Raw genomic sequence first — 144,179 nt, forward strand, 5'->3', positions numbered from 1 at the left:
TTTATGTCCTGCCCAGCTTATGCTCATTGTATGATAGCTGTGGAATTAGCCAATGATCTCTATGAGTTCAAATTCCTTAGAGAAGAAAATAAGTTTCAGAAAAGCCGATTTTATTTTGATCTGTAATTTTATCTTCTGAACCCCCATTTAAATCTTTTATATTAAATTCTAACCATGGTAAACAACATTCCTACTTCAGTAATTCTTTCAAAACTTTTATAAGAACATTGAGATATCATGTTGATGATTTTGTCTAAAGCTACTTGGGAAATATATTTTATTTGTGAGTGCGCGCATGTGCGTGCACACAAGAGACAGCAAGGGTATGTGCATGTGTATTTGGTGTGTGTGTGTGTGTATGTCTCTCTCTGTGTGTGTGTCTATGTGTGTGTGTGTCTGTTTCATCTCTTACAAGAGTTTTCTGATTTTAATTGTTATTTTTCTCTTTTATGGGATAATTTTTAGACAGTGTCTGACTCTAGCTCACTTTGGTCTGAAACTCACTACTTAGTCCTTGCTGGCCTCAAACTGATTTCCATCCTCCTGCTTCAGCTCTCACATGTTAGAATTGTAGATGTGACCCAGTACTCTTGGCTTTTCTGCAATTTTCCATTGTCATAAAAGGAGTTAATACTAAGCAAGTGGTTTGCTCAGTTAAGCTGATAATCTATTGCATGATCTAGGCTAGCATATATTTATAACAACTAGTATTCAGTCAGGTAAAGGCATTTAATTAAGAATGAACTCTCTTTTTGACTATCAGAATGGAGATTGCTCACATTGATACATTTCAAATCACACAAAGCAGATCAAAGTGGCAGCCCTATACAACAGGCGAACTTAATTCTCTTCAGGTGTCAAAATTCCCTTCCCTAAAAATGTATATTTGGATCTTTCATGGAAATAAACAGGTGATGTGGTTTGTCTACTTGTATTTTCCCATGACAGGCATTTAAATGGAAATTTTGACATTTTACTTTTCATTCTGGGAACGTCCAACCTTTTGTCCGAGATAATATTCTACAGAATCTCTTCATTCTAAACAAATGTAGGTAACTGTCAATATATTTGTTTAACTTTCTTTTTTAATTTTCTTCAGCATTAGCAGAAAGGAATCCACCTTCTGTCCCTTGCAGCTTTACTTTATAAACCAGAAAGTAGTAACTTTCTCATTGAGTCTTGTATTAGTCATGGTTCTCCATAGAAATGGAAAAATAGAGTAGACGTGAACACTAATATAGATAGATTAGACACAGATATGAACAAAGAGATTGCCAAAGGAAATTGTCTCATGTGATTGTCCAGGTGAAGAAGACCTTGGTCTATCACTCACAGGCAGGAGAAACAAGAAATCATGTGTAATAATCCCAAAGACCTGAGAACCAGGTGGTGATTGCCACTCCCAGTATAAGAAGCAAACTCTCTCAGGTCTCCAAAAGAAACTAAATATTTTAGCTCAAAGCTAGCTACCAGTCAAAAGCATCTTTGTTCTGATAAAGGTCCAAGGAACTGCACACGTTTTTCTTAATTCAGGGAAAATGGATTTTATTTTATCTTTATAATATATTTTATTAATTTTTTCATATTACATATCAATTGTTATCTTATCCCTTGTATCTTCCCATTCTGTCCTCCTTCCTGCTTACCCCTTACTCGCCTCCCTTATGACTGTGACTGAGGGGGACCTCCTCCCCCTGTATATGCTCATAGGGTATCAAGTCTCTCCTTGGTAGCCTGCTATCCTTCCTCTGAGGGCCACCAGGCCTCCCCATCCAGGGGACATGGTCAAATATGGGGCATCAGAGTTCGTGTGAAAGTCAGTCCCCACTCTCCACTCAACTTTGGAGAATGTCCTGTTCATTGGCAAGATCTGGGTAGGGGTTTGAAGTTTACTGCACGTATTGTCCTTGGCTGGTGCCATAGTTTGAGCAGGTCCCCTGGGCCCTGATCTGACCATCATAATGTTCTACTTGTAGGTTTCTAGGACCCTCTGTATCCTTCTATTCCCCCATTCTCTCAAAATTCTCTCACCTAGAGTCCTAGTAGAAAGTCTTTCCCTCTCTCCCATTTTCCTGGCAAGTGAAGACTTTCATGGGACATGTCCCTTGGGCTAGTGTCCAGATATAAATGAGTATATACCATTTGAGTCTTTCTGCTTCTAGGTTAACTCATTCATTATGATTAATTCTAGTTCAATTCATTTGTCCACAAATTTCGGGAATTCCTTGTTTTTAATAGCTGAGAAGTATTCCATAGTGTAAATGTACCACAGCTTCTTTAGTCTTTCTTCTACTGAGGGACACTTAGGCTGTTTCCAAGTTCTAGCTATTATGAATAGAGCTTCAATGAACATGATTGAGCAAACATTCTTGTTGTGTGCTGGAGCATCTTCTGAGTGTATTCCAAGGAGTGGAATAGCTGGGTCTTGAGGAAGCCTTATTCCTAGTTTCCTGAGATAGCACCAGATAGATTTCCAAAGGGGAAAATGGATTTATACTCAGGTGCATGACTCAAAAATTAATCACTAGTAGAAAGTTTCTCACAAAACCAGACCTCTTTCTTGCCATTTTAGTCCAGTTCGGCCAACATACATAATTAACTTATATAGATATTTCATCTCTTTAACCTTATTTTGTCTTTATGGTTTTATGTATTGATATTTATTTTATTATTATTGATGTTTAGCAATGCTTACTCTGAACTTAAAGAGAAAAATTGTGAAATAAATTTATTTTTTAAGAATCTATGAAAATTTACATATTGTCATTGATTCTCCAGCCTCAATATACATGTTTTTAAAATCCACTAATTAGAAATTTGCATTTTATCAAATGGGCCTTCCATTTTCAATGGATTCCAAATGGGCTACTAGAGGATTCTACTGTAATTAGTTTTGTATTTATGCAAAAGGCACTTACAAAAGGAGTTCAGTGTTTATATAATCCCAACACCAAGAAAAATATCTTAAGTACAGACATTAAGAACTACAGTAGTGACAGGCATTGCTGACTGGGACAGCAATACAGATAATTCTATGAGGATGCAGATAAACAATGACTGAATTCTCATGCTGGTGCTTCAGAAACCGAGTTCACACAACTGGTGTAAAGATGATGTGCCTGCTTATGAAACCATTTATCAAAATCAGTATCAGTAAATACTCCTAGAGGTAATGGTCAGTATGAAAAAAAAAACCAAAACCAAAAAAAAAAAAAAAAAAACCAAAACCAAAAAACCCATCACACTCTGTCTGTCATTGAACAAGTCGCTCCTTTAGAAGTTGCTGATGGTTTGAAATATGGCTTTCCCAATGCCATCCCTCAATCTCCCTTCAGAGGTAACAATCCAAATGACAACTTCACAGTAGCCCTTGTCCTTATTTCTGTCCTGTTTGAGTAATTAGAACTGAGACTCTCTACAGCCTCACGAGGCTTGCAACCTAAGTAACTGCCCGCTGAGCCAAAGTGATGATTTCACCTGCTTTTATTTTTTTCCTGTAAGGCAGCAGATTGTTAAATGGCCTACGCTTTACGAATACAACATCTGTTATCTTTAAACAACTCTTTAAAGATGGAAGGAACTTTCTCAACCCTGCCGTCTCCACGCCCAGGTAGCTTATTGGTTCCTGGACTCCATCATCATGGTCTTCTTGTCCCCTTGTCTTCCTTCAAGTGTCATCAGTATCCATAGGGTGGTCACTTTTAAATGTCAAATGATCACAACCTAGACTTACTTGGAAAGAGAGCCTTAGCCAAGAATAATCTAGATCAGGTTGTCTTGTGAGCATGTCTGTGGAGAACTGCCTTGATTCTTAAGTGGGGTTGGGTGATTTGTCATAAGTGTCACGGGCAAGTCTCTGAATTATATATAAGTGAGGAAAGTTAAGCACAAGTGGCAAGGAAGTAGATGGCACATTTACTTTTCAGTTCTTTACTTCTTCTCTTCAATTATGGGCTATAACCTATCAGCCAAACAAAACAAAACACATTTCTCTCCTTACATTGCATTTGGATGGAGTCATTTTATTACAGCAACAGAAATGAAGCTAGGGTACTCCTTTTATTACTTCTATTATCCTTGAGAATCTCTTTTAAGTAAAAATATAATTGTCAATAAGTTGTGAACTTGTTTCTTTACAATGAAACCTATTTAGTTCTGTATCTATATTACTCACTCCCACCTACAGTGACTGCCACTTGATTTTACCAATAAGTTGTTTGGTAATGATATTTGGTTGTGTGTGTGTGTGTGTGTGTGTGTTCAGTACTTAATAGAACAGGTTGTGATAATAACTATGGTAGTTTCCCTTGTATATAATTAAATAAGTCTACATCTCTCCAATTTAATTTATAGTTCTGACTATCAGAAATTATGTTTATGATATTCATTATTGACTTATAGGTGCTAATTGTTTTGCTATGTAGGAATGTAATAATTTTTTTCCTGAAACATATTTTTCAAATCAGTCTTTTCTGTTGTTGCATATATGGCTGGCTTCAGGAAAACACCATTCATGCATGCTCAAGTGCAGCACAAAATAAAAAGGGAGGATGTTCTAAGAGCCATAATTAAGCCTTCTTACAATGTCCCTAGGAATAATCAATGCCATCGCTCTGCAGGATACTTTTTGTGAAAGTGACAGCATTTTGTTTCTAGATAACTTTGTATCTTCAACTATTCCCATGACTCTGGATCAGAGCATCCCCACAGCGCAGATCCAATCAAGAAAACACTGTGTTTCTTCAACTTGACAAGAAGAAGAGCAAGACAAAAAAAAGGGGAGTACATTTCTCACTAAATCGTCTCAAAGTCTTTCTGATGAGAGCTGATGCGGTCAAGGACAGGCAAACCTGTTCCATTACTGGGATTCATGCCTAATTACCCAGGTGTATGTTTCTACTTCCTTCAGTGACTGCTGGAGAAAAAATAGAGGTATTTCCTCAGTAGAAAAAAGAGGAGCCTTTAACTGGAAAATCTTGTCAGAAAGTAGCATTTGAACTGTCTATCCTAGGAAACTTTTTATTTTCGTTCTGTTAGGTACCTGCATGCAAAGATTTCTTCCTTTCTATAACCTCCAACCAGCTATTTTTTCTTTGTTAATGACAAACTCTGAAGGTGAAACTAGGTATTTGTGGTCATGAATAAGGTCAGTAGTAAATTAGGACTGAAAAAATAAAAGGACATTTGCAAAATGTAACTATAGGCAGGCTTACTGGAGCTATGCTGGCTAAAGATGCATAAACAACATGCCACAAACACCAGTAAGAGTAAATATTCTTTTCTATCCAGAGTACCATTTTCCAGAGTGTTTAAATGAAAAACGTTGATAGAAGACAAAGGAGAATATTTCAGAAGCCCTTACAACAGACAAGCAGTTGTGCCCTCCTGTTATGCCAGATTTGGTGGGGGGGGGGGGCTAGGCGGAAAGGTTATAACCCTCTGATGGCTCCTGTAGAATGCAATCACGTGTAAATTCATAGCTCTTAAGACATAAACTTCCTGATTTCTCAATAACAACAAAAACATTAATATGCACACATACATGGGCACAGGCTTGCACGTGCACACGCACGCACACACACACACACACACACACACACACACACACACACACATACACACACTTACTTTAGGGGAATAGTTTGATTCTATGTGAAGCTTCAGAGACAGATAAATTCCAAGAGTTGAGTCATTTTGAACTTTTTATATTTAAAAACTTAGAAGAATATTTTAGATAATGTCATATCCCTACCCATGAGGATGCTAAGGACAGAAGTACAGGAGGTATACTTCAAACAAATCCAAACTAACTATAAAAATAAAATAAAAAACTTCAGAGTAAGAGATACAAGTGCTCCAATGTAGGATGCTTATAAAAATAGTGTGACTATTTGAAAAATGAAGCAGTCTAAGTTTTTCCTCCTAAACCAAAAGGTACTAAAACATTGACGTTCCGGTATATAACCCAGAATCTTGGCATTAGTCACAGCCACCACAGATATGCGGACAGTAGCTGCAACAGAGCTGGGTAATGAAGTTGAGCTTGTCTCTTCTCTTAGTTTGAGTAGAGAAACTTCCACATAAGTAGTATCAAGTGCTGTTCCAAATATGTTGGCCATTATTTCAAGAAAACAGTTCAGGAAGCTCCACATCCACAGAATAGTATGTACAGTGCTAGAAGGCACTATGTACACCAGCAGATGAGAAAAGTAATCCTACATCACACCCAGCTACAAATTATCTGCGTTACCACAGTAACCTGCCTGTGAGATATACTGGTACAGTAGTTGCAGAAAGTTTATGGGAGTAACCTTTCTTGGAGTTATAGTCCACTCCAAAACATAGAATACAACATTACAGTGTTAATGAGGCCAAGAACATAAGCATAGGTGGGTCATGGAGCCTAGGGAAAATCCCACTGCTAATGAACTTACTAATGATATGACTCCTGATGACACAAATCTATACCCAGAGATCAGTGTATTATTCAACCCCTGCTTCCTTTTTAAAAACAATTTATTTATCATGTACACAGTGTTCTGCCTGTATGTACACCTGGAGGCCAAAAGAAGCCACCACATCTCAATTTAGATAGCTGTGAGTAAGTATGTGGTTTCTGGGAATTGAACTCAGGACCTCTGATAGACCAAGCAGTGCTCTTAACCTCTGAGCTATCTCTCCAGCTCCCAACCCTTTCTTTAACAGAAAGATTCACAACTGGATTGAAAAGAGGTCTTGGAGCACATAGCCCTTAGTGGGATGTCTTTGCCAAAACCTCTTCTCAAGACCATATCTAAGAGAAAGTAGAAACTTTGTAAGACTCAGGGGATAACGAGATTTTTAAAAACAGATACAGCAGGGATGGTGCAGGTAAGAAGTTTAAGCCAGACAAAATCCTAGCAGTTACAAAATCCCATTCCTAACCAAGAAGCTATTTGTAGTTGATCCACACGCAGAGAGGTAATATCAGTTCTTTGCAATGGAGTGACACCAGATACATTCACAACACTCCATGACAGTCCGTAACAGAAATTGTGCTCATAGGTTGTTGACCAATACAAAATAGATCCTCTCTCTCTCTCTCTCTCTCTCTCTCTCTCTCTCTCTCTGTGTGTGTGTGTGTGTATGCATGTGTGTGTTGTGAATGTTTGTCACAATAAAATTCTTATCACAAAAGTTTAACAAACTGGAATGTAGGCAAGTGAATGAGTTCTTGGGGAAAGGCTTATGAGTTAGAAAAGAGGCTTCACTGAAACCTCACACCTCTTCCACCTTGTGAGAACACAGGAGGTTTGTGTGGCCCATAAGACGAAGTGGGCCTTTTCCAGACCAACTGACAAATGTTGGGTTTTCCAATCCTCAGATTGGAAGTCCTGGTATTATTTATGGCATTGTTTTCACAGTAGACTCAGAATTGTGTTGTGTCTGATGAGATGGCTCAGTAGCTAAAGATACTTTCTGACAAGCCTGACAAGTGGTAGACAATTAATTCATGGTAACTATATGATAAAATGAGAGAAATGGATCCTGTAAGCTGCCCTCTCACCTCCACAATCCTGCAGTGACACAGATATCTACACAGACCCACTCACAATAAATACATAAATGTAGCATAAATAACTTTAAAAGGACAACTGTGTGGATATTAGAAGAGAACATGCTACCAATAAAATTGTATTGTAAAAAGACAGAATGAAAAGATAGGAAAAGAAATCTTCTATATTTTGGAGTGGAAACCAAGCTTCAAATTATCCTGTCAAATTGCATCTCTCTTCAATCTAATCTGATAAAAAGGATCTCCCAACAGCCACTGAGAGGGGAATAATTTTGTCTTTCAAATCAGTGACAACTGCATACTCTTTGTCAAAAAATTTATTCAATTTTCTTGTTGAAGTTCTCTAATTGCTTGAACATTCTGACTTCAGTTAAACTGAAAACTGATTCCTTATAAACTTGAATATAATGTAGCCTATGCTCGCATGAGGAACATAGCCGTATACACACAATACCCATGCAGAAGCAATGCATATTGTAGTAGGGAAGTCAACATCCACAGGATGGTTGCAACAAATGCCTTGCCAGGTTTGATGGAGTTTCACATCCAGTTAGATCTTGACATGGTCAATGAATCTAATAATTTATTCTGAAAAAGAAAAGGTATAGACAGATATTTATAGACCATAACAGATTTGAACTTTTCCTACCTTTAAACTTTTATAAATTCTATTTCTTTTTATCATTTTTAAAAATTATATTGTTTGCTTTTGTGGTGTTAAGGATCAAACTTATAGCTTCAAGGATGTCAGGTACATTATCTTTTACACTGAATTACCTAAACACTTATTTGTATATTTTACACTATCCAAATATTCCCTCTCCCTAAGTAGTATCTAATTTCTTATTTTAGTATAGCTGGTTTGCAGTTCTGTATTTTTCTGATTAATATGTAATACCTGTTAGAAACACACAATATGACAGTGATCTCCACACTGTGTCAACACTGAGGCACCATGCCCTGATATCATGGGTGTTTAACACACATTGGAGTTTGTGTCAAAACCCTTAATTGTTCTCAAACTTTCTAATAATATGCTACCATTTAATATAGTTAGTCCCTCATGACATGGTGACCCCAACCACAACTACTTTATAACTTTCATTTTTGCTACTGTTAGGAATTGTAATATAAATATTTCATATGCAGGATATCTGGTACGCAACCCCTGTGACAGGGTCATTAAGTTCCCAAAGAGATTGTGACTCACAGATTGAGAAACACTGACTAATTCCTGTTTGACAAAAGCTGAAAAGGGTAGGGGTCCAGCACTGTTGTATTGTACGTGATGAGGGAGTCCTCACTGGATCTGAGTTCATCCCTCAGTTGCTGTGCCAGGTGCTTTTCTTATCTAACAGCTGCAGTTAGTCAATGGCAGGTCTCTTCACATAACTCTCTGCTTTGGTCCATGGCATCCTTGTGGCTTGATGTGAACCTAGCACTGGGGATCCACTGGATCCTGAGGCCTTTCTAGTAATTTCACATAGTATGTGGATGAAACAAGCATGTCATTATATACTGCATCAAAACTCAGCTTGATCATAGAAATTATTACGTACTTTCTACAAAATCCATTCCGATTCCTTGATTGTCTATATTTTATGAAAATGACTTCTTACCACCAGACTGTAATTTTCCCAAATGACATCTTTTATCTTAAGTTTTAAAAAATCAGAACATTTGTTTATTCCCTCATTTTTAAGTGCTGTCCCCCTCTCTCATAAAGCATAGAAAGTGATATTTGTACTTACAGTCTCTTTAGCATTTCATTATGTGCTATTTTCTGAGTTGCTCACTCAAAATGGAAATATTAAGATATTTTATGACTTATTTGGTACTACAAATACATATTTATAACAAATATTATTGTTCTGATTCTAGAAAACTGAATTCACATTGGATTTGGGTACAAGGAGTGTCTTCCCACATGGGGATGTTGACTGCTAGTTACTTCTTGAGGACTGAGCTCATTCTGGGATCCTTTCTCAATAAATTTCTCTGGAACAGCCATGTTACTAGTCCTTCGTGAGAATACATGTCTTTTCTATTTTACCAAGGTCTTGAAAATCAAATATTTTTACCCAATACTGCCAGTCATTCTATGAGACCACAGACTCCTTCATACCTAAACCAGTGAGATTGATCAAAAAGACAAAAAAGAGAATTTCAGGCCAATCTCCATTATAAACATTGATGCAAAAATATTAAATAAAATACACACAAGCCAAATTCAAGAATACAACAAAAACATCATCTGCCATGATTAAGTAAGCTCCATCCCGGAGATGCAGGGGTGATTCAACATGCAAAAATTCATCAACTTAATCTACCATACAAACAACCTGAAAGAAAGAAAACACAAGATTATCTCTTTAGATACTGATTCAGCCTTTGACAAAATCCAACACCTATTCATCTTAAAAGTCTCAGAGAGATAAGTGATACATACACATGTAAGCACAATAAAGGCAATATACAGCAAGCCTACAGCCAACATCAAACTAGAAGGAGACAAATTTAAAGTGATTCTACTGAAATCCAGGATAAGACAGTGTTCCCCACTCTCTATTTTTTATTCAGTATAGCACTTGAAGTCCTAGCTAGAACAATAAGATAACTAAAAGAGACTGAGGGGATACAAACTGGAAAGGAAGAAGTCAAAGTATGATTCTTAGTAAAAAACAATCCTTTGGCAAGCTCAGGATCCAGAGTCCTCACAGTTTCCATTTGAAAAAGCCGTTATTGAAGTCTGGCTTTGTATCATCTAGAATAATTATAATGAGAACATTCCTGGATAGGTGGTATGGTTCATATTAGTTTCACACTTGACAAAGTCTATAATCTCTCAGGAGACAAGCTCCTGAGAACATTTGTGAAGAATGAACAAGGTTATGTTTACTTCTGTGTGTGTGTCTATAAGAGATTATATAGCTTGGTTAACTGACTAGGAAAAACTCACCTTAACTGGGGTGATGTATTTTGTTCTCTAGAGCTCTAGACTGAATTAAAAGAAAATATCAAAAGGGCATTTGATCATAAGTACCTGGAGCCCCAGAAACTTGCGAAACACTCTGTGCATACTAGGACCTGAGTCTTCCTCTTCTAAAAAAGCACCAAGAGCTCTTAACCTATGACCTGTCACTCTGGCCCTTTGTCAGTGTATTGTTGAACAACGGGGAAAGTAACCAAGACAACACACTTAGTGAAAGTTCCTACGTTTAATGATGGAGAGATGGACCAGCCATTAAACGGTTCTAGCAGTGGTGCAGAGGACAAATGTCAGTTTCTAGTCATGCTTGACAGCTCACATTGCCTACATTTCTAGCTCCTGGAATCTAAGGTCCTCTTTTGACTTCCATGTGCAGTGACCTCATGTGTAAATACCCATTACACAAACACACATAAATTTAAACTAAAACTATAATCTTTATAAATATATTTAGATTTTTTTTATATTTGACTTAATTCCTCATTTACCAACCTCAACATTTAGAACACATAATTTGTCTAGCAATAGTGTCTCCAGTTTGCCTTGCTGGTTATTCTTGTTATCGAGCTAGTGAGCCTCTAATAAAGCATCATGGCAATAGATTACCTCCCTTGCTTTTACTTGCCATATTAGAAACTAAACACAATCTATCAGCCTCACAGTCTACCTATCTGCCTGTCTGTCTCTCCTATCAAAGTAATAAAAATGCTATTGTAAAGGGTCTCTGCTATTGTGTGAATATATCCTTCACTAATGGCACATGTCAATAGTACTGAGATACTGGAAACTTAATGTAACTGTGGTATTTAGAATCTGGACATTGACAAACGATTCTGATTAAACAAGGTCATTAGGGTGGAGTTCATGTGATTGAAAACCAATGCCTTTATAAGAAGGGAGTAGAAAGCCTGAAAGAAATACATCCATGCACGGTCCCCGTTTCCTGGCATGGTGTGTGCTATGGTGCGTTGGTGCTCTGTAGCAAGGTGGTCATTTCCAGGTGTGACTCCCCATCATGTTTTAGTTACTTTTCTTATCACTGTGTCAAAATATCTAAGCTAAACACTTCAAAAAGGACATATGTATTTTGGATCATCATTTCACAGCTTTCAGCTCACCATGAAGGGAAGGACATGTTAGAGTGTATCAGCACAAGCCAAGGATGACACAGAGCAAAACCAACAATCAAACAGTGAGTGAGTGCCTGCTGATACTAATGGGCTTTCTCCTGTTTGGTGTGCTCCCTTACCCTATGGAATTATTCTGTTTATATGCGTGCTACCTCTTTGCTCCATCATTAATATTCTCAAGAAAAATTATGACAGAAATACCAAGAAATATGATTTATTTGTCTCATAAAACTGTTTAAATATAATAAAGATGAGGATCAAGATTAATCATCACAGATTTCAATAACTGAGTCAAATAGCCTTAGATATTTTACTACAGTTTACAGAAAGTAATGTACCACAATCTAGAAAAGGCATTCTTGGTATTTTCAACAAGTACCTGGAGTTATTTTGTTTTCCTTTAAGACTTCCACAGAGTATGATCCCAGAAAGCTTGGATTCATTTTCCTAAATCCTCTGTACTTAAAGGAACATTCCAAGAATAAGCCTACCGCTGACTACCTTCTCTTAGAAAAAATAGAAAAAGGGCTTTATAGAATGTAATGTTCTTTCTTGTCACTATTATCAAATAGAACAAGGCAAACAAATGAACTAAAGAAAGTAATCTTTTCATTTATTTTAATTCCTAGGACACACTATTATTTGAAGAGATGCAGAGGGAAAGGGAGAGTAAAAAAGAGAGAAATAATTTAAGTATTTGAATAAAGTCAGTTGATCAGTTTCAGTTCTTTGAAAATATCTCAAAGAAGACTCCAGAGCTAAGGGGCTTAATAAGAGGCTAATATGTACTTGAAGGACAATAATCTTTAGTTTTTAAATTCGTGGGTAGAATTATCATGTGTAACACAGGAATCAAATATATTTCAAGTGGCCAACTAAATCTCCTCAGATTTATTTCCTTGTTTTGTTTCTTGAGACAGTGTCTAGCTTTTTTCCCCCAGGCTGGTCTTGAACTCCTAATTCTCCTGCTTTGGCGTCCGGTGCATAAGAGCTTGGAGGCATGTGCCAGGATCACTGGGTTCATATATTTGAAATTTTTTGACAAGCAATTTATGTTTTTTAATGTGAGAACACTTAGTAATTTTTAAGTATTTAACAATAACACAATATATTTCCATTCACTGTAGTTACTATGTTATATAATAGATCTGGGATGACTGAAATTTTCATTAAATTTTTACGCTTTGGGGTTAGTCGCTTCTCAACTTCTTCCCTAGAAACTGCGTCAGCCTTCCGTCTCCATCACTCTTCTTCCTACTCACCAATCCTTACTGACAAATGAAATCACATGGGTTTTGGTTACTGTTGCCTAGTAAATTTAACGTGTGATAAAAAGTCAGCACACAGTGAAGACAACAGTGAGAACAAGCTGTGAACTCTCCATGAAAGCTCACTTTATAAGGGGCAGAACTGGTGTATTGATGTATTAGTGCGTAATAAGCATGTAGCCATATTAGATATCAGCTACATCAGGAGAGACACTAGCACTGTAATTAGTTGTCGTCAAGACACCTCAAAATAAAAATTTATTAATGAGGTATAAAAAACTGGACATAAATCTGGGTGGGAGATATATTAGGGAAAGAATATGTTGGTACATGTATGAAATAATAAAAAAATAAGAAAATCGTATTAAAATAGCAAAATGTTTTTTTTTTCAGTAAAAGCCTTTGAGATTCACCTAGGGCTTGTTTGAAGCCGGCATTTCAAGAATGAATATGTGCATAAGACTCTATCTCATCTAAGCACTGAGATATTGGTGTCAGAAGATGGAATTTCAACATACAGAACATAACTCCATTCCTCATGTAAAAGAAACATGTCAGCTACTAATACATGAAACATCTGTGAAAAAGAACCTTAATTTCATCATTCTTCAGCATTCAATAAACATGCAGGCTCTGTCCTATCTATTCCTACATCTTCCGTTACCACCCAAAGCTTTTAGACCTGCAGGGTTTAAAGGATCTTGGCTTAGTGCCCTCCATCCCCTTTGGCTCCTAAACCTTTTTACCTCCACTTCTGCAGGACTCCCTAAGCCTTGATGGGAGAGATTTAATGGAAACTCCCAAGGTCCCTCACTCTTTCCCTGTTGCCTGGCTGTGGGCCTATGTATTTTTTTTTTCTCACCTACTTCAGGAGGAAGTCTCTGATGATGGCTGAGCAAGGCACTGATCTGAGTATACCAAAATTGCCTTAGGAGTCATTTTATTACTCCTTCTTCTAACAGAACAGTGGTATTAGATTTGTTTCTTGGTCTCTGGCTTATCTAGCCAATATAATTCTAACTAGTTCGAGTTATAGAAAAAAAGAGGAGACACTGAATCAGACTATAGAGATCTCCCACTCTTCACACTATACAGATTTCACAACCTCTATCTTTTATAAAAGCTTTCTGGCAGTTTTGTTTGTTTTTCCTTGAGTTCTGAGTACTGGCCCTTGAATAAACATTTTTTTCTTCCCCATTATCTCTCAGTTTCTGCTTATTGCCTTTTGAGATGCAAGAAGATTAGTTAGGGCCTTATAAAGAACTCACTGCTTCCCTCTTCAGCCAGGTAAGAATAACTTCCAATTCAGTAATCAGTTTAGCATGCCACCTTCAAAATGAGCAAGCAATTATTTCTTAAATATGCACATAATAAACATTTGTCTTTCAAGAATATTGATTGCTGAAAGTATACCAACACCTTTTAATTCTAAACCATCCTCTGATGTCAGAACCAGTGCACAGTTGACAATTTTTTGAGTCAAAAAAATCAGACCTCAAAAATGTGACCTCTTGAAAGTTTGGGCTAGAGATGCAGTGTGGGGAATTAATACCCTTCTGGTCTTTTCCTGCATCACTGTTTCAAATGCCTTTGATCTCACTTCTCTCCTAGAGCAAATCAGAGAGAAGAGCTTTCTTTAAAGTTATCTCACGTGACTGTAAAACTTCTTCCAGGGAAATGTGATTGACTTCAGGCTTCTCCTTTAGAATTCCAGTAAAAAAATGGATCTTTAGCATTAGAGAAAAGACCACCCAGGCCGACTCCACCTTAGACTGCACTCTGCGCGCAGATCTCATAGAGTACTCTTGTGTGTGCTTTGCATCCCTCTCAAACTCCCAATATCATGTGTTACCCCTCAGGATAGTCAATATTCTTCATTTCTCTCTTGGGTAAAGACAGTTGATAAACTTATAAGTCCTCTTGGTTTATGTGGTAAACTCAAACCTCGTTCCTCTAGATATAAGGGAGATTAATAACTTCACATGCTTTTTCTCTCATAGTGAGTTTATTATAAATTGAGAAAGAGGGAAGATTCCTGCTACACTTACAGTAGTATCCTCTTGCAAAAGCGTCCAACAGTTTTATTTTGTAACACGATATTGTTAAATACAAAGGTCATACTTAAGAGAACATACAAATAAAGTTACAAAAATGTCATACAAAATCTCTTGATTTTTTAAGTTTACATTATGTTGGGCCACATTCAGAGCTTCCCTGTCTTTATACAAGATTATGTGGACTGTAGGTCATAAGTTGGGAATGTCTAAAGAGGAACTGTGCCAAGTATTTCTAATGTAGGAAGCATGAAAGACGTGTCTATGGCTAAGAGCACTTGTTGCTCTTGTCAAAGACCCTATTTTTCTTCCTAACACTTCCATTACACTTAACAAGAGTATTTAAATCAAGTTCCATGGGATATGACATCCATCGCTAGCCTCCAAGATTACAGACATGCACATGGTCCATATACATACATGTGGGCAAAACATGCATACATATAAGATGCATTTAAAAATATGAAAAAGAAACCTGTAGTGTACAAGGTCTTCACTGTGATTGATGGCCTTAATTTTCACAGGCCGTGCTTACAGTCATTGCATAAAATGAGTCAGTGCCATCTGCAAATTCTAGGAAGGCTAATAAACTTTCAGAAAGGCCTATTTTGCAAATATGTTCAGCTTAGCAGGCTATCCAGCATCTTTTGCACTTCCTTAATGTTGCCTCTACAGTGTGAAAGCAACCATATATAAAATACAAAAAGCATGGCTACGTTCTGGGGATACTATTTACAGACTTCCACTTGGACAGACTTAGTATGTGACCCATTGCTAGCCAAACCCCATTGTAGACAGCACTATTTTTCACCAAGAAAACACAAGAGACAACAGATAGCCTTGTCTACCTTTGTCTATTTTTATTTAATTCAACAGCTTCTCGTGAATTCATTACTAAGAATATGGACTAATTTTGTATGTGTAAGAAAGCATGTGATGATATTCTTTCTATTAACCATGCTAACAATAGCATAGTTGCATGTTTCAGAGATACACATAACCCCAGGATAACTCAAGCTCATGTTGCAACCCAGCCTTAACATGGTTTCAGTGTACTTTGTATGTTTGCCAAGTTGCTTTTCATATTAATTCCTGTGCAACTGCTTACTTTCCTATGAGCATCATCTTCTATTGCCTATTCCCAGGGTTAGGCACTGTGCACCTGACTGATCAATACTTTTGACTCACAGTGGCTTAAAGAGAGCTTTTCAAAGGCATTGGCATCTTTCTTTTTTAAAATATATTTTACTAATTTATTCATATTACATCTAAATTGTTATCTCATCCCTTGTATCCTCCCATTCCTCCATCCTTCCCATTTTCCCCTTACTTCCCTCCCCTATGATTCTGACTGAGGGGGACCTCCTCTCCCTGTATATGCTCATAGGGTATCAAGTCTCTTCTTGGTAGCCTGCTATCCTTCCTCTGAGTGTCACCAGGCCTCCCCATCCAGGGGATGTGGTCAAATATGGGGCACCATAGTTCATGTGAAAGTCAGATCACACTTTTCGTTCAATTGTGGAGAATGTCCTGCCCATTGGCTAGATCTGGGTAGGGGTTCAAAGTTTACTGCACATATTGTCCTTGGCTGTTGCCATAGTTTGAGTAGGACCCCTGGGCCCAGATTTGCCCATCATAATGTTCTACTTGTAGGTTTCTAGGACCCTCTGGATCATTCTATTTCCACATTCTCCCATGCTTCTCTCTACCTACTGTTTAGGAGGCTATAGTAAGAGATCATGCCTATTTGCACTCTCACTGTGGCTCTATTTGGTGTTTGCATTGTGTGGGTTTTTTGTTTGTTTGTTTGGTTGATTTTATTGTTGCTGTTGCTGCTGCTGCTGTAAATACTATTATAGTATTTACTCACACAGCTGATATTTGACCATTAACACTCACCACATGTCCATAATACATGCATTATGCAAGGGAATGAATCTTTATTTATTCAATTCTACCATTTTTGTTTGAGTAGTAAGGCCAGAGAGTTTGTCTTATCTTTTAAGCTGCCTAGTATTAATCTACAGCATCCATGAACTGCAAACATCTACTGACTACATCCAGTTGATGGCACATGTTCATTCAAAGACTAATAAGAATAATTACCCATATTGGTTAAAAGCATAATTGTCATTATGTTTAAATATATCGATAGTTATGACAAAATTTGAATCAAAGTATACAGAACCAATTACCTACTTGTAATTGTCATCTTATGTTGAGGAGCTGAAAACACTTTCAAAATGCTTTCTTACAATCATTAAAGTCTCATTTAGGGACAAATATTATTGCGCAACAGACATACCTAATTTTTTTTTCTAAGAATATACATAGCAACACTACTCAGTCTCTGTGTAATTAGATTCTGAAATATCTCTTTGTTTACTGTCTGTTTATATTAGGATATTGAGTATAATATATTCTATCAAGTATATAAACAACAGGAAGCCCTCATAACTGAGGGCATGGTGGTAGGCAATTCTGGACCCCACTGTATGGACTGCGTCACTCAGGCACACTCTTTTCTTTGCTCTGCTACTTTTCCTTTGTACCAACACTTTCAGAATTCCTCAACTAATTATATAGACTTGCTAGGAACCATCTCATAATTTCATTTTGAAACTTTTGAAATGAAGAGAGGAACATTAATCTGAAAGCATCCACCCTGATTTCTTGAGTAATTGTTTAATTCTACAAATCCTCCTTAAGGATCCCACCAGTGACTCCGAATACTTATTGTGGTGTTTTACAGTGTTTGTAAGGTCACCTTGCAAGCGGGATCCCAGCTTCATGGTTGCAGTATCAGATTGACTTCATCTGTAGTCTAGTGCCTTTCCCAGGCTTTGACCTTCCTTTCACAGTAATATGAGAACATCATGGAAGGAGTGATGCTACAAGGGTGATTTTGAAGTTGCCTTTGCACTTTGTGATGTCTGTGAAGTCGAAGCTACAATTGCAATGCAGACTGCAATTTGCCACCAGGAGGCATTTGCTCATTTCTAAAATGTAAATATCTAAGAATGCATTCACAGAAGATAAGATCTGAGTGAAGCCCAATCACTTACGCATTACTGCACGTCTACTGGATGCCAGGACTTTAGAGTGCAGTAAGAAGGCTCTCACTCATAATGTATGGTATAAACCTCTGGTCAGCTGGACAGGTTATGAAATAAGATTCTGTATTTGATAGTGCTTTTGTATTCACGTGCAATAGCTTGGCACAGATTTGCTGAATGCTCACTTATTCTTCTGAGAATCAACTTTATATATTTTACTGAGATTTGATTACTAATTTACATAAGTTCCTCTTATACTTTCTGGAGCTTTTTATATTTGTTTGTTTACATATATGGGAAAGGAAATGTAATATTCTAGCATAAATGGTAGATTATATTTTAAAGACAAGCTGTGCTTAAATAATTTAAAAGTACTTTCTCACTCAGTTACAACTTCATTGTGCCGTGCACTTCTCCGTTTAGATTGTGAAGGAAATTTTAGCTAACCAATTTAATGGTTCAGCCTTACATATGGAGTGGTTGTGTGTCTCCCACATATTTTGTATCTCTGCTTTGGGACACTACATGCCACAACATTCTTCATTTCATCCAAATAACCTCCAGATGCTTCCCCTGGTTACTACATTTTAGCAGGCGTTTCCTCATAAGGAGAGTGACAACAATGAACTCTTTTTCTCCTACTACTTGTCCTTTAACACTCTACATGCCCACTGCTTCCTATGTACCATAGCCACAGTCAGGTTTATTCTCAACATCATCAAGTTTCATTCCATCTTTGCAGAATCTACTCTGACTTTTAAGAATTTCTTTATTTTTGGAAATCATAATATAACTATATCACTTCTCTTTTCCATTTCCTCCCTCCAAACCCTTGCATATACCCATTTTTGTTCTTTCAAATTCATGGCTACTTCTTAATAAATTATTTCATGCATATATATATACACATATGAATATATTACTGAATATAATTCATTTTATCAATGTGTTCAGTCTATATAATGTTCCATATATTTATGTTTTCAGGAATGACCATTTGGTATGGGAGAAGTAAATGGTGTATTCTTCCCTGGGGAAGATTATTTCTCCTGCTCTCAATGTGTTGTCTGTGTTCAGGCCATGTCTGTGCAGTCATGTTGAAGAGACTTTATGTGTGTAACTTCTGAAATTACGACCTTGCAGTCTTTCTGTCTCCCCTTTTCCTTAGGCTTTGGGTAATGGACTTGTTTGATCTTTGAAGATGTTTCTCTATACTTCTTTTTTTATTTTTACTTATTTTGGGAGAATGGAAGGTTTCTTCTACATATATTATATGTGGAAGCAATAAATATTTACTAAGAGACTGGCAGATGGAGATTATTATAATACTGCTTTGCTTCAGGAAGAAAATTTCCAAAGGGTATAAAAAATAATCCTTACTAGTCCTTCTGAAAAATTACCAGAATATTTTTGGCTCAAAATAATGCTGGCTCTTTCCAGCACAGATAGAACTGAGGCATGTCCAGAGAGGTGTTTACATATATTGTACGGCAGCCTCAGAACTTTCCCATGGCTTCCAGGCTGAGGTCTGTGCTGATGAGTGTTAACAAACAATATTGTGAAAATCTGTGATGAGGTAAGTCATAGGTCCTAGCAGAATATTTACTGATGTTTTATTAAACTATCTTGTTGTCAAACTGCTTTCTGTATATTTATATACATATCCATAGAGTTGCAGTGCTCCAAACCTTAACTGGAGAAGCTTCTTACTGCTGTGGATAGTGGCAAATGCAGAAACTTATAATTGGAAGCAGAGGCAGATCTCTGAGTTTGATGCAGGCTGGTCTACAGACAGAGAGAGCCAGGACAGCCTGGCCTACACAGAGAAACCTTACATTGACCCCTCTTCCAAAAAAATAAAAGAAGAGAAAAGAAACGTATACATTTTGATGTGCTAACATAAATTAATGAGAGTGTACTCATGTAACATAAGACATTCATGTCAACCTACATCCTCCAAGGCCCGAAGTGCATCTCTGAAGATGAGGTGGAAAGAATGCAAGAACACAAAGAGAAGGGTTATGAGGTGCTGTCTTTGTGACATGAAGTGGCTGTTTACCACAGAAATTCATGGTACCTGTGGCCACTTGAGCATGGCCTACACAATGCTGAGGTGAATAAAGCTCCCATCATGAAAGGAGGGGAGGACTAAGCGATGAGATAAGGTGATGTGATTACTGATGGCTGTCAAGGAAGGGACACTCACTTCATGTCCCATTAGATGACCCAACTCCTTGTCACCTAGCAATGACACTAACTGCACTCAGTGGGCTGTTTTATATGTGGGATTATAACACGACTACCTCATTCCCATTTCCCTTTCTTCCACGTAGGTCCATCCATGTACCTTTATTTTTTTTCTCTTTCAAATTTCTATCCTCTTTTATCATTAATTGTTGTTACTTGCAAATAAGAGAGGGATTTTTTTTTAAAGAATAAGAGAGGATAGGAAGTTAAAGGGGATCTGTGTTATAGATAAGGAACAGGGGAACACTGGAGGTATGGAAGCAGGGTAAATATAGTAAAGATATTTTATACATGTGTGTATTTGTATGAATAGAACAATATAATTAACTAATTCAAAAGATTGGTGAGATAATATCTTGTGTATTGTATGATGCATTGCCTGTCAATTAAAAAACCGATAGCCTATAAGGAAAGGTAGTACAGAAGGTGGAATATCTGGCAGGCAACAGGAATTCTGGGACAGAGCCAGGAATGGGAGATTCATCTGGGAAGATTTTAGGAGGACAAATGCAAGGTACCTGAGCAGAGGTAACCAAGCAGCTTCATGGCAGAATGTAGATTAATATAAATGGGCTATTTTCATAACTTAAAACTTTCATAGCTGTAATGCCTAGGTACTTATAATTATTTTTTCGGTCTCATAAGTTATTATTCAAGGAGCTTGGGGTCAGGAGGCAAAGCATGCATCCTAGTACCAGAGATATGGATTCAGTGTGCGGTGTACTTTCCAAGAGACAGGTTTAGCCTTTCCCTGCTTCTTCAGTGTGATCTCTAAACCTCTGGAATATTCTCCCTTATGGCAGCATCTTTATCTACTTGTATCCTGATGGTGTGCTTTAAGATGGATTAGCCATGGAAGGGGCTTAAGACCACAGCAAGATGCTCACATGTTAAACCATGCTTAAGAGCAACAGTCACGAAACATGGACCTCCAAGGTCATTTAATTGTGTCAGGAAAAGAGAATAGAGATGTGACTGCACTGGCAGAGAGAGCTGAAAGCTTAGGTTCTATCTCTGGAGTCCTGTTGCACATTTTTTTTCTTTTATGTATTATAATTGTGAGTATAAGAGGGTTTGCATCCTGTGCACTTCTACAGAACAATCTCTGAAAATGGAGAAGACATTCAATATTTTTAAGACATTGAACTTAAATGAATAAGAAAAAAAATATAGTGAAGGTTCTGATCATCTCTGGCTATTTCCCTTAAAATGTCTTATTACTACCTATAAGGAACAAAACAGTAGGAATCCTATTTAATGTCACTTCCAACAAGCACACATGGAAATTTTTGGTAGTTTGATGATGGAGAAGAGAGTGAAATCAACCACAAAGCCCAACAGAAACTCTGGAATTTCTTCTGGTGCAGTGCTCACAGGAATATTTGTAGCTATAGACAACTCTTCAAAACAGAATAACAAATCTTAAACCACTAATTGAAATTTCCATTCTGTGATGGTTAAAATAAAAAGGAACAGGAAAACTCTGAATCTAAAGTAGATGTAAAGAAAGAAATACTAAACAGCGTAATAGAAGTAAATACAGAGGAAAATAGAAAAAATATAAGGATAGTCATCCAAGCAAAGAAATGAAATCTAAAATTTCCTCTTGTTACCAACAGGTGAGGGAACCATAGAGTGACAATTCAGGTAATTTTTACATTTTGAATTTCTGTTTGGCTGTCCTATTTTCAAATGTTATCTCCTTTCTTTAGAATGGCCAACTCCAATTTCTTTGTGAATTGATAATATTCACATTGTTACAACAGCAAAAACGTTCCACAATGTCTCTATGCAAAAAAAGTACTGTTACCTTATATAAGAGAGAGGATAAGAAAGTAAACTGAATAAAAATAACATCAGTGGCAGAGAAAATATAATTTTCAAGTACTCTGTGTATCTTTTTCCTCATTTGTATATGTCTGTATTGTGAATACACATGTGTACAGGTTTTCTTAAGTATGTGTGCATGTGTGTGAGCACATGCATCTGTATTGTGGAGACACAAGGGTGATGTTAAAGTGTTCTTTTTATCTTCTCAAACTTATTCATTGAGGCAGGATCTCGAGACATAACCTAGATACTCACCGAGAAGGCTAATCTGGCTATCTGTTTGCTTGGAGGATTCTCTACAAGGAATTTTCCATGCACACCTCACATCTACCTGGATTCTGTGATATGAGCTCAGATATTCACAATTGCATGACAAATACTTTCATCAACGAGCCACTTACACAGCCCCTTATGGCCCTTTTAAGAGCTGGTGCACTGATCATTTGTCACTGAGCAGTAAGACTCAAAATGCACGAGAGAAAAACAAAAATAGAAACAAGTTAGCACCATTTATGTCATTTGTTCCACTTTGATGTCCCCAGACTCCCTGTTCAGTCATCAGGCAGCTCTGCCCACTGGACATACAGCTGATGCCACTGCCACTCACACACAGGACCCCCGGATGAGTAAGTATTTTCAAACTTGTCCGTTTTAAACTTATTTCTCTACTTATCTAAGGTCTAACAGCCAGGGTGAGCCTGCTGCTGATGGGTATCTCAGCATGTGTACTCTGTTCAAGCCACTTGCATGCCCTCTCCTTCCAAGGTCGCACTGAAGTACTCACATGGATCTACCTGACCACACAGTTCTAACACTTGTTTCACCTTCCTGTCATCCCTGATCAAGATGTTTGCACCTGGCCTTCCTCTCTGTCCCAGGAATAACTTATTTCTCCCTCAGAGTCCTTGGATTTGCCCTTCTTCTTCTCCTTAGAGCACTTGTCCTCCAGAGTCTGTATGGCTTACTTTCCATTTCATTGGACGGTCACCATACATATTTTCCTGACACTTCATTCCATCGTGTTTTCAAATTCAACCGCTTGATCCCTTCTTACCTGAATTTTTTCCTACTGTTATTTTTAATTTTCTAAGGTACAAAGGACACCAGCCATTTATTTTTGTCCACGTTCATTTCTTTCACTAGAAAATAGGCTCATTAGCGTATCTAGCCTAGAATAGGGCTCACACGAAAAGGGGTTTTAGTCGTATCTGTGCTTCAGAGAGGCGGGTGTAAGATTATGATGCTGACAGTTTTACTGTCCTCATATGCAGATCCTGCCCTCCTTTTCCTTGTGTGGACCTTGAAAATGAGAGAACCTCAAACCTGTGAATACAGGTCTTCCTGACTTCACGGCTGTCACTTCCTATTATATTTCAGTTACATTTACTCAGAAAAGAAGTCTAAGTGTTCTGTGCCTGGCCCTTAGGTCTTTATCTCCCTTTTGTTGGTAACTCAATTCAGCCTCTCGTTTGCTTTCTGACTTTTCATGTTAACACTGTAAAGACGACCCATTGCGAGGCCCAGTTTAGCCATCCTGTCACCTTCTTCTTTAAAAAATCTCACTAGTTAGAGGAGAGCTGTCAGCCTTTTGTGCACGTAGCAAGCCTCTCAGTGAAATAAAAGGCCAATGACATGGTGTACCTTGTAAAAGCTATCCAGTGGAAAAGAACATGCTACAATATTCACATCATGGTGAGAAATGTCACCCGATGCCTATGATTCTGAAGTTATTACTTATATTTTTATAGATGATACTTGGGTTAACAGTTCTGAGGAAATAAAAGAAAGACAATCATTTTGTTCAGTTCAGTTGCTTGAAATGCAGAGGGGGAAAGCTCTGTAAAAGTGAATTTCAGGTTACTGGTCTCTGACATATTGCCTATTGGTTGAATCAAAAGAGAACATTCAAATGAATATAGTCTCAGCTTACACAATATTTAGAATAAGTTGCATGCTTAGTACTTTACAACTAAAAGTTTTATGATGATTGCATATCCATGGCAGAAAAGCCAAGGAGAGAAGAGATAAATCTGGAATAAAAGGTGAATTACTTGCAGTTGAATAGTAGGACATGGAGAGCAGAAGGAGCAGAGAATGAATCAATGCAGTGATGTGTGTAGGAGCTTGTTTTCTCACGTCGGTCCACAGCTACCCACGAACAGGGCTGGATAAGATATCGCAGCAGACCCTCTGTCCCAGTTTCCTGGTAAGTGAAGGCATACATGACTTTTGGGCTAATATGCAGATATAAGTGAGTATATACCATTTGAGTCTTTCTGCTTCTGGGTTAACTCACTTGTTATGATCATTTCTAGCTCAATCCATTTGTCCACAAATTTCAGGAATTCCTTGTTTTTAATAGCCGAGTAGTATTCCATAGTGTAAATGTACCACAGTTTCTTTTTCCATTCTTCTACTGTGGGACACTTAGACTTTTTCCATGTTCTGGCTATTATGAATAAGACTGCTATGAACATGGTTGAGCAAATTTTCTTGCTGTGTGCTGGAGCATCTTCTGGGTATATTCCAAGGAGTGGAATAGCTGAGTCTTGAGGAAGCCCTACTCCCAGTTTTCCGAGATAGCACCAGATAGATTTCCAAAGTGGCTGTACTAGTTTGAATTCCCACCAGCAATGAAGAAGTGTTCCTCTCTCCCCACATCCTCGTCAGCATGTGGTGTCGCTTGAATTTTTGATCTTAGCCATTCTGATGGGTGTAAGATGAAATCTCAGAGTTGTTTTGATTTGCATTTCCCTGATGACTAAGGAGACTGAACATTTCTTTAAGTGTTTCTCAGCCATTTGATATTCCTCTGTTGAGAATTCTCTGTTTAGTTCCAAGCCCCCTTTCTCAATTGGGTTATTTGGTTTGGTGGTATTTAATTTCTTGAGTTCTTTATATAGTTTGGATATTAGGCCTTTGTCAGATGTAGAGTTGGTGAAGATCTTTTCCCAGTCTGTAGGCTGTTGTGGTGGCGCTCAGACGAAGGACAGCAGGCTACCAAGAAGAGACCTGATACCCTATGAGCATATACAGGGTGAGGAAACCCCCCTCAGGAACAGTCATAGGGGAGGGGAATAAAGGGAAAATGGGAGGGAGGGAAGAATGGGAGGATACAAGGAATGGGATAACCATTGAGATGTAACAAGAATAAATTAATAAAAAAAGAAAAAAGAAAAAGAAAAAAGAAATCGCAGCAGCTTTGGAGACCCTTGTCATCCTATAGGGTTGCCTTGTCCAGCCTTGATATGACAGAGATTGCTAATCTTACTGCGATTTGGTATGCCATACTTGGCTGATATCCCTCAGATCCCTGCCCCCTATGAAGGGAAATGGAGGAGGAGTAGATAGGGAGGGAGGAGGGGGAGGGGCTGGGAGAAGAGGAGGGACGGGAGGCTGTGGGTAGGATGTAATATATGAGAGAATAAATTAACTAAGACATTATCGAAAGAAAGAAAAGAAAAGAAATTGCAGTAGAAAGAACAAAAGAAGATGGCTTTTTGCCCTTTCCCTCGTTGAATCTCTATTTATCTTTAGGTTTGTTAAACTTCTACAAACAGGTACAGTAAAAAATCACAAAAAATGATTGCTGAATAAAAGTATAAAAACACAGGTGTGCTTGGTTTTATGTATTGATGTATGTTTCTCATCTCCACGGTTATAGATGGTAGAGAAATCTTCTGCTCATAACAGGTGATATACCTTCATACTCATGACAGGTGCTCAAAACCTTCAATTGTCACTCACATATAAACTAGAGGCTCTGATGTTTTACCAACTGTAAGAAAAGCAAACATGGAAGACTCACCTTGGGGACATGTTCCATGGTTTGACTTGAGTGAATACATCCCTCTTTTACTCATGTTCCATTGACCATATAGTTGTGTGGTTACCATCTCCTACCATGCCCTGTATCAAGGAAGAAGAAAAACATGATCGGAGACAGCAGATTGCCTGAGTTTAACAGATTATAGGCATTGTTTTTTGCCTTGGGTAAGGCTGGTACAAAAAGTTTAGCTCTTGTTATTTGTTTTTAGAGATTTAAATCTTGCCCTTTAATCTGGGATGGACTTGAATTGGGGTTCCTTGTTCCTTGACATGTTGAAGGCAAAACTAGAAGCGTGCATAAAAATATGTGCTGGTAGCATTGTATTGGCTGTCCACAAATATTGAATGTATGTATTTGATAACGTAGAATCTTTTGAAATAATACTATTATACACATTCTTTGTAATATATAGGCTTCTATCACATGTTTAAATAAGATGTATTTTTGACATACAGAAATTCTGGAAAACTTAGGATTTTTGTTTCAGATTAGTTTGAATATAGAAAGATATTCTCTATAGATTATTTCGGATCATTAATGGAGCCATGTAATTAAGATGCTGAAAATTCTAAATTAATTGGCTTTTAAAATGAGACAGGTATAGCAAGTAAATGAGGTCCTGGGGGTCTATTTTCATTCAGCTACAGAACTGCAGGAGAAACTGAAAGTGTTTATAGAGGTTAATGGAATAATTATGTGGGATTTATCAATACTATTAAAATTGCATTTAAAATATAGCACTCTATTGTGTACCTGAAATTATAAAATGAGGTTTATCAGAGCTGAAAAGGAGTCTTTTCTGAATTATTGTGAAAAAGTAACAAACTGTCTTTTAATAATTAGGAATGTATTTACAACTTTCTGTTCCAATCCATTTTCTAGTCTTTTATACAAAAGACTCATCTGTCTTCAAGGTGAGTTCATTTAAGACCTAGAGGAGAGAGGCACAAATACAGAATACAAAATAAAACCACAGCCAAGATGCACTTTTATCATGTCCCTTCGACAAGAAATGCAAGTGATGGTTTTAAACATTAACACTTGCAATGCCATTCCTTCCCTTATCCTTCCTTTTCCCCCCTCCCTCCCTTCCTTGCTTCCTTGCCTCCTATTTTATTTTATTTCTAACTTTTTCAATTTTATTAAGTTTTTAGGTTGACTTTGTGGGAAGTGTTTGTTCTTTTTTTTTTTTTTTTTTTTTTTTTTTTGAGATGATGTCTTGCTTTATAATCCAACAGGCCTAGAAATTCTCCTCCTGCTTCAGTTCCCTGGGTGTTAGGGGTCACAGGTGTATATCGTCATGCCCGGCTTCCAATACATTCTTTAATGGCTAAAATTCTGAGTGGAAGCCAAGTGCTCACCTTCACTGAATTCAGCAAGAGCCTTCGTGCTGGGAATCAGGATGCCTTTGACAAAGTTGGTTAGACCATTATGATCCTTCTGTACACCCAGGCTGAGTTAAAAGGACCACTCTACACAGGGTAGCAAGTCAATCTCTATGTCTGTCAAAGCAATTTAAATCCTGGCATTCCTCCAAAACAGTTTCAAGAATAAGCATCAGGCATTTATATTTGCCTAAGCTAATGATTTTAACTGTCTTTTAAACTTCAGTGGTTATGTAAACTCTCTCTCTCTCTTCTCTCTCTCTCTCTCTCTCTCTCTCTCTCTCTCTCTCTCTCTCTCTCTCGTGTGTGTGTGTGTGTGTGTGTGTGTGTGTGTGTGTGTGTAGCTGTGTATAAATGTTTGAGCATTTTCATGTAATGAAAATGTGTGTTCATATGGAGGCTAGAAAGCAATTTCTGGAATTATTCCTCAAGCACTGTCTAAACGCCTTTATGTTTTTCTGTTTTGGAGCTAGTTTCCCTTAGTGGCCAGAAACTCACCGAGTGGACGAAGCTAGTTGGTCAGTGGTCCCCACGATTCTGCATGTGGACTCCATCATACCTGCACCACAGGAAAACTTTACAACCTAAATGTGCTTCTACTGATGAATTGATAATGAAAATGGGATACATATGCAGTATGGAATACTGTTGTAAAGAAAGTTTAAATCACGAAATCTGAAGGTGAATGGGTGAACCTGGAAAACTTATGAGTGAGGTGATCCAGACATAGTAAGATAAATCCCACGTCTCATTTGTTTGTGACTCTTTGCTCCAGATCTTCAGCTGTGAGTTTATAACCTGGATTTTAACTACGAAAACCTGGAAAACACAAACTTCCCAAGATGAAGGACTCTCGAGATAAGGCTTTTGTTTTTGATGAAAGAGAAACAAGCATGTTTTGGTGTGTTTAAGCCAGTACAGTTTCCAAGGTGGAGAGGAGCTATGATACTAGGGGCGAGTCGGGTTCATACATGGACGATGGATTCAGCCATATTTTTGTAATAGAGCTGGGTTGGAGTCAACAAAGGAAATAAGAAAAATAAGAAAGAAAAATAATATACCCTAGTTATATATTCATTAAAAGGTATTTAAGATAATTTTTAGGTATTATAATTTAATTTTTAGGATATTACAGAAAATTGATCAATTATTCAAAAAATTCAATCATACTTAAATTCTTTGAAATAAATTTTATTCCAGAAGGTATTATAAGTTCACTACAGATTTCAGGTTTAGCGTTGGAATGTTTTATAGAAACCCTTGTATTTTTAAATTCTTATAGACTTCTGACTAGACTTGCATGTTATGACATTCCCTGGCAAATTCTGTGTTTAAAAAAAAAATACATCTTAGAATCAAGAGGGCTCATTCAGGAGTGTTCACCAACAGAGGAAACAAAGCATCTAGCTGGAAGAGTGAAGACAGATGAACAGAGTATGTTGTTAATTCTTTGCAGATTTGAAGTTTCACCTTTAATGAGCAAGTTGAAAATGTCTCCTATAAGGGTTATTTCACGCATACAGGTTTAGGCACGCCTGCCTGTGCTGGGCAGGTTAAATCTCCAAGGACTGTCTACAGCGTTACTTTAGTGGTCTTGGTGTTCGTAGAAAACACAATTTGAGCAGCTAATTTTTTCAGCAAGACTCTAATCCTATTGCACAGGCACATTCAGGTGTCTCAGGGGTCTCTAAGCTCTGGTGAAAGTGTGAAGTGAAGGCATCTTATTTATTGTACAGCATGCTACATCTCGTACCCTAAAATCCCCCTCTATAGAATCTGTCTTACTTTTAGGCTATGTATATGGACAGAGTATTGACCACAGAAAAGAAAAGATAAACTGTGGGGGTTTTTTTTCAGAATGAAGCCGTGTCTTTTAAGGTTTCAGAACGAACTATCCCCCAAAATACAGCGAATAGTGTGTTGATTATTTCAGCAAATTTTCAGAAACAGCTAATGCCGAAATTACTCTAACACTCTCAAATTAGTTCAGAGTACTGCCTGTGTAAGGAACCCTTGGGGAAGGAAAGCTGCTCTTGAACATAGAGGTGAGCAATGAGCTGAGGATCACCTGGCTCCAGGTTGTCCCCATGCACTATCCATCATGTGTTCCTCTGTACGATCAAATCCCCCCACAGCCCTCTTTGTCTTCATAAACACAGCACACAACAACAAGAGCTGTCGTCTTTTATGGTCGGATGCCTCCCACATCATACAAAATTACTATCAAGAAAAAGCACATTGTTCTGTTGTTAATCTGTCTTTTATATAGAGTTCTCACCTGACAACATAGAAGAATAGAGAAAAAAAATCTCCTCTAAAGACAGGGCATTGGTTCCATGCTATGGTTTTACTTCAAAACCAAACAAAAGGTACATAATTTTACTGGAAACAAAATTGTTAAAGGGTATCTGAAATATAACATTGTCAATGATGTATGTTTTCCTTTCTGTCACCCAGGATGGCCCCTTGCTCCATCTGAACACTTTGGTCCTTGGACCTTACAATCTCAAATTTTTAAGTATGAATTTTTATACTCCACTTTATTCCCTGCAAGTGTGGATGCCCTTGTCATTTACTTTACTAACTAATAAGCTTTTCCAACAGACATTTCTGAGTTTTACTTCAGAGTTTGTTCACATAATTACTCAACAAATTATGAAAATACAAAATAACTACCCCATGCCTAATGCTGTGCCTTTACAACAGAACTGTTAGTCAGCTTTCTGTGCTGTTTTTGTTTTTGTTTTTTTTTTTTTTCAGGGATCTGGTGCAGATCTCACTGAGGACAGTTCATCTTTGTTATCCTTTGGTGAAAGAAATCTGGGTTCTAGAATAATCTGAGAATGTGTTTACTTAGGTAACTGTTATATACTCATGATTGTTGATCTCAGGCTTGAGCTGAAATTGCTAATTGAAATATTTACTCCTTGTGGATTTTGTTTCCTAGTAGCATAGTAGGTGCAACATCTGTGCAACACATTGAGGCACAGGTGTATATTGATGAACATTAAACATTGAGTGTGCTGGATTGCTGGCTGAATCCAAAGCAAACTACAGCTCACAGATGGCATGTAAAGCTTGCCTTATGCACCTCTGTGTTACCGTGACTATTCCCAGAGAGGTCATTACCACATGCAAGAAAAGCCCTGTTCTAGCAAATTTATTATGTTAAAGAAAATTCTCCAAATCTGTTCCCATAGTACCACCAGTTCTGTACTCTGCAACCAGAAATTTATTCATTTCTTCAAGAGCTTGTGTGCAATGGCTCAATTTTAGATAATGTTATTTTTTGTTTCGTTCCTCTTGATCTTTGGTCAGTTTCTGGAACACTGTATAAAGAGTCAAGGAGACCATAAAATCTTCAAGTTTGGCTCTTTTGTCTGAAGAAAACCACAACTGAAAAACCTTCTGGATATGAAAATAAAATGCTGTTGAGTTGACCTTTTGTGCAAATGAAACATTGGGTTGAAAAAACAGTTAAGAATTAGAGAAGGAGAAGTGATCCTCAGTTGTTCAGTTGAATCATACACCTACTGTGTACATGTAACAATTCCACCTAGGAATTTACTGTCTGGTTTAGTGAGCACTGTAATGGAATGTACTTTATTGTCCATCATCTCTACAGGATGTTGAGTACTGTAATACTTAGTCCCATCTGCTCCTTAAAGATCTGTGCCCTTAGTGTGCTGGTGTTGAAAGACGAGACTTTAGGTCATTGAATGTAGTAGGTGGTACTTAAGTAATGAAAGTCCCACCTTCAGAAAGGATGACTCCCTGGCTTGTATTTGTCCTTGTTACACCATATGATTTCTTCTGAGCTTGCTTCCTTTATGTTGTGGTCAGCTATATTGTGATATTAATAGAAGAATTTCAACAGAGACCTATGCAACAGAGGTACCTGATCTGGGCTTTCACTCCTTGGAGTTATACATTAAAAATTCTGTTTTCTATACACAATATCCAGTTTTGAATATTTTATGAGCTCAACACAACTCAGACTAAGACAAATTTTTGAGAGATTATAATAGTTATTTGATTATCAGATAATATTCTCTCTACATAGACATGTAAATATATATTTACATATACTTAAGATATATTTCTTAAATGAAGGGACTAACACCAAAATCAGTTCAAAAGCATAAAAATGTGGCTTGTATGGGGTAGAGAATTGGTGAAGTGATTAAGAGCCTTTCCAGAGGACCCATGTTCAATTCCCAATTGAACATTGTCACAATTGTCTGTACTTCCAGTTCCAGAGGATCTATTTCCCTCTTATAGCCTCTGCAGACACACAAAGGGTGCACAAACATGCTTGAAAACAAAACACTCATACACATAAAAATAAATATATTTGACTATTTTATGCAATAAAATTGATAATGTCAACTTGACATTTTTACTAATATAGGACAAAAAAAATCTACTTTTCAACACCACCACCCTTTTTTCACAAGTAATGTTAAAATATCTAATAAAGAAAAATATTAAACAACACTTCTTGTAATATGAAGTTGAGATAAAAAATGTGCACCTTTTCCTGAGTTGTAAGAAAAAAAAAAGTTTAAAAGAAAAAGAGAATGCAATAAGAATGAAAGTATCTATAAAATATTGAGTGTCTGTTATGATTTATATAATGAAATTAAGAAGTTGAGAGCCAATTTAAAAACATTTCAAAGCAATGTCATGGAAATTAATTTGAAGGGTATATTTTATGTTTTGAATCAGTAGCTGTCAAACCTGTTGTGAATTAAAACTGAGTTAAGAAAGTGCTCTGATGTACATTTTAAGTATGTGGGAGTCTGAAACACCACAGAACTACTCAAGAAAGCTGCAACAATAGAAATCAATTACCTGGCAGTAATAAAGTATTTCAGCCTAAATCATGATGAGTGTCAAATGGAAATTCTGATGTATTTAAATAATTATGTCTATTGTTTGAGAAATCTGCTTGGGCTAGATAACTCTAGAAAAATATCTCTGGCTTTCATTCCATTTAGTTTTCATTAACTTTCAATGATGCCTACAAACAAGTGCTTACCTTACAAGTTTAAAATCTATTGAATTTTCACAAATTAAATAACTTTTTTTCAACCAATACTTGGAGTTTTAATGACAACATTGCAACTGTTCAAAAGCTCTCTCTGTGGTCCTATCCATATTCTATCTGCCCCACTATATTGACTACTCTCCTTCCTAATAGTACACACTGCTTAACTTATTTTGTGCTTTTTCATAATGAGACAGCAAAAGAATTTGAAATATTTATGACTGACCACATTAAAATCATCAATATTACTCCTAATAGTTACTAAATTTTATCACAGCATAGTATTTCATTAGAAAACACATTTTCATGTAAATATTTCTATTGTTATTATAATTTGAGCAATTTAAGTTTAGTGCTATTAAAAATAACATTTCCATATGAACTCGATTATGCATTTTTAGACAATGTAATCTGACATCAATTATTTTTATACACATGACACATGCTAAAAGAAAGTCATATAAATACAATAAATGTTTTTTTCTAGTGTAAGTAAAACTACCTCTTTTGTTCCTATTCATCAAAGCAACATACTTGTAACTAAGTAAGTACAAACTTTATAAGACAGTCTATTTATTTTAGAGGCAGAACTCATTGTTTAAGTCATTTATTTACCCAGTTATGATCAATACTCTGTGAAATAAGTACTTATATCCTTACAAAATGAGGTAACTAAAGATATTCATGGTAAATAACAAGTGTTGTGACTTCCAACTAATATATTATACAGACACTTTTTATTACAAATGATAAAATGGGTTATATTCTCAAGGATACACTTGTTAATATAATAAAGACTGGGGAAGTCATTAAAAAAAGATGTATCTCAATCAGATATAAAATCAAACCAGTACAATTCCAAGCCTTGCTTTAATATAGGTTTTAGGTTTTCTCAGTTTCCTCAGGAGTTCAATTTCCACTAGATTTGCTTTTGAAGTGATTTTTCTCACAAACCAATGGAGAGTGAGAGCAAGAGAGCGAGAGAGAGCGAGAGAGAGCGAGAGAGAGCGAGAGAGAGAGAGAGAGAGAGAGAGAGAGAGAGAGAGAGAGAGAGAGAGAGAGAGAGAGAGAGAGATCACAGTTATGTTTGTCAGTTGTACTGAGCCAAGTCCAATGTTATAGAAAAATATTTGGGTGAACTGTCTCTGTCATTTTTATTAGTTTTGGAAGCTGTTTGTCTACACTATCTGTTTACTCAGATAATAATTTTATTCCTTCTCAAGTCTCTGTTGCTGCTGAAGACCAAATAGCTATAGTTTTACAATTAAACTTAGTTATTTAGGAGTTAAGAGGATGATTGAAGGCCTAAAAATATGTTTTAAGTGATAGATACAAGATTCAATAGAAAATAATTTAAGTACAGAACTTTAGTCTCAGCAATATAGGATAGACAATATTTTCTTCAGTGTTCCCAAGTGTATATAGACTACACACAATGTATAATAGTCTTATCTAATAGTTTTTATATTGTTTCATAATTATTATTACTATGTACTTTTAAATAGCCCATTTAATTATCCAAAAAGGTGGATTTTTATGGCATATTCTGGTGCTTTGTATTTAACCAATTCCTTGCTCCTCAAGATCCTTATTGTCTATAAGCAAACCCTCACATATACCAAAGGCTGTGTAACTTTGTGAAGGTTCTTGGGCTTGGAGGACAGATCATCAGAGGGGAAGAATAACATGAGAGAGACACAGAAGAGGAGAAGAAAGCAGAGTCACAATGGGTTAGCAAAGGAAGAACCACATGACTTGGGAGAGAGCCCTGAGAATCAGTGATGGAGGAAAGCAACACAGATAAAATGAATGTCCAAGTATTATGGGAATTATGGAAGGGAGGACGTAACAAGTGGCATGGGATGTGGGGTTGGGAAGTAAAAGATAGGTAGGAAGTTTATATTTACCATTCCACAGTTGTTTGAGGTTATTGAAAAATCTAATAGGTATCTGTATCTTTTATTGATTTTATAAGGGAGTTAAAGAAAACCACCATAAAAATCTATGGATAAATAATAAGCATTAATATTCAATTTTCCACAACACAGGGCTGAGGAATATAAGGGTTCTTAGCACTACAGGAAGGAAGGACTAATTGGTCATCAAACAATACTGAATTATCATATGGGCAGGAAAGACTGATTGATTATAACATAGTACTTAATTATTATACAGGCTGATACAGGCTGTGGAGAGAAGAGTTACTCCTGTGATGAGTCATACAGTGCTCGTAGGAATCTCCATCCTCCAATCCAGGTCAGACATCTCTGTATAGAGATGCTTTCCAGATAAGGTCAGGCAGTCTTTCCACTCTCAGTCTCCCACTGAGAAAGGGGGTCCTCCACCTCGTGCAGAGCTTAGAGAGCTATCTGGAAGTATAGACTCAGACTTTAATGGCAGGGTCTTCCAACAACCCCTGTATTTCTGCTATGCAGCTTACTTGATCATCATGATCAATGGTGTTTTTTTGATATGTTCTTGGATTCATTTTGTGAGTACTTTATTGAGTATTTTCCATCAATTTATATGGAAATTGATTTGAAATTCACTTTCTTAGCTGAGTCTTTGTGTGGTTTAGATATGAGGTGGACCATGGCCTCATAAAATGCATTTGGCAATGTCACTTCTGTTTCAATATTATGGATAATTTAGGAGTATTGGCAATAGCTCTTATTTGACAAATTTTGAACCTAAAATCATCTGACCCTGGGCTTTTATTGGTTTAGTGGATTTTAGTGAGGACATCTATTTCCTTAGGGATTATTGGTCTATTCCAATTTGTACTTGGTTTTAATTTAACTATGGTAAGTGGTATCTACCATTAAAACCATCCATTTCATTTTCATTTTCCAGGTTTTATGGGGTACAGGTTTTTGAAATAAGTCCTAATGATTCTTGGAATTTCCTTAGTTATTGTTGGTATGATCCCCTTTTTCATTTCTGATTTTGTTAGCCTTGATATTTTTTTCTCTGCCTTAATTAGTTTGGCTAAGGGATTGTCTATCTTGTTGATTTTCTCAAAGAACCAGTTTCTTAGCCTCATTGATTCTTTGTATTGTTCCCCTTGTTCCTAATTTATTGATTTTATTTCGAGTTTGATTATCTCTAGCCATATGCTTCTCTTAGGTGTGCTTGCTTCTTTTCTAAATCTTATAGGTGTGTTGTTAAGTCATTAATATGAGATCCCATTAATTTCATTATGAATGAATTTAATGCTATCTACTTTTCTTTTAACACTTGTTTCCTTGTGTCCAATAATTTTGAGTATGTTTTGCACCTATTTTCATTGAATTCTAGAAACTCTTTAATATCTGCCTTGACCTGATATTCACTGAATGGGGACTTGTTCAATTTTCATGGCTTTGTAGGCTTTTTGTTGATTCTTTTGCTGTTTGAAGTCCAGCTTTAGTCTATGTTGGTGTGCTAGGATACTGGGGGTTATTTCAATTTTCTTGTATCTGTTGAGACTTGCTTTGGGACATAGTATATGGTGTGTGTTAGAGAAGTTTTCTTAAGGTGAAAAGGTGTATTGTTTTGTGTTTCGATGGAATGTTTTATAGAAATCTGCTAGGTCCTAGGTCCATTTAATTTATAACATCTGTTAGTTTCATTATTTTTCTGTTTAGTTTCTGTCTAGATGACCTGTATATTTGAGAAAGTGGGATGCTCAATTTTCCCATTATTACTTTGTGGGGATCAATGTATGATTTAAGCTTTAGTAATGTTTATTTTATGAAAGTAGTTGTACTTGGATTTGTGGCATGGGTGAGTTTGAGATATCCTTCATTAAGTTTTAAAATTAACTTTGGTTGAAACAATACTTTATTAGATACTCTAATACCTACTCTAGCTTGCTTTTGGGGGGGTCTATTCTCTTGGAAACCTTTATTCCAAGGTAATATCTATCTTTGATGCTGAAAGATTTTTCTTGAATGTAAAAGAATGGATCATGTTTTGGCATTCATTATGTTAGCCTGTATCTTTTTAGTGAGGAATTTAGTCCACTGATATTGTTGTCCCTTAATGATCAATTATTATTAATTTGTGTTCTTTTGATGTTGGTGGTTGTGCTTGTGTGTGTGTGTCTGTGTGTGTGTGTGTGTGTGTGTGTTTCTTTCTTTGTCTTGCTGTCTCTCTGTCTCTCTGTCTGTCTCTCTGTCTCTGTCTCTGTCTCTGTCTCTCTCTCTCTCTCTCTCTCTCTCTCTCTCTCTCTCTCTCTCTCTCTCTCTCATTTTGGTGGTATGCAATTATTTATTTAACATATTTTCTTGGGTATAGTTAACTTCCTTGCGTTGGAATTTTCTTTCTAGTATCATCTGTAGGACTGTACTTGTAGATAGATATTGTTTAAATTTGTTTTTATTATGAATATCTGTTTTTTGAGACAGGGTTTCTCTGTATATCCCTGGCTGTCCTGGACTAGCTTTGTAGACCAGGCTGGCCTTGAACTCACAATGATACGCCTGCCTCTGCTTTCTGAGTGCTGGGATTAAAGGTGTGCGCCACCACGCCTGGCCTTGTTTTATAGATCTATGGTGACTGAAAGTTTTGATGAATATAGTAGTCTGGGCTGTCACCTGTTGTCTCTTAGAGACTGCAAGACATCTGCCTAGGCTTTCTTCCTTTCAGAGTCTCTGTGGAAAAATAGGGTGTAATTCTAATGGTTCTGTCTTTATATGATGCTTGGCTTTGTTTCCTTGCAGCTTTTAATACTCTTTCTTTGATCTATACATTTAGTGTTTTGATTATTGTGTGGTGGAAGGATTTTTACTTTTTGTTACAATGTATTTGGCATTTTGTAATCTTCTTGTATGTTTATTGGCACCTCTTTCTTTAGATGCATAAATTTTTCTTTTATGATTTTGTTGAAAATATTATTTGGACCTCTGAGCTGTGAATCTTCTTTTATTCTTATTATTCTTAGGTTTGGTCTTTTCATAATGTCCCAGATTTACTGATACAAAACATCTATGAAACACTAAATATACAGACAAAGAAAGAGTATTAAAAGCTGCAAAGGAACAGGGCCAAGCAGCATATAAAGACTCTTTTTTAAGCAATGAATTTAGTTTTTTCAATTGTATCTTCTCTGCCTGAGATTTTCTCTTTCATTCATTTAATTGTATTTTCCTGCATTTCTTTAAGGGACCTATCTATTCATTTCCTCTTTAAAGGCCTCTATCGTCTTCATTAGATTTAATTAAAGACAATTTTTCATGTGTTTCAGCTGTGTGAAGATATCCAAGGCTTCCTGTACTGGTTCTTGTTGACTGTGTTCTTAAGCTGTCTTTTATCCATCTTGGTTTTGCAGTTATTTTTGGCTTAGAGGCTGATTTCTGAGCTTATCTTTGTTGAGGGAGTGGTTTTCTGTTTTGTTTTTTTGTGTTTTTGGATGTTTTTTCCTCTTGGTTTCTGTTTACTCTCTATCTTCTAGCTGGAGTGGCCTGGGGTTCTGTTAACTAGCAAGTCTTCAAGCCCAGCACAGTGTGTCCAGTGCAGTTTTTGTGGCCTGTGTAGCTTCTGGGGTTTTGTGTGGTAATCTTGCCTCTGGGTTTTCCAGTACCATTGTGGGCTGGACCCTGGTGCTGGTGGGTCTCCAAAAAGGCAGATGGAGTTGTGGACTGGACAGTGAGGTCCAGAGGATGGGTTTCAGCTTAAGGATGTTGGATGTGTTTTAGAGGGATATAGGTGGCAAGGGTTTGGGGTAGGGTCTTATGTGGTTGTCTCTGGTGCCAGCAGACTTCTAAAAATATAGGCAGAAGTTGGGCATGGTGATACATGCCTATAATCCCAGCACTTGGGGAGGCAGAGGCAGAGGCAGATAGGTCTCTGAGTTCGAGGACAGCCTGGTCTACAAAGTGAGTCCAGGATAGGCAAGGCTACGCAGAGAAACCCAGTTCAAAAAATAAAAACAAAAAGAATACAGGAAGAGACTTGAGGTGTAAAGTGGAGCCCAGGGTATGTGGTAGAGTTTACCTCTGTTGGGTGTGCTTTCAGGTGAGTTGGCAGACAGAGACTTGAAACGGGACAGCTTACCTTGCATTCCTGGTAACAGAAGGCCTCTGGGAAACTGGCAGTGTTGTGGCTAGGGAAATGGAGCACAGGGTACGGAGTGTAGTTTACTGCTGTTGCATGGAACACACTATTTCTCAGTTAACCCTTAGAGTAGCTGTGTGGTAATAGTTTCTAGAAGAGATTTTACTTACTTACTGTCCTTATTGTCTGCTCCTGCATGGGAAGACACTATATAAGATATAATGGTGGCCACTGGAAAGTCTCACTTATGCGCATTAATACAAGGGAACCAGAGGATGTGGGGAAAGATAGAGAAGCCTCTATTCCAGTCTATCCATTGCCCAGATCGAACTCTCTTGTGTTCTTCATCAAATCAAACCACCATTGAAATAACTTCTTCCTGGGCTCACTTATTTATTCTTTAATTTTAAAGATGTAACAGAAGGGTAATTGGCACTTCAGGCAATACTGCCCAAATTGGTCTTTATAGCCATACTCGATAGTAAAACCTCCCACCATAAACATCAGTGCTGCTTATTTGTTGGCTCACGTCACTTGTCTACTGGGTAAGTATAGGCTTCAGTCAAAAATCTGTTCTTCAGTGGGAAGTACTTGTAAGGCTATACAGTAATAATTATACATTAGTAACTGTAACTCAACATGGCAACATAAGCCAACCCTGAAAATTATAATGTAAGTTTCCACATAACTTCCTTCTTCTTCCTCAGGTGTCAGTGTTCTTTTTTTCTCACAGTAATGTTGTTCTACTATTCTCACTGGGTATGCCCTGAATATCCTTGAAGTAGATTCATCTAGGTTCAGGAGTCTGGGGTTTGATTGGCTGATTAGAACTTTCATGGTTGCAGATAACTTTACTGTTGAATACTTTCAGTCAAAATTGTCTTGGACTATGTTCTTCTTCCAATAACCATTTATCATCCAAATTTGTGACTGGGCTTTCACAGTCAGGTAAAGCCTTTTCAGACCATGAATTTCTACCAACCTAAATGTTAAGAATGACATCAGGTAATGAAAACCTGTGTCCCTGCTTTATTCTAACCTAACTACCCGATCCTCTCATGTGGTAAGCACTTGGATTTATGATTTTATTTTATTTAGTGACTATGAAATATTTATGAAAGTGTATCTAATACAAGACAACCTAAACCCATATCCTCATTGCAAGTTCACATATATTTGGGTAAACATAAACTCTCTTATTCTCTCTGTGTTGAGAGGAATGTAATACATTGATATAATGTACTACTTTTTATTTATTAATGTGTTCATGTTGTTTGCTGACCTTTGGGTAGAGGTCCAAATGTTCATGGTAGTTTAATCATGAGGGTTTGTAGAAATCTTGTCTCTGGTTCTAGAACTTCCTTTTGGAGAGAAGCCCTTTGGTATACCAGAGTTCAAAGTGGTAGGCACAAAAGTTAGCACTTCTGTATGTGGACCTTTGGGAATATAGGAGGAAGAGTTACATTTTCTGTTTTACCTGTAATATTATGGTACAAAAAGTGCTTCAAATATATCTGACATCTTTAATGGCATCATCCCTAAGCAGATGAGACAGCTCAGAGGCCATGTAAACACTGTATTAGTGTTAAAGGAAGTTTCCATTTATGAGGTTCACACAAGATTCATGAACCCAGTGATTCCCTCCTTTTCTATAAAATGGGTTTTCTTGATCAAATAAGGTCAGGTACAGAATCAAATTTTTTATGAACAGTGACTAAGAAACCTGGCAGAGAGGACTTTAACATTCCTCTCAAATTTTCATAGTTAGAGTTTGTTCTTACTCTAGTTCCTTCCCTTTTCTTGGGCTATTTGCTTAGAAGATATATTTTTCTCTTTTCTGATATATACATCTTCTTCTATCTAGTTCTACATCTAGAACTATCTTTTTCAAGGCCCTGAAAGGGGAGGGGATTAATTGTAATCAGAGTTTAATTGATCAATTTGTATCGAGAAGTTTCTTTGACAGCCTTCAAAAATCACACTGCCTCATGTGCTGGGAAGGGCAAATGTAAAAATAGATGCTAGAAAATATGAGAATTTCAGAAGAAAAGTTAGTTACTGTTCTTCTTTCATGAGGGGAGTCAATTATTCAGTCAACTGAAAGATACTTGGTTATTCTTTATGAGGTTTGATATAACATGGTTGTTACTTTTGGACAAATAATACTAGAATTTTAAACAGGAAAATAATTTATTGTAATATTTTATTATTTATAAAAAGAAGTAAGAGATGTCTTATTTTTACATAATAAGACAGAAAAAGTGAACAAGGAAAGAGTTAAGAATTTCCTGGAGACATCATCTGCCTGGAAGAAATTAATTTAGAGCAAGGCTTCCAAACCATTATGAAGAGCAGTGGAGAAGGTTGTCAGAAAGTTAAGGCCTACATCTTTGCTTTAGAAAGTCTTGTTGTATGCCCAGTAAACTGCTAGTCAGTGTTTGTCCTCAGTACTCTGGAGCTCTGAGGAGAAAATCCATTCCTTTGCAACACTGTCATAATGTTCGCTTGTGCCCCATGCTGACAAAGCTTAACATGCATCCAATGTCAAAAAGGTAAATAAAGGATTTCATTTCGATGTCACAGAGCCAGGCCAAGCAAAGTGCAGGGGGATGAGAGGAAGGGAAGGGCTCATAGATAATAAACTGACAACTATCATGTTTATCAAGAACATTAGTATGGATCCAAACTTCTGACTTGTCAGAAATATAGAGGCACCTTTACTAAATTCTTGTTGAGATGAATCCCATATTGAATGCCATTCATAGGCTTCGTTTTTCTTATCCTAAATAAACCATTCATGGGAGTATTTCACAAGCATATTTTAGTAGAAGGCTGAGTGTGGCTACCAAGTGCTTCATGGGTCCTTGTGTCTAATACTTTCTCTGTGATACATGTTCTTTTACAGCTGCACCATGAAGCACAAAGTTTCTCACACTTTCTTGACATTCTCTTCAGTCTAAATGTGTTTCTGCACTCCTCTGTATTTCCACATTTGTGTTATACAGATTTTTGACCAATGAACCTTGGCCATTCACCTCGGCTCAGTAAGGTATTAGTGTTTTAGCTTGTGTATTTTTTTTTCTCTACATCTAGCTGAAGGCCCAAAGCTTTATCCAAAGTTACATACATTAGGAAGGTTTCTTATCAGTTCTGTGTTTGGAGTCACCTCCTGTTTTAGCTAACATAGAGTTACTGATTTCTAGTATGTGATCTTTCCACGCAACTGGACGGAGATTGTCTCAACAGTCTGGATGTGAAGTGTTCTATGCCAAATTAGGATTCTTTACATTGAAAGATATGTTGGAAAGACTAAAGGACTCTTAAAGTTAGGATGGGGTTCTTGTGAAACTTATTAATAACCTCTGCTTGTCTTCACATGTGGTGATGAGCATGTCATTGTTGGCTTGTGAGGCAGTTTGCTATGCTTGCACAATGATTTCTAGTTAAGACCACCAGCAACAGTAGGTACATATGTGCCTAGCTTGAAACATTGATCAATCTGGATTTCACATTAATTTATTTCTCCTAATAATACCTGGAGTACATGGCATCCAATGTGCATAATACTTTCCATTCATTTGGTCCAATGAATATAAAGACATTATTTGAAGAATCAATTATATATTCTGCATGGCTGTCAAGTGATCTACAATATCTCTGAATATATTGGGTGAGGACAAGAAGATGTAAAACTATTCTTAGGGGTTTGCTATATAATGTTTTTTAAATAATATTTTCAACACTAATGATTTTATATTGCTTTTTTATATTAACAGTATACAAATCAATAGGTGCACAAGAAATTTATTTGGAGAATAGCAGGCAGGTACAAGGCTTTGACTTCATTATCAAGAAAATTGTGTATATACACCTGCACATAATGAAGTTTTCAAAGTTCTTGGAGGAAGGCATATAATAAAAATATATTTATGTTATTATGCTTCTCAATTGCAGGATAATGCATGCCATTGCTTTCACAGGATACCACGATATTCATAGGCCATGACAGGCCTCTTCCAAGCATGGATCTAAGTTTTTCTGTCATTGTTTTCAGTGTACTATTTCTTGGATATACTCCACTTAATTTTCATGTGTCTGGATATGTTGCAGAAATGGGAAACATTACCATATCAATAAAAATCACTTTGAAATTTTTTTAAAGTTTCTTTCAGGGGATTAATAAGTACCTAGCTTAAAATGAAAGAAACATTTTTATTTAACTTGTTTACTAGAAAAATCACTACAATTATCCTTTATAAATTTTGGTGTATCTTTTTCTCAACTGAGATTTATCTTATACTGTACAAACACTGATTCTCTAATGAACTTTATTTTATTTTATTATTTTTCCTGATGAATTTTACATTTGCTACCTTCCTTTTATTTTGCTGTGTGTATATTTGGTTTTATATCAGCTGTGTTAAAAAGCATTACCTCTATTTTAATTAACAGCAATAGAAGTGTCATGATTCTTTTAAGTAAAATTAGCAAAAACATAGTCTTTCTAAAGCACAATCTACCACAACTATTTGAGGCAAAAGTATAAATAGTGTGTAATTCATGCATTTCAGGTGAGAATAGACTGCTTCTAATCCTCTTTCCTGAATAACATAGGAGAGAGTAAAAAGCACATTTTCCAGATCAATAACTGTATTTCAGATACTCAAGGATATATTGATCTGTTCTAACAAAATTACACATCTGGTACAGCAGCTGCAATTGCAAGTAACACCTGGTAAAGTTTATGCACATTTCTCCATTCTCTCTCTCTCTCTCTCTCTCTCTCTCTCTCTCTCTCTCTCTCTCTCTCTCTTCCTTTTTTTGGAAAGTGAGATAATGCAAATACCAATGATACAGAGGTAAAAAAGTAAACCTACCACCATGTAATATCCCTTTGGGTGTCTATCTTTCAATAATACTATATATTAAAAGTATAATTAAAATTTATTTATATGTCTTAAAGGAAGAGTAATTTGGGTGTAGAGATTTATTTGACTTTTAAAGCCATTGTTCTAATTGCTATAATCCAGGATACCAACATGAGAACACTACCAATAAAATGTATTCACATCACTGTTTTCTTTGAATATTGAGAAGGGCCAGGTTACATGCTCGGAATCATGTGACTCACAATAAGGCAACAAGGCTAGTAGGTTCTATATCACCAGGATTATTGAACTTTCACTCTTACACTCTTTGATGACATTTTTTAGTTCCATACTGTAATATCAGTTTAAACCTTGTGCACAGGAGTTTTCAGCTATAGGCATAGTCTCTGCAAACGTATCAAGATTCCTTTGAGGAGAGTCTGTAAGATTTACTACAGTGCATATCATACTTTCCCTTTTACATAAAAATTCTGAAGAGACTGCTGCCTCTTCTGGCACAGGCACCCTGATAAGCTAGATGCATGCACTTGAGTGCACGCTCTCATGTGCACACATACACACACACTCATGCATAAGTTTCTAATACATACCTATATTTTAGGATTATGTATCTTGTGTTTGTATGCTATTACTGTTTTAGTATTATAGATCAGGCACTATGCTTAGGAAACCAGTCAAAAGTTTACACATATTAGTTGCTATCCTAATCTATATAAATTTTCAAAGATATTTCACCCTAGAGAAACCATGAGATCAATAGGATATTTGTGGCTCACTGAAGTAGAAAACCCAGCTAAGTCACCTCTAGACTAGCACAAAAATTGTTATGAATATTCTTTTATAATATATCAAGCTTATAATAATTCATTACACAAAAATATATAACAATGCCAGAATGATTACTTGCCCAGGAGGATCACACTGGATCATAATGACAAAGGCAGGAAGAAAATTTGGCATAACTCTGTAGATGAAAACTTCTTTGCATAAGATTGTTAAGGTTTCTATTGAAGATGTATTCTTTGCATGTTTTCCAGAGAAGAGCCTGCTATTTCCTGGCAAAGGAAGACCCCTGTGCTATCTCAGATGTTACTAGGAAATATCATGTATTCATTGTTAAAAAAATATTATCTCATATAAGTTTTTAAAGTCTTACTGTTTATGAGGGACTCTGACTTCAAAACTGATCAGCATACAAGTCTTGTCAGGATGTGGAGTTAGTCTTCTTTATAATAAACTCATTACTATCATATTCAAGTTAAATTCCTAGGTTATATTCTTCAATTTCAGAAAATGAACGTATCCTTGATACTGTCACAGAGCTGGCCACTGTCAGTCATACCCAGAATGGAGATTCCCTAGAGCTTATGTTATATCTGCTTTCCTTTATAGAATCATGATGAAATGATTCTTTACTTCTTTTATTAGTTATTTATCGCCATCTTCTTAGAGCTGTTTCAAAGCCTGCCCCTTTCTTTTCCAGGCAGAATCTTAGCTATTGTTATGCTATATTGGACAGTAGGTAACCTTGCCATCCTTAATAACATGATGATGTTTCAGAATAATTTAGAGACGGAGGCATCCGATTTTAGAACAAAATTAGACTTTTACTCTATACTTCAAGAACAGTGACTTCTTGAACAAAACAAAATCTCAAAGAGAAAAGGAAACAAACAAGAAAAAAAAAGATCTTAATTTAGATTCTTATATGAGCTCACATTACAAAACTGATTCATATAGAGTCAATTTATTCATGAAGTATTTAGGAAAATTCAAGTGATTCAGCAAAATAAGAGCCGATGAGGACAGAGACATCAAAGGGTGTTATGAAGCTGACTTAACTTCATAGGAAATGGGGCTGCTTCTACTTGGAGAATTCCAGTTATTCTATATCAGCTCATGTAAATTGTTCATGAAGGCGTGCTTACTAAGCAACTAGTCTACTGTAACATCCAGTCTGTCATGGACAAAGGCCTATGAAACCTCCATGTCCAGGGGCTCTTCCCTAAAGAGTTTCAAATTTCCTTGGGATTCTATGAAAAATACTGAAATGGTGAACCAGAGAAGATGCAAGCTAGACAGCAGTAGTATTAGCTATATTATGTTGTTTCTGTTTCCAGAATGATACTTTCAATTTCATTATTTAAATAAAATGAACTTGCTCTGAATTATATACTAAGGTAATGATAGTTCTAGGACTTTTCCTATCACTGGCATAGTTGAAAGGTATAGGTTAGCAACCAAATATTTTCATGCCATCACTCCTCCATAAATATACTGTTTTTTCTTTTTATTATTTAATTAATTTATTCAGATTAGAACTCAATTGTTATTCCATCACTTGTATCCTCTTTTTCCTCCCTCCCTCCCGCATTTACCATATTCCCCTCCTCTAGGTCTAAGTCCTAGGGGGACCTCCTCCCCCACATATAGTCATAGGCTATCAAATCTCATCTTGGTATCCTGGTTATTCTTTCTCTGAGTGCCATCAGGCCTCTCCACCAAGGGGAAGTGGTCTTCACTTACCAGGAGATTGGGATAGATGTGACAACATCCTTCTGGGACTCTATGTAAGAGAAATATAGGAAATGGGGAAATAGAAGGACCCAGAGGGTCCTAGAAACCTACAAGAACATTGTGATGGGTGGATCAGGGCCAAGGGGTGTCTGCTCAAAGTATTGTGCTAACCAAGGACAATACAAGTAGTAAACATCGAACCCCTACTCTGATCTAGCCAATAGGCAGGACATTCTCCACAGTTATGTGGAGAGCGGGGACTGATTCTGACATAAATACAATGTTTAAATGGTGAATGTTGAGTTTTTGCAGAAAAATAGTAGGTCTGTCTTAAATACCAAAACCTAGTGAACAAGCACATTAGGATTTAGTACACAGATGTTCAGAAAAATAAATGAATCTTAGAGAAACCACATGGAGTTCCCTTAGTGGAAGACCCCACTGGATTTTAGATATTTGAATCAGAGACATACGCCAGCCATTAACAGGCAATAATTTCTCAGTTTCACAACATAAGCTCAAAATTCAAGTTATCATATTTTTTTAAAGAATAGAGAGAAAGGGGGAAAGGAGGGATCAGGAAATTGATCAGAAGGGTGAACAAGGTATGAAATTCATATCTAAAGCTGAAGTGCCTGTAGTGTTCACATTATTCAAACAGTTACATTACTGTGGGAGATGGCTGGGGTAGGTTAATACTTCATCTAAGAATCACTGGTATATATTTATTTATGAATCATATTTTCTCTGGCAAAAATATCAGACTTTTGTTATATGCTGCTACAAACATTCTTGAGGATTAAACACTGGGAATTGTTAATTGTTGAGGTGTTTTCTTTTTAACAATCCATTGCTTCAGAGTCTAGAAAAAATTTTACTGAACATTACCAATTAAACTTTCAATAGTTATCACTGGCCCAAATTCACAAGTTGTAGTGCCTTTGTGCAGAGACTTACAATGCTTTCATTGAACATGAATGTTATGTGACTATGTAAAAGTGGGCCTGGGAGATAAAAGATGATATTCTCTCCATTTTACTAAGGTAACTGCTTTATAAGGTTATAGTTAGTTCTTTCCTTTTTGCTAGAGGAGCTAACAAATGCATTGTATCAATGGTGTTTCCCAGAGACAAAACCATTGCTGTCAGAATCATAAATCTACAATCTTTCCGGATCTATAAGTTCCATATTTGCCATTCTGCTCTTTCTTCAGGGAAGAAATGGAGCCTCACAGCCGATATCTTCAGATAAACTGTGAATGTAGGCTTAAAAACAAGGGTCTGTAGAGTAAAGACCGAGAAAAATGAATTTATAAGACAATATCTACTTAACATAGTGGTTCTCAACCTATGCGTCTCAACACCTTGTGGGGGTCACTTATCAGATATCTTGCATACAAGACATTTACATTATGATCCATAGAAGTAGCAAAAACACAGTTTTGAAGTAGCTATGAAATAATTTTTGTTTGAGTGTCACCGCAACATGAGGAAACATTTTAATGGGTCATAGCATTAGGAAGACTGAGATCCACTTACTTAGCAGGGCATATGATTAGACACATACACATGATATTTTAAAACGGCAGATTATTTAACCTACTGACTATCATTGGATATATATTAATGATCTGTGATGTTTTCTTTACTTATTTACACATACCATATATGCCTTTATTTACACATGTACATATGGAGTAGGAGAGTATAATCTTTGAAGTGACTCCACTTTATTTATAGATGGTTGCACAGAAGTATTTATGTTTCTGTGAAAGAGATTTATGTGTAGCCAGAAAAAGAGAATTGAAAACCTTTTTGATTATCGGCCCTTAGAACTATCCAGAATCATAACACGGCATCTGAAAATAGAATGGGCTGCTGTGCTTACTTATCATTTTCTTTTATAGTTTTTAATCCACAAATGAATTGAATGACTCCCTTGGAAAACACATCATGCCAACAATACACCTTCTGATGAAGGCAATGTCAGTGTAAACACTCATGTTATTTTTAAGCTGCCATTTGTAGAGAGAAAAATCCAGGGATAAGAATCTTATCTCTCTTTATAAGGGGAGCATTTTAAGGAAACCTGTCACAGCATTTTCTAAGTCTGAGAGGTGAGACTTGACAGAATTAATTTTTATATCTTCAAATAGTGTATAAAAGCACAATTGAAAGTTTTAAAATAAAATTTATCAAGTCATTCAGATTCACAAATTGACCAAATAAAAGGTTAAACCCAAAGTGCTTGCAGGCCAAGGAACAGGTTAATGTAACAGCTGTGTATTTTTATAAAAAAAATGATTTTTTAAAGCTTTTGATGAAATGAAGTTTCAAAAGTAAAACATACTCAATTAAAAGTTATAATAAACATTATAGAGATAAAATCTAATTTGGTATTATAAGAGTGTTTTTCAAATACTAATTGGTAGAATAAGTCATAATTATCATATAAATCATTTAGGAGTAAGTGGCTGAAAGACTTTCTTAATTAAAATTGGTGCATTTTTCGGAACTGGCAAAGCACATATATTGCTATGCATTACTTTAGCTAAAATAAAGTATGTAGGTGGCCAGCTACAACTTTACTAAGGTTTCATAGATATTCAGAAATTACCTCATCGCTTTTCGAAAAAATTTCACACGTTTGTGATGGTTCGTTATTAAGTATGTTCCTTTTTTTTTTTTTTTCAATTTGTTATGCCATCTCCATTTTCCATCTCCTTTATCTCCTTCCTCAAACAGAGTCAACAAAAAATTTCAACTAGAACTTTGTCAGGACACATAAACAAGCTTTCAGTAAATGGAAGTAACGATAGCATTACCTTTTATTTAAATCAATAGCCCAACCATAACTGAGGATGGGGCAGTTTGAGATGGAAAGGTTACAGTATGTTTGGGGCTTGTTTTACTGCAGTTAGTTTATGACAGATTGTAAGCATCTAAATGGTTAATAACTCAATTAGTTTGCTAACCAATTAAAGACACGATCAGACTGCGCTTTTGTTTTTCTCAATTATTTTATTAATATCAAAATTATCTTCAATATCTTTCAGAAATTTTTTTCATGGTTAAAACATTTTCCATGAATGAGAGTTGTGCTGAGGGAAGCAAACAACTATCGAGATATTTCAAAGAAAATTTGATCCCAGAACAAATACAGAATCTAAGAAGACAGGATGGGAAAAGAAAATTGGCGAGGGATGAAAACTAGTTTGAGGACCAAAATTGTTATTTTTCTTTTGTTTTGTTTTGGTTCTGTTTTGCTTTTTTATGATACAGGAGACTAAACATAAACTCTATATTGCACAAGAGTTTGAAATATTATTTTAGCTTTTTGAATGCAAAGAGGAGCTGTAGCGCCTATGGCAAAAAATTTGACTTCTGTTTTCAGAGAGTGAAGTTTAAGGTGTCCCTTTGTTCTACAGGATCACAGATCCTCAATGCACTGCATACCTAATCACAGTGATTTTCAGTTCATTAGCTTTGTTGCTGTCACATTCTCTGAAAACGAAAGACAACCATATGCTGATGCAACCCAACAGGAAGCATGTCTTCACAGATTGCGCACAGGTCTTATTTCAAATTATTCTACCTAAGACTTTTCACATTATTTTGCTGATTTTATATTATTTTATTTCTAGCAGAGGGAGTAGGTGGACAATCCTATAACACTCTAAAGCTGGAACGTTTCTAGTTATGGGAACTGAGGATTAATACCCAACCAGAATTATATACTCTGCAAATTCAGACATAATTTCTTTTCTTCTATATAAAAAGAGTACCTTTAATGAACTGATTAAAATTTTTCACATATTTATTATTGTTATTAATTCATTTTTGTTATTTCTATTCACTATACATCCAGATCACAGCTGCCTCCATTGTCTACTCTCAGTTACTCCTTCCCGCTCTCTTCTCTATTTGTCTTCCTCTACTTTTCTGAAAAGGGGAAGAGTACTACCAAACAACCCGGGAATATCAAGTTGCATCAGTGCTAAGGCATCCACTTCCACAGAGTCTTGGCAAAGCAACCCAAACAGACAAGTAATTGAAAGGCAGGCAACAGAGTCCATGTCCAAGACAGCTCCTGCTTCCTTTAGTAGCGGACCCAGTTGAGGACTAAGCTACCCCTGGGTTACATCTGTGTAGATGGTCTAGGTCCAGTCCATTTATGGACCTTGATTGGTACCTTAATCTCCATATGGTCCCCTGAGCCCTTGTTAAGTTGAATCTGTTGGTCTTTTGTGGATTTCTTGTCACTTCCATAGTCTTCTATCATGTCCCCTACTTTTCCACAAGGCTCCTTGTGCTCCACCTAAAGTTTGTCTATGAGTCTCAGCATCGGTTTCCTCTCAGAGAAAAACTAGGTTAGGCTCCTGTATGCTAGCACAGGAGAGTATCATCAGTATGGCCAGGGGTTAGCTTTCTCCTATGGTGTGGGTCTCAGGTTGGGCCAGGCATTGGATGGACTTTCCCTTCATCTCTGTTCTAACTTTATCCCTGCATATTGTAGAGGCAGGGTAAATTTTAGGTCAAAGTATTTGTGCATGGTTGTTGTACAAAATTGCACTCCCACCAGCAATGGAGGAATGATCCCCTTTCACCACATCTTCACCAACATGTGCTGTCACTTGAGTTTTTTTTTTTTATCTTAGCCATTCTGATGGGTGTATGATGAACTCTCATGATGAAGGACTTTGAATATTTCTTTAAGTACTTGTTGGCCATTCAAGATTCCTCTATTGAGAATTCTCTGTTTAGTTCTATGCCCTAATTAATTTAACATATTTGGTTTGTTGATGTTTAATTTCTTTAATTTTTTATTTATAAAAATTGCTTTAAATTTATTTATGTATTTATTCCCTTTCTATCCTGGTTGTAGCCCCAGCCTCCATCCCTTTTCACCTCCCAGTCCCATTGTCCCTCCATCTTCCCCATCCTCCTTCTCCTATTTCTTACAAGGGGAGCCACCTATCCTAGCCACCCTTTCTTGAGTTCTTCATGTGTTTTCAACAGCAAGACTTTGTTGGATATAGAGTTGTATGTCTTCCTTGAGTCATTTCCACACTAGCTTTTTAACAGGGACTTTCACTGAACCTGGAAGTTAAAAATCACCTAGACTGGTGATGTAAAGTCCCGGAATCTTCCTGTCCTCTATTCTTCAGCACTGAGTTACAGGCACCCATGACCATATTCAGCTTCTGTTTGGGTGCAGGGATCCAAATTCCTGTTGTTGGGCTTGTGAAGAAAGCTCTTTGCGAACTGAGCAATTATCCCAACTCCTAAGGAAATTATTTCTAAGCCCAATTATTCTTTTCTTTTTAGTGAAATCAGTGTAATCATACTTTCTAATCTAGATGAAGTGCTAAGCTTCACAATGGACACCAAATGGAGGATAAAGATTAACATCTGGTATGTAGTATGTCACCAGTCAGTGGGTCAAATGTAACTTTGATAATTGTAGTAAAACTGAAAGACAGAACAGAACTCAAATGGTACAAAAATATATGACTAGTCTTTGTTTGAGACAGAGTCTTGACAGGTAGCCCAGGACAGCCTTGAATTCAATACTTGCCCTGCTCAGTCTCCTGAGTACTAGAGTTAAAACTGTGCACACTATTACTTTAATAACAAACAAGCCGAAGTCTGTTCATACTTTCAATAGTTAATAAATTTGAAAGAGTTTAGATATAAAAATCATGTATTGAAATTATGAAAACCTAAATCAACTGAGAAAGAAATTTAACTTTAGGAACACCATTTATTCCTTTTCTGCTATTTCCCTCTGTTTATACAGTGGCAATTTGGAGTAACTGCTAAGCCCAATTCCATATGTGAGAGTGAAACTAATGATATCAATTTTTTCTCACTAAATTTACTGTTTTGACCATCATGTTTCAAGCCATGAAAAGTCATCCAAAATGTCCAGTGTTTGGTAATATTATAAAATTTTAACTGAAATACTTCTTGGATTTAATAGAATTGTTTAGAACAGCTACCAAGGTCTGGACTCTGACATGTTCCATCTATATGCTGTTGTTGGTAAGTTCTCCAACTTCCTTCAAGTATTATATTGGGAGAATCATCTTTGACATCCCTTTGTAGGTATTTTCTGTATATGCTTATTACATACTGCAGCTATGTTGTCCTGATTTATTCATCAGCAGCACTTTAAACTAGCCAAGCATGTCAACACTACAGCTTGACCTAAAACCCTTTGATTATCCAGAGTGGGATGAAGATTTTTTTATACCTCACATCAGCAATAGCTCTATGATGACTGTAATTTAAGTAGTAACAGTATTGCTTCATAAAGCAAAAAAAGAATTTCTTGCAGCCTCCAAATAGACTCTTATATCTTAGAGCATTCTGATATTTTTAAAAGCCTTTAATGGCACAGACATGGTGACACACACCTGCAATCCCGGCACTAAGGTAAGCAGATGTGTTGGGGGTGGGGTGGCTGTGAGTTAGAGGTCAGCCTGATCTACAAAACTAGTCCAGAACAGCCAAGGTTACCCTGTCTTGCAAAACAAACAACCTTTAATGGAGAAAAAACATGAAAAATATCTTCATTTTTATTAAAAGAAAGGTTTAGTCTTGAAAACTGTTACTGGATCATTGAAGAGGAATCCATCCTCTGCATTACAGTTTGCCTTTCATGGGTAGCTGAATCCCATCAGAAGAATGGGCATGCTTTGTAGTTGGCCAGTGGAAGATAATTCATAAACCCTTCATCAAGAGATCTACCTCAGGCATTAAATCTTTTTTCACTTCTAAAGCTTTTATTTTATTTTATTTTTTGGCATATACATTTATGTTATTACACATAAATAAAAAATACACACAGAAAGAAGAATCATGAAATAATCAAGGATTATATTAATGTTACATTCATGGCATTTTTTGGCTAATTGTATTTGGCAACCTTGTAGAAAACATCTTTCCTATCTTGGTGAGTCTAAAATTCTGAATGAGAATCAATATCTATCATATCTCATCTCTATCAACTTAAAAGAGGCATTAAATCTTAGCTTGCCTCTTAGCTCATTCTTTTCTTTTTCTCAGTACAGGTGTGTTTTCTTGACACAGCCACACACAGCATTGAATTCTAAATCTGATAGCCCCCTCCAGCCATCTCAGAGAATCCGTCTTGAGTATTTATAAATTCCTAATGCACAACCACACACGGATAATTATTATAGGGAAATATTTGGTTCTGATAACTTTCTTTGAATCTATCAATTCAGTTACAATTAAACATGATGCATCCATAGGAATTATTGTATACACAGAGGTGTAATGATAAGTTCCTAGAGAAGTGAAAGAAAAAAAAAAACACCCTTTGGCCACTTTTCATGTTTTGCATAGTGTGTCAGCTCCCTAGGCACTCTTCCCACTAAGAGCTTAATTATAGACATACTGATTATAAAATATAGGAGTTGGGACTATCAAGAAAGGATTATTTTATTGGATAAGACATCAGCCTGACATATTTATTATTCATACCTCAACAGTGACAGCAGTGTGGTATCTGAGTTTGTAATTATTCATGCTTCTCCTCTGGGCTATAAATTGCAGTGCTACGAGGCTACCCCAATCAGCTTTCAAATCCTGATGTAATGACTTCCTGGTATTGATTGTACATGTGCTATTGCACCTTTTTTCTGGGCCTCACATCACCATTGATCATTGCCCCACAGTGTGATATATGGTAGCTCATTGTACGTCTTCACACAATCTCTGCTCATCTAAACTTTTCCTCTTTCCTTTGTTACTATGGTAGTAGAAATCAGTGACAAGCACTCTAGTGAACTCTAAGGAAATATTAGTGCAGAAAATGTTAAAATATGTCTGAAATAATTTTTAAAAAGCAGGTGGGTGAATTTGTGTCAAGAACTCACCACCAAACTAGCATTCACATGCATGGGCATCCTGCAGATTTAACTTTAGTTTCTTGTACAGTTCAGTGCAGATTTAAAAGGGGTTTTGAACAACACTTGTTGAAAATCTCATCGCTTAATCTTTAAAGTATAACTGTACTAAATTATTTTCTTTTATCTGTAGTCGTTTTCCATGAACAAAAATACATTTAATTCAATTGGTTGGACCAGTCTTCCAGTAGAGAAGTTTAAAATGAAGAAAAACCCAAGGAAAGGTCAAAATTCTCCCCTTTACAGGCTAATATTTCTCTCCTTAGCTTGCCATAACCCAAGTGTGATGAAGGACAGCAGTTATAGCATTCCCGTTCCCTTTGGGATCACTCTTTTGTTTTTCTCAACATGTTTATTTTCCATTGACTCAATGTACAATTAGGCATATTAAAAATATTAATGTTTTGGAACTACTTAACTATAATGGCCAATTAAAGAAAATTGGATTGTTGGAATTATAGCTCTAAAAAATTAAATTCTTGTTCAGAATCCTGTGACAACATTTAAACAAATGTGTAGACCAGAAGATAATGAGTGGTCAAGGAATGAATTATAATTCATTCTATGGTGTTGCTATATTATAAATGAGTAGATGCTTAATAAAGTCCATGATATGAGTCCATTATGACCCACTGGCCACACTGGGGCTCTGTTTAGTTATTCATTTACACACTTGCTTATTAAAGTTATGGTTAGGATTTTCGTGTATTATGTCACATGCCCCTAATTTCAGCACCCATAAAGAAAACATAAAGATGACAGGTTCAAGGTACCACAAACTTTGCTCCCTAGAGCTCCTAGAGAGAAATACTTTGGGATTCTAGAGTACTTAAATGCACCTAAAATTTTATTGTTTGTAAATTGAAGACTTAGGATCCCTCTTGACCAAAAAAATTGAAATGGGGCAAATACTCCATGAGGTCTGAGGTGTTAACGTTTAGCTTCCAAATTGTAAGTCAGACAATTTGGAAATCAAAGCTCAACTTTTATTTCATAAAGAGGAAAACCCTTCTAAAATTTTATACATAGTTACATTTGCTAAGATTTTTATAGACCTTTGTTTTTATTAACTTCATTTTTTAAGTTATTTTAAAAACATGTTAAATATTTTTCCCTTTGTGGGCCTTCTCCAACTAGTATCCGCTTCTTTTATCTTGTCTTTTTGAATTTTTTATTGATGAATTTTACTTCATTTTGATGTAAATTTTCATTAAGATTTTGGCTTATGGTTTTGATGTTAACATTGTACCAAAATATGCTGCTGAAAGAATCTCTATTTTATTTTTTTCTATATCAGGTTATCATTTACATCATATTTTTAATTAACCATGCCAATTTAAATGCTTCAGCTCTTTCAAAATGGTTAATTAAAATTCTTGACAGCAGATAACATAAAATATCATATCTATAAATATAATGCAAGTACAATTCAGCTAGTTATTTCCCCTTCAGAATCATTTTGAAAGCCACAATTTAAAGGTTGTGAAGTCGCATTCATAGGAACTTTACACTACTATGTAAAACTTGTTCCATAATACAAAATAAGGGATGAACTACATATTTTATTTTATAAAACTAATTGCCTTTTAATGGTTTTAAGTTGGTCTCCTTCTGTAGCTCTAGCTACCTCAGCTTTATAATCCTCCTGCATCACCTTCCCCAGCGAGAGGCTTCCGGTTCCCATGAGGAAATGTGAAAAGGTCCAGATGATGACAGAATGTGCTTATGGGGCACACAGGGTGGGGCTAGGTATGTTACAAAGGAACTCGGACCTTGGAGAACTCACACTTCTTATAATAGAAACTTGGCAAGATTTATATCATTCCGAGATTCTCAGTGGACCTTGGTAACCATGAAAATTGTAACAATGTAATGGAAATGCTTGTGCATTTTACTCACAGGCATATTTTCCAAAATAAAAATATATCTAAACTTTTCTATGGCATCATTACCACACATGAATGCTTATATACATGTATATAAAACCTTAAGTTGGTATAAAACATAACAAAATATTTTCTAATTACATAGTTACATGGTTTAATTTGAATATAAGGATAATTGAATATTGGAAATATCTGTCAATGATAGTAAATCCATGAACAAAAATTAATTTGGTTATCTCAGTTAATGGAAAAAGTTCTTGGGTTTTTTTTTTTTTGCCTTTGTTTTTTTATGTAACAAGGCTTATCTGTGCATAACCATGACTGTCTTGGAACTTGCTTTGTACATAAGGCTAGTCCAAGTACTGAAATTAAATGCATTGCACCACAACACATGGCTGAGAAAAGTTCTTAATTAATTTGCAGCAAGATAAAATTCTTTTTATTATATAAATTGTAAAAAAAAGCAATAGAAACTTTATGCTTCATAGACATTTTCAATAGAAATATTTATATTTTTTCAATGCAATAAAAAAGATACATGTAACATAGTATTGTAAATTATGTTTAATGGCAAGGAAAATAAATAATCAGAAGAAAAATATACAAGTTTTTGCAACCGATGAGTTCAAAACTGAGCATGTCATAAGTGTGCAGAACACAAGATACATCTAAAAAGGTCAATATCATTTCACCGTCAGCAAAACTAACCTATTTGCATGTGGAGGTGATGATTGTATTCCTTCTAGACTGTATTTTACCAGCCTACGAGTGTCCAGGGAAAGGAAACCTTGTTAATGTTTTATTATAAAGAGGTTTAGTTCGCAAAGCTCCAAGTGCTTCCTCTGAACTATCTCTCAACTCTCTCAACCTTGTATACACTGCATGACCATATGTCATCTGGACCTTATAAAAATCTTCAATTGGATATTAAGTTCAAAGATCCAGTGGAAAATATATTGTTGTGTTTGACCAATTGTCTTTTCTCCCCTTAAACCAAGAGTTACTTATATTCTTCTGGGAGCCATAAAACTGAAATGCCTGTTTGCCTTAGAAACGTACCTACATTCATACATTATTCTACACAGAGAGAGAGAGAGAGAGAGAGAGAGAGAGAGAGAGAGAGAGAGAGAGAGAGAGAGAGAGAGAGAGAAGAAGAAGAAGAAGAAGAAGAAGAAGAAGGAGGAGGAGGAGGAGGAGGAGGAGGAGGAGGAGGAAGAGAGAAAGAGATACAGAGACAGAGAAAGAGAGCATTCCTTGAACTTTTATAATGTCTTATAATCTGGCTTCATTTCCTGTTCACTAGCTGCCATTTCTGTATGGATGTGTTGAGATCAGCTAGCCTTATTCTTCTGTCCCACACCGTCCTTGTCTGTCAGACCAGGATGATGTATCCTTCTGGTAAGTAAAAATAAGCCCTTTATTCCTTCAGGGTTTTTTTTTTTGTCATAGTACTTTACCATAGGAATAAAAATACTAGCACAGCTCCTTGTTTTAACTGAACCATCCAACATTTGCAGAGAATGTACAAAGGAACATCATTGGTAAAAGTTTCTCAGTTTCCTATCAGCTTGACACATGTCAGTGAAGGCATCTGAATGCTCAATAAACATGATATGCTATCACCAGATAGGACTTTCTACTGTTGAAGACTCAGAGAAGAGGAGTAATATGATGAAAACATATTTAATTTAACAAATCTTTTACATAATAGAACATAATTATATAACACACAAATAAGAGTTAAACCTGCTTTAGGAGTCAGGGATTTGGGTTGGCCCTTTGGCCATTTCAAAACTCATACCCATCACATAGAGGAGATGTAGCAATAGATGCTGCCCATATTTAATCTTTTTCTTATGATTTCTGCTCATCAGTGTCTTGTACATATTCTATCCCCTGTTTAATTTTATCTAACCCTCTGGTCTCATTTCTCTCTCTCTCTCTCTCTCTCTCTCTCTCTCTCTCTCTCTCTCTCTCTCTTTCTCTCTCTCTCTCTCTCTCTGTGTGTGTGTGTGTGTGTGTGTGTGTGTGTGTGTGTGTGTGTGTGTGTGTATCCCTCTATGCAGCAAGTCATCCTGGAACTAAGTAGACCAGACTGGTTTTGAACTTGCAGCCATTCACCTACCTACACAGAATACTGGGATTAAAGCTATGAACTACTATGCCTGTCTTCAGGATGGTAATGGTCTATAAACAGATTTATGGGTTTCTTAAGCTAGATTCATGGTTTTTAAATGATGCTAGAAAAGTCTTTTTGGCCTAGTTTAAGTTACATAATGTAACACATACTTCTTGTGTGTTAAATTGGTCTAAAAGACTAACTAAAGGTAATTTGTAATATATACATGTGTTGAAATATTATAATGAGGCTCATAATTTTGTAGATTTAATACATACTAAAATACATTTTAAATTCAAATAATAAACATAAAGTTCATATTTGTAAGTAAAAAATCTAAGAAGTTAATAAAAATCCATTGACTTAAAACATCTATATTTTAGGTGCATATGATCTCAATGGGTTTATTAAATATTAATCTGTGGGAATATTGGAGCCAGAATATTTTATTAATATAAATTAATTAAAAAAATAAATTATCTTAAGTTTTTTTTTAGTAAGGAACATACAAAATATCAAATCTTGACCATGTTTTAAAAATAGGTCTTCCTGCTATCCTTCCTCTGAGTGCCACCAGGCCTCCTCATTGAGGGGAAGTGGTCAAATATGGGGAACCAGAGGTTGTGTGAAAGTCAGACCCAACTACCAAGAAGGGACTTGATACCCTATGAGCATATACGGGGGAGGAGGTCCCCCTCAGTCACAGTCATAGGGGAAGGGAGTAAGGGGAAAATGGGAGGGTGGGAGGAATGGGAGGATACAAGGGATGAGATAAAAATTGAGATGGAATATGAATAAATTAATTAAATATATTAAAAAAATAAATAAAAGTAGGTCTTCCAACCAGTCTGCATTTAAGTTGAAGTCTCTTTGCTGAGACAACCAGTGAATTACTCCAACGAGTGACTTTTGAATCTCCAAAGTTAACACTAAACTTGGTAAATTGATAGGGTAGAACCCAATAAAGTATTAGAATATAAAGAGCAGCCCTCAGACTTTACTGCTGACTTCAGAATTTGGAAATAATATTTGTCACATTATTAGGAAGTTATTACTTTTTCCGAGGCAGATGATATGCTATGCAGGGTTGTCATTATTACACCACAATGTTGGTTGTATTGACTGTTCAAGCTTGAGAGCTTATCATAAGGTTACTATATTTTTTATCTGGATCTCTCCTTCTAGGTGTCTTAAATATCTTTAATCCTGAATACCTTGAAGGAAACACAATGCTATAGGAGAATTGCTTTATAAAAATTATATTTGTGTGCACCTGAGTGTGTACATTGGGACATTGGTGTAGGGTTTCATGGGTATTAGAAGAGGATATTGGATCACCTGCCATATACAAGAGTATTAAATGGTCGAACTACTGAGCTTTCTCTCCAGTCTGAGAATATTTAAAATTATATGACTTACATTGAAACTGTATCATATATATATATATATATATATATATATATATATATATATATATATGCCTTTAAAAGTAAAGAAAATTTTATAATATACAAATTAGTGACTTCTATAGTGAATTAATGATTTTCATGGCTCACATAAAATGAAGGCATAATTATGTAAACAAAGTTGAAGAGAAGAAACCATAGAGAATGTATATGTGATGACTCTGTTTATAAGATATGTAACAGCAGTCTGTAGGCTGTCCCTCTGTTCTGTTGACAGTGACTCCTGCCTTACAGAAGCTTCTCAGCTTCATGAGGTCCCATTTATTTTTGTTGATCTTAAGGCCTGGGCTGATAGTATTCTGTTCAAGAAGTTGTCTCCTGTGCCAATGTGTTCCAGACTCTTCCCCACTTTTTCTTCTAACCAATTTAGTGTCTCTGGTTTTATGTTAAAGCCTTTAATCCACTTGGACTTGAGTTTTGTGCACGGTGACAAATATGGGTCCAATTGCATTTTTTCACATGTAGAGATCCAGTTAGACCAGCACAATTTGTTGAAGATGCTATCCTTTTTCCATTGAATAGATTTGGTTTCTTTGTCAAATATCAAGTGCATCTTCACTTTGATTCTATTGATCAACCAGCCTATTGCTGTGCCAGTACCATGCTGTTTTAATTACTGTTGCTCTATAGTACAGCTTGAGATCGGGTATGGAAATTCCTCCGGAGGATCTTTTATTGTATAGGATTGTTTTTTGCTATTCTGGGTTTTTGCTTATCCATATGAGGTTGAGAATTGATCTTTCAATGTCTTTAAAATATTGTGTAGATGTTTTGATAGTGATTGCATTGAATCTGTAAATTGCTTTTGGTAGGATGGCCATTTTTACTATGTAAATTCTCCTGATCCCTGAACAAGGGAGCTCCCTCCATCTTCTTTACACTATGGAATAGTACTCAACTATTAAAAACAAGGAGATCCCAGAATTTGTGCACAAATGGGTGGGACTAGAGATGATCATAATGACTGATCCCAGAAGCAGAAAGACTCACATGGTATATACTCACTTATAATTGGGCACTAGCCCAAAGGACATGTCCCATGAAAGTCTTCACTTACCAGGATATTGGGATAGATGTGAGGACATCCTACTGAGACTCTAGGTAAGAGAAATATAGGAGATGGGGAAATAGAAGGACCCAGTAGGCACTATAAATTTACAAGAAGAACACTGTGATGCGTGGATTGGGGCACAGGGGGCTCTGCTCAAAACTATATAGCACTAACCAAGGACAATACAATAGTAAACATCGAATTCCTGCTCTGATCTACCCAATGGACAGGACATTATCCACAGTTATGTGGGGAGCTGGGACTGACTTTGACATGAACGCTGGTATTCCATATTGACCACTTCCCCTTGGTGGGGAGGCCTGGTGGAACTTAAAGAAAGAATAAGCAGGCTATCAAGGTGAGACCTGATAGCCTATGACCATGTAGTGGGGGAGGAGGTCCCCCTCAGTCATAGACCTAGAGTAGGGGAATAGGGTGATAGCGGGAGGGAGGGAGGAATGGGAGGATACAAGTGATGGGATAACAATTGAGTTGTAATCTGAATAAATTAATAAAATTTTAAAAAGAAAATATATGTAACAACAGACCAACTTGATTGACGTCTTAGAACTCAGGGCAGCAGAAATCAGTTGTGGTGGTAGAAACCTACAGTTCCAACTATGGGTAGGTCAAAACCACGGCAGAAGTCAGGAAACATTGTGCAAATGGTGAGGCGAAAGCTGATCAGTATTTCAGAAACCTTCTCAGCGGTAAGGATTGTTCTCAAGACTGGTGTTTTGATAGAGATTCTCAACTTATAATAATTTATTGAGTTATTATATACTTATAATTTATCCATGCAACTGTATTTTTATATATATTGAAAAAGCATAACAATTTGATGCTAATAGATATTTTATGAGTTAAATTTACTTTAAAATGCATAAAGACATTGAGCAATGCACTTTTCATCATGCTTGGTTTTTTATTATATATGTTTCAGCTTATTTATTATGTATGCTCTATTCTAGGAAAGAAGGATGGTTCATTTAAATGAATATACAAATGTGGGATAAGATACAAGAGGAATTGAAACAAAGAAAATAATGAGAAAATTAGAAATTTTTTTGTATTTATTTATGCTTATAGCAGCTTGCATTTCTTTCTCCGCCCATTGTTTCCATGTTTTGCTAATTTTCTATTCTTTATCACTCTACATTACAAAAAAAGAGAAAAATGGAATATATATGTATATATATTACTATATGTACTTCACTTATTTTATAATAAATATAGAACATGTGTATATAAAAATACAACAATCTATACATAATATATACTGAACATGAAAGTATAGTAAAAACCATTATTTTGTATGTTTCCTAAAATTAGTTTGATATTTGTCCAAATAAAGCTTTTAAAATATACCTCTGGTTGCTTTATTTCATGTGCCATTTTTAAAAATATAATTATTCTCAAATAATGTACTATTAAGCGATATCAAAACATCAGTGTGCCTTAGGGCCAGTTGCATCCTTTTTCTTTATAGGCTATGAGTAGATTTCTATCATTAACACTTTGCAGCTGAGTCGGCTTGAGAAAGATTCAATAGACAGTCAAGGAACATTTTAGCTGACATCTGTAATTCAAATTTTTTAAAAATGAAAGATTTGGAAGCATAATGCACATCCATCCAGTGCTGAATGTCAGGGGTTTGCCTGTAATTTCACATAAAGCTTCTCTAAAGGTTTTTTTTGTTTGTTTGTTTATTTGTTTGCTTTTTGTTTTGCACTTTTTTTGTCTGTATATTTATTCTCTACTCTAGCATGGTATTGGCCTATAACCTCCCATTAACAAGTAAATGTACATGTGTTAGCCTCTATAATCTTAAGGTGTAAATTTCAATTAAATTGCTTATTTTCCTTTTTTCTCTTATAAATCTGTACTCACTTCTATGCTGGGAACAAAGAAAACAGCTGAATTTTTAAAGACTCCTGTCCTTACGTGGGATTTTTGTTTGTTGCTCATTGTATTTACAGAAAAGCTACTAAGGCATGGACGTCTTTGTTTCGATCCTTGCTTTATACATCGGTAACAGTTCGCACATCAGAAGCTGTGTTCTTTAAAATCTATAGGCTACAAGAGAAAATGTATTTGACAGCCTGTTCATTGTGTTAGTAAATCATACAATGCGAACGACTTATGGATTTTGCTGATGGATAAGAGAGCTGGGATTGAAGATTCTCTTGCACTCAGACTTTGCTTTGTATGTTCCTCACCTTGATTATTTTCTTTATGATGTGTTTAGTTCTTCTAAACTCTTGGCTATTGTGCTGGCTTTAAGCCATGGCTGCTGTCAGCTTCATAAACACACAGACATCCTAGCTCTGAGAGGCAACACAAATGCTTCCTTTGTAACTTTATTGATTTGAGAACACCAAATTTGAGATATGTTTGATACTGTTTTATGCTTTTGTTCAGTATGGTATATTTGCTATATTTGAAAGGAGAATTATTTTTTACCAGTAATATTGGAAATAACTGTGACCTATCAAAATGTTTAAAAAGATATTCTAATCACAATTCATTTTCATTACCCTCAAAAGGGGAAACTACATAAAACAGAGGAAACTAATGTTAAATATTTGATTAAAAATTTCAGTTGGCAGGAGTTAACCTGTCTCATTTTCAGTCAATAGTTAAAAATTATAAAAACATTTGAAATGCTATATTCTGTATGTCTCTGGGGTTTTAGAAGACCATATCTAGCTATTTTACTGTATCTTTCTAGAAAAATCATATCCATCTGTTGCACCTAAGATGTATATTCTTGTGATAAAAGCAGACTAGTAATGGACATGGCCATGATTTGATCAGCTAACAATTAACATGTATAACTTACTTATCCTAAACAGCCTGCAATAGGAATTTTAAAGTATTGGTAGTAAATCTTGCATCATAGTTGAGTTATATGGGTCCAATACTTCATATTAGTTTAGAAAAATATATATATACATATATATATATTATATGTGAACAATAATCTTATATTTGAATTCTATACCACTGTATTGAAAATTAAACTTATTTTGCATCTGTGTGCTAAATTCTATATCAGTGAATTAAAAATAACATCATGAGTGACAATTGAAGCATTAAGTTGAAGAGTAAATTGACTAATCTACTTTTTGTCCTATCTTCCCTAATATTTCTATATTTCCCTTTTTTCCTTTTCCACCCCTATCTCCAAACCTAAGGATGGAAGATAAAGGAAAAAGAGAGACATCTCTGAATCCAACCTTGTTTATTCACTGAATAAGACCAATAATAACTTGTAATCAACTCCCATTGAAAATAACCTCCTATAGCCCAAGAAAGAAACAAAAAACCTCTCTGACCTCCACCTCCCTTTTTTTCTGTTTGGTGCTCTGTTTATTTTCAAGCTCTTGGGGATGTTGCCCAACTGATTGAGTATGTTCTGGGTTACATAGTAGGAACAAGTGGTCTTAAGCCTCCTCAGGGTGTAACTGTAAATGCAGATTAAGTCTTACTCTTTATTTTCTATTTAGGTTATGTTCCATAGAATGCTTGTTGAATAGCTACCATAGCTCAAAAATATTATATAGAAAATATATGCAACTGTGGGTGATGTAAACATAAGTACATTCATAGTGTGCTATTGTATTTCTACTGTTTCAAATATAACCAAAACCATTACTTAAAACCTCATCAACATATTAAATATTTTGTTGTTAAAAACATGTAATATTCTTTTGATACATTACAATAAAAATGATTGTGTGCATGATATATGGAAGTTTTCATCTTATTTAATTACAAGTTTTTTCTTTTTTAATAATATTTTTTTTACATATATATTTATATTATTGCAAGAAGAAGCACGACACATTCAAGAATTATATAAATGTTACATTCTTAGTGTTTTCGCTATTTGTATTTGGCATCTTTGAAGAAAACATCTTTCCTATCCCGGTGCTTCTAAAATTGTGAATGTAAATCAATATATATCATATCTTGTAATTATCAAATTAAAACATCTATTTAGACCTAAAAACATCTTAACCACTAAACAACTAAGCTTAATTGTAGAACTAAACTATCTGGTCTTCAGCTCCATCAGAGACTTGAGAAGGAATAAAATTAATGACCTGAGTACACCAGGAGTACATGTTAGTCACTTTCTAAATGAGAAGATGACAGAGACAGTTTGCTACCTGAGCAATCACCCAAAACACTCTATAACACTGGAGCACCATCTTCAGCCTTCTGTCTCAATATATTTGACAGACATATTTGTGAGGCAGGAACTATTGAGGGTCTTGGCAGAGTTTAATGGGGCATTATTCTCTTAAGGTTTCTTTTGGCAGATCTTCCAAGAATAATATCTTTGAAGGGACTCATATAAAATTGGGGAAATGGCTAAAGAAGCTAGGAATAGCATTTTTGGTCCAGTTTCTAAATGTTGAGAAATTTCAAGCTTAATTGGAGTCCTGTGTGGGACAGTCTGAAATGTTGGTCCAATTGGAATTGGAAGCTTTCTTCAAAGGTGTCCTGGGAGCTGTCTTGTTCTGATAAGGAACAGCAACTGAAGCGGACATGAAGGATGCAGGATGTCAGAGTCCAGCATGATGTGAAGAATTAATCTTGTCAGGTGTTATCCAATGTCACTGTCTGGTTCTTTTGTTCTGGAAACATAATTAATCGCAAGCATTATACAGTCCTAAAATTATGAATGTTTAAGGTATGTGTGATGCACAGAACAATTAAGGCTGGTTTTCTGCTCTTTGTATGAGAAGAAAAAAAGACATCTGTAAATCTTCATTCATGCTATACATAGAATGACATCTAATAATTCATAGGGATGTTTGTACCCAACAAGAAGCCCTGTCTGTGCCTAGACATTCATGTCTCAGCTGTTCTCAGAGCTATTCCCAGATAGTGGGATTAGCATTATAAATTACTTGCTTGTTCCACAGTTTAAAATTTTCACATCCCAAATATGTCCCCCTCCCTCATCCCTTCCCAATCCCTCTTCCTCCCTCACCCTCTCTCATTCCCCTCTAGTCCTCCAAAGGGGCCCCTCCTCCCCGAACATCCCACAGCCTATCAAGTCTCATCTGTACTACCTGTAACCTGTTCCTTAGTAGCCTGGCAGGGCCGCCATGCCAGGGGGAAGTGATCAAAGTTTGGTGGCCAGAGTGAAATGTCCAAAGTAGTCCCTACTCTTTACATTATGGGACCCACAAGGAGACTGTGCTGCTGCATATGAAAAAGACAAAACTACTGCAATCCTTTATTTACTCCTTTCGGATTAAGAGGTTTCTAGGTGTGGGTTTGTGAGGTTTTATTTCTCCTCTTGAATTTGTTCTAGATGACACAATGAACACCTCTTCCATCTTTCAGGCTCAGTTTTCTGTTTTGAGTTTTAAGATCTGGGCTTGGATAAGTCATTTTTAAAATATTATCGCCACTCTTTCATAGTTATCATGTACTCATGACCATGTGCCTAGCACAGTAGTCTTTATTCGGGTACTGGTGTCATCACACTTGATCTTTCTCTTAAGTTTTATTTACGTGTGTGTGTGTGTGTGTGTGTGTGTGTGTGTGTGTGTGTGTGTGTGTGTTTGCTTTGCATAAGTGTATGGGTCTGTGAGTGCGTGCCACAGTGTGTGTGTGGAGGTTAGAGGACAACTTGAAGAGTCAATCTTCTTGGACACTGTGAGTCTCAAGTGTCAAACTAAGGGTGACAGGTTTGTTGACAAGTGCCTTATTGGCTAACTCATTCTCCCATCTCAACACTTGATCTTTTAATGATCCTTAGCAAAGAGTTATTCTAGAATATCAGTCTCACAAGAGTACAAACTACGGTATAGGTGAAATAAACATGTTCTGAACAAGAGAGAGGAAGAGTCGGAGCCAGAAATGCAAGTGGTTTTCAGTGACTTTAGTTCTCCATTAAGAAATTCACATTTCCTAAGGTGACGCGTTTTCGTTTATCAATATCTGTGCTCCAGATCTACCTAGAGATAAATCTTATCCCAGCTTCTGATCGTCCATAGCACATTTGAAAAGTTATTCTGGCGTTTTTGCTTCAAATCATGACCTGTAGTAGATGAACATCATTGTTCTTACAAGAGTGTTGGGAGTTCTCAAAAAGCTACTAGAGATGAAGCGTCCGACACAGTCCTAGTGTACCTTCATTCAGTGTAGCATTACTCTTATCATCTTTATTCTTCATTAAAGTTACCCATCCACAGAGGATATTTGAATACACCAAAAACATTTTGGCTTACTTGGTGCGACAAAATAGTCATCTGTTTGCTGGTAAATGGAATTCTGAAGGTTGAGTAGGATACCTGTCTATTCGTAACAGTCTTGCAGATCTGATATTTAAATGAAATTTAAAAATTTATTTGTGCTGTAAAGAATTTCACCAGATAATGAGTGAGTTAACCCAGAAGCAGAAAGACTCAAATGGTATATACTCACTTATATCTGCATACTAGCTCAAGGGGCATGTCCCATGAAAGCCTTCACTTACCAGGAAACTGAGACAGAGGGGAGGACATCCTATTGGGACTCTAGATGAGAGAAGCATGGGAGAATGGCAAAGTAGAAGGATCCAGAGGGTCCTAGAAACCTACAAGTAGAACATTATGATAGGCAGATTTGGGCCCAGGGGTCCCGCTCAAACTAAGGCACCAGCCAAGGACAATACAGGCAGTAAACTTTAAACCCCTACCCAGATCTAGCCAATGGATAGGACATTCTCCACAGTTGAGTGGAGAGTGGGGTATGACTTTCACACAAACTCTGGTGCCTCATATTTGACCATGTCCCCTGGAGGGGGAGACCTGGTGGCACTCAGAAGAAGGATAGCAGGTTACCAAAAAGAGACTTGATACCCTATGAGCATATATAGGGGGAGGAAATCCCCCTCAGGAACAGTCATAGGGGAGGGGAATAAGGGGAAATAGGAGGGAGGGAAGAATGAGAGGATACAAGGGATGGGATAACCATTGAGATGTAACAAGAATAAATTAATAAAAAATTTTAAAAAAGAATTTCACCAGAGCTTCTAACCTCTTCCAGTCGCATGACACAGTTTATTATCAGTATGAAAAATACTTGAAATGTAGATATTTCACAGAACTGCAGTGAAGATAACAGTTTTAAAACAGAGAATATAGTTTTCATATGTATATGAAAATCTCTCTCTCTCTAAGACAACATTACTGTGTATATACCAGGCTGGTCTCAAACTCATAGAGATCTGCCTGTCTCTGTGTTACTGCTGGGATTAAATGACCACCTGGACTCTCTTTTCAAGACTTGAGTCTCATGTATTATTTCTTCAGTTTATTTCTCGTCCTCGTTCAGTAGTTATTTATCTTAAATTCAGCACTAAATTACATTAATCAGCATCATGAACTGAAAAAAAGTGGCATGCCATAATTGGTTGAGTGGATCAAAACAGTTTAGCCACACTCTGAGGATGCTAAGTCAGCAAGCATGCTAAAGGACTTTCTGGATTTATTACATTTCATTCCTAATAACCTAAATCAAATGAATAGTCCATAATAAATGCCTGGATATCCTAGACTTATGATTAACCTGGTAATCAGAGGGAATTGGAAACTTTTATAAAAATAAAAAATATGATATCTGGTTATAGGCTTGGCTTTTATTAAAAGTGTGTGAGTGTGTGAGTGTGTGTGTGTGTGTGTGTGTGTGTGTGTGTGTGTGTGTGTGTGTGACTGTCTGTCTGTGTCTTTGTGTCTGTGTGTCTGTGTGTCTGTGGGGTTAGAGGAGAACAGAGTTGTGGTGTCAGTTCTCTCCTTCAATCTTTCTAAATGGGTCTGAGGACTAGACTCATGTCACCAGGCTTGAATGATAAGCTTTTATTCACCAACACATGTGCCTGCTTTCTGCTCAGTACTTTTCACTGCAGTATAATCTTACAGACATAACCAACTATATAGAAATATAAAATGTATAGCCAGCAGACACTGAATCTAAAGCTTGTAGCAAAGGAGATGGTTGATTGCTGGGTTTTTTTTTTCATTGCATTTTTTCTCTATTAAGTATGTTTAGATCTTGGGGTTGAGAAGGTAAAAAGCCAGGTATGGTTGCATGTGCCTGTAACAGCAAATCTGGGGAAAGAATGTAGAGACAGGCTGGTCCTGCTAGCAGTATATGTGAGTAAGCTTCAGCATCAGTAAAATTCCATCTTAAAGCAGTGAGGCAGAGAGCAACACATGGGAGTTTTCTATGTTCTCTTGGCTTTACATATATACTCCATGTTCCTGATACAGTCTCTCTCTCTCTCTCTCTCTCTCTCTCTCTCTCTCTCTCTCTCTCTCTCTCTCTCTCTCTCCCCTTTCCCTCTCCCTCTCTCTCTCTATCACACACATTAAAAAAACAAAAAAATTTTTTTCTAGAATTTAAAGACCTTCCAAGGTCAATACACACAGACACACATTTACACATGTATGCACATATTATATATGTATGTGCATGTTTATATGTTTATTTGTGTGTAAGTTTATGACACAGTCTGTCTGTATATTTCTGTCTTTTCAAAACAGAGCCAGCCTATTTACAACTTTATTTTGCTGCATCCTCTCCCCCTCCCTCTTGACTGACTTTCACTAGGTGAAGCTGTAAAAGCAGGGCATATCGAGAAGTATAAAAATAATCAAAATCTTATGCTATGACAGAACTGGAGACACTTACTCAGCTTGGAAGACTGCCAGAGACATTTGCTATTGGAATTTTAATGCCATGTAGCAAGAGATTTCCATCTATTTTCCCTCCAAAAGTTCATAGTCCTGTGCCAATCATCTTATCTGTGTTTGGAAATAACATGAAAGTGGTTCCATTTCCTTTTTCAATTAATTCTCTTCCATCAGTGTATTATCAAAAATTTTGACCACAAATATGTTCTTTAAAAATAAAATTTGGATAAAACTCTGGAGTTTTCTTGGTTCTTTGAAGGAATGTGGATTGTGTGATGTAGCTTTGAAGTTTAATTGGATTTTGTCCCAATGTGATAATGCTGAATTTCCAATTTCTGGAGATTCCAAAAGTGAGTGAAATAAACACATTGTGTGGATTGAAGAAAAGTTTACTAATAATCAACTATTATAATCTAGTTTCAATGTAGCTCAAACAGAGGAAAGTGACACTGTAGTATTTATGTGTGCAACATTTTATATTATGTGGTTGACCACATATATCATATATTTGTGACACTATAGTTTATGTATATGTTCAATATTTGTCATAATGTATATTTCATTGACCTTATTAAGTCAATTTTAGATTACACCTTGAAGAGTCAATAATGAGAATTTGGTTATTAAAATACATATTTAATCTGACAATGTTATACATTTGTTTTGAACTCTTGAAGAAAATTACTTACAGGTTAATCCTAAATGTAACTTCACACACATACACACATGCACACACACACACACACACACACACACACACACACACACACACAAACACACCATCCAACATTTGAGAGTGGTATTCAGGAATATTTTTTCCAGAATACATGACCAAGTTTGTTCTAATTATCTACCGTATTTGGGTTACTATTGCTGTTATGAAACACTATGACCAAAAGCAACATTGGAGAAAAGGAATCATTTCACTTACAATTACATATAACAGTTCACAATCAAAAGCAATGAAGGCAGGAACTCATACAAGGCAAGAACCTGAAAGCAGCTAATGAAGAGGCCATGTAGGCGTGCTGCTTACTGGCTTGCTCAACCTACCTTTACATATAAGCACTGGACTATCAGCACAAATGTGGCCCCACCCACCCACAGGGGGCTCTGTTTTCCTTTCTGGCACTTCTAGCTTGTGTCAAGTTGATATAAAACTAGCCAGTACATTATCTATTGTTTAATGCTGATTTGTCACTTTCCAATCCATGCCAAATAGCTTTGCCTATTAATTGGAGCTGACTCTCAAGTCATAACAAGAGGTTATTTCCCACTCTGGTATTCTAACACAAAAGTGATCTTCCACTGTACTCATTTCAAACCTTGCCCTGTATGTGCCATAATTCCCAATTGCCCTCTCCTAATCTGTGTCTCTAGATGCTCTTACTCCTTAGCTGTACCCATAACTCTCTCTAGTGGTTTGATAGGTTTTTTTAGGAAAATGTTATGAAAATTGATTTCGGGAAGGGCAGCCTCATCAGTTTTCCAGGCATGTTCAGATGTACATGAATTACAGGTTAGGCTTGAGCAGAGGCATCTGGTATTGTTTCAAAAGAACCATTAACCAATTTAATGGCATACGATCTATATTATACACTACACAGATAAATAATGGTCTTTACCAAGCTTATTTGAAATATTTTAATGCCTTTCACAGTATACTGACCATATGTGATAAATAAACCTTTGCTAAGTGATTTAATGAAATTCTTTTTGAAACTGCTAATACCAGTTCTGCATTGTTCATACATAAGTGTGCATCACTCATATATTTATTCAAGAGGCATTGGATAAGGACACATTTTATGTCAGCTGCTAGACATAGATCATACCATTGAATCACTGTTGTGTCTTAGAGAGGATAAGTTTCCTTCAATGTCACGCAATGAAGAGAAAGTCAGAGATGGGATGCTAACAGTAGGCTTTGCTAAACTCTCCTAATCGTCACTGTATTTGGCTTCATCACACAACTCCTCTAAAGCAGAATGTTAAAACTACGGAGAAAAAAATATAAGAAAATATAAGATGACATATATTCAAATACTCCTATGTACAATCTAGTACTTCTATATTATTTACATTATTTATTGTTCAAAATTATATTCAGAAGTAAGCTTAAGTGTTCTATAATATAGATGCAAAACGCATGTCATATTATCAGTATTAAAATGGCTTACTAAGTTGTATTTTATTTTGTGGCTCTTTTACTTCATATGCGCATGTTTAAGTCTTGGAATAAAATGAATACGAGAAATGTCTATCAACTATTAGACGATATATATGTGTATGTATTTTTTACCTGCACACACACATATGTTTATTTGCCACACACACATATGTATGTATGTGTGTGTGTGTGCGCGCATGCGTGCGTGCGTGTGTGTGTGTGTGTGCGTGTGTGTGTGTGTGTGAGTCTGTGTAGATGGTAAATTCTTTTCACAGATGTGTTTACCTGAAAAAATGTAGAGTTTATGGGGGTGGGTAGGGCAGTTCAAATTATGGAATTATTTGTTGAAGAATATCCCTTGGAGGGAAATTTGCCAACTTAGGCAAATCTTATGAAAAGGGCTCTAGGCTAGGAAGAAAATTAATACATAATGGCACTTATAATTATTTTATGCATGAAAGTTGACTAGAACCAAAGTGAAGGAATAGGATATCTGAATGGAGGAAATGAAGCATAGCTTTAACACTTTAAGGGTTTGATCAGACAGTATGGCTTTATAACAACCTTTTATGAAAAACATATGTACTTAAGCTTATACCCTTCTCGGTATTGACGTAAGAGAATGTTAACTGTGATCAATGAGAGGGGTTCAGGGATTTCTCACAATCATTTTCCTCATATGTAGCCCTAAAGGAGAAGGCAAGAAGAATAAAGTGAAGGGAACTTTGACAAAGGATTTAATTTCAACTTTTTTATTAGTATTTCTAACTTAAGCACACATTAAAATAGAGCACAGCATTTTTTCTTCCTACATAAAAACACACTTCACTGTAAAGGTTAGTCAGAGAGAAATATATGGCAGCAATTTTCTTTAGCAATGGCCTGATGTTACATGGGGAGCTAACGCTCCACTACTTTGGAGTTTATCACTGTAGCCACTTTAGTGGTACTGAGTTCCACATAGAAGCTGTAGGAAGACTTGGTACTGAACATATTCTATGCTATTTACACTCGGATAAAATGACTCTGAGTGGCTGCACTAACCAACTCCCACTGGCAAACTAAGGTCATGTTTCTAGACTAAGGGAGAATGTTATCATTTTCACAGAGAACTTGTAAGAGATATTTTGACAATTCAATTTCTCATCTAAATGGTTTTTTAATGTTTCCTCTGTTGATATTTGTTACATTGAAAATTTTTATCCTCCAACTTTCCAAGATACTCTCTATTATTATTATTATTATTATTATTATTATTATTATTATTGGTGGTGGTGGTGGTAAATTTTTGTTTGTTTCATTTTATATGCTCAGTGCTCCGCTCTTTTGAATTTATAACTTCTTGAATTGTCCTTTCTGCTACTCAATCACTGGATGTTTGCTAAAAAATAGTGAATTTCCTCTCATATAACCCAGAACTCTTTCTCTAGAGGTTCCCAGTGACGATGAGAAATTTATATTATTTATATTACATCACCTTTGATATTCAAATCAAGCTTGGTTCTATCTATCTTCATTATCATTGGCTGCATAGGGATTTACCAACTGTTTATTTTGCTGGCTTTAGAGGATATTATTGTTTTGGTTTTTGGTTTTTGGTTTTTTATTTGTTTGTTTGTTTGTTTGGATTGTGAGGCTGAGTAAGTAAGAGTGCAAGAACAGAGTAAAGAAAGATACATGATCAATTGTCTGAGCTTGACTTATCCAATTCAATTTTATTTCCTGATTCACATGAAAAATAGTTATTACAAACATCCTAGTCCTCTGAGCTGTACTAAAAATTCTTTATATTTTTATTACATTTTAATTTACTCATTTATTTATGTGTGTGCCCATATGTAATCATATGCACAAAGTACCACGGGTATTTATAAATCAATGAATGATTGCAATCCATGCAATCTCCATGCATCCCCATGCTATGGAATATGAATAACAAACAGCAAGTTGATAATGCAAAATGCTATATTATTAAAGCAACATTAACATAAAATTTCTTATGACAATAAATATACCCAGTGAAATATTTTCCAAATATATGCCTTGTGAATAAACATTGTTTGAACTCAGAATAATTGTATGCCTCAGGGCCTACCCCTACCTATTGAGAGGGTAATTGCACTTATAGAAATTCGCCACAGGAAAACACCTGGGTTATATTAAGAGAAATAGACTCATAAAAATGTTATTTGTATAAATTTTGCCATGATAAACATAGCAAAAAAATCATGCAAGCAAACAATACTACAGTTTGGCACCCAATAAAATTATTTTTTGGTATAAGAAATGTTTTGCTGTTATAATCAAAGCACTCAAGTCACAATTGAACGCATGCAGTATAATAGTTAATCTTGATTTTTCAACTTCATTGGAGTGAGAAATGACTAGCAGACTGATAAAGGCCAATTCTGAGTTTGTCTGTAAAAGTGTCAACAAAGGAGCAGAAGATTCACTCCGAGTATGGGTATTACCACCCGTGAGTAGGAAACCCAGACAGAACAATAGACCAACTATAGCCATGGGCCCAGATGATCCTGCTACTGTTCACACTTGTAGTAGACCGTGGCATCATCCGCGCAGTGTTGGTTTGGAGGTTTGCTGTTACAAATTCATGATTTTTTTCCACTGGAGTCAAAGAAGGACTAGGAAGCTAGACTGTGTATAACAACCTCAGAATCCTTGAAAGCATCACCTAGGAGTGTGATTCATGGAAGACAGGCAATGGAGACCCAGGGAAATCAGATACACCAAGGGAAGTTGTAGATACTGACCACACCAGCCCAAAAGAGAGGTCCTGTGGTCTGGAACTAATAAAGTGAAAGCTACTCCACTCAGGAAGGCACACATCCTACCTTGTGTTCTAGGCACTAGACACAGTGTTACAGGATTTAATAGTTGTCATGCTGGGTCTGGGGCATGCATTTGTCTCATTCTTTGTAATGGTCCCATTTCTCCTTTTTGAAGGCAGTGTTTAAAATTATACTATTTTGTCATCAGAATATACAATTCGACTTTGATCCTGCCAGCTTCTCACAGCTAAGTTGATGTGTGCCTCATAGGAGAATTTGAACTTGGTTTTAAACAATATTGAAACTCTTAAGATTATGGGGACTCTCAAAACTGGAGATAGTTTACACTATTAAATATATATGAGCTTTGAGGGTGAATGCAATAAACCTTCTATGTTTGGGTTTGAAGTGTGTTCCCTACAGGCTTTCAAGGAGAAGGCTTGATACCAAACTGATGATCTTATATTTGGAATTTTTGTGTGATGAATAGATACATCCATTATGTGGGGGGAAGACAAAACATATAGCGAAGGAGAAAAAATGTGAGTGCGTGCATGTACACGTGAGTTCTTTTGTGCGTGCATAAGAGAAGAGAGTGTTAAAAAGCCTCCTGTATTACTGACAGCAAACTCAGTTTATTAACCTGCAAGACACTCTGTAAAATCATTAAGCTAGGTGTCCAGGTGGCGTCCTAGTCTAGCATTTAAAGTCATATAAATAAGAAGGGCAATTCCTTCTTTAGGAATAATCTTGAAGTCCCATCTTTGACAAGCTTGCCACATATATAGCCTGAACTGGAATAAAATGAAATCCTGTTCCCTTGCTGAGGTTATACAACTCAGCTGAGCAAACATTTCTTACCAGATTTCATTCAGTGAAGAAACAAATGTACATATACTATCTATTAACTCAAGACAGGGAAATCCAAACCAATGATATGAAAAAGAAAAGGTCACTTGATAGAAATGAACTAGATCACATGGAAAGAGAAATGTCTCTTTGAGCTTCAGGAAGTCTAAACTTTTACTTACTTTGAATTTCCAGGCTCTTCTCTCTTGTGTTCATGACTGTTTCTAAGATTCTAGCGTAGGGAATGTAGAAAAAAATGATAGGTACATGGAAAGTGGGAATTGTATGTTGTCGGTGTTTGCTGTGTTTCAAAGATTATTATTCTATAATAACAGAATGAAGCGTAGGGCCTTGGGAAGTATGTCAGTGTTAGTGTGTCTCCCTAACACTGGCAAGGGCTTGGTTTATTCCCATTATGTCATGGCTCAGAAATAATGGACAGAGACACTTTCAGCATCTGCTTTGCTGAAAAAGTCATCACCTAGAAAATTAAGTGTTAACCACAATTTAGGTATAATGTATGGGAACATTTAACTTGTGAAAGGCCAAAATGTATAAAGCAAAGCCCTGTCCATCAAAATAGTAACCCAATGCTATGACATGAACGTAGAAAAAGAAATTAGGAAATCAATAGATAGATTTGTGATTGTGTGACACTGTGTGTCCATAATCTCAGCTCTTGCGAGGCTGAGTCAGGAGAATTGTTATGTGCCTGAGATCAGTTTCATCATGTCAAAGGCTTTATTTGAAAAAAAAAAAAAGTCTCCTAATATAAACACAAATAAAAACTCAAGCAACCAAAAGAAAATTCATGAACTGATTTATTTATATTGAAATTAATTGAACAATGAAACCACAATCTGAAATACCCACTTATAAAACGTATTTGTTTTGTTTGTGTTTGTGTATATGTGGTTGTACATGGGTATTCCATTGCATTCCTATGGAAGTTGGAAGACAAGCTTGGAGGAAATGGTTTTCTCCTTCTGTCATGTGGTTCCAGAGGAAATAACTTTAGACATAGTGACAAGAGTATTTTCCTGAAAAAAAAGAAGGGAGTCTTTCCCTGTAGGCCTTGAAGAATAAGTTTTAACTAAAGCTATTAAATACCTGAAATATAAGATTTTATTTTTCTGTGTGCATGTTTAATTGGTTAATTGGCAGAGAATTTTATTTTTCCCTCAAGCTGGACTTAAGTACATTGTGTAGCTCAGGTTGATTTCAAATCTGAGAATTAAAATTCCTGATTTTCTTGCTTCAAGTTTCCTAAGTGCTGAGATGTATATATATATATATATATATATATATATATATATATATATATATATATATGTGTGTGTGTGTGTGTGTGTGTGTGTGTGTGTGTGTGTGTGTGTGTGTGTGCCACTGTGTCCAGTGTCTCTCTTCTTTAATATCTAAAGTTAATAGTTTTAAATGTTATGTAAACAACAAAGAATGAGACAGTGCCACAGCCAACTCAATAATATATCACAAAAAACTTCCCCTTAACAATATTTATGTTATGAGGTTAAGAGCAAGAGATATCATATTTGAGCCATACATAATAATATGTTATATACCAATTGCTTCCCATGTGTATGTTGTTATTTTATAACTATGAAGTAAACAGATTTTCCATAAATTTCTACATGCAATTTGGTCAATAATAAAAATAAAGCAGATGAGCACAAGCATAGAAGTGGGAAAATCAACCAAAGTCAAGTAGCTCTCATTCTCCAACACTGAAATAACCCCTATGTGTAAGATAAATAAGACAAAGTCAGTTTTACACCACTGCACTACTGTGCAGGCTCAGATGGAGTCCACATGCACTCAGTGGGAATAGACTACTTTTATTTGTGTCAGAAAAACACACACACACACACACATTCCCAAAGAAAGGTTTTAATTCCTTATATGCTTACTGAAATTGCCATATAATATCTTGATAAATTTTTAAAATTTTATTTTATTAATTTATTCTTATTATATCTCAATGGTTTTCCCATCCCTTGTATCCTCCCATTCCTCCCTCCCTCCCATTTTCCCCTTACTCCCCTCCCCTATTACTGTGGCTGAGGGGGACTTCCTCCCTCTGTATATGCTCATAGGGTATCAAGTCTCTTCTTGGTAGCCTGCTATCCTTCCTCTGAGTGCCACCAGGTCTCCCCATCCAGGGGACATGGTCAAATATGAGGCACCAGAGTTTGTGTGAAAGTCGTACTCCACTCTCCACTCAACTGTGGAGAATGTCGTTTCCATTGGCTAGATCTGGGTAGGGGTTTGAAGGTATATACTCACTTATATCTGCATACTAGCCCAAGGGGCGTGTTCCATGAAAATCTTCACTTACGAGGAAACTGGGACATAGGGGAGGACATCCTATTGGGACTCTAGATGAGAGAAGCATGGGAGAATAGCAAAGTAGAATGATCCAGAGGGTCCTAGAAACCTACAAGAAGAACATTATGATAGGCAGATTTAGGCCCAGGGGTCCCACTCAAACTATGGCTCCAGCCAAGGACAATACAGGCCGTAAACTTCAAACGCCTATCTTGATAAATTTTTGCACTGAGATCTCAACAATACCTTAGAGGACCGAGGGAAACTTAATCAATGATGTTGAAGGAAAATAATAATCCTTCTTCAATGAAATGATTTTGAAGGGAGTTTAAGTGAGACAAGTAGAAGGGGTTGTTTTTGTATCTTTCCAGTCATAACTAAAGCACATTGTATAAATTCAGTGAAGCTTGATAACCCTACCATAGCACTTGTACTTTGTTACTGGTAACTCAATTGCAAAAGTCATTAACAGCAAACTTTGAGGTATCAGGGGAAGGCCACTGAAGAATAGTGTTCTCAATTATTTTTATCATTCAATTAAAAACTATGAAACAATAATTTCATTATAAAGGCTCTTAGTGCTATGAAATTTCCTCTTAGCACTGTTTTCATTCTGTCCCATAGGTTTAGGTGTGTTGTGCATTCAGTTTCATTGAATTCTAGGAAGTTTAAAATTTCCCTTTTAATTTTGTCACTTCCCCAGATGTCATTGAGTAAGGAGCTGTTCAGTTTCCATGAGTTATTATTGGTTTTATTTAGAGATAAAACAAAGTTGCACTCAGGGGTGTCTCTTTTTTCCTTTATCTTCCATTCTTAGGTTTGGAGATAGGGGTTGAAAAGAAAGAGGGGGAATATAGAAATATATAGGTAAGAAAGAATAAAAAGTAAATTTGTGAATATATTCCTTAATTTAATGCCTTCATTGTCACTCAGAAATTAAATTATATTTAATTTACTGGTATAGAATTCTTCAACGTTGCCAAATAGCCAAAGAACTAAGAATGTAATATTTATATAATTTCTGGTTCTGTCATGGTTCTTCTTGCTATAGGTAGTTTATTGAATATAAGTGTAGTAATATAAATGTATATGTAAAAAATTAAAAAAATTAATGAAGAAAAACAATTATTTCAACCAAGAGTACAAACAGTATTTATTCCTTTTGTTTGCAACCCTTCATTTAACATGTGTAGCAATCATTTTGTATATTGATGCAGATATGCTGTCTATAATAAGGAAGTGATTTGCAGAATCCCAGAACCATTACCTTTTCCAAGCCAAACATCTAGTAAGAGGTAAAGATGGTTTTTGAACCTCATCTAGAGACCTACAAAGTTCATATTCTTAACACACACACACACACACACACACAATTTCTATTTTTATTAATTTCTAGGATATCTGTTTCCTTCCAAACTGAATGACTTCATTACCTGATGTATATTCTGAAATAATCATTCTTGTATTTGAAAAATCACTCACTGAATTCATTCTCCAATCCCATACAAACCCATGTGAAAACCTAACATGCCTGGCATTTATTGTCACTTCTAATTATAATTAATTACTCAGCTAATGAAAGAATACAGTGTGGACAACAAAACCAACATAGTCATAGAGATGACATATCATAAGGCTTATTATTCTGTAGTAAGTGGTTTGGTAGTTATGATAAATCAATCATTTCAAATATCATAGTTACTACAAATATTGAGGTTGGTTGTGTTCACAATTATGATTTGATTGAAAATTTTTCAGAAAGAGTTAATAACAGAATTAGGTAGCTACTAATTTTTCAAACTTAATCTTATTTTATTGTTTTTGAGACTGTGTCTCACAATGAAGACACTGCAGTTTTCAAGAAGAAAAATTGAATGGATATTGTGCACAATAGTGAAGCCCAATGCAACATTACAACAATTGCTGTGGCTAACTACAGGTGATATAAATATGCAGTTACTAACAGCCACAATCAGCAGGTCTCAGTGAAAGGAGTTACGTAGAAGAATTTTCAGTCATATCTTATTAAACCAGACACAAATTGGGGGTGACTTTAATCTCCGTTTGAATGTTCTCTGTTTTACAAGTCAGAGTAGAAAGAATGTCAAAAAGCAAATATTTACGCCAAACTGTAGAGTCCAAGCTACTGAATTATATTTGAGATAAGCAAATGCCAACAGTTGGAGAATGAATGAAATTACAGTGAGAAGAGAGACTAAAGCTGTGGGGGAGGGGCGGTCTATATGGTATGCACTTTCTCTAATAACCATGGTAAATTTCCAAGAAGGGTTCATGCAAGGGAAAGGGTAATTATTTCAGATGTTCCTCTGGAAAGCCAGAGTGTAATCTCTTGACGTGAGGTGAAGAATTTAGAAAGGTTTGAAAAGTGCCCTGGGTGAGTGGGGAAAGTGCTGGCTCCCGCGGAGAAAATTACTGGGCTCTAAAAGTCTGCCTACACTGGAGCATGACAGGGAAAGCCCATACTGAAGACAGACTTTCATGTACAAATTCATCTATTAGCACCTCTAACATATTTAATGAAATTCCTAGGGGGAATGATTCTTCATGGTTTTATTTTCGTTAATATACTATGTAAGAAAATCAGATGTGAAATGAATCCTCATGGAAAGATTTTTTAATTTAAAACATAATTATCATCAACATCACATTATCTATCTAAATAACCCTTAATGCTAAGGCCCCTAAATGTGATTTAGCAGGTGTGATGTTAACTTGGTTACTAACTTGCTTGGATGTGGAAACAGTTAAGATGGTTATCTTAAGGCTGGAGTCTGGGGGCATTTCCTATCAGAATTAAATGTAGGTGAAGATCTTCTTAGAGTGGGTGTCCTCTTCTTTTAGCAGCCCTCATATTAAGCCCACAGAAGAACCGTGCTCTTTTGGCTGGCAACCATTGCTCCTTGCCTGTGCATCTGTGCATCCACTCTATTGCCTGGTACAATTTCTGCATTCATCCCTTTCAAGCACTAAATTCCAGTTTCTCCATCTTCCATACTGAAAGAAAGAGTAATAGCTCTCGAGGAATCATGCCTTAAACAAAGAATTGAAACTGAAAAGCTAATAATGGCCCTTGCCTCTTCAGCATTCATTTATTTTTGGACTACCCAGATCATATCTTAGGTGTCGACCTAATAAATTTTCTTTGTCATATTATTGTGTAGAAATTTCCTCTTAGATGAATGTTTACATTGGAGGTAAGCTCTAATATAGACAAAGTGTGTTCTATAGGAAATGTGAAACGTTAAATCCTGTGGACTAGCTCATAGTGTTAAAAAAAAAAGTAATCAACTCATAGGATTCAAAAAGTCCATGAGAGAGACAAATACATAAGACTTTACCTTCCCCAAACATATATAGGCAGTAAGGACTTCTGGGGCACTCTTCCTGAAAGATACAGGACAAGAGAGACTCTAAAGAAACCTGCAGAGCTTTCAAGAAGCTCATACCTCCTGAGCTGCCTAAAAGAAACACTCTGCAACCTGTCCCACCACCTGTCAGTGTGAAGTGTACTCCAGGTTTCTACACTGGGTGATATAGCTCTCCTGGAAGCATCTTTTCTTTAAATAACCACATACCCATGCTCATGGAAGTAACCACTCTAAAACTCATTTGTTTGCTTTCCTGCATCAACAGGACACTCTCAGGCCTAACTCTGGAGTTAGTTCACACAAAAGTGTAGTTCTTACATATTACCAAAGATGCTATTACAGAAATAAGAATTAGTCAAATACAGAGAGCATATGACCATGAGATGCCCAACCATGTTGATAGATACATGATGCAACTACTATATCTAAGGCCCAGGGAACATGGTAGAGGAGGGAATATAAAGACTGTAAGACCAAAGAACCAGGATGTCTGTTATGAGATGGTGTATTATCTGTTATACTGGGAAGCTATATTCTTAAAATCTCAAAACTTCATCATCTAAGCAAGACCTCCATAATGACAAAATCAATCAATATGCCACCATGAATGGGAGAAACATAATGTCCAACTAATAGACATCCAGTATTACACAGAATGAACAGGCTATATCCAGAAATATATGCATACAGATATACATATATCCCTGCAATAATAATAAGTGCCAAACAAGGTCTAGAAGTTGAAGGATATCAGGAAAGGGCATATGGATGGTTTTGGAGGAAAGAAAAAAGGGGAGATGTGTTATAATTAAAATAAAAATTAATTTTTTAAATAACAAAGATATGAGCAATTATTGTCTGCTAGGATAGGAAAATCAGTCTTTTTCCAGGAATCATTCTATTTCAGAGATGATTCTCCTAATAGGTTATCAAATCCCAAGTTGTCAGCCCTAAGAAATACACATATGCTTAACACTAAATGAGTCTGTGTGTGTGTGTGTGTGTGTGTGTGTGTGTGTGTGTGTGTGTGTGTTTTGCATGTGCACATATATATGTATATATACAACAGTAATTAAAGAAAAAGAGGACATGAATTTTAGGAGTGGCAGGACTTAGAAGGGTGAGAGGGGTGGCTGAAAAAGATGTAAATACAGTATTTGTTCATCAAATTCTCAACTTCTTAATTTAAAATAATACATATTTAAAATTATATATATTTGGATGGGTTGGTGTGCCCCTTTCTCCACTAGGAGTCCTGTTTAGCTAGACCCCTGCTTCTAGGATTCTCAGCTAAGCCATCTCGAAATCCTCTCAGAAGCCTATCCTGTCATAAATCACCAACTTGTCAGAGGGACACCCTCACCCATGGTTTCTCTTCTCTCTGCAGGCACTTTGTCCTCCCTCCCAGCTCTTCCCAGGTCATATCCCCACCCTCTTCTGTCTCCATGGCCCCTCTTTTACCCTGTTCCCGTTCTTCAACTGCTTCTGCTGTCTATTCTATTTCCCCTTCTGAAAGAGATTTAAGCATCCTCCCTTGGTACCTCCTTGTTACTTATCTTCTTTTGGTCTGTGATTAGTAGTGTGTTTATCCTGTACTATATGGCTAAAATCTGCTTGTAAGTAAATACATGTACTGGATCTGTGTGATACTCCACTAAGCTTGCAGACCAGAGCGTGGCATAGCTGTTCTCTTAGAGGCTCCACACTGCATCAGATCAAAACAGATGCTGAGACTCGCAGGCAAACATAGGGCAAGGCACAGGGAGTCTTGTGGAAAAGTGGAGGGAAGGATAGAAAGAAGGTCCTGGAGGGGACAGAAGCTCCACACGAAGGCCAATGGAGCCAATTAACCAGGGGCCAAACAGCTTTATGGGAACTGAAGCATCAACCATGCCTAGATTGGACCTAGGCCCCCTATACAGATGTAGGCACGTGGCAGCTCAGGTGTCACGTGGGTTCCCTTGTAATGGAGCATGGGCTATCTCTGACATGGAATCTGTAGCCTGCTTTCTGATCAATTCCCCTTATTGGTGCTGCCTCACCAGGACACAGTGGAAGAGCATGTGCTCAATCCCTATGCAACTTGAAGTGCTGGGGTGAGTTGGGGAGCCCCCTTTTCTTAGAAGTAGGGGGGCATTTGGTGGGAGGGTGAAAACTGCAGGAGAGGAGGGAGGACACTATGATTGGGATACAAGGTTAATAAAGAAATAAATAAATCTTAAAAATAAGAAAGAAAAAAAGTTGGGACTGGTGGGGCACACCTTTATCCCAGCACTTGGGAGACAGAGACAGGCAGATGTGAGTTCAAGGCCAGCCTGGTCTACAGAGTGAGTTTGAGGATATCTAGAGATACAAAGAAAAACCCTGTCTTAAAAAACCACAGGAAAGCAAAACAAGACAAGCAAACAAACAAAGGAAAGGAAGGAAGGAAGAAAACTGGCTATGGTTTCTACCTAGATTATTAAAGTGTTCTAAAGGGGGCCAGGTGAATCTTCAGTAGAAAATAAAGTTGAATTTTATTTATGGTATGGTATCTATACTTTGGTATGTTCTAGAAGTTTGGTTCTATCACTAGGAGCAGTGTCACACAGCACATATAAGTGTGTGTATGTATGCATATACACATATATTTATATGTATAACATACATGTATATATACTAAGGCAGCATGTAAGAAGTGGCTGATTTATAAAGTGGACAGTTCTTTCCCTCTTTTACATTTAAGGTAAAGCAGCAACCCTTCTGTAAAGCTATCTTCTGTTTCAAGGTTACCAGTTTCTCAGCAATCCTCCAATAACAGTTACAACTTTCTTACATATGCCTCTGCCCCAAGTTTTTATACTTCGTTTACAATTTTATTTTTACTCTATCATTCTTATTGCATTTTATCTCTGCCTTTATATCCTAAAATGGAAACCACAAATTGCTGAGACTAAAATGAAAAAAAAATGTAATTAAGCAATCTATCTAAACACATAGAAATTGGTTTTGAGTTTAGCTAAAAGAGCCAGATTTTGGATAGATGAGTATGTCTAAGCCTCTTTAATATATGTGTCCTTTAACTAAGCATAAAAAGTACTTCTTTTGTGTTATTTAAAATTTCAAGAGATATTTTATGTGATTTAACTCAAATAACTCATATTGAAAATATAGTTTATTATATTCCAACTTTTTCCCTACATTTTTATGCCCTTCCTCTAATACCTTTTTTTCAATTTGATATCTCTATCTCCCTCCTTCTCCAATATACTTATACTATACATTAATAAATATAGTTCTTAGCCCTCATAAAAGAAGTGTCATCTCTTTCTCTCTCTCTCTCTCTCTCTCTCTCTCTCTCTCTCTCTCTCTCTCTCTCTCACATACACACACACACACACACACACACAGACACACACACAGATGAACACATGCACACCACACACACAAACATATATTATATTATATATATATATATATACATATATATAATAGATTACTGTAAGTGATGCTCAGAGATCATCATAGAAAAGGAAGTAGAAAGACTAAAAGAGCCAGAGGAACAATAAGTTTATTGTGAGCATGTGTCTCCTAGAAATCCCAGACAAACTGTGCCTATTAGGTCTAATCATGATGGCAGCCTATATAAGAACTGCAAAATGACAATACTGACAGATATTCCATTCTGGAAAGAGAAAACTTCACTTGGCTTCAACTCTACACTAAGAACTACAGACAAATAAAGAATACTAAGAATAGGAAAAATGGCCTTTTCATGTGAACAACTCTTCAATTGATTATCCTAGACCAAGTGGGTCATCTTGAAATCATCTACATTCAAGTGACTTTATATGAACTGAGCAAGTTATAGTTACACATTTTGTAACATATGTATACATGTATGTGTGTTTATATAACTACAACTAAATAAAAAAAAGCCATAAATTTGAGAGAAAGAAAGGGAATAGAAGGAGTGGTTAGAGGGAGGGAAATGGAAGGAAAGGATGCAATTATATTACAGTTTCAAAAATGAAAAAACTAAGTCAGAAAGATTAGGGATATGAAGAGACTTAGAAAACTGGAAGAAAGTAAAAGTACTTCTACAGCCAATAGGTAGTTTAATAATCACAACCTCATCTTGTATTTGTGGTATAAAGTATTAAATAAATAAATAAATATTGAATAAGACATCTATATGATACCTATGTTTGTAAGGTATTTATTGTGATGCTCTTGGGCCTGAGGCACTGAACATTTTATCAAATCATAAATGTGAGAAGAACTATGAAAACATACAAGTCAATACATAAGTTGTGTTTGTTTGTCTAACTCCTCCCACACGTCTATGTGGTAATCTGACTCACATTTCAGCACACATATCTACTAAGTGGAGACCCAAATACTACACACAGACTTTTGGCTGTGCATTGGATCAAGAAAACAAATTTAGGATCCAGGAGTGCAACATATATCTACACGTGTAAGAGTGGAGCAGAGGTATGTTCCCTTCAGTATAATATGGAATACTGAAATATGAAGGAGAAAATAGACCAAGAAACATCAAGCTAAGGGACATCTTTTTGTCACTGGATATGAATCCTTGGACGGGCTCTAGCAGATCATACTCAACACACTTATTTCCCTCTGTCACATTCACTGACACGAGTGTCTTTTAACAACTTTTACTCATTGCTTTCTAGCAATGAATACTTTCTCACTGCCTGGATGTATGAGTTGAGTTGATCCATTAACTTTCTGATGCTTATTGTTTTAGTTCATTTGAGCTGACTTTCCTAAATACTGCATGAGACATCATGAGTATTAGAAAATATATACCACACTTTTCTAAACTAAGTCCAACATCAAACTATTGGACTATTCAGTGTCTGGTGATGGCCAATTTCCTATTTCAAAGATGATATTTTTCCCTTTTCTTTTCAAGGATAATACTAAAATAAATTTAGTATTGTAAAATATAATAAGTTTTTTAAAAGCAAGACATCATTTTGGACAAAATAAACAGAAAGAAAAGAGTCCAAGAGAAGACACAAGAAACAGAGACCATCTTGTCTTATTATCAGAATTATCATTAAAAACACTAAATTGGAGGCTATAATATATGCATAAATGAACACACACACACACACACACACACACACACACACACACAAACACACACACAGCTACATACATATTACCCCACATGATAGACAGGGTGGAGAGAGAGAGAAAGACAAAAAATTTTTCCTTCAGCTGGTGCAGACTCATCCTGCCTAAGTATCTATTAGTTTAAATGTGCATCCATCTTGCTGGTGTAGAGGGCCTTGTTTTTCTTGTGTTCTCTATTCCCTCTGCTGTTTAAACTGCTTGTGAAAACTCTTCCTCTGAGTTTCCTGAATGCAGAGGGGATGGATTTGATGAAGACACCCCATTCAATGCTGAGTGTTCTAAGGATTCTCACTCTCTGCATAATGTCTTCATGTAGGGCTCCATTTGCTCCCATGAAGATGAAGTCTCTTATAGCATCATATAACAAGAAATCCAGAGAGTCTCCAGAGCTTCATTTTTAAAATTTTTTGAGATTATAATTTGATTACATTTCTCCCTTCCCTGTCTTCCTTCAAAAATGTTCCAATCTGCCTCTCCCTTTCTCTTTTAAAATCATGGCCTCTTTTTCTTTTTTATTACATGGAAAATGTATGTACATATACAGTCCTAAATGTAACTTTTCCAGTCTATACAATGCTATCTGTTTATGTTATTTCAGGATTGATGTGTTGACAGGTATTAGAAACACTTATGATTGTTCCTGTCTCATGGCATACATTTGCACTTGTGATGACATTTCAGAGTAAATTTTGGAAAGACCGCATGAATTCATATCATAGCAGATAGTTTAGTTGCTTCTAACATTTGACAATTACATAAAAATGCTCCCAAAAGACACATCACTAGAGCGCCTTGACCAACTTGCAGGCACCTCTCCTATAGAGATCCTTCTCACCTCAGAAATTGGTAACTCTTTTATAAGTCCCAGCGAAGAACCCTGTGGATTTTGTAATGTTAAGAGCTACCTCTGCCTTGTAAGCTTTGTTAAATTCTTCAATCTTTCTTTTTACTTTTTAAATTTTTATGTACTATAATTTATTCACAGTCCATCCAGATTGTTATCCTCTCCTTAGTATCTTATCATTTCCCCTCCATTTCTTTTCTGACCTACCCCCCTCCCCTAGACTTCGGACAGTAGGGCCCACCTTCCCCACCATCAGGATAGCCTGCATCCCTTTCCTCTGTGCACCTGCAAACCACCCCCACCTACTCCAAGGGAAAACAATGATGTCACAGGGTCCAGAGTTCATGTCAGAAGCAGTCCTCACTCTCCCCACAGCACCCCACAACATGAAGAATGAGCTATGGTCCATGGACTACATTTGAACAGGGGTCTAGGTTCTCTGCATGCCTTGTGCCTGGTTGGTACATCAATCTGTGCAGCCCCTCCTCCCCGAGTCCAGATCCATGGGCTTTGATGGTCTCCTTGTGGAGCTCTTGACTCCTCTCCGAACTTCCATTCCCTGACCATAGAAATCTCAGCACTTAAACCAGAGCCCAAAGGGAGTCCAAGTGTCTGTCCTGTCTCTTTCTTTGATGAAGGGACTTCTAGGCTGTTTCCAGATTCTGGCTATTAGGATTAAAGCTGCTATGAACAAGTTGAACAAATGTCCTTGCTGTATGGTGGCACATCTTTCAGGTATATGCCTAGCAGAGGTATAGCTGGGCCTTGAGGTAGCACTATTCCTAATTTAATGAGAAAGTGCCTGATTGTTTCCAGAGTGGTTGTACAAGTTTGCACTCACACCAGCAATGGAAGAGTGTTCCCCTTTCTTCATATCTTTGCCACCATGTGCTGTCACTTGGGTTTTTTATCTTAGGCAATCTGATGGGTGTAAGATAGATGGCATCTGAGACATTTTGATTTGCGTTTCTCTGATGACTAAAGATGTTGAATGTTTCTTTACAGGTTTCTAGGCCATTTACTATTCTCTGTTGATAATTCGGTTTAGCTCTGTAACCCCATTTTTTAAAATGAGTTATTTGGTTTGGTGATGTTTAATTTATTGAGTTCTTTATATATTTTGTATATTAGCCCTCAGCCAGATATAGGTTTGGTGAAGATTGTTTCCCAGTCTGAAGGCTGTTGTTATGTTCTGTTGACAATGTCCTTTGCCTTACAGAAGCTTTTCAGTTTTATAAGGTCCCATTTATTAATTATTGATTTTAGAGAGTGAGCTATTGGCCTTCTTTCAGGAAGTAGTCTCCTGTTCAAGGTTCTTCCTCACTTTTTCTTCTAACAGATTCAGTGTGTCTGGTTTTATGTTGAGGTCTCTATTCTCTTTGAATTTTAGTTTTGTGAAGGGTGATAAATATGGATCCATTTGCATTTTTCTATATGTATATTTCTCAGTCTTATGAGACTCTTCCTTTCTATAGAAGGAAATTCATTAAGGTAGAGGAAATAGCTACACAGTAATGCCAAGGAACATGGGCAACTTTGGGAAGTGGGAAATGGCAAGACTTTTCCCTTGACATACATAAGGAATGTAGCTCTGATAACTTATTTCCACATCCAATATCTATAGCACCTAGTTCATACATTTGTGCTACTAATTACTGCCAGAAATTTCCCTTGCTTGGAAAAGACAAGAATGTCACCATATAAAGCTGTGTTCAGATAAGGTTTGTAGTAGAGCACACAGGAAAGAGAAGCCAATGATTCAGTAACACTGGTATACTTTCAGAGAGAAGAGCAATACCTTCCACTATGCTAAGACTAAAATGAAAGGTGCTTTGATTCCAGCTGTTATACTGTGTTCTGTGTCACCTCCTATAGATGCATCATATGCTAACTTATGTGAAAATTTGCCTTAATGTCCCAGAAGGACAAAAAAGCTCATTATCCATGCTCTCTCTATTTCTTTTCAGAACTTGAACAGCTATTTTTTCAGGTAAATTTCCACTAAAACTTCTTTCATTATTCATTTTATATCTTAATAATTTAGAAGAACACTGTCTTACATAGCCTCACTACAGGTTGCTGACATATATAACTTCTAATAAGAACTCAATCGCCATAAAGTAAAAACCTATATATAAATATTTAATTCACATAGGACATCAGAATCCCGTTATCCTAAGAAAAAAAGCACATGTATTGTTTTTCATATGTAAGTACTGATTCTTTAATGGTTTTAGCATTGCTATGGAATGGCTGATAACTATGTATAGGTGGGTCTTGCATTCTCAACTACCGTTAAGCTCTACCTGGCATTCCATCAGAAACATACAAGAAGGAATGACAATGAATGAAATTAATGATGAAACCCTAACACCATGAGCTTGAGAATTCTGTGTTAGCTGGAAGTCAGTTGCAGAATTCCTCCAGTACCTGAAAATATACTGCACATGATCCTCCCCTGACATGTGTGTGATGGATATTTGAAATCAGTGAAAAATAGTGTCCTTCTGAATTGACCACAGATCTATTTCCTGTGAAAGGTAAGTGTAGCTTTACAGCTTTCATAACACCAACTAGACAGCTATTGTTGCCATTTTTCACTCCCAGATATAGTTAATTTTCTTCATTAGTTTCTCTGCCTTAAAATCTATGACTGACCACAACTTTAGAGTGAAAGATTCTGTACGTATCAGATTTTCTCATGAAACATGTATCTTGACTCTTTCCATCTCTATGGCAGTTTTCCTGGCATGTCAATTCCATTCTAAGGAGGAACTGGAGACTAGATCCAATACTCTGAGCCTTTATTATTTCTAAAGGGAGCTAATGATTGCTCCTAGTTTTTAAAAGGTATATTTTGAGGATTGTCCCTGACTTCCACTCTTGGATTTTATCTGTGCTAAAAATCATCTTATTTTGAATACATTGTTGGCAAGGACATATTATAAGAAATCTATTTTAGAAAGCTGGACAGATGCCTCAGAAGTTAAGAGCACTGTCTGTTCTTCCAAAGGTCCTGAGTTCAATTGCCAGCAGCTACATGGTGGCTCGCAACCATCCATAATGAGATCTGGTGCCCTCTTCTGGTGTACAGGCACACATGCAGGCAGAATACTTTAAGCTTAGTTCTCTAAGTGTTAAGATGTTTTTAGGTCTAGACATGTTTTAAGTTGATAATGATGAGATATGATAAATATTAATTTACATTCAGAATGTCAGATGCATCAAGATAGGAAAGATGTTTTATTCAAGGCTGCCAAATACAAATAACCAAACCCCTATGATTGTAACTTTTATGTAATTCCTGATTGTTTGGTGGTCCTTTTTGTTGTAGGTAGTTTATTGTGTGTGTGTGTGTATGTATATATAATATTTAATTAAAATCTAGAATGAAAATACATATTAATTAATCTTTAAATAATAATCGGTTTTAATCATTGTCGTGTATCTTCTTCAATAGACAAACTGTTGACATTAAAAACACTGTAATTATTGTTAGCTTCTACCTTTGTATGAATAAACATAATAGAGTAGTATTCTGCTACCAGTAATCCTTTCATGCCAATTCCTTAGAATAAGCTGGCCATATTAGATTTGTGTCCTACTTACAGCTCCTTCCAGATTACAGAGAGCAGACCTGTGTGTCTCATTGTGTCCCATATTGTCACTATATGGTCCAGATTATCTTTCCATCAGTCTGTATTGATCACACTCAGGCAGCATGAGCTTCTTTATGATCCAGAGATATTTAAGATTTAGAACAAGGGAGAAAAGTGGCATGAAATAAACCAAGGGCCAAACTGCCAGTGCTGTTGAAAATCATGGGCCAATGGCTCAAGAGTACTCTGACTTCTTGCACCTTGTCTTTTCTCCAATATTCTCTAGTTGCCTTGATTAACTAAAGAGCTATGAATGTGTTGCTGGAAAGCAAGCTGTCATTTTGATATTGTCTTTAGCTATATGAAAAGGATACATATCAATATTATAAAGTAGAATTTTATTTTAATAAGATTTATATTTGGAATTTTCATAGATGCTTACTAATTCCATTAATGGATGAAATAAATTTAATTAATTATATTTGCAATGGGATTTTGAAGTTTAATGCTTTTGCTATCTGCTTATATCAGAAGAGATACTTTACCTCTAGGTTGCAAAAAATGTTATTTTATGTGAAACGTGACAAAGAATAGATACACACCATAGCCTTTCACTATTTATATTACTTGTTTGAAAGACTGTCAGTTGTTGCTTGGTACACATTGGCTAATTACTTACTTCTCAATGATGGATTCTCATAACATTTTGTAAAAAATGAGGAATGCTAAAATGACAATGGATTGCAGAGTTTGAAATTCAACAGAGACATGAATATTGCACTCATGGTGAAACTCAAAATGATCAAAAGATTTGATAAAGGTGATAAGTTCCAAAATGGACAGTATGATACTGAAACAAGCTGGCCACAGGAAATTAGTGAATATTCACTTGAAGATGTTCACATGAGAAACACTATAGAGGAGGATGGAGGGACCCTCAAGGAAAAGCACAGGGAAAATACTTCAGCATAAAATTTCCAGGTACTCTACAACACTGAGTATGCAAAGGACAAATGATGAATGTAAATCCTTATAGAAAAGCTGTGTACTTGACTACAATCCAAAAAAATTCCAAATCCATGTTTGATTTTAACAAGGAAGAAAATGCTCAGTCATTATTTATTCCCAATAAATCCCAATTAGTATCACATATATGTTCTCAAAGCTTAAATTGTTTAAAACAATAATCTTCTCAATAAATATACTTTTATAATTTTCATTTTTCTATGTAAGTTTATAACTAATAGTGAGAGATTTTTTACTCTTTCAATGAATAAAATTTCTAAGCTTAATAGCAAATTCCTTTTTTACTAGTTATCGAATTGGCTGTGTACTTGTAGCTTTTATAGTTTAAAGTTCCATGCTAAAATTACTGTTTACCCCTACTGGTACATACTACACCACAAAGAATCAGTTATAGATTAGATCATTGAGGTGAGAACATTTGAAATGTGCTGAGATAGAAGTTAACGGTAAAATAAGTTATAAAGTTGTCCTGAGATTTTTGGTTTCTTAAAAAAAAACAAAACAAAAAACAAAACAAAAAAAACCGGACTTTCTCGGATCAGAGCGGCTCCAGTGGCCCCAGCGGCAACAGCAGCGGTGGCTGAGGTTTGCAGCTCAGAGCCTTCTAGTGGAGGCAATTGGTGTGGTAGATGGTGTGAGTTGCTGCGGGAGAGGGGACTCTGGACAGGATGTGGGTCGCGTGGTGCCTTGAGAAGCAAACTGGACTCAGCAGACAGTTCAGCCCCAGAGTCCTGGGTTTGCTCAGTGAGCTGTGCCATGGAGAAGCTGGCTCAGCTCAGCAAGCAATTCTGCCCGAGGCACAGCTCCCCTGCTGTGACACAGGCTGGGCAGAGTGCTCACTTCCACCCTAGGCTCCAGCTCAGTGCAGCCACAGTTTTCCTGCTGTGATGCAAGCTGGGCTGAGCACTCACTTCCACCAGGTGCTTGCTCAGCACAGACGCAGTTCTCCTGCTGTGACACAAGCTGGGTGGAGCGCTCAGTTCCACCCTAGGCACTTGCTCAGTGCAGTCGCAGTTCTCCTGCTGTGGCAGAAGATTCAGGCCCTGAGAAACTAGCTGAGCTCGACACGTGGTTCGGGCTCAGTATCCCTGGCTGGACTTGGCAGGGGACCCAAAAGGTTGTGGATACCTTGGCCTGATCCAACGCTCATTCAGAGACCCAGAACGATTACAGGACCCACAGCAAAGGGGAGCTGAGGATCACTGGCTGTGAGAGCCCAAAACTACAGGGCTAACCTCCTGCCATCCACACCAGTGAAGTATCAGGGCTTCCAGCCTACGGAAATCATGAGAAAACAAGTGAATCTATCATCAGACTCCCTCCACCCAACTCTGGAAGTTACCCAACAGAAACAGAGACGGCAAGATGTCTAAAGGACAGTGTAAAAGCATACGCAAAAACCCCCAAAACAACATGGCGTCTCCAGTTCCCAGCTATCCCAAAGAAAACAACCCAGAGAACTCAAATACAACGGAAACACAAGAAAATGACCTCAAATCCTTGGTAATGAGGATGATAATGGAGGAAACAAATAAAATTCGAAAGCAGATGCAGGAAAATGCAGCCAAGCAGGTGCGAGACATAAAAGAAGCACATAGAGTGGAACTGGAAAAATTTCAGGAAAATGTAAACAACCAGATGAAAGAAATAAAAAAATCCGTTCAAGATATGAAGATGAAAATGGATTCAATGATAAACACACAGAGAGAAGAAAAACGAGAACGTGAGGCCTCAGAGAAGAAGGTGAATGACACAGTGCTGAGCTTTTCTAACAGAATCCAAGAGATGGAAGAACGAATCTCAAGTCTAGAAGATACAATCACAGATCTTGAAGCAACCATTAAAGAAAATGCCAAATCTGGAAAACTCCGGACACAAAACATCCAAGAAATTAAGGACACCATGAAAAGAAGAAATCTGAGGATAATAGGCATTGAAGAAAGAGAAGATATCAGACTCCAAGGCCCAGAAACTCTTCTCAACAAAATCATAGAAGAAAATTTCCCCAATCTAAAGAAAGAGATGCCTATAAACATACAAGAGGCATACAGAACACCAAATAGAATTGACCAGAAAAGAAAAACTGCCCATCACATAATAATCAAAACACAAAACATACAGAACAAAGAAAAAATAATAAAAGCTGCAAGGGAAAAGGGCCATATAACATTTAATGGCAAACCTATCAGAATTACACCCGACTTCTCAGCAGAGACCATCAAAGCCAGAAGGGCCTGGACAGAGATCCTGCAAACCCTAAGAGACCACAGATGCCCGGCCAGACTACTTTACCCAGTAAAACTATCAATAACCATTGATGGAGAAAACAAAATATTCCATGACAAAACCAAATTCAAACAGTACTTATCCACACATCCAGCTTTACAGAAGGTACTAGAAGGAAAACTTCATCCCAAAGGGTCAAGCTACAACCAAAACTACTCAGGAAATAGATAACTATACCATGGCAAAAACACAACTACACAAACGCTCGACTGGAACCAACATCAAAATTAAGACTCTTAATAATAATGTCGTTAATATCTCTCAACATCAATGGTCTCAATTCTCCACTAAAAAGACACAGACTAACTGAATGGGTGCATAAACAGGATCCAACATTCTTCTGCATTCAAGAAACACATCTCACCCATAATGATAGGCATTACCTCAGGATAAAAGGTTGGAAAAAAATATTCCAAGCAAATGGTCACAAGAAGCAAGCAGGCATAGCCATTTTAATATCGAACAAAATAGACTTTCAACCAAGATTAATCAAAAGGAATGAGGATGGACACTTCATTCTCATCAAAGGTAAAGTCAACCAAGATGACATCACAATTCTGAACATCTATGCTCCCAATACAAGGGCACCCACATTTGTAAAAGATCTGCTAAAAAGGCTTAAACCACACATCGATCCCCACACAATAATAGTGGGAGACTTCAACACCCCACTCTCACTGAAGGACAAGTCATTGAAACAGAAACTAAGCTGAGAAATAAGATCATTAACCAATGCCATGGGTCAAATGGATCTAACAGATATCTATAGAACCTTTCACCCAAGCAAGAAAGAATATACCTTCTTCTCTGCACCCCATGGAACCTTCTCCAAAATTGATCACATCGTAGTTCACAAAGAAAGTCTCAACAGATACAAGAGGATTGAAATAATACCTTGTATCCTATCAGATCACCATGCTCTTAGGCTGCAATTCAACAACAACAGAAATAACAAAAAGCCTACACGTATGTGGAAACTAAACAACTCTCTGCTAAATGACACCTGGGTCAAGGAAGAAATAAAGAAAGAAATCAAGGAGTTTCTGAAATTCAGTGAAAATGAAGGAACAACATACCCAAATCTGTGGGATACATTGAAAGCAGTGCTAAGAGGAAAATTCATAGCATCACACATAAACACCTTAACGACACAACTGGAAGCCCTAGAAAAAAAAGAAGCAGAAACACCCAAAAGGAGTAGATGTCTGGAAATAATCAAACTCAGGGGTGAAATTAACAAATTAGAAACTAAGAAAACAGTCCAAAGAATCAACAAAACCAAGAGCTGGTTCTTTGAGAAAGTTAAGATAGACAGACCATTAGCCAAACTAACTAAAAGGCAGAGTGACAGTATTGAAATCAACAAAATCAGAAATGAAAAGGGAGACATAACAACAGACACTGAAGAAATACAAAGAATCATAAGATCCTACTTTGAAGGCATATATGCCACAAAATTTGAAAATCTAAGGGAAATGGACGATTTTCTTGATCAATTTTACTTGCCAAAGTTGAGTGAAGAACAGATAAACAAGCTAAATAGTCCCATTTCCCCTACAGAAATTGAAGTAATCATTGATAGTCTCCCAACCAAAAAAAAGCCCAGGGCCAGATGGTTTCAGTGCAGAATTCTACCAGACCTTCAAGGGCGAGCTAATACCAATACTCTTCAAGCTACTCCAAAAGATAGAAAGGAATGGAACATCACCAAAATCATTTTATGAGGCCATCGTCTCATTGATACCTAAACCCCACAAAGACTCAACAAAGAAAGAGAATTTCAGACCAATTTCTCTGATGAACATCGATGCAAAAATACTAAATAAAATACTTGCAAAAAGAATACAAGAGCACATCAAAGATATCATTCATCATGACCAAGTAGGCTTCATTCCAGGCATGCAGGGATGGTTTAATATATGGAAATGCATCAATGTAATCCACCACATAAACAAACTGAAAATAAAAAACCACATGATCATCTCTTTGGATGCAGAGAAAGCATTTGATAAAATCCAACACCCATTCATGTTTAAAGTTTTAGAGAGATCGGGAATACAAGGCACTTTCCTCAACATAATAAAGGCTATATACAGCAAGCCAATAGCCAAAATCAAATTAAATGGTGAGATACTCAAGGAAATTTCTCTAAAATCAAGAACAAGGCAAGGCTGCCCACTCTCTCCATATCTCTTCAATATAGTACTCGAAGTTCTAGCCAGCGCAATAAGACAACAAAAGGAGATCAAGAGTATTCAAATGAGGAAAAAGGAAGTCAAATTATCCCTATTTGCAGATGATATGATAGTCTACATAAGTGACCCTCAAAATTCCACCAGAGAACTCCTACAGCTGATAAACACCTTCAGCAAATTAACTCCAAAAAGTCTGTAGCCTTCCTATACACAAAGGACAAGCTTGCAGAGGAAGAAATTAGGAAAACTACACCCTTCACATTAGCCACAAGCAATATAAGGTACTTAGGAGTTACTCTAACTAAGCAAGTGAAGGACTTGTTTGAAAAAAATTTCAAAACTCTAAAGAAAGAGATTGAAGATGACATGAGAAGATGGAAGGATCTTCCTTGCTCATGGATCGGGAGAATTAATTTAATAAAGATGGACATCCTACCAAAAGCAATCTACAGATTCAATGCAATCCCTATCAAAATACCTACACAATTTTTTAAAGATATTGAAAGTTCAATTCTGAACTTCATATGGAAAAACAAAAAAACCAGAATAGCTAAAACAATCTTGTACAATAAAAGGTGCTCCGGAGGAGTCTCCATACCTGATGTCAAACTGTACTATAAAGCAATAGTAATTAAAACAGCATGGTACTGGCACAGCAACAGGCTGGTTGATCAGTGGAATCGAATCGAAGACCCAGATATGAATCCACACACATATGGTCATTTGATTTTTGACAAAGAAGCCAAATCCATTCGATGGAAAAGGGATAGCATCTTCAACAAATGGTGCTGGTCTAACTGGATGTCTATGTGTAAAAAAATGCAACTGGACCCATATTTGTCACCTTGTACAAAACTCAAATCCAAGTGGATTAAAGACCTCAACATAAAACCAGAGACACTAAGTCACTTAGAAGAAAAAATGGGAAAGAGCCTAGAACATATTGGCACAGGAGACAACATCCTGAACAGAACACCAACAGCCCAGGCATTAATGTCAACAATTAATAAATGGGACTTCATGAGGCTGAGAAGCTTCTGTAAGGCAGGAGACACTGTCAAGACAACAAAGTGACAGCCTACAGACTGGGAAAAGATCTTCACCAACCCTACATCTGACAAAGGTCTAATATCCAAAATATATAAAGAACTCAAGAAATTAAATACCATCAAACCAAATAACCCAATTGTGAAATGGGACATGGAACTAAACAGAGAATTCTCAACAATGGAATATGAAATGGCTGAGAAACACTTAAAGAAATGCTCAACCTCCTTAATCATCAGGGAAATGCAAATCAAAACAACTCTGAGATTCCATCTTACACCCATCAGAATGTCTAAGATCAAAAATTCAAGCGACACCACATGCTGGCGAGGATGTGGGGAGAGAGGAACACTCCTTCATTGCTGGTGGGAATGCAAACTAGTACAACCACTTTGGAAATCTATCTGGTGCTATCTCAGAAAAATGGGAATAGGGCTTCCTCAAGACCCAGCTATTCAACTCCTTGGAATATACCCAGAAGATGCTCCAGCACACAACAAGAAAATTTGCTCAACCATGTTCATAGCAGCCTTATTCATAATAGCCGGAACATGGAAACAGCCTAAGTGTCCCTCAATAGAAGAATGGATAAAGAAACTGTGGTACATATACACTATGGAATACTATTCAGCTATTAAAAACAAGGAATTCCTGAAATTTGTGGATATATGGATTGAGCTAGAAATGATCATAATGAGTGAGTTAACCAAGAAGCAGAAAGACTCAAGTGGTATATCCTCACTTATATCTGCATATTAGCCCAAGGGGCATGTCCTAGGAAAGCCTTCACTTACCAGGAAACTGAGACAGAAGGGAGGACATTCTAGTGGGACTCTAGATGGGAGAATCATGGGAGAATGGCAAAGTAGAAGGATCCAAAGGGTCCTAGAAGCCTACAAGTAGAATATTATGATAGGCAGGTTTGGGCACAGGGGTCCCGCTCAAACTAAGGCACCAGCCAAGGACAATACAGGTGGTAAACCTTAAACCCCTACCCAGATCTAGACAATGGACAGAACACTCTCCACAGTAGAGTGGAGAGTGGGATATTACTTTCCCACATACTCTGGTGCCTCACCTTTGACCATGTCCCCTGGAGGGGGAGACCTGGTGGCACTCAGAGGAAGGACAGCAGGTTACCAAGAAGAGACTTGATACCCTATGAGCATATACAGGGGGAGGTAATCCCCCTCAGGAACAGTCATAGGGGAGGAGAATAAGGGGAAAAGAGGAGGGAGGGAAGAATGGGAGGATACAAGGGATAGGATAACCATTGAGATGTAACAAGAATAAATTAATAAAGGAGAAAAAATGAAAACAAAAACAAAAACAAAAAAGAAAACCCCAGGTATCTCTGGAAATATTTTTGTTTTAATGCCACGAGTGGGATATGGGGCTGCTTCCGATTGTGAAGAACAGCTGACTATGATTTTCCTCATGCCCTTGCAAAGGCATGATTCTGTCAGGTGAAGATAGTTTATATCTGGAATCGTGGGGATTCTGGATAGTGTGTAAAACTGCTGGAGCCCGGGAGAAGAGGCTGCTGCTGCTCCCCGTCCGCGGCTGCTGCCCCGTGTTTGCTCTTGCTCCTGGTGCTGGGTGCTGGTCACTCCTGTTGCTTTTGCCTTTGCTGACTGCTCTTTACTGAATTGCTGCTTGCCAATGGGAGATATCCTGATGATGAAGACGGGATTTGCCTCAAAGAACTCGACATCCCTAATCAGCAGGAAGTAATATAAAGGAATCTATGCCCCCTTTGCCCTCTATCCTTCTTTCTCTCCTACTTAGTATGGGGCGGGGTGGGGGGGCGGTTCAAAGGGAGTGGAGTGGAGACCGATGGGAGGTAAAAGAATTCAGTAAAGTAACCAAAACTCTGGCTCCATGAAGTTTTCGGTAAACCTTGGTATCTTGCATTCATTCTTAAGGGCAGATGCAAGATCAGAGGGCAAAAAGTACGTAACTTATGCTAATTATGGGGAAAATGTTGTAAAACATCTCTGTAACACATGTTCTAGAAGAAGCTTGCTCAGACTAGAGAGGCTAGGTTCTTGTGGTGTAGTAGTTAGAATCTCAGTGGTGCAGCAGTTTATTGATGGAATGCTATGGAAACAGAGAGGTACAGACTCCTATGGAACAGTACAGCATTTCTCCCCTGCTACAAATTATTGACAATTATCTGTCTCTGTCTCTGTCTATCTCTGTCTCTCCCTCACACACACATACTCACACATACATATGGACAATTGCAATAATTTCTAAGTAAGTGTCTCATTCTTCTGTCATGATGTGTACTTTAAATTTTGCAACCTTCTAAAGCCCTTAAAAACAAATACATAAGCTTTGAGTTCCTATTTATTTAATGGAAAATTAATCTGGATATTAAAAAGCGAATCCTCATGAAGGGGATTATCATCACGATGGGCATACTGGAGTTCTGAACAATGACAGTAATCATACTTATATGGTGAAAGGACCTGCACTGTCTTTTAATCTTTGCACGGCTTCATTTTTCCCCCTCTCTTCACTACATATCTGAAATGAGACAAAGTGTCTATCTTTGCTTTGTAAATTACATTATGTTATCTGTTGATGGTTTTTAAGCCTATGTATGATTTTCTAGTGCATAATTTTCCGTGTGCATTCAAGGGAGTAATCAATACGACTTCCTTTGAAATTGAGTGCAGTGTTCAGCAACTCCTACAGGTCTCTGACTTCCAATTTTATTTCTGAATTCTAGAAGCAAGATCTTGTAGCTGGGCAGAATGTGCAGAATAACAAATAACATTCTGAATGGAGAAATGTGTCATTTGGGAGGGTGATTCTGTTTCTCAGGATTTTGAGAGAAACAGCCATGACAATCATTTCTCCCGGTTCTTTTAGATTCACATAGTTGACTTGTTCTCAGAAATCAATGGTGCAATGAGATCACTTACATATAATGATAAGACTTGTTCTTCCTAACACTAGCAGATACTGTATGTCAGGCACTTCTATTTTGAACTTTTGTGCAATTAAGGCTCTGAATTTATTACTCATATCCACATGAATGTTTCTGACATAATCCCTTTGGTGTCATTCTAGGCTCAGGTGAAGCATGTGTTAATATACCATCGTTTGGGCAATGTCTATGCACGTTTGTGAACATATAAATAGACATATTTATATGTTTATATACATATTTATATTTATTAAAAGCTCAAATATTTACTTTTTATTTAGTACCTTTTGGGTATCATTATGTGTGTATAAGTTCACCACTCACTATTTTTGACATGTGAAATATTTTATATGAATGTGCTAAATTTCTTCAACAAATTTATTATAAACATTTAGAAACTACTGATATTTTAGATATTAATAGCATTATACTACTAATCCTATTTCCATAACATACGTAGCATTAAATGTTGACTACTAATAAATTCTGCTATTTTTTTTTTAACTTGACTTTAGAGCAGCAGTTTGTGGTTCATACCAATACATAACCTAGGAGCTACATGGGCTTTAGATAAATTTAATTATAGAATGATCATCCTGAATTATATATTAAGTATCTTTTACTAAAAATTTCATGCACTTCATTTAGTTTGAGACATTTAGACATTTTCCTGTAGAAAATTTAAGCGCTTATCTAGATTATCTTGTGTTATAGATGTTGTTTGTATATGTAATAGTGCACACTATTCAGTGTTCAAAACATGAACCAGAATGTCCATGTACCTTCCATTCTCCCTAAACTCACATTGGAGTTTATTTGGCAAAGCTGCATGCTAATAGTATTTAAAGAAGGCCAATGGCTAATAGAATTCAAATGTTAAGTGTAGGATTAGATGAAGCCATTAGGATGAGCTCACATACTATGACCCTGGGTGTTTTATAGGAAGTGGAGGAGAAATGCAAATGTACTCTGTCTCCTGCCTTGTGCTGATATCTTAGAAAGCTGTCACCAGAGGCAGCTTGTTGACCTTGCATTTCCAAAACCATGAGGCAAAATGAATCTTTCCTTATAAAATAACCTGTTTAAAATAGTAGAGAAGAATAGACTAGTAAAGCAAGTCTCAACTTTTCAGTTCTAAATCTCTATGCTGACACACAGAAATCAATATTTTTATTTTATAGTAATGAGTCTAAGAACCACATTATAATAACTCTATTAGGCACTGAGCTCTCTAAAAGCTCCAGTTTTGCTATCTTAGGTTTGTATTGTAACTGTCTCTCCAACACCAAATCAACAATACAGGAAGTATTCAATTAAAAAAAAAAACACATGTTGGTGAATGTGCTTTGATGAATGCCATGTTGGTTATCTTACTGTTTCAACTTGCCTTGTGCAAGGTACATACACATGTGGTACATAATTATTCTGAGTGTGCCTTTCATGGTATTTCTGGATGAGATTACATTAAAACCAGTAAAGGAGATTGTCCTTCCTATTCAGGGTAACATTTCAGTAAATTGAAGACTTGTATAGAATAAATAAAACCTTAACTACAGGATTTCATTGTGTTTCAGTGAAATAGTGGGGACACTGATCTCTTATTTCTGGACTAGAACTTACTACATGAGATCTTCTGGTATCCAGCCTTTTAATGTATTCTGAGCTACACCCTCCCAACTTACTATATCATCAACTTTCTTGGGATTCCAGCTTATCAACCAGTAAAAATCTTGATCATCTGTCTTAGGTAGGATTTCTACTGCTGTGAAGAAACACCATCACCATGATGACAACTCTTATATAGGAAAACATTTCATTGGGCTGCTTTACAGTTTCAGAGATTAAGTCCATTATCATCATGGTGGAAGCACGCAGGCACACACGGTGCTGGAGAAGGAGCTGAGAGTTCTACATCCAGCTGGAAGTAAATGTCGCACTGAGTCCTCCCTCAATGACACACTTACTCCAACAATGCCACACATACTCCAAAAAGGCCACACCTCCTACTAGTACCAATCTCTGGTTACCAAGCATTCAAACTCATGAGTCTTTAGGGGCATTCCTTTTCAAACCAGCACATGATCCAAGATCTGAAGAGTCCTTTGAGCTTTTTTTAAAAAAAGGGTAAATTATGTTCACTTATAAAACAGATCTATAAACGTAACTGTATTTATATAGACATATATAGATCTGCAGCCTCCCCTAAACAAAACTGATTCATCCAAATCGGTGGTTTTCCATTAGTGGGTTGCAATCCTAAATAGACCATTGGAAAATACAGATATTTACATTAATATTCATGACTGTAGTGAAACTATAGTTATGAAGTCACAATGAAAATGATTTTATGGTTGAGAGGTCACCACAACCTGAGAAAATACATTAAGTGTCATAGCATTAGGAAGGTTGAGAAACAGTGATATAACTAATTTTAAGCAAAACTGACTCTTCTTTCAACATAGCAAAGCAAAATAGTAGTAAACCAAGAACTCTTCACTGCCATGAAATGTGCTTCTCACTTTTGGTTTTGTTTGTTCTTTATACATCTTAAAATATTTTCTCCAAAATGAATATACATTCAAAAACATATCAATCTGTTGTTTTCTATTTTAAGTTGGTTATTGCATTCAAATGTGGTCTTTATGTGCTGTCAAATACAAAGAGCCAAAACAGTATGAATGTAACATTCATATAATTCCTGATTGTTTCGTGGTTTTCCTTGCTGCGGGTAATCTATTATATATATGTGTAGCTATATAAATGTATATGTAAAGTATATAATAAAACACATTGGCAACAGCATAAAAACATACTTCAGATGCAAAATGTGCTTAAATAGATAACAATATTTAAATAGCTATATGAGGCACATGAAGAGCAATAAATTTACCTCAGCATGGATGGAGAAGGCACTCATGAAATCCGTCTTTCTTCAGTGATGAGAGACAGCGTCTACTGATGCTCAGTTAGATTGTCCTAAACCAACTTACGTGTGGGCAGCACTAAGTGGGCTTCACAGGTTGAGAAGAGGGGGCACGCATGGAATTGGAAGGAAAAATTAGTGCATGGGCTAGGAAAGGCCTTGAAGAGGAGATTATAGAGCTGCATTGGATCAAATCAAATTTTGTACATGTATAGAATTTTCAAATAGAAGTATAATAAAATATTCTGAAAGATATAGAGATGTTTTAGTCTCAAAAGTCAAGAAAGAAAACTAAAACAAAATGAAAAGATCATGAGTCTTGTGTGGGGCACCAGTAAGGCTCACTGATTTTTATTATTTTCAAGCAGAACTTGTGTTGCATCATGCAGAGAGTTTGCCTGCTCTTTTGCTATTTTAGGACCATTATGCACCAGGATGCATTCAAGGAAAAAGTACAGATGTCAACACTAGACAGACTTGAGTTTGAAACCTGACATTTCATTCATTCTCATAAATGCAGAGACTTGGGCAAAGTGTATCATCTTTCTATACTTTCAATTTTGTAAAACAGAAAACAAAGTCTGTCTTTAAAATATTGTTTTGATATTAACTTGTAAATGGCATAGCCATTTCTAATGCACAGTACCTGTTTGATTTCATATTAGAGAGCTGGGGACTGAAAGTGCTAGACCATCAACATTGCCATTCTTCGATGTAGGGGAGGGTGCTAATACTAGCAGTAACACTGTCATTTATATAGATTGTTCTGAGGTTAAATTGAAAATTTTATTATTTTCACATCACCTAATAGGTATGTGTAGGAAAATGCATGGAGGAGATGACATAAAATTATTTTTATTTTATTTAAGTGAATGGTTAACACTCTGAAATGAGAAGTAAGCAGGAAAATAGAATTTTTGAACATATTTGTATTTCATGATATATATTATTTTACAAATTTATTTTTTTCTTAAATTTGGATTTATTTATTTATTTTTATTATTATGTTTCTCTTTTAACACATACATTTATATTATTACACATGGGTAAAACAAACTACATACAGCAGGAAGAACCATGAGATAATCAGGAATTATATAAATGTTACATTCATAGTGATTTGGCAAACTTGAAGTAAACATCTTTCTTATTTTGCTGGGTCTAGATTTTTAAATGGAGATTACTATCTATCATATCTCATCTCTATTAACTTAGAACACCTATCTTGATCTGAAACCATCTTAACCCCTCACCTACTAAGCTTAATTGACAGACTAAACTATCTGATCTTCAATCCCATCAGAGACTTGAGAAGGGATAAAACTTAAATACTTGAGTGAACCTGGACTTCAGGTTAGCAACTTCCAACATGAAAAAATGACTGAGACAGTTTACTGCCTGAGAAGCCACCCAACACTATCTATAACTTTGGAGCACCATCTTCAGCCTACTGGCCCAATATCTCTGAGAGACATATTTGTGAGGCAGGAACAATTGAGGGCTTGCTTAGTGTGTCTTGACAGAGTTTGGTTCTTGACTCTGCCTGCATCTAAACTTGCCCAATTTTAGGCAGAATTCTGTCTGTGACAAAAACGAGAACATTTTGCCCAGTGGTTTGTTTGCCACATTTGAAGCCAACTACATAAGGAGGCTCTCTGATGCTCATATTTTCCCAATTCTAACATTCTCTGCCTTGAATTTTTAAAGAAATTTACCTTATTTCAGCCTAGTAACTAAGGTTCAGAAAGCTTTTGTGTACTAATTAGAACGTAAAGGATGTTTTTATCATTAGTTCTTTAAAGTCCTAAGTATGAAATAGTTTAGTTTTAAATTTATAATTGAAAAAAACTTATTTACTTTTAAATATATTAATGTAGCATGTTTTCAGCTATATCTAAGTAATTCAAGTGGTGTAGAGAAATATTAATAATAACAATCTTTAATTAAAAGAAGTGTATACTTAATTGCAGCCAGAAATCAGTGTCCTAAAAAGGACCATTATATAGTTCTTTTTTTTCTCCTTTATTAATTTATTCTTGTTACATCTCAATGGTTATCCCATCCCTTGTATCCTCCCATTCTTCCCTCCCTCCCAATTTCCCCTTATTCCCCTCCCCTATGACTCATTATATAGTTCAAATCTTAAATTTACCTATTCTGAAAACTTGATTCTCAGAAGGCATTGCAGTTGGGAGGTTGAACCAGATGAAAGGAAATGATGTCATTAGAGTCATGCTCTTTAAGGGTAGACTCGAACCATGGCTCCTCTATCTCTCACTGCTTCCTGGTTTCTACAAGGCAAGAATTTTGCATAACTGCAGATTCTCTGTCACAATTTTGCTGACTCCTCATGTTCTAAATATGGTAGGTACAATCTTCTATGAAGTTAAAGCTCCAAGTCTGTGAGCAAAATATGCTTATCTCCCTAATAGCTTCAGGTAGTTCAGATAGTTTCAGGTATTTTGTCAGAAGAGGAAAATGATTACTAACATGTATTCGATTACCCTTATATAATATGGATACAGAAATCACTGTAAGGATTTCTGACACAGAGTGTTTCTGGATACTTTCTGAAACATAAACTACCACAAAGCCTCATTAGTACAGAATACTTTGTTTCTCACTTAAAATATTTATGGTACAGGTAGTCTTATTCCTAAGTATGTTATTAGGGAGGTTTTAATATCAGGACCATGTTACGTGCCCGTGATTAGAGTGAAGCCAGACACAAACACACCAAGAAGTGTTTTTAACTTGTTATATAACATAAATTTCTGAAATACTCATAAATATTAGCAAGAACAAAATGATTTGTTTATGTGATGAATTCCTTCTCTTGATACTTTCAAACTGTCTCTTAAATTATTAGCTTCTAAAAGAGACTAGGAAAACATTTTAAATATTTTATTAATTTATTCATATTACGTGTCAATTGATAGCCCATCCCTTGTATCCTCCCATTCCTCCCTCCCTCCCATTTTCCCCTTAATCCCCTCCCCTATGACTGTGACTGAGGGGGACCTCCTCCCCCTGTATATGCTCATAGGGTATCAAGTCTCTTCTTGGTAGCCTGCTATCCTTACTCTGAGTGCCGCCAGGCCTCCCCATCAAGGGGACGTGGTCAAAAATGGGGCACCAGAGTTCGCATGAAAGTCAGACCCCAGTCTCCACTCAATGGTGGCGAATGTCCTGTCCATCGGCTAGATCTCGGTAAGGGTTCAAAATTTAACTTTCTTATTTAATTGGATAATCTTCAAGAGATTATTAAGACTTCAATCATTAATGTCCAATAGAAGACCACAAAACAAAAACAAACTATACAGATATTAATACTAGATATATAGAAAGGGACATTTCAGTACTTTTAAACAGTTCATTTGGCCTTTAATGTGTTTCTTTTTCTTTGGATCTCATTGATTTGTGTGTATGATAGGGTAAATTCACAGGAGACTAAACAAATCAGGTTGAACTTAATATATCTTTATTTCACAAAGGTCATTGAATTGTCATTTTACAGTAAAGTGTTCTGGTAACTTGACCTTGGGATTGCCTTTCTCCTCCCTTTGTGAGGAGATGGACACTTTTGTTCATATTGTAAAAGGGCAAATTTGCATACACCTAGCATTTTGATTCTCAGTGAAGATATTAAGATGGCCCCTCCTCCCCAAAGAAAATGTGGTCATCTTTCCTTTTCAATTTCCCTAGCTTAATAAAAGCAAAAACCGTGTGTAGTTTGAATCACTGAAAGGGCTTTTAACACGGAATATATTCTAAACACATCTTCAGGTCTGTTGGCAACTTTGTTCCCTTGCCCAAAGCCTGAATACTAATAGTCTGAAAACTCTGACATTATTCAAGCTGTACGAGGACTGTTTTCCTGAAATACCACCTAGTGAACATATAGAACACAGTGACCAAATGTAAAAGGGAATTATTAAAACAATGTCACTGCCTCTTGCATTAAATGGGTCAAGTTGTATGGATCAGTTCTTTGCCTTGCCATGCGCAATAATAACTATTACGTATGTAGGTAAATTTAATTCATGGGAATGAATAATTTGATGATGTTAACCATCTGCATAATCCATAAATAAGCAATGTTCACAGATTTCTGAAATCCTTCCATTAGAAACAGTCACTTGGATCAGTGTTGCCTCCAGAAAATTTATACAAGGGAGTGTAAGTGTGTGTGTGTGTGTGTGTGTGTGTTGTGTGTGTGTGTGTGTGTGTGTGTGTGTGTGTGTGTGTGTAGAATAAAAGAAGAACTTAACGAATCTTCCTAGAGTGCTCCCCTAGAGTTAGAACCAGCACCTCTCCCTGATCCTGGAGCTCCTGTTTGGCTAAGTTTCTGGCAGACAACCTCCTGGGACCCTCCTGTCATGAGATGTGGCCCAGTACTGAAATAACAATCCTGTGTGGTATGATCAACTTTTACATATGGTGTTGGGGATGTTGAACTGGGATTTCTTTCTCACCCAGAGGATTTGCCTATTATGATATGAAAGCAATTACATTTCTTTAAAGAAAAGGCACACGTGGTGAATGACCGAAAACAGAACCCAAAGAAAACTGTGTTCAGTGTTTCTGTACAAGAACTTGCACAGGATGGTAAATCTTAGAAATCTAATCCCTAATCTTATTTGTTCTTATAGCATACATTTTTCTCAGCAGAATGCAAGAAATCCATTTCAATACAAGATTGAAGAAATTCCCACTGAAGGAAGAAGTTTTACAGGAATTGATATACTTTCAAATAAAAACTGCATGAGAGACTCTTAGAAATGGAGATCCAAAACTGTAGACAGGGTATGGCCACCAACCACAGAGTTGTCTGTAGTTACATCCATTTGTCTAGAAGCACATCCTATCACCAATTGTCAAACCCACAAATAATCCTCCTCCATTTGGGAATCAAACTCAATAAGAAATAGCTTAATTTTTTTGCTTTGCTTAGAGTCATTTTTGTAATAATAGAAATGTGTGTAATCTATTTAGAAATTCTCAGAAACATGCGAACTTCAAACATAATCTAATCACTAGGCTAGTGGTAAAAGGGCTGATAGTTCTGTAAGGTCGGGAAATCAATGCTTTCTTAAAATATCACAAAGAAACATGAGTTGTGTGGCATGAAGGACATTCATTTTGGAATGCAGTACTTATGTTCCATCTCTGGGTTATACCCAAATTTGGAATTAAATTTATCCTTTAGAAGCATCAATCAAGAAAGCCAATGGTCAGAACATTCTCCACAGTTGAATGGAGAGTGAGATAAGACTTTCTCATGTACTCTGGTGCCTCACATTTGACCATGTCCCCTGGAAGGGGAGACCAGGTGGCACTCAGAGGAAGGACAGCAGGTTACCAAGAAGAGACTTAATACCCTATGAGCATATACATGGGGAGGTAATCCCCCTCAGGAACACTCATATGGGAGGGGAATAAGGGGGAAATGGGAGGGAGGGAAGTATGGGAGGATACAAGGGATGGGATAACCATTGAGATGTAACAAGAATACATTAATAAAAAAAAGAAAAAAAAAAAGAAGCATCAGTGACTACTCAGTGACACTTGGGCTTTTAGGGTAGACAGATCACCATTCACCAACAGGTCTGGTCTCAGAAAATAACAGTCTCTGAGGTAGGCTGAGAAGAACATGAGCATCAATGAACCTCCTTGTGAAGGTGGCTTCAAATTTGGCAAGCTAGCCACTGGGCAAAACATCCTCATTTCAGCTATAGACAGAATTCTGCCTAAAAATAGGCAAGCTTGGATGCAGGTAGAGTTGACAGCCCAACTCTGCAAAGACATGGTAAGCAATTCCTCAATAGTTCCTGCCTCACAACTATGTATGTGAGATATATTGCGCCAGAAGTCTAAAGATGATGCTCCAACATTATAGAGAGTTTTGGGTGACTGTTCAGGCAGCAAACTGTCTCTGTAATTTTCTTTTTACTTTGGAGGCTGCTAACCTGCACTTTCTGTTTACTCAGGTAATCAATTTTATTTCTTCTTAATTCTCTGATGAGGTTGAAGAAAAGATATTTTAGTTTGACAATTAAGCTAAGTTGTTTAAGGATAAGCATTAGGGAGACAGAGGCAGGCGAATCACTGTGAGTTCTAGTCCAGCCTGTTCTACAAGCAAGTCCAGGACAGCCAATGCTACACAGAGAAACCCTGTCTCAAACAAACAACCAAACAAAAAACAACCAACCAAACAAAAACAAAAGCAACAACAACAAAAACAACCAACCAAAGAAAAAGGAACAAAAGATGATTTTAGGCCTAGATAGATGTTTTAAGTTGATAGAGATGAGATATGATAGATATTGAATTGCATCCAGAATTTTAGACAGACTAAGATAGGAAAGATATTTTGTTCAAGTTGCCAGATACAAATAGCCAAAACATTATGAATGTGACATTAATGTAATTCCTGATTGTTTCATGGTTCTTTTTGCTGTATGTAGATTATTTTAAATATATGTAATAATACAAATGTATATGTAAATTTTTAATTAAAAAAAGGAAAATAAGAGTCTCGACTCCACGTATTTTGAGATACTCTTAAGGATAAACCCAAGCATGTCCTACTTTTCAGGCAATTTTGCTAATTAAAAACTCATTCTACAGTAAATTTTCCTTTTTTTGTGATCAGTAGCAGTAAGAATTAAGCAAGTATTATTTGGACTTCTGAGTGAAACTTTGACTATCCATCTGTACCACCCAGTTGATTTGAACCATTTCTGTCAAGTTGTAACTAATTTCTAGTTCCTTGAAAGTCTGTAATGAAAAGTAAGAGACAGGTTGTATTTGGGACATTTGCACACTTGTCAATATTGAAAATCAGAGAACATACACACAGAATTGCTTCCAAGTGTTTCTCATCATGTTTATAAAACTAAACTCCAGATAATAAGTCTGCCAAATGTCTGTGGCAAAAAGAAGATAATAATCACACAGAAGTCAATGACAGCCTTAGTTACAGCCCTGTGTGGGACAGTCAGAAATGCTGGACCAATTGAGATTGGAAGCCTTCTTTGAAGGTGTCCTGGGAGCTGTCTTCTTTTGATGAGGAACAGCAGTTGAAGTACTTGGAACATGCAGGATGTAGGATGTGTAGGATGTCACTAACCAACATGCTGAATAAATCCTTTCAGGTCTGATCCAATGTCAGTGGTTTTTGTTGTTGTTCTGAAAACATTATATTTTCTCGCAAGCATTATACAGTCCTAAAAACTAAGAATGTAACATTTATATAATTCCTGAGTGTGACATGGTTCTTCTTACTACAAATAGTTTATTCTATATATGTCCAATAATGTAAATGTATATGTAAAAAATAAAATATTTTTTTAAAAGTAGTCAATGACAGAGAGGATTAGGCATGTTGGTACCTTTAGGAAACTGAGTACAGAGAGAAACCACAGAAACAACATTCAAAATGAGAGTGTTTCCTCTGCAAAAATAAAAATAGTAATTGGTGTAGTTTTCTATTTCTTTCCATTCTGGTTACTTTATTCCTTCTTAAATCTGAAAAACATTCATAGACCCTACCCCAATAAACACAGCAGAGATTGATGATTACAATAAAACCTCAGCTGGTTTGCATCTTGTGTCTTCATGAGGCCTTTCTTTCTATCATACTGATTGAATGAGATCAACTTCAACTTTAAAGTTTCGAGATATCAACAACCCAAGACAAATAGATTAAAAGATAGGAATGTGTTCTTTAAACTCACAGTACATGCAAATGTTTTAAAGATTGAACCTGTATCCAGTATTATCATACTATATACAGATCATCTTTATTGAAATTTCCTGTTTAAAGGAACAGTATTTCTATTCTCAAGAACTGGAAATGATAATTGTATATATTGGGAGAGCTCGGAGAAGGAGAAAAAGAATCTTCTGGGAGGCTAAAAATGATACCTTGTTATAATATGAACTTCTTGGGACCCTTTAGTGATGAAATTAATAATACTTACCAAGTACCTCACATGCTCACATAATAATAATGAATAAATGCACAGATGCACATGTGGCCTATTGTAGACATTGATGTTGGTCTTTATCTAAAGTTGCATTACAGGGTTCACTAATTATTTACCTACGGTGTGACATAGTGTCAGGTTAGAGAAGACTTTCAGAGCTTTCTGATTGATTAGAAAGATCATTTTATCAATAGATAATGGTTAATTTTTACTAGTACCAAAAAGTTATTAACTTTATAAGACATTTAGGTCCCAAGATATAAGGAAATTTCTGCTGATTAATTTTTGGGAAGAAGCAGGGGAAGTGGCATTTTAATTACATGCTGCACTTTCCTAAAATATAGGGTGAACTTTAGCTGGGATTTATTATGACTTTCACATTTATTTAACCAAACTGGCTTGTTGGAGAACCTAGCAGTGCAAGCTCTTCCCACCTCTCATCTGAAATCCACCACTGAGTCTTCAGACTTAATTAAGTTTGTGTTTTGGAAATCATCCTGTCTGCTGAGAAATTCAAGAAACACATAACCAATACAAAAATTTCTAAATGTCAGCCTTCAGAGAACTGAAAATTCTTCATAAAAACCAGGCTTTCTGCCCACATTTTCCAACCCACACTGATCTATCAAAAAACACCAGTGGCACTGATCATCTTATGCAATGTGTTCTAAAATAAACATGAGGTCCCATTTCTATTTCTTGTCTTTTCATCTAGAAGGACATAAGTCTGCCAGTTTTCAACCGTACAACTAAAAGTTTTGCTTTCATCCTTCTATGTACATGCCGAAACATTTTTTAGTATGTCCCCCTTTTCATCTATTGGTACATATATTCAAGGTCTTGTGGGGACCTGTTGAAGAACTTGGGAGAAACCACATCTCATCCATCCAGTTGTAAAGCTTAACCCTTGGCTCTATCCATTTTGGAGTTCCCCTACAATATTTCTCCTAATATTCCCACTTCTGTTTACCATGAATAATGAGGGGTAAGTGAAGAAATGACTGCCATCTTATGGCTGTGGTGGTGCTTATACACACTGCAGCAAACACTGGGCAGTTAAGATCAGTAGCCATTTGCTAATCAGAGACACATACTGAGGGACACAAGAACTTTAACTATATAAGGACTATTTTGGAGCTACACAGAAGAGTGAGTAATCAGATTTCATGGAAGGCAAGCTAGGTTATAAGCAGAGATCTTAGTGATCACTGAATCCCATATGACCAGGTAAGGGGAATGCCTTTTTTCAATAATTCTGCAGCTTCTAAAATTAAACCTGCTACCATGGTAGGATAGATGTGGACTGTTTTTGCCAACTATAGGCAAGAGGACTGTCTGGTCAAGTGTTACACAGGCACCAGATATCAGTGTTATGGCGACAGCAGCCGTGACAGCAATAGTAAAGGGATTAATGTACTCATCAACAGAAAGCAAAGACAAGCAAGCACATACCACTGGTGCCCTTGAGTCTCTGTTATATGTATTACCCCAGGCATGTACTCCATTCAAGTACACTTAAAACCTTTCTCTTTAAGCAAGAAAATATTATTTGACAAAGGAGATATTAATCAATAGTATTAGTGGGAAGATGGGCCACCAAATTGGGTTCCACTTCTGTTTTTTAAATTGCTATTATAAAATCATATACAGGTTATAATTATAAGCACTTGTAAGATACAATCTGGTTCAATTAAATATAAATTGAGGATAAGTATCATTTATTAACTTAAATGCTTATTCTTTCTAGTGGTAAGGTCATTTGAAGTTTACTTTCAAGTATTTAGAAATGTTCAGTATATTGCTTCTGAGAGGTTTTCTTTACAATACCATCCTCTAGAGGCAAGATTATTTTCCCTTGATTATTAATTGTGAAATAAATTTCTTCTTTGATAGATTTTTTCTTTTTAAAATTTTTCTATTTTTACATATACATCTATATTAATACAAGTATGTAAAATAAGTTACATATCCAAGACCAATCACAAAACAATCAGGAATTGTGTTAATGTTATATTCATAATGTTTTGGCTATTTATATTTGGCAACCTTGAAGAAAACATCTTTCCTACCTTGGTGAGTCTAAAATTCTGAATGTAAATCAATATCTATGATATCTCCTCTTTATTAACTTAAAACATCTATCTAGACCTAAAAACATCTTAACTCCTAAACAACTAAGCTTAATTGTAAAAGTGAAATATCTGGTCTTCAACCCATGAGAGACTTGAGAAGGAATAAAACTAGTTACCTGAGTATACAGGGGTTGCAGGATAGCAGCTTCCAAAGTAAAAAAAAAAAAAAAAAAAAAAAAAAAAAAAAGACAGAGACAGTTTGCTGCCTGAACTGTTCTCAAAACTCTCTTTATCATTAGAGCATCATATTTAGCCTCTGGCCCAGTTTTTATGACACACATATTAACCAAGGAACCCGGTAGACATTGTCTTACTGACAGTGCATACCACAACTATTGGTGTTTCTCATTATAACTTGTCTACTTAGAATCTTGAACTTCTCAAAATTTGAATGTGTTGTCTCATCATCTGTTCTAAACATGTTTCCTATGGCCTAACTACAAGTTTATATGACGCAATAAATCTAATTCACACTTGTCTCTGAATGTTGTAGATAATATAGAAAATCAAAATTATTTCCTCTTTTTGTATTGCAACCTGTTGATTCTCCAGATAAACATTTCTATTCAAATATATAACTGAAATTGAAGTATTGTTTTGAAGGAAAAAGAATAGTTCCTTTTCTCTTAAAATTATTATTATTATTATTATTATTATTATTATTATTATTACTATTACTATTACTATTATTTACTCACATCACATCCTGATTGCAATTCCCTTTCTCTTATCTTCCTGTTCCCATCCTTCCTCCCTTTTCTGTTCTATTCCCCTCCTCTTGACCTCTGACAGGTGTGGTGCTCCTTCCCCAACATCTGACCACAGCTTATCAGGTCTCATCTGGATAGCCTATATCCCCTTCCTCTGTACTCCCACAGGGCCTCTCTCCTATGGGGCAGTGAATAAATCAAGGGTACCTGAGTTGTCTTCAGAGGGAGCCCCCTGTTATCCCCTCCCCGTGAGGAGAATGAGCTGTCCATTAGCTACATCTGAACAGGTGGACTAGGTCTTCTGCTTGCATTGTCCTTGGCTGGTGCATCAGTTAGTATAGGCTCCCCTGGGCACAGATCTGCCAGCCTAGATAGTCTCCTGATAACTCTCTCCTCTACCCCCACTCCCTGTCTTTATATTCCCTAAGCCTTCCATACAATTTGCAGCTTTTCACCCAGAGTCCAGCTGCATGTCCCAGTATTTGTCCCCCTCCCCCACTGGGTAGAATCTCTCAGAGGACATCTATGTTGAAGTACTATCCATTTATACGTGAATATATACCATGTGTGTCTTTCTGGGTCTCGGCTACCTCATTCTGCATTGTCATTTCCTCTTGAGTGTGTGACTTTAGTATGGATAAGATGAGCAACTACAGAAAGTCTCTGCTAATCTGGACTACAGAATCCATTTTTTCCATTCACATATTTTCATATTTTGAAAAGAAAACAATAGTTTAAATATTCTGATGGCAAATTAGAAGTAACAATATTTAGTTTGAAATGTTATTTTTTTTTAGCAAAATACTTCAAATATGCTTTAGCCCTTACAAACTAACTTATGTGTTCATGTGTGTTTTAGTTTGAAAGAGCTAAAGATATATATATATATATATATATATATATATATATATATATATATATTCTTACGTATAGAAGCAACACATATATACTATAAAAGCAAAAGAACTGTATATGTTTCTTTACTAGGAACCTAAAAAATATTTCCCTTAGATTTTATTCAAGTCATAGAATACAGGGATCATTTTCAGCTTTAAAAATGTCTGTCATTTATGGACTCTGTTGCCTACCTTCTGATCACTTCCTTCTGGCAGGACTGTCTCACCAGACCACAGGGGAAGAGGAAGGACTCTGTCCTGAGGTGATGATGTGCTTTAGTGGTTGGGTAGGGCTCGTCTTTTCTGAGAAGTAGGGGAGGGGGAATAAGGAGGAGACGGAGGGAGGGAAGGTGAGAAAAGGAGGAGAAGAGGCAGGGGGCTAAGATCGGGGTGTAAAGTAAATAAAAACATTTTCTGTTTATTTAACATCTACTTTGCATAAATCATGATAGAAAATGTTTCATATCGACTTTTTTATTAAATCCCATAACACATGCAGAACAACTATGGTCTCTCATTGTTTGCTCTGTTTACTTTATAGGTGGGAGTCTCAAGGAGTATGTAGTGGATCTAAATATGTTTTTGTTTTAGTCACAAGTGTGGGATGTGAAATAGACTTGTGTGAGGGTGTGTGGTATTTTCTTCACAGGAAACAGACTGTGAGAGAGCAGGTAATGCTTGTCCACTAGAAGAGGAACCACTTCTTGTAGCGGGAGCATGGTCTTGCCAACTAATATGAACTCGGAGAGTACACACACACACACACACACACACACACACACACACACACACACACACACACACACACTAGCCCAAAACAAGAGGCTGGGATTTTTCATCTTGGCTCCCCTTCAAGATGCTCATATAAAAAACTGTCCAGGGAATGAGGGTCCAGCTGCTGCTCCGGAGTTTCTGATGGTTGCTCTGGGTTCTGGAGGCTGCGGTTGCAGTCACCGACCTTAGCTGAATTTCCAGTTTGTTGTTTAATGGGTCTGCTAGAATTCTGCTGACTATGCCAGTGAAATCACTCCAAACTACTAAGTCTTAAAAGGTCTACATCTCCGGTTCCCATTACCATTTCTCTCCTATTTAGGGTAGGTGGGTTGAAAGAGAGGTAAAAGCATTAAGGAAGCCCCCAAAAAGTAGATTTTAAAAGAATTCAAAGCCTACAGGAATATGCGGTAAATGTCTTTACCCAGCCACCATTCATGAAGGGCATGGTTTAGATTTAAATATATTTTAATAGAAACAGGTTGATTCATAGATAGGAATAAGAGTTTTAAACAAAAACAGGTTTATTAATCATTTATAATGAACGTCTAATATGTAATCCAGAAAAAGTATTGAGACTATTTACAAAATTATCACAGATTCTGGCTTGTTTCTTATTTTTTATTTTCTCTTCCTTCTCATTAATTTTTTTCTCTTTGGGTGGGCTATGCTCTATATTTACTTGCCATTATGTTTCAGGAGAGTACAGACCAGGATGGATTATGGCATGACAGAAACTAGTTCAATTATCCACTATGGAAGGCCACTGGAGGGTGCCTAATAATATGGATGCTAATGTTTCTGTGACATGGCTACAATAGGTCAGTGAGCCATATCTGCCAAACAGACCTGTACTCATGCACATCTTTAAGAAACAATCTTAGGAGCAAGCAAAATAATCAGACTCACCTGCTCACACAGTTAGGAGGCCCACAAAACCACCAAGCTAACAGCCAGAACATATTCACAGATGGCCTAGCCCACACACAGGCAGACCTCATGCTTGGCACTTCAGTCTCTGTGACTGTCCATGGGCCCTGATTAGTTAATCAAGTGTGCTGTGTTCTCCTGGTGTCATCCATTGCTTCTGACTCCAATCTTTCCTTCACCTCTTCCTCAGGATTCCCCGAGAGTTCACTGTTTAGTGTGAGGGCGGTTGCCTTGTATTGTGTTTTGTCTTGTTTTCTTGTATTGCAGAGACCTGAGGAGGAGTAGATCCATGGAGACAGGTGGTGGAGGGGAAAATGGCTAGAGGGGAATGAGGCCAGGAGGAGTGGAGGGAGGGGAACTGTGGTTGGTGTATTATATATGAGAAGAAAACATTTCAATAAAAAAGAAATATATAATAAACTGAAATGAAAAGGGGGTAAAAACAGAAAAGAAACAGTCTTGTGAGAGCAAGGAACACTCACAGAATCTTAGCTGATTACTATGATAATATTTCAAGTTATTTACTTGACCTTTGATTAAGACAGTAAAAGAGTCATTAGAGAGAGCAGTGTGATTATTCTCCACTGTCACTTACTGTTTATGATATTAATGTGTGGATACACTTATAAACTGAGAACTGTGCATTTCTCATATCAAACATCGACACAAACAAAAGACATAGATACAAAACAACAAGTGAATGAATACAAGCAATGTGATCTCTAAGCAAGAAAACAGGAAATGTCCCTTTATGCATGTCTTTATCCAACTATATATTCAACAGTTTCAAGTATTTGTTACACATCTGGCAAGTTTCTATGGGGTGAATATAAAAATATCAATATGAATAAGAATAAAATATAAAACAACCCCTAGACTGTTCTTTGTAGCCTAGCAAAAGAGACAGAAAACACAAACCAGAAATGTTTCATGGCATGTTAGAAAATTAGAAGCATCAGGCAGTGAAATAAAGCAAGAGCATGGAAGTGATAACTAAGGGGATATTTTTAAGTGAGTTCTCAAGAGAAAATGCATCTACAGAAATAAAGTCACAACATAGTCTTTCACAACTAAAAAAAAAAACAGTTGTGACTTCTGCTATTTGAGGGTGCGCTTGGCAAGACAGCTGGAGGGCGGCAGTACAGCACATAGAAGAAGGAGCCTTTCGGTGTAGCCATTCTTGTTTCCTTTTATATAAAGTTCTGGAGTCTGAGAGCAAGTGTAATGCCATTGTTTCAAAAGACTATCTCGTCCTCTTGGCTTCCAGCTCGTTTCCCCAGCACCGAGACTGGAATGGAAGGTATCCTTCAGTCCTAGAAGGCATTATTTTTCTGATTCTGTTAGAATTTTTCCAAGAAAACTAAACTTGCTTATAGATCAAAACCAGAAATGGAAAAAAATGAAATGGGAAATTTTCAGCCACTATGCATTTTTTTGTAGATTTATTTTGTATTATTTTAATGACCCAACCACTCTTCCCGAGAATTCAGTATATGGCCTGCAGGCTCTAGCAAAATGCCTCCACCATTCATTCCATTCTGGCCTGGCAATGTCTCTCATTCATTTGGCCTGTGCATCTAATCAGAACGATTATTATGCAGGAGTGTTAACGGCAATCATGAAAGTGAGACAGACATGTTGTGTGTTGTCTAAATAATTACTTGGAATAAATCTTACATCCTTATCTTGTAGCAAGCATGTTATGTTCTGAGATGGGTTTAGTGCTTGAGGGTATGAACTATTTTATAGTTGTTGCACACCTCCATTAGTAATCTTTGAAAATTAATAGTAATAAATTAATATAAATAAAATGTGTGGATGTTTCAGTGCATGAAGAAATTTCTAACCCACTTTAGGGGAAAAAAATAGAATTGGATGTTTGGAGGGTAGGAAGCGATGATTGTGCTTTTCAGTTATAATAGCTGAACTTCAAAAGAAGATAAACATAGGCAGAGGATAGTCTGATCAAGAAAGAATAAAAGTGATATCTCTGTTATGATTTGTTTTAATGTTATCCAAAGTCTTTATTACCACACTGCACAGTTTTTGGCATCTGGTAGATCCTTTCTATGACAGATCCCCCTGAAAGAAAGTTATATCAATGGGGTGAACTTACTCAAAAGGAAACTGCACACTTCACAACAGCCACAAATAATATAGGAAGTCAAAGACCTATTTGACAAGAACTTGAAGCCTATGCAGAAAGAAATTGAAGATATCCAAATATAGGAAGAAGTTCGATACTTGTGGATCAATCGGTAGGATTAACACAGCAAAAATGGCCATCTTACTAAAAGTATCTAGAGATTCAATGCAATTCTTATCAAAATAACAACACAATACTTTACAGACATTGAAAGACCATTTCAAAATGTCATATGGAAAAACAAAAACTCCAGAGTAGCTAAAACAATCCTATGCAGTAAAAGAACTTCTGGAAGTAGCTCCTGCTCACATTATAAAGCACCATTCCGTACAGCAATGGGCACAAGTGACCACAGACTGAAGCCTCTGAATCTAAAAGCCCAAATATGTTTGGAGATTGTGTATCTGAAAAATGTGATCACAGCCATGGAGTGTTGGCAATGCCAATGGGAAAATATTGGAATTATTAATAAGATTAACTTTGATAACTTTAAAAGAACATAATAATTTTACTGTTATAAAATGACACATTAGAATTTTAAAAATAGCCGGGCGTGGTGGCGCACGCCTTTAATCCCAGCACTCGGGAGGCAGAGTTGGGCGGATCGCTGTGAGTTCGAGGCCAGCCTGGTCTACAAAGTGAGTCCAGAACAGCCAAGGCTACAAAGAGACCCTGGCTCGAAAAACCAAAAAAAAAAAAAAAAAAAAAAAAAAAAAAAAAAAAAAAGAATTTTAAAAATAGAAAATATTTGTCAAGTAATTCTGTAAGTGAAATACAACTGTAATAGATACTCAAGAAATTAAAATTACCAATTGGTTTTCTTCACAACAGCATTTTTTAAATACATGAAACCAATAGCATATAAAAATAATGATTACTTATAATGAGCTTGCATTCTAAAAATGCAAAAGCAGTCTGACATTTAGGTATCTAGGAACCTAAATTTTTACCTGAGAGAATAAAACTTAGAAATCTCACCCAAATAATTGCAAGATGTGCACCCAAATCTAAAAAAAAAAAAATTACTGCAAAACACAATTAAAAACACACAGAGGAAAGTTACAAGTGATTTATTCATCAATAAAAGATGGATATGGATACAACACTATTCCAGTGACAATGTTAATGGTCCCAGGGAAGACTTGCTAAATTAGGCTTATGTGGCCTTTAAGAATATTTAGGTATTATAAATAGAGTAGTAGAGAACATGGCTGAGCAAGTACTCTGTGGTAGGACATGGGTAGTTTCCTTTGAGTATGTGCCCCAAAGTGGTACAGCTCAAACTTGAGGCAGATCTTTTCTGAGCTGAAGAATTGAAATATTGATTACCATAATTGTTGCACACATTTTCAGTTCCACTAACAATTTAGGAGTGTTCCCCTTACTCCACATGCTCTCTAGCATGAGCTGTCATTTGATTATTAATCTTGGTGATTCCAACTGGTGTAATATGAAATATCAAAGTATTTTTAATTTGCATTTCCCTGATGACTAAAGATGTTCAGTATTTTTCATGTGTTTCTCAGCCACTTGTCTTTTCTCTTTTGAGGATTCTGTTTTAAATTGCACCCTATTTTTATAATTGCCTAATTTGTCTTTGTTCTTTGTACATACTAAATATTAGTTGGTAGGGATCTAAATCAGATGTCCCAGGACTGAGAGTGGAAGTGGCCATAAGATAGACCTATTGTTAATCCAGAGGCTGTCTTCAGCTGACAACCCTTCAGAAAAGAAAATTTCATTTTCTCCAATGTACTCTCACTGGATTTATAAACCATTCTTAAGGACAGACTCTATGGGCAGCAGGCACAAAACACTCTCAATGACAGTTGTGGAATTCCATGTCTTATAGTGCCTTGTCTGGGCATTATTTTTTTTCCTTACACTTCTGCTGAGTATATAATCTGGTTTCTAGTGTTGTATTTTTAGGAGATCCATAAGTATGTAAACATGTATGTCTCTGAGTTTATATGAGTTTCTTATTTTTTCTTTAGAGTTTTTCTTCTTCTACTAGTTTGTTTGCTCAATTCTATAATGATTAGTTTGTTTTTAAGTTAATTGTATGTTATATAAGATGACTGTGCTCTGAGAGAAAGAAAGGATGTGAGTTTGCCTGGGTATTAAGTCAGGGGGAAACTGAGAAAGGGAAAATCATAATCAGGTGATACTGAATGAAAAATTTATTTTCAATAAAAATAAGTAATCTTCAAGATAAATATTCAAGATAAATAACTATCTGAGTAAATAAAAATAAACATATGCATAACTAGAGCTTTGGGGTGCTTAACACTTTTATACATTCATTACAATTTAAAAATATTAATGCTTAGTATTTAATTGGCTTAGTAGAAAAAAATATATGGAATGCAGGAATCTGTGGGTTGGATGCCTAGCACTCACTGCAAAAACATCCATGGTACACTCCTTTAATCCTGCACTCAAGTGGAGACTTGACTACTCCACTCAGTTAAAAGGCAAGTTTGGGATATTTGAGATACAACTCTAATTATACAAAAGGTACTTATGTGATAAATGAGTTTATGGGAAGTGGCAAATTCCAAATGTCTAATGTATCAATGACATATACTCTAATTTCACATAAAACATGAAGATTGTATTGCTTGTAAGATTAAATAATATAATCATGAGAATAAAAATTGATTAAATGTTTTTAACCTGGGATATGTTCAGCTGGTTAAGGTACTTGACATCAAATCTGACAACCTGATTTTGATTTCCAGGACCCACTATCGTAGAACAAGGGAAAAAACTTTTGAAATTGTCCTGTGACTCCATTTGTTATACTTACCACACACCACAAAATAAATGAATAAAAATTGTGTCAGTCAAGAATAGAGAAAAATAGCAAAAAGTTTCTTTGTAGAGTAAAATGATGAGCCTAATTTCAATATAATTGTATAATCTTTACTTACAAGTAGCACCCTAATATATAGTTAATTATAAAGCAATAATAATTAGATGAATATAAAATTTATAATCTTGATGGAATGATTACTTATTAAATATAGTGATGTTGAAAGTGTAAAAAATATATTCCACACAAATATTGACCTAAGAGAGACAGAGAATTGGAACTTATTAAAATCTAGCAGAGTAAGCAATAATCAAGAGAAGATGTAGGCTTCTAGGACCCTTTGGATCCTTCTACTTTGCCATTCTCCCATGATTCTCTCATCTAGAGTCCCACTAGAATGTCCTCCCCTCTGTCTCAGTTTCCTGGTAAGTGAAGGCTTTCGTGGGACATGCCCCTTGGGCTAATATGCAGATATAAGTGAGTATATACCATTTGAGTCTTTCTGCTTCTGGGTTAACTCACTCATTATGATCATTTCTAACTCAATCCATTTATCCACAAATTTTGGGAACTCCTTGTTTTTAATAGCTGAATAGTATTCCATAGTGTATATGTACTATAGTTTCTTTATCCATTCTTCTATTGATGGACACTTAGGCTGTTTCCATGTTCTGGCTATTATGAATAAGGCTGCTATGAACATGGTTGAGCAAATTTTCTTGTTGTGTGCTGGAGCATCTTCTGGGTATATTCCAAGGAGTGGAATAGCTGGGTCTTGAGGAAGCCCTATTCCCAGTTTTCTGAGATAGCACCAGATAGATTTCCAAAGTGGTTGTACTAGTTTGCATTCCCACCAGCAATGAAGGAGTGTTCCTCTCTCCCCACATCCTTGCCAGCATGTGGTGTCCCTTGAATTTTTGATCTTAGTCATTCTGATGGGTGTAAGATGGAATCTCAGAGTTGTTTTGATTTGCATTTCCCTGATGATTAAGGAGGTTGAGCATTTCTTTAAGTGTTTCTCAGCCATTTGATATTCCTTTGTTGAGAATTCTCTGTTTAGTTCCATGTCCCATTTCTCAATTGGGTTATTTGGTTTGGAAGATAGGCAGATTTGGGCCCAGGGGTCCCGCTCAAACTAAGGCACCAGCCAAGGACAATACAGGCGGTAAACCTTAAACCCCTACCCAGATCTAGACAATGGACAGAACACTCTCCACAGTAGAGTGGAGAGTGGGATATTACTTTCTCACATACTCTGGTGCCTCAACTTTGACCATGTCCCCTGGAGGGGGAGACCTGGTGGCACTCAGAGGAAGGACAGCAGGTTACCAAGAAGAGACTTGATACTCTATGAACATATACAGGGGGAGGTAATCCCCCTCAGGAACAGTCATAGGGGAGGGGAATAAGGGGAAATTGGGAGGGAGGGAAGAATGAGAGGATACAAGGGATGGGATAACCATTGAGATGTAACAAGAATAAATTAATAAAGGAGAAAAAAAACAGAGAAGATGCCAGCAATGGAATAACCAGCATTATGTTTTCTAAGAGTGACCATCATGTCAGATTTTCTTGACATTGAAGAGATAATGATATAGCACAATGATCAACTTTAGCACACAAAGTGTTGACAAATTACAAATTACTTTTAAAAAGGCAACAGCAAGCATGTCAAAAATGAGACACTCTGACTAGTCTATTATCTGTCCAAGAAGTTAAACCTATAATTAAAACTTCATAAAGTTCTTAGGAAGTTCAAGTGATTTTCATAATTATTTCTTCCAAACTTTTTTTTATTATGTTCTTATTTTAGAGGCAGAGCTTCTCTGTGTAGCCTTAGCTGTATTGGACTCCCTTTGTAGACCAGGCTGACCTTAAACTCACAGGGATCCACCAGCCTCTGCCTTCCCAAGTGTTGGGATTACAAGTCTGTGCCACTGCATCTGCTTTCCCCAAACCTTTATGAAAGAAGCAATATGATATACTCTGCAGCTCTTTTGAAGAAAGAGGACCATACTGTAATTTTCTTAGGAAGCCAATATAATATTAGTTCAAAATTTGATGATAATACACAATTGAAAATGTATGAATAGATATGTATTTTGAAGATTGATGTGCAAAGAAATAGGTTAATAAATCCATGACATATACAAAATATTAAGCATAAATAATGAAAACCAAAGAGCAGAAGATATCTCAGATTAAGAAATGAAAAGATTTCCTAGTTTGATTTATTTTACGGAATAACAGGAAATCTTAGACTCTCAAGAGCATCAGACCTACTGAGGCCCCCTTAGACTTGAAATTGGAAGTACAATACCCATGATGGTTATAGCCTATGATCCATTTATGTATCCTATCTTTCTATCTTTTTTGATGTCTTTATAAAGCTTTTCTAACAAGTACTTATTAAAATCTATACAAGTTAACATATTCAATAATCAAATCAATGATTTTTAAAATATATATTTAAGATAATGCTGTGTACATCAATAATATAAAGAACCCTGCCTAATATGAACTAGGATGTAATCACAGTCCTCCTGTTACCACAGATGCCAGTACCATCTCATGGTAATAATGTGGCTTTTGTTGTGGTTGTTGTTGTTGTTGTCATTGCTGTTGTCATGTTGGAGCTCCATTGAAACCCTAGGCAAAACAAGGTTACTTGAAAAATAAAAGAGGTATATTTAGTATTGAATCAGAAAGTACCAGCAGCTTCCATATGCAAGTGTGATGTTATTTTATTCTTTAGATTTATGTTTGTGAAGCAGCTGATTCAGACACATCCTAGTCATTCAGCTGACCAGATGGTAGGGGCAGGAGTTTTCCTTCGCTCTGGTGTTGGTTTCCACTGTAGATTTACAATAGGAGTGTCCAAGATTAAAGAATCTTTTCATTTCCTGATCAAGAAATTTCTTACATAGTTCTCTGGCTGAGTCTTTCAGCTCTCAGTAATCCCACTATGTGTCCCTCCCATGTTTCAATGTTATCCTCAAGGCATTTCAATTTCAACAGGTTTCATGAGTTCTTTGGATGTTTTTGATTCTCTTGTTTCTGAAAAGTCATTTATATTTTATATACTTCTCTATGTTCATTCATAATTTAATTTAAGGCCTCATTTATTTTAATTTACAATTCTTCTTAAATGTTTTTTGTTTACATTCTACCTGATGTCTTCTAAATTTCACCAGAATAAGGCCTTTATACCTCATCACTCTGTGCCTAATTATACACATATCTTTAGTGTAGCCAATTGTCTTTATCTAAAAGCTAAATTGCTTTATGTGTTTATCCATTTACCAATAGTAGATCATGATCTTAGAAGGATAGAAATATTTAAAAATTTAAAGTAGAGATGTGTATCTATCAGTATTTCAGTGAGATTAGAATATTGCTTCTCCCAAGTTTTCTAAGTGCTACTTCCCTTTTAACTGAGAAGATGGTAAAATGATAGAGGTAGTTGAAACCTTTATCTAGGGCAGTACTAATGATGGACCCTGAGAAGGGGAAGATAGGAATCTTCTGACCTCCTGAGAGCTCTAAATATTGACACAAATGTAATCTATCTAAATGAATGTGGAAGAAAAATATACACAAACAAAAGTGAATCATTTTAGCATAATTAGGAGAAAAATAACTTTGTGGTGAAGAGTATTTCTGTACCTTGCAAAGCACTCGATAAGTACTGAACAGGATTTCAGTCCTACTCCTTTGGAAATTAACATATTTAAAACATATTTGCAATTAGTTCCAAAATTGTATTATAACAGAGCAGAATGATAATTTGCAGGAAAAATGAATACGTTAAAAATTGCTGAGTTAACTATTAACACATTTCAGGGCATTTGTTCTAATGGCTTCTCCAAATTTCAATATTTTATTTGAAATAAAGACAAAACTATTTACCCCAACTAGCTCAAAGAATGATTGACAATAGAATCTAAATTGGCTATATAAAAATTCTGCCATTGCTTTAGGGCATGGTGCAGATGGCAGATACCATCATTTCTTTCTTATCTGCTTTATTAAAAAGTATATTTAATGTTAAATGTCTTTACTGTATTGAATATTTTCTTTCAAGGAGCTTCTCTGTGTTTCTACACTTAGGCTTTTGAGTGTTCACATATAGACTAGAATCTAAATAGAATACTGCATGCTTTGTGATGTTTATGTCCCTCCCTATCTCCCAACGCTTGTTTCAGTGCTACCTAGAATTTAATCCTGGAACTTGCCTTATGTTGATTTTATGTTTACCAAATCATCCATGATTTCTTTCCTGTCTGTCTCTGCTGGTCCCTTGCAAAATCTGACAGTTATATGTATACCAGAAGCCAATTTTGCTGAAGGAGTTTGACAGGAAATTTTTTATCGAATCTGGTAGAATTGCATTCTGCAGTTTTTTTCCAAGGGGATCTGGCTCTTAGGTTCTTTCTAAGGGTCTGGCTATAGAGCTGCATCTGTAAATTAGAGAAATAATTTTTCTTCCTAAACCCAGACTTCTTTGTCTATTCAAGAATGAGGTCAAATATGAGGCACCAGAGCATGTGTGAAAGTCAGACCCCACTCTCTACTCAACTGTGGAGAATGTCCTGTCAATTGGCTCGATCTCGGTAGGGGTTTGAAGTTGAAGTTTACGGCCTGTATTGACCTTGGCTGGTGCCATAGTTTGAGGGGGACCCCTGGGCCCAAATCTGCCTATCATAATGTTCTTCTTGTAGGTTTCTAGGATCCATGTCCCCTGAATGGGGAGACCTGGTAGCACTCAGAGGAAGGATAGCAGGCTACCAAGAAGAGACTTGATACCCTATGAGCATATACAGGGGAAGGAAGTCCCCCTCAGTCACAGTCATAGGGGAGGGGAGTAAGGGGAAAGTGGGAGGGAGGGAGGAATTGGAGGATACAAGGGAGGGGATAACCATTTAGATGTAATATGAATAAATTAATAAAAAAGAAGAAAAAAGAATGAGGTGAAGACACAATACAGAGAGAATCTGCATTTCATCACCTTTCATCCATTTTGCATTTTAGAAAGAATAATGAGCTCCCAGTAAACCCCATGCTGGCCTTGAAGGAGATGAAACACAAAAATGGAGGGAAGGCCGAGTACTAAAGCGATAACGCAAACCACTACGTTTAGTCTGTACCTCATAATAAGTTGCTGCTGAAAAAGTCGCTTGAGAGTAATGTGCTGAAACTTTTTATGAAATTATTCTTGACATTGTGGAGCTTCAAAAAACGAGTATAACACATCTATGATCTAGTCCTTCAAGACTCTACCAAGCCAGAGTATGAAGCATCACATGCATATTGAATGATTCACACTATATAGTTATATTTTCATATGAGCATCGGAGATAAAATAATTTTATTTATTTCCATTTTATTTTGAAATTTCCCTCTCACGTTCCTTTTTCTTAGAACCTCCCATCCAAACTCCTTCAAACCTCTCCAATGCCACAATTTCTTAGACTATGGTTGTTAAATATGTATACACACACACCCTTACCAGGCTTCCACATTTGAACACAATGTAAACATCTACAGGTAAGTAGATTCCAATCCCATGGGATACATCTCCATCACAACTCCTGAATCCATGGCTCAGGAAACATTATGGGGTAAAAGACTGTGAGAGCAAGAGTACTAAGTCATTTGTAGTGAGACACTCTCTCCCTGAAGTGACTGCATAAACAAGAGTGAAACAATATCAATACCGAATGGACAGGTTCTTATGGAAGGAGGTAAATTTGTGGAGTTCCACCCTTAGATGAAAATCCACAATAACGTTTTATTATATTTAATTTTGTTCACTTTACTGTCTGATTGCAGGCCCCTCCCTGCTCTCCTCCCAGTTCCAACTTTACACCTCCTCTCCCATTCTTCCTTCCCCTTATCATCAGAGAAGGGGAGGTCCCCCCCCCCTGGGTACCAACCTACCCTGGTACATCACGTCCTAGCAGGCGTAGGTGTATCTTCTCCCACTGGGGCCTGAAAAGGCAACCTAGATGGAAAAGGGGATCCAAAGGCAGACAACAGAGTCCTTACTCTAATCCTATCTCCTAATTCTACTTTATGTTACAGGATTCACAGGAAGACCAAGTTGCACATCTGCTATATAGGTGTAGGGGGCCAAGTCCAATCCATGGATGCTCATTGGTTGGTGGTTGAGCTCTGTGAGCCCCTATGGGCTCACATTAGTTTACTGTGTAGGTCTTCTGATAGTTTGATTGATCCATTAGACTCCCTCAAACATTCTCTCACTCCTCTACAAGACTCTTTGAACTCTATCTAATGTTAAGCATCAGTAATATTAAAAGGAATAAGTCTTAAATATGTAATATTTGTCTGTTTTTCAGTATTAGTCTTCAGGCAGGAAGGAGTAATTGGTTATTTTTCAATTGATATGATAAAACATCATGACAAAGGCAACTTATAGAAAAGTTTACTGGGAACATGACAGCAGGCAGGCAGGCCAGGCAAGGATGGTAGTGGAACAATAGCCCAGACCTTCCATTAAATTCACAAGCCTGAGACACAGACAGCTAACTAGGAATATTATGGAATTTTGACACATCAAACCTTCCTCTCAGTGAAATTCCTCCTCTAGTAAGGCCACAACTCTTTTTCTTCACATTCTTTATATTTTTTATTTTTACATATATATTTATATTATTACACATATATATGATAAACTACCTCTATCAAGAAGAACCATTACAAAATTAGGAATTATATAAATGGTACATTTTTAGTGTTTTGACTATTTGTATTTGACAGGCTTGAAGAAAACATCTTTCCTATCTTGGTAAGGTCACAATTCTTTTTTTATATTTATTTAAGTAATCTATTCAGATTACATCTTATTTGCTATCCTTGCACTTGTATCTTCCCATTCCCCCTCCCTCCCTCTTTCATCCTATTCCCCTCTTCTAGGTCTGTGACAGAAGGAGACCTCCTCCCCTACCGTATGATCACAGCCTATCAGGTCTCTTCCTGGTTGTCTGCTTACTCTTCCTCTGAATGCTTAATCCTTCCAAAGTAGTTCCAAGAACTGGGAACCAGTTATTTAAGTACATAAGCTTGTTGGGACCACTTTCACTCAGAATAACACACAATCTATAATGTACTCAGTTCTCAAAGATGACATATCACAGTCTTTTTATAAAAAGATCAAATATCCCATATTCAAAGATAAAACATGTTAAGAAATATATTTAAATGCAATATTTATATAACAACATATGTGAATGTACATATTTTGGTTGGAAAAATGATCTATGACATATGGGCTTTAATAATAGGGCATTTTGAATGTGAACTAATACATATATAATGTTTTCCATTTTATAATCTGTGGTTTATCCCTAATATTACAAAAAAAAGGGTCAGTTAAAAAATTGCAAAGTTGAGAAATGATTTTTGTACAAAACTCAAGAGTTGTCAAGAATCTTTTCTTTTGCTAAAACAGCCTCCCTGTTATTTCATACTAGATCTCTGAATGCCAAGTGCCTGAATTTCTCAGTAGTGCAGCAACAAATGTCTGTTCTTACGGATGTTTTACCCAGCAGGGGCCATTACAGCCTTAGCTCCAGATTGCAGACCAAATCAACTGAGCATATGGCATTTGGGAAAATGAATGTGAACCCCTCTGCTTGCTTCCCTTATGAGAAGCTTGCCTTTGAATCTTTGCTGTGAAGTAAAGGTATCTCAGTAACTAGGAACTGGCAATTAGTGATGACCCTGAGCAGGCAAAGTATTTTGAAAAGATGATATGAAAAGAAAGGATGGAAACTTTAGGCTTGAAAAGTTAAGAAGGGAAGGGAGTGGGAAGTTAGAGAAAGTAGAAGAGAAAGAAAAAATATGTGAAAAACCTATATGAAAACTTAGTGTTTCATTATCTAATTAATATAACACTGAGAGGGAGTGAGAGTGAGAGAGAGAGAGAGAGAGAGAGAGAGAGAGAGAGAGAGAGAGAGAGGAGAAGAGAGAGAAAGAGAGAGAGAGAGAGAGAGAGAGAGAGAGAGAGAGAGAGAGAGAGAGAGAGAAAGAGGAAGAGAGAGAAGGAGGAGACTATGTGAGAGAGAATTGTGCGTGTCTGAATGATGCCCTTGCTGAAACCCAAGGATTTCTAAACAAAAACTGAGCAACAAGTTTGAGATGCTTCTTCAACCTGTTTGTCAACGAGGCCTCAGGGGCCCCTAAAACAGTATAGCCTCTTGCCTTGTCCTTAGCTCTCCACCAGAACTAAATAGTAAGACACTCCTTTTCAAGCTACTAAATTGCTCACTTGCAACAAATAAAGACCTCATTCTGAAACTGATCTCAGTGTGTGTGTGTGTGTGTGTGTGTGTGTGTGTGTGTGTGTATGCATAAATAGTTGTCAGATCTCCTGGAGCTGGAATTACTGGCAATTGTGAGCTTCCTGATGTGCGTACTGGGAACCAAATGTGCGGTAGCTTGAAAGAGCAACAAGTACTTTCAATTGCTCTATGCTGCTTTTAAATAAGAGGAATCTAAGGTCTTGCCCAATTAAGAACTTGATGGCCAACAGTATCAATGTGCTTGGCAAGGTACGGCCACTGGTGTCATAGTGTCATGACTACTGTGGAAGGAAGATACCATGATGGTAAGATTTGAGGCCCACTGCACAAAAGAGAATTAACACCCATCCAAAAAATCTCATGGCTGTGGAGTTGTAGAAAATACAGAACATGTTAAATACTTACAATTATTACAGTGATATTATCTAATAAACTATCATTATCAATAAGGCATAGACACCGGTTGTATTTTAGGTTAGTCTCATTTTAGCTGGAATTGAGCAGGTATTAACCTTCTAAACTATCCTTACCACTTCTAAGGCCCCAGCCCAGCCCATCTGCTTTAATCATTTCCACCTGGGCTACTTCTCTCCATCCATGCAGATCTGGCCATGTGTTCTTCCTAGGCTAACCCATTGCGATCTCTTCTTCCTTTTTCTTCCTCCTCTACTTGTCTCCTCTCTCTCCCTCTGCCTTATCCTCTGACCCGAGGAATGTGAATCTCAAATTCTTCCTTTTTCTCTTCTGCCAAACCCCAAACTTCAGCATTTTTATTAACTAATCAACTTTAAATGGGTAGAACAAGTTTTACACCATACTTAAGAACTATTAAGCTCTTTGGGACAATCTCAGTACTGCTATTTTAGTTAAGTGAGCATTGTGCCAAGTTGTTCTCTAAATTTTTATGCTACTCTTACCTTTAATCAGGAAAGTTTGTCTTTATAATAATGGCAGCACATGCAGAGTCATGTGACTTTCCATGGTGCTGAGAATAATAATGTCTGAGACCTCAACCTTGACCAACACACTTAAACCATGCCTTCTAAGATTCATGAAACATACCGGAAGCTGTTGTAATAATCTTGTTAGAACAGGAAGACTAAGTGAAGGGCTGTGAAATGTTTTCCTTTGCAATGGTACATCTCATGCAGTCATGATCTCACAGGACCTGGGGTGCCATCAATGTGCAAAAACTAGGCTAATAAATAATCAACTGTGGAGCAGGGAGGAGATTACCAAACCCTCTCCTTCCCTGCTGAACTCTGATAGATTCAGGGTTGGGAAGGGCATTGCCATAAGACATCTATTCTCTAAAATACCTACAAGTATCTAGCAGATATGTCCAATTCTCTGGATACACTGCTGACCATTAATTAGCACAGTGGGTCCCAAGAAGCAAATAAGAAATGAAAGCAGCAACCACAGGCATATTATGTATGTGGGAAAAGGACATGTAGTGAGGGGGAGGGAGTGATGCGGAAGGGACCTCAGAGGAAGGTGTTATATATCAGAACACAGGTTAAAGTCTATAAAAGTGTCAAAGAACAGATGAAATAAAAGTTTTAAAATATTTATTCTGAGTCAAAGAATTCAATGAAATTATCTAGGAAATTTGTGGGGCTGCTGTTTTACCTGTGAAAACTCATTGGGTTGATTTTAGAAATTGAATGTTTGCACACCCCCAAAACATGGAAGAAGAGGAGAAGATGCTGAGCCTAGTAAAATAATATCACAATATTCTTCAGCCAGTCCTCTCCATATATTGATCCTTTCATTTCAGTTCAGCCTTGCCAGACTAAACCAGAATCTACGAATCTGTTTACTGCCCAAATAACCTAACACTGTGTATCTGTTTAGAGAATAAAGCATAACATCTCGCTGCTGAAGCAAGTCTTATATTCTTTCACATCAAGTACAAAATTTATATATATATATATATATGTGTGTGTGTGTGTGTGTGTGTGTGTGTGTGTGTGTGTGTGAGAGAGAGAGAGAGAGAGAGAGAGAGAGAGAGAGGGAGAGAGAGAGAGAGAGAGAGAGAGAGAGAGAGAGAGAGAGAGAGAGAGAGAGAGCATTTGAGAAACTGGAAGGGAAAGTTACTTTTGACTGGTCTAAGACAAAAGTTTAGCTTCTTCTACTTCATGCTGCTGCCAAGACTATCTTCTTTATGTCACCCTAAAATGCAGGAACAAAACTCTTCAACTCTTTCTTCATCTGCCTAAGGCATCAACATGAGCAGCAAGTCAGTCATAATGTCTATAGAAGCAATTTAGTTTTGCTTATTGTCTTCATTTTTTTAAGGGATGCCATAACAAAGTATTATGAGCTAAATAGCTTCAGGCCACAGGAATTTAGTTTTTCGAAATTCTGAATATATTATAGCAGTATCTGTCTCTTCATCCCCCCTGCATTCCAATTGTTTTATTTTACAATGACAGCACCTATTAGAATAGCGTTTAGCCTTGTTCATTATGACTTGTACTGATCTGACTACATCTATACTCTGCTTCAAAATAAGGAATGCTGGAGGTACAGAGATGATTCAGTAGGTGAGAGTGCCGTGAATGGCTGTGGAGTTAAAGTATAGAGATAGGAATATCACCAAGACTCAGAGACCACCAGCTCAGTGGGAAAATGGCAAATTTCATGTGTAGGGAGATAAAGAATCCCTGAGTGAGAGAACTTTCTGTGTTTTGACATGGTTAAGGAGTGTTAAGAACTCCAAGACCAGTCAACTCATGGGAAATTGGAAAAGGGAAGTAGACTGTAGTGTGCATTTCTTTATCAATCTGCTTCTTGCTTATGAATGGGATCCATTAAGCTCCTCCAACTTACTGCTGTCTTTATTTCTCCACTATGATGAAATGTACTCTAGACCTGTAGGCCACAATGTGCCCTGTTCCTCACTGAGTTGCATTTTCCAGAATATTACAACAATAGGAAAAGAAATTAAAATACTTCCTAAGTACAATAATTTGTGGATTTTATAATTTAATATTAATTTGGGTTTTTAAATTTAGTTTTAGTGACATTAGAATGTAGTTGTCTAGATCGATTATTTTGCATATGGATGTTCAAGTTTTGCAGCAGAGCTTCTCGAAATTTTCCCATTCTCTATTAACTTACCTTTGATTATTGGTAAAAATAAATTAGTGACTCTTGACATTATGTTCGGTTGAACTTTTTCTCTTTCTGTTATGAAGACTGTTTCGATTTGATTTTAGTAGCTTTATAAAAAGCCTTAAGTAAAACAATATCATTCTTGCTTTTTTTTTTCTTGGTTTTAAAATATCATATTGGCTTTCTGTGTCCTTTGTCACTTTAAGTATATATTTAATTTAGATTAATGGTAGCCACAAAATGTAATAACATTTTAATTACGATAGAATTGAATCTATCCTATTTGCTATTTTGATATTTTGAAGACACAGAATTTTTTTATCTATGAATGTAAAACACTCACTGATAGTTTTTCCTTCATTGAATTTTTGTTTCTGCTCAGGTGTTTTGTTTACCTTTTAAAGATTTTACTCCTATTATTTATAACTTTGGATTTCATAGTAATTGGCATTTCTGTTTTCAATTTAAAATTCCAAGATCTTATTCTTGGTATATAGGAAAGTGATTGGGGGTTTTTGCATATTCCCTTTATTCTACAACTCAGATTCCTTAGTAGATTAGGGTTAGTTGAAAATTTTCAGTGTTCTTATAGTTGGTCCTTTTTTATACAGAAACAATGCATATCTCTTTTCTCTCTCAACCTACATAGTTCTCCTTTTTTTGTTTGTTTGTTTGTTTCAATGCATCCTATGGTAATAAAAGGCAGAAGTAAGTAGTAAAAACTGGATCGTGTTCAGGTTTAATGTGTTAGTTTTCAGTTTCTTCCCTGTAAACTTATTGTTAACTGCAGACATTTGAAGTATGTTCTTTATGACAGTTAGGAAATTTCTATCCCCACCTTCATGAACATGCTTATCCACATGGGTGTTTCATTTTTCTAAGGTCTTTCAACTTAATATGTGGATTGTTTTGTCTATGCCACTGATAAGATAAAGTATTTTTGAATGCTGAACCAGCCTTGCATAGTTGAGATACATGCCATCAGTTTATAAATTTTTTTAAAAATTCCTATCAGTTTCCTGGACTCACTTTGTAGATCAGGCTGGCCTCGAACTCACAATGGTCCACCAGCCTCTGACTCCTGAGTGCTGGGATTAAAGAGAGACCCTGTCTTGAAAAACCAAAAAAAAAAAAAAAAAATCATCAGTTTCCAATGATTTTAAGATATTTTTAAAATATTGGAACCACTAGTATTTGCAATATGCATTCACATACTCTCAATGTTCATTGTGTGGCGTATTTTAATAATATAATATATTACATAAAACATGGCCTTGTCCCTGTTTTTGTTGGGACTGTAATGTGTGCAGATCCTCAGAAGTTCTGGGTATTCTCTGTGCCTTTCATGTCTTACAACAGGTTTATCTGGAAAAGAAACATTTTTTTTTCTGAATTAAGTGAAGTCCATTGTTTCTTTAATGACAAAACTGTAGTGCTAGATAAATTTAGAGAGTAATTTCAGAAGAACATTTAGCAATACCTAACAATGCATCTAACTTCTGTTGCATGTTGGAGATAATTGAATGCTGTACTTCATAATGAACTAATGGTATTTGTCAGACAAAATGATAATATTTTGCACTTGCATAGCATATTTATTCTAATGAGCTCAATAATGATTCAGTGGTCTATTTCTTTCCTTGCAATAATGTGGAAGCATTTACATGGGTAATATGTTTTCATGCAAATTTCCTCCTACTGATGATAGAGTAGATAGTATCAGAGGTAACATGAAAAGTTTGCTTTATAATTAGAATCACAGATATGAGTAGTCAATCTGGAAGAAATTGCTGAATATAATCGGGTTATCCATTGTACTGTCTAAATAAGGAAAGCCTTATGGAAACAAATTTAAAAATAAGAGTAGATAAAAATGTCCCAGAGATAAAAATGTAGTTATGATTACTATAAATATCAAATATAATGCTTTATAAAGCATATTGCAGAAGTTAATTATCTATAAGCTAGTTAACTATATTGTCATATATAAATCAGTACTGAATTTATATAGATAATTTTTGTGTACATAACACCCAAGGATATTGCCTACACAATAATGGTAACATGTCCAGGTATAGATTCTTTAAACAGAGCCTTCATTTGTACTTTTAAATAACTTGTTGATATGAATTCAAATACTGAATAATTAAAAGGTACTAGGTAGTTAATTTTCCAATCCTTTGTGGCTTCTTTTCGCTTTTAGATCCTCAGAAATATACATAGAAAAGTCATTTCTACTTATGGAATTATTAATTGTTGCCTCAAATGATACAATGAATGAGCATTGCTCCAGAGTATTGCTCTAATCACCAAGTATAATGTAAACTTGTTTTCTAGATTTTGAATTTCAATAAGTACAATAATTTAATCTCTAATAGAGGAATATAGGAATAGATATCAACAAAGAGAAGAAATCTGTATGTAGAATAAGAGACATGCATATTATAATAATATGTAACTGAACTTGCAGTTTAAACCACGAAGTGTGAAATATTAAAAGTCTACCTCCTAACATAAGCTGAAGTGACATCTCTCAAAAGTCTCTGCTAATCTTTGCCAACTTTGATGAGCATAGTATAAAGGCACGTGTGTAAGTTAAATAACCGTAGTCATTCTATAAGAAACCACTTCATCCTACTAAATAGAATGGGAAGTGGCATCTAATATACTGAAAAAATAATGTATTTCTTTACTTTCTCTAGTCAGGAAGTCAGCTGAAAGAAGAATAGAAAGTGCTGATCTTTCATCTTAGAGATAAATACCTTTGAGACTCTGGAAGAAACCTGGGCCACATTGGCATCCTATAACTCATGTTACGTAGCTAATGACAGTCTAAGGATGGTTGTGGATGTGCAAGTGTGTATGTGTGCATGCATGTGCGTGTGTGTGTGTGTGTGTGTGTGTGTGTGTGTGTTTATGTGGTGTGTTTATGTGTGTGGGTGCGATTATTGGAGGTCATTGTTTCCAGTGGTGTTGGTCCTGGAGATCACTCGTACTATGTGGGATAGCTCCACCGTCATGCCTACTCCATGATTAAACCCAGTGGATCACAAAGTTAAAACAAAACAGACATATATTAAAGGGGATTAGGACATTGTAATGAGAGAGAGGAGATGACCAGAATGTATCATATACATGAAATGGGTATAATAATAATAATAATAATAATAATAATAATAATAATAATAATAATACATAGTAAGTATAGTTCCATGAATTTTCTCACTTATTCTGTCTTCATGAACCTTTGTTGGCTGTTAGTACTGAATTAGATGACTGTTTTCCAGGCTAGAAATGTTAAGAGTATCTAAGAAAAGAAGGAAAAGAGTATCTGAGAAAAAGAAGTAGGAAATGAAGGAGACAGAGTAGCAATGCCATTATAAAGAAAGAATGAAGAGAAAGAGGAAGAGAAGCAAGAGAAAGAAAGTCAGCAAGTATATTGGTCACATCAAAGGCAATTGTAACAACATGAAAAATCAATGACAGGTAATGAACATTCATTTTCAATAGGCTCATTTTAACTTTCAATTATGTAAAAAAAAAATTAGAGAGCTAATAGCAAGGCCAATGAAAGTACACAAACTAATACTGGACCAGCTCTTAATTCACTATAATGTTGCATTTTATATACAACCTTAATGTAGATTACTATGGGAATGTTAATATTATCTATATATAAGAATATCTTGATAAGTATAATCTCCACAGTGACTGATTAAAGTTACCTCATGTTCAGTCTGGATATTCTCATCTCTCTTAATATGTTTATAGGCCTTTTGAACAACAGTGAGCTTGGAAGAAGTATTTTTCAAAGTCAGGACTAATGAACTGGCAACAGTGCTAATGGCTTGTTAACAAAGCATGAAAAATTCCTGAATAAGCCATAGTCAGGAGCAAGTTCACAGATGAGGTAAGAGATAATTGTTTCCATTGCCGCATGCACAAATAAATCAGACTGATGTCTATATCTGTATCAGAATGTTTCATTGGTCAGGTGAAATAATTCACCCATAAGACAACAACCACACCTAGTCTGAGAATGGGATTCCCTAAGCTTGGTGGGAGATCACAATGTAGATTCAAGCAGAAGGTGACATATCATACTGCGGCTACATTACATTTGTGATGGTGCAGAGGGAAAATAATAGATGTGAAGGATTAAAATTTCAGACAATATGGGCAGGGGAGACAGAAGTATCAAGCCTTGGTTGAAGATGTACAAGTGTGGGAGTCACCATTATGCTTGTGATAATAGAACATGGTTTTAAAGATTTAAAAATTCAGTTACAAAAGCTTACTTATTTAGGATTGATCGTATTCTTATTACATCTGTGTCACACTACATGGTATGACACAAAATGAATATCTAAAAATAATTTCATTTCTAAGAAGGTGAAGGTCTAACTGGAATCGTAGATGTGAAGTGAATTAAGTGACAGCACAAAACAATTTTGCTTGAAGCCAGAGCTATGGCTTAATTATTAGAATTCTCTGAATCTTAAGATTATAGTAAAACTAAGCTTTTGTCTTCTTTTGTAAAGATTGTATGGTTAAATAATACATAAGGATTATCTTGTTTGTTTAATACTGTGACAGGTCAACATAGTGCAGAAGTACATCTACCCATCTTGTCTTCTTCTTGAGGACATTTCAGGTTTAAATAAAATTTAACCTCTTTGATTGAAAATCCCATGGAAAATTACCTACCTCTATTCTAGAACCCAAGGATTTGATGTCTCATCTAATTTAGCTTTAGGTAAACTGCTTGTGCAAACTTCCCCATGCAGCTGCAGAGCAAGGACACTGGATGTGGTTTTGCCTTTATAAGTCTCTATTTTTTAAAAATTTGCTCACTTTGCATCTGGATTGTAGCTCCTTTCCACATCACCTCCAGGTCCTAACCTCTCTCTCCCCCAATCCTCTTCCCACCCTAGTCCTCAGAAAGGGGAGCCCTCCTCCCCTAACATCTGACCTCACCCTATCAAATCTTTCCCGGACTACCTGTATGCTTTTTCTCTGTGGCCTGTCAAAGCTAACCCACCAGAGTCCATGTCAGAAGCAGCCCCAACTCCCAATTATTATGGAATCCACAAGGAAACTGTGCTGCCTATCTACTACACCTGAGCAGAGGGTCTAGGTCTACACCATGCATGGTCCTTGGTCGGTGCATCAGTCTCTGTAGCAGGCCCCATAACCTCCTCCACCCACATACACAGATTTGATAGCTCCATTCATCTCCTTGTCGAGTTCCAGACCCCTCCAGGTCATTCTGTTCCCCAACTCTTCCATAAAACTCCTTGTACTGAACACAAAAATTTGTCTATGTGCCTGCCTCAGCATCTGCTTGTATCCCCTCCTGGGTGTAATCTTTCAGAGAACCTCTATAGCAAAAGTCCTTCCCACTGCTTCTCCTTAACAACTTCAGGTGTCTATTCTATATTCCCTCCTCAAGGAGAGTTAAGCAATCTCCTCAGGGTCCTCCTTGTTATTTAGCTTCTTTAGGTCTATGTATTGTAGTGTCATTATCCTTTATTATTTGGTTAAAATCTGCTTACAAGTGAGTATATACCATGCCTGTATTTCTGGGTCTTGGTTACTTCACTCAGAATAATCTTTTCTAGTTCCATTCATTTGCCTGAAAACTTCAAGAGTTCCTTGTTTTTAATAGCTAAGTAGTATTCCATTGTGAAAATGTATCAGCATTTTTTTATCCATACTTTGGTTTAGAGACATCTAGATTATTTCCAGATTCTGACTATTAGGAGTAAAGCTGCTGTCAATAGTTGAACAAATGGGCTTGTTGTATGGTGGAGCATCTTTTGGGTATATGCCCAGGAGTGGATGGTTGGGTCTTGAGGTAGACCTATTCCCAATTTTCTGAGAAAGGACCAGGTTGATTTTCAAAGTGGTGAATAAGTTTGCACTCCCACCAGTAATAGAGGAGTGTTTCCCTCTCTATATATCCTCACTACCATGTGCTGTCATTTCAGTTTTTGATCTTAGCCATTCTGACAGGAGTAAAACATAATCTGAGTCATTTTGATTTGCATTTCCAAAATGACTAGGAATGTTGAACATTTTTTAAGTGTTTCTCAGCCATTCACTATTCCTCTGCTGAGAATTCTCTGTTTAGTTCTGTACCCCATTTTTAATTGGATTATTTGGTTTGGTAGTGTTTACTTTCTTCAGTTTTTTTATATATATTTAGGCTATTATTCCTTAGTAAGATGTAGGATTGGCAAAAGTCTTTTCCCAGTCTATACATTCTCGTTTTGTTCTGATGACAGTGTCCTTTGCCTTACAGAATGCTTTCAGTTTCATTAAGTCCCATTTATTAATTGTTGATCATAGAACGTGAGCCATTGAAATTCTCTTCAAGAAGCTGTCTTGTCTGCCAATGAGCTCAAGGTTCTTCCCCTCTTTTTCTTCTAACAGATTTAGTGTGTCTGGTTTTATGTTGAGATCTTTAATCCACTAGGACTTGAGTTTTGTGCATAGTGATAAATAAGGGTCTATTTGCAGTTACTACAAGTAGACTCCAGTTAGATTAGAACCATTTGTTGAAGATGCTATCTTTTCATGGTATGTTTTTGACTTTTTTGTCAAAAATCAAGTGTCCATAGCTGTGTGTGGGTTACTTCTGAGTCTTATATTTGATTCCATTTATCCATCTTCTGTTTCTATGCCAGTGAAATGACATTTTTTTTCTTACTGTTGTTCTATAGTACAGTTTGATATCAGGTATGGAGATATTTCCAGAACATCTTTTATTGTAAAGAATTGTCTTAGCTATTAGGTGCTTGTGTTTTTGTGTGTGTGTGTGTGTGTGTGTGTGTGTGTGTGTGTGTGTGTGTGTGTATACAAATGAAGCTGAAAATTGTTCATTCAAGGTCTGAAAGAATTTTATTGGCATTTTAATGGGAATTGCATTCAGTCTATATATTGCTTTTGTTATGATTGCTAGTAATTAGGCAGGGGTACAGCCATCACAAAGGCCCTGAGGACCATGGGAAACAGGGAACCTCAGATCCACACCAGGAACCAGCCATTGAACATGTTAGTGTCATCAGGAGTAAGTCAAAGCCAGCAGCCAGGATTCAGGTCCTCTAAGCCATATGTGCACTTTCTGCACATGCACCAGGTCACTTTCTAAAGGGGGCTCACCTCATCCCCTCTCTTTCTTCCTGGTGTCTCCCCAGACACCATCTTTGTATACCCTCCCTGCAATAAATCTTCCTACATCGGTCTGCTTCTTGGTGTGATTTGTGTATCTATCACATAGTTGGGCGATGCACTCCACCATTTGGTGCCATGACTTTGAAAGACTCTTGCTGGCAATGCCTTGGCAGAGGCCCTCTACCCACACCTCAGGAATCCTTTCCCAATATGCCACTTTGTAGACCCACTTTCCTGCACATGGGCCAAATTTGTGAGTCCCCCCTTCCATCAGTATAAGTGCTTCTCTGGGCCTGGGAAGACTGGCCACTGATCTTTTGGCACCTTTTGAAGTGGAGGAACCCTCAACCATGGTCTTTACTGACTAGCATTGACCCATTTCTCTGACAATGAAATATAAGCTCTTCCCATAGGGGAGATTTTCATTCTACTAGCGAGGTTCCATCCCCACCCCCCTGCTCACTTGTTTTCAACATCCCAGTGCTGAGTGACCCTGACTGCCTCTGGCCATGCCCTTGTTCTCTGACTAGTAGCTGGGACAGATTACACCAATGCCTTTGAGTCAGACATTGCCCTTAGGGACACCTAGGACGAATCACTGACTTCTGCTTTCCCCAGCCAATATCCTCCATACCTGCAGGCACACCTCTGTGGTGCCTCCTGGAGAATTTTAAGTCCCTACCTACACTTATCACCCACTTTGAGGAGGTGCAGACTTACATGCCTCTGTAACAAAACTTCACCTAAACACTCCTTACCTAACAAATCCAAATGGCCTTTTTTCATTTTTTTATTTTTATGTATACATTTATATTCTTACAATGAACTACATACAGCAAGACATACCATGAAACAGTTGGGAATTATATAAATGTTACATTCATAGTGTTTTGCCTATTTATATTTGGCAACTTTGGAGAAAACGTCTTTCCTATCTTGGTGCATCTAAAATTCTGACTGTAAGTCAATATCTATAATATCTCATCTCTATCAACCTAAAAACATCTACCTAGACTTGATAACATCGTAACCCCTGAACTCTAAGCTTAAGTGTAAAACTAAACTATCTGGTCTTCAACTCCATCAGAGACTTGTGAAGCAATAAAATTAATTATCTAAGTAAACAGGAAGTGAAAGTTAGCATTTTCCAAAATGAAAATTGACAGAGACAGTTTGCTGCCTAGACGGACACCCAAAACTCTCTATAATGTTAGAGCATCATCTTCAGCCTTCTGGTCCATTATATCTGGCAGGTGTATTTGTGGTGCAGGAACTATTGAGGAATTGCTTACCCTGTCTTGGCAGAGTTTAACCATAGACTCTGCCTGTGTCCAAGCTTTCCCACTTTTAGGCAGAATTCTGTATGTGGCTGAAATGAGGACATTTTGCCCAGTGCCTGGTTTGTCACATTTGACATACCATAAAGGTGCATACCATAAAGACAGAAAGCACCTGATCCAGTCTCTAGCAGTTCCCTCCACTGAAGAGAATTTTATCATTCCTAAGAATGGTTGGTTTCTTACTTTCTTGGATCTCTCCCATTTTTCTTCTCATATTGCCTCTTTAAGGGACATCCTACAACTCCCTACATGGACTCCTACCCAAACCTGTTACACAGCCCTTTCACAAGCTCCAAAGGGCCCTTCTCCAGGTACCAGCTTTACATCTCCCAGAGCTAACCTGCCCTTTCACTCTCTATGTAACAAAAAAGAGGGATATGCCCTTGGAGTGCTAGGCCATGAGTTATGTCCTTCCTTTGTACCTGTAGAATATCTGTCAAAAAAAACTGGCCCTCACTACCCAAGGATGAGCACCTAACATACATGCTTTAGCTTCTTCTGAGCTCCTTATTCATGAGTCAAATCAAGTTACATTTGCATCACCCATTACAGTTTCTTCTTCTCACAACCTGTCCCACCTTTTAAGATATAGTATAAAGGCTTACAAACTCTTCCTTTTCTAGGGTTCTCTCCCTCCATGTGGCACAATAAAGGATTCTACATTTTCCTTCCAACCATGCCCACCTCTTAACGTATCTAATCTTCTTCCCCAACTTGATGCCAACTGTTCACCATCTCATTCCTGCATTGAAACATTGGAGAAAGTTTTGCCCCACCCCTCACACATACAGGAGGGCACATTGCCACAGGTCATTCATACCTGGTATACAGATGGCCGCTCTTTTATACACAAAGGAGCACAAAAAGCTGGCCAAGCCATAGTGTCAGGTACTGAGGTGGTTGAGGCACAGGATCTCCCTTTTTTATTAAATATTTTTATTAATTCATTCATATTACATTTCAATAGTTATCCCATCCCTTGAATCCTCCCATTCCTCCTCCTTCCAGCTTTTCCCCTACTTCCCTCCCCTATGACTGTGACTGAGGGGGACCTCCTCCCCTGTATATGCTCATAGGGTATCAAGTCTCTTCTTGGTAGCCTGCTATCCTTCCTCTGAGTGACACCAGGTCTCCCCATCAAGGGGACATGGTCAAATGTGGGGCAAAAGAGTTCGTGTGAAAGTCAGTCCCCACTTTCCACTCAACTGTGGACAATGTCCTGTCCATTGGCTAGATCTGAGTTGGGGTTTGGTGTTTACTGCGCATATAGTCCTTGGATGGTGCCATAGTTTGAGGAGGACCCCTGGGCTCAGATCTGCCCATCATAATGTTCTTCTTGTAGGTTTCTAGGACCCTCTGGATTCTTCTATTTCCCCATTCTCTCATGCTTCACTCACCTAAAGTCCCAATAGGATGTCTTCCCCTCTGTCCCACTTTTCTGATAAGTGAAGACATTCATGGTATATAAGTGAGTATATACCATTTGACTCTTTCTGCTTCTGGGTTAACTCATTCATATGATCATCTCCCTTCTTATACCACTAAGCAACAGGACAAGCTAATAGGCCTTACCCATGCCTTCCAATAGGCACAGGGATGATCTTTAAATGTGTATATAGAATCCAAATATACCTTTTATATTTCCTGTCCCATGCTGCCAAATGGAAAGAGTGTGGATTACTAACAACAAAGGGAGGATCTATAACTAATGTAGACCAGATTATGGCCATGCTAAAAGTCTCCATTATTCCCACAGTTATTGGAATTGCCTAATGTAGTCAAATCAGAATGACAACTCCATAGTCTCTAAAGGAAACAACTATGCTGACAAGGCAGCTAGGGTTGTGGTCCTTGGAGGCCATTTTTAATATGTTAATTCTACCGATGTTTGAGCATGGGAGATCTTTCAATCTTCTGATCTATTCTTCAATTTTTTTCAGAGACTAAGTTTTTTCTTACAGGTCTTTTAGTTGTTTGGTTAGAGTTACACCAAGATATTTTTTAAAAAGTCTCTTGATCTAAATGATTGGTGCTACATTTAGGGTCCAAATACCTGAGTATAGTTCCAGCTGCCTGGAGGAAAGACTTTAAGTTATCCACTCTAGTGGCCTCTCCATAACAATACTGTGTCCTACCCTGATTTCTAGGATTTCAGTTCACTGTGCTTCACTAAAGCAATACAGATGCAATTCAGTGAAGTCTTGGCAGAATCCAGAGATTGTCCTCTCAGAGAGCTTCCTAGAGTCTGAAAGACCTCTATTCATATTTATTTCTTCCCTTTTGAATTGATTTAATTCTTTCTTCATATGGTCAAGACTCTGTGACCATTTTCCCCTTGGTTTAAATTTTCAGTGTTGTTCATTTTTCTGTTTATTTCTTCATTTCTTTTTCTTCATTCACCTGTTCTATATGCTGAGTACTCCAGTATCCCAGCTTTGAGTTGGAAAGCTGCAATTAAATTGGAGAGCCAACACACCAGCTTCAGATTTGGTCGATTTAAATCGTGAAACAATTTTCAGGCAAATGAATGGAACTAGAAAATATACTGAGTGAGGTCACCATCACCCAAAAAGTCATGCATGGCATATACTCACTTATAAATGGATATTTGCCATGATTTACAGGATTTCCATGCTACAATCCATGAACCCAAAGAAACAAAGTAACATGGAGGGTCCAAACAAGGATCCTTGAATGCCCCTGAAGCGGGGCAATCAAATAGATGTCTGAAATAAATGGAGGGAGGGGACTGTATGAGACACCTCAGGGGTGGGAACGGGAACTAAGGGTGGGGATAAAGTGTGGTAGGGGATCAGGCAGGAAAATATGGAGAAAGAAGGGAAATCAGTGCGGGATAGGGGCAGCTGAGGAAGCGAACCTATTGGAGGGTCTATGGGAATAGCCCTAGCTGAGACTCCTAGCACCAGGGTAAATGGAACCTGAAGTTTCCATTTCCTGTAGCCAAGTGGGAATTCCAGTGGAGGGAAGGGGACACAAAACAACCTATTAAACCTTTGACCCAAAATTTGTCCTGCCTACAGGAATTACTTACTCCGGGTAAAGATGGAAGAGAGACCAAGAGAATGGCAAACCAATGACTGACCCAACTTGATACCTACCTCATAGGAAAGAATCAGCCACTAGCACTATTAATGATAGTCTTCTATGATTGCAAACTGGAGTCTAGCATAACTGTCTTCTGAGAAGCTTCATCTAGCAGCTGCTGGAAACAGATGCAGAAACTCATAGCCAAACAATAGGCAGAGTTTGGGGAGTTTATGAAAGTGTGG

This window comes from Acomys minous (assembly GCF_964271855.1).
Source record: "Acomys minous genome assembly, chromosome: 8".
Classification (NCBI taxonomy): Eukaryota; Metazoa; Chordata; class Mammalia; order Rodentia; family Muridae; genus Acomys; species Acomys minous.